Raw genomic sequence first — 104,933 nt, forward strand, 5'->3', positions numbered from 1 at the left:
CCTTCCTCCATGGGCTGCAGGGGGACAGCCTGCTTCACCATGGCCTTCACCACGGGCTGCAGGGGGATCTCTGCTCCGGTGCCTGGAGCACCTCCTCCCCCTCCATCTGCACTGACCTTGGTGTCTGCAGAGTTTCTTACATCTTCTCACTCCTCTCTCCGGCTGCAAAAGCTCTCTCTCTCCAAGTGTTTTTCTTCTTCTTAAATATGTTATCACAGAGGCGCTGACTGGCTTGGCCTTGGCCAGCGGTGGGTCTGTCTTGGAGCCGGCTGGCATTGGCTCTATCAGACACAGGGGGAGCTTCTAGCAGCTTCTCACAGAAGCCACCCCTGTAGCCCCCCCGCTACCAAAACCTTGCCACGCAAACCCAACACACCTAGCCTTGTCAGATGCCTACATATGTCGATACAGAAAAGAAAATTACAGTAGAAAATACTTAGCCAGGAAGTGGAAAACCAGCCAGAGCTCCATTTGCAATTTTTAATCCAGGCCATTTTAAACAAAACCAGAGAGCCTATGATACTATGTGAGAGAGATGTGTGAAAGACACACAGTGTTACTGGAAAAGTATGTCTCTTGCGTAATGAGGAATATAGAGTTTATGCATTTATCTGTAATGCTTCAGATAGGAGTGAACTGCTTATTGGAAGTTAAGCAGGGCATTGTAATACGAAATCTTAAAGAACACTTTGCTCATGTTCCGCCGTATCCCATCACATTGTCCCCTGTTCTTTTTTCCAATTTATCCCATAGGGAGTCTGTCACTGTAGAAAATAAGTTATACTTCCATATTTCATAACTGTTCAGGGTAGAAAGAAGCTCGATCCTCTTGTTTAGCAGCGAAAGATATATAGCATTATACTGCCAGTAAAATCACAATTGTAATGCTGTTTGTTTATTTGTTTGAATTCTTCCCCCCTCAGGTTGGCCTTCGGCAGCTAGATATGTCATTACTGTGTCAGTTGTACTCCCTGTATGAATCGATTCAAGAATATAAAGGTGCCTGCCAAGCTGACTCTAATGCAGACTGCTCGTACGCTTTGGAAAATGGGTTTTTTGATGAAGAGGAGGAATACTTCTAGAAGCAGGAAGATTCACCTCCAGGCTGACTGAGGTTCTTTTGTCCTTCTCTCCCTGTAACACACCTCAGCAAGAACGACTGGAATCTGTACGGATCCTTCTTCCTGAGGAGGAACACCCAGCTACCCCGAGTTGTGTTAAATTCACTTATTTTAACAGGCTGTCAGTACAAGTTACTCATGCAAATACCACTTGAGGAAAGTGCTGTACTCTAACTTTTGAAGAGTCCTCAGACATGCTTGACAAGAGTTTTCAATTTAATTTGCAAGGTGGGTGTTTTCAACTTACAAACGTTGGTAGCTTATAACTGGAATTTTAATGATAGAAGACAGCAGTGACTTCCTGAGTTGTAATAACTTTGTAAGGGGGGAGGGAAGCCTCTGCTGTGGTGTAAATAGCTATAGGTGATTTTTTTTTTTTTGGTCAATGGTATGGGAAAATGCATTTTGAACAGGCATCTGGATGCACGCACATCCTCAGCTCTACTAAGCTAGATCTGCTCTTATCAGCTGCATCCAGTTTTATACTGGATGGATTGTTTACACAGTTTAATTTTTTTTTCTCCTTAAGCTAATTTTGATTTTTTTCCTTATTCCTAGCTTACAAGCTGTACACATGATAGTGAGTGTTATCAGCAGTTTTTTTTCTGTTGATCTAATTCACTTTCCTGGTACTGCCACTTGGCATTAACTTTTATACTATTGTCTGGATTTCTCGCAACGTAGCTCTTTGACCTGCTAAACTCTGTTCTGAAATGGTTTGCTTAGCTTTTACTGTACTGCGTAGTAAAAGCACAGATTCAAACATAGTCTGTCTGCCACTATGTGGCTTGGAATAACATGAACTCTTGTGCAAGTGTTCTTGATCATATGAAGAATAAGGAAACCTCTCATATGACACAATGGGACAAATTGCAATATTTTATACTGGGTGAACTTTGTTTCTCTAAGGTAGACTACAGCTCTTTTTAAAAATGCAAAATAAGTATTTTGAGCACATACTTTGCATATGTTAAAACTTTTTATACTAACTTGTTCTTTGAAGTATAACTTATTTTGGTTTCAGAACTTACTAAAGCACTCGGTTAAGTTTTTATTATTTCATAGTGTGTACATGTAATGCTTAATCAGCTTGGAAAAGAGAGTTGCCAAGTATCTGAGTCTTTACCCTTCTCTATTTTAAGTAAAATCAGCTCCCAACGCGATTTTCATTTCTTAACTTTAATTCTGAAGATTGCTGTAAAACACAGTGCCTGAATCTTGACACAAGCTAATAATTAAGGGCTTAAATCTCAAAAGGTTTTTGCATGGTTCATGTCTGGCATGCATACAGTTTACAGAAAGAATTGGAGATCACATTCTGGGGTAGCTCTGCTCTTAGTTTTTAGCAAAGGCTAGGATGTTGCAGTGATAAAAGCCAAGAGACTTCCAGGGTGGAGTTTTTGTGCATTCCCTCTAAAACTGGCTTATTTTAGTGGAATTTAAAGGCCACAAGAGCAAAGACTGTACTGTAATTGTGTATGTGTGCAAGTTCTTAATCTAGTTTGTGGCAATGGTTGGATTTTTTTTTTTTTAAATGCTAATTCTGGTCTAATTACTTCACTCACCCAAAACTAAAATGAATTATAAGGCAAACACAGATAATCCAAATGGCTACATCTGTATTTAAGAAGTTGTGTGCGTATGTGTGTATATATGTATGAGTGTATATACACACAGATGTAGGCACAACTTCCTGCTTTGACTTAAGAATGTATCAGCTTTGAATATAATTTGCTGTGCTTTTTGTATTTAGATGTGGCTTTTTCTAGTCTGTTGAAGTACTGCTATTTTCTTGCTCTTCCCCCAAAATAAAAAGCATGATGTTTAGCATAACTTTTTAATGTTGTGTGTATTTTAATTTACCGTTTCAGTGAATCCAAACCCTCCCTCCTTCCCAATCTCCCCCTAAAAACCCTAGGACTAGTCATCACCCCTGGACTGAAGCAAGCAATTTTTAAATTACAGTGGAAAAGGTTCTACCTGCCAGTATTTGGAATGGGAATTTCCTGCTTCTATGTCTTAATTGGATTTTACTTAGTTTTGAATTCAACAGAGAAAATTCTGTCTCTACTAAAGATTTTGTTGTACAAATCCTTACACGGTGACATTCATTAATAGTCCCACCGGTGAGAATGGACTTCAGCAAAATTAACAGTACTTTCTCTTACATAAATGAAACTTAAAAAGCAAAATGATTTACATTTCTAATTTTAATGCAGCATGCTTGTGAGTTGGGTAATGTGGAACGTTTGGCTGGTATTCGCTGTACCAAGAGAAGCATAAAAGTCTCAAGGCATCACTTCACAACATCATCTGCACTGGAAAAAAGGATGGATTATTAGGACTTGCTAAGTTTTCAGTACCTTGTCCCTTTTAATAACACCTTGCATGGGAGAGAAGTTAAAGTCTGTATTCCTAAGCAAATTCAAATGCTGTGAAGACTGGCTAGCTAGACAAAGGTTTTAAAAAACAGTACATTTGTTAAGTCAATAAGCAGTTGTTCCGGAGGTAGATTTCTGTGCCTGGTGTTTTCAGTTGCGAGCCGTATCTCCGCGCTGTGTTGTAACAGCGTGAAGTAGGGAAATTGCTTTGAAAGAGAGGTGCTTGGTGGGAAAGTATAGCTTAAATACCACGTAATTGTTACATGCAGCTTCAAGTCACAGTTTGGTTGTGTGCGTGACAGAACAAGCTGTGTTACTACAAAAGCTTGCTAACCTTGGTCCAAACCACATACCAACAATCCCTTTCCCATTTTTACTCCGTAACCCCAATTTGAATTACACATAACCTTTTAAGGATACCTTTTAAGGGTATAACGAAAGAAACTCTTGAAAACTGCCCTACCTGGTGAATACTACACAACTTTCAGTCCCACACGGCGCAGCCGGCTTAGCCAGTACGGAGCAGGCGCAGGAAAAGACAGGTTTACGAGGAAACAAGGACAGGCAGGCTCCTGCTGCTCAGAGGTGGAAAACTGTGAGTACAGCGGTTCAGAAGGCAATCTGCCGTGAGTGACTCTTCAACTGGCCTTCCTCCAAAGCGCCTACAAATGTGGTAAAGCAGTTAGAAATAAAGAATTATTAGGTCCGTGCTAGCTATATTTGAAGTTTGGTGTTGGGTTTGTTTTTTTTTTTTTAACAACACAGCACCCTCATTTTATTGCTATGACAACTGCAGAGTCATAGTCATAATTACATTATAGTCTAGTCCCTTGGAAATGTTCTTAGTCTACAAAAAGTGAAGAGTCTGGAAGAAGCGCTCCACTCTGGAGAGCACGGGTGTCATAAAAGATGAGTGGCCGATGCGCTGGCAGCTATAACAGAGGAGTGTTTAGGTTCAGCTTCGGCTCCTGGTGAATTCACTGTCGGTCCCATTGATTTTAGTGGGGATGGACTGCAAAGCAGGGATCTTTTTCCTGAAACCAGAACTGCTGCTTGGTCTCTTTTATTTTCAAGACTGGAAGAACTGTATGGTATCTGTACAAAGATACCAGAGGTATTCAAATACACACTACAAATGTTTTCAAAAGTACTTACTCTCTAATGCAGTGAAATGCAGTAGGTGATCATTTGAATAACTCATAAAAAAGACAAGTGTTGCTTCGAAGAAAGAGTTTTCCAATAAAGGTGGGGTAAAATTACACTCTGTTTAGGGGTAGCTTGGACTTGGAGGCTCACTAAAGTTGAGTTTTTAATACAAAATTTAGTGCAGTCATGGAAATTGGAAGACTAGGAGAAGGATTATGCACAAATTATTATTGTAATATTTGTAATTAATTTAGTTCCTAATCATAGGTAACCAAATAATTTTGCATGACCTTCTAAAATAAGTTGCTTTTTTAAAAATTTACATTTTCTTGTAAATAATGCAAAGTTTTAAATGCACTGAAGAGTAGTAAAGCCCCTAGAATCTTTACAAAAAATGATCCACTTAGTGCCTATTTACAAACCTAAGGTTTTGCCTCCTATTTAGTCAAGTTCCTAAGGAAACAAAGCCTATGCAATGACTCTGTCCATGATTTTCTGTCAGTCTCTCTGCTATAAACCACATCTGATAGAAGTTGGAAAATTGCTCTGCTTTTACAAACCTTATAAAAATGGGCAACTGGAGGAGGGGAGAGACTGCTGCTTCCACAGACAGCATCACAGGTAAAATTCACCTTTGGATTTCTGTTTGGCCACCCAACAGCCAGAAGGCAAAAGCCGGGTGGTCACCTGGCAGCTCCGCAGCAGCCGGGGCAGGTGCCGCATCTTCCACGGTGCTGGGTGCCAGCGGGTGGTGCAGGAAGGAGGTGAGAGCCTTCAGCACATCTTACAGCGAGCGAGGATGAAAACTGGGGATATGGTGAGGGGCTGAGGGAGGACCCCGGGTGTTGCCCTTGGGACCGAATGGGATGCTGGAAGGGGTGAGTGTTGTGGCAAGGGAGGTCACAGTTTTTGGAGGCTGGAGCTTCGCGCAGTTTGGAAGGAGGTGCTGAGGTCCTGGGACACAAGTTGTTTATGATCCCGTGTTTCACTAGTTCTGCGGATAGCTTGGGGGATTTTTTTCATGTCTTTTTTCAACCTGTTTTAGAGTCTGGGTATACACTGCTTGTCATATATTTTTAATGTTACAGTCATTTGTTGCAGGTACACGGTTTTGCTTAACTGGAAAGAACACATTTTATTTGCCTTGCTGCCTTGCTAAGCCATTCCTTTTGCCTGAGGAATTTGGTTGCTCTGAGGGCAATGGGGAACTAATTCACCCACTGTGGTGTTTAGCTGACCGCTGAGGAGGCGTGTGAAACAGGATTAATCGGGTATGTGCCAAAGAGAACCCTACACACAGGTCTTTTCTTCTCCAACATACAGCTATGTGTCTTTCAGCCTCTTCCAAAGAATTTACTCCTGTTTTCGTGATGCCTGCCTGTAGAGGATACAGCTTACCACAGCAGTTTGAGGTTCATACTCCTTTTCATATACTCTATGCATTTTCTCAGAAAACAACTCCTCAGACATACATTTTCCCATCCATTGTTGTCGGTTTATTTGAAGCTACTGAATTTAACTCTAGACAACGCTGCGTGACCTAGGGAAATAACTCATCCGTTTTCTTAGCAAACTAGTTAAAAGCTCTCTTATTTGCAAAATCATCTCATTGATGTTAACATTTTCTGGGAGTTTCAAAGCTCCCTAAACTACATGCTAAAGCTTCCTAACTGGCCGTTCCATGATCCTGGTGACTCCAACTCCGCAGCTAGCTTTGCAAAGATCCGGGGTCTGCTGCGAGGGCTTGCTCCTGCCGTGGCTCAGGGAACCTGGGGGATCTGTGCGGACGCCGTCTGTGCACAGTGACAAACGCCCGAGCTGAGGCTCTCTGGAAGAGCGGAGGTGGCCCCACAGAACCCAGATGTGCTCCAGGGCAGATGTGATGGATTAAATCCTAGGTGAAGCTTGATTTGTGCCGGACTGGTGCCCGCAACTTGCGGGGCAATTACGTCTTGTAAGGAAGCAGTAGGATTAGCAAGGAGTTCTCCCTCCAGGTGACCAGCAGTGAATTTGGCCGTTCATTTTAAAATGACATAGTAATTCTGGAGGGGATGAATATTCACTGCAGAAGTTACTTTTTTAGCTCCCTTTCATTCTTTCTATTCAGGAAAATTTATTAGATGAATATGGAAACAACCAGCCCTGAGTTACGAAGCCCACATCTGATTTCAGAGGAATGTGCTTTTAGCAGTAGAATTTACATTTTTCAGATAAGGTTGGTATGCAATTTAATGAGACAAACCCATTTGTTATTGAAATACACAGGCTTGTGACTATTTCAACTCTTCACTGAATTTTTGCCATGGGTTTTAAATGCATTCATGCTAACACATTATTGAGGTAATCTCTCGTTAAAAGAATGTAATCTTTGAGAATTCCTCAATTTAAAATGGGAGAAATCCCATGCAAATAATGGATTATTAGAGTTTAAAAAAATGTGACTGTAGCAGACTGTTTAGAATTGCTAGTGCATAGCGAGTTCAATCCTCTGTCAAACCACTGCCTTAAATTCACATTAGCAGAAATAGTTCAATCCTCCTTGCAGTGCTAGCTACTCTCTTTCAGAAATCCCAAGCATTTCTTCCATGGGTCAGAAACGTCCCTGTGATTATCTGGCTAGACACATGAGTAAGAGTTTGAGAGCTCATTTTGGCTCAGGATACGAGGCCCTGTCACAAACAATAAAGTTGCCTGTCTGAGCCCTACCGGCTCGCTCTTAAACTCTTCTGGCTCATCAAACAGCAGAACCTTTTAAATCATTTACAAAAAGGCAACGTAACAAGGTCGTTACTTCAGTTATAAAAGCACCTGAACAATACGGACAGTATATTTCCTTATTTTTCCTCTCAACTCAACCCTTTACAGTGTCCTCGGTTTAACTGAATCTGGAATTTAATAAAAACCTGTAGCACTAATTATTTGTATTGAAACAGCCTACAATTTTGTTAGGGTTGCTTAAGATACTGGAAGTTCAAGCAGGGCATGCAGAGGCAAAATAACAAGGAGTGATGCAAAGTTTTGAACAGGTAAAGTACAAGCTTAAACAGGACCACATTTCTAACTTGTTCCATTACTATTAAATAACATCATAGGCTGTTCGTATCATGGAATAAAATTATTTTTTATATGCTACATTACACAAAAGTTAAACTACTGAAATATTAACATAGTTGTTTGGTATAGGGGAAAAGACATTTTATCAGAATCAGCTGAAAGAAAGAGAGTGAAAATTAATTTCTCATAGCACTAGAATATTGAAGTCCTGTTACCATTTGGTTTTTATCCCATATGAACACAGCATCTCTATATTCTAAGAATCTCAATATTCCTTTTTTCTTCTGTTTAATATTGTACAAATCATACAGAATCTTGGCTCGTATCTTTGAATTACCCTTGCTCTTTCTGACTGATACTTCATCATGTTGCTCAAATTGGAGAAGCATTGCCTTAAATACATTTAATCATACAATATAACCTGTAAAGATAAATGGAACATATAGCATCTCTTCACTATATATTTTATACTTCTCTTTGTGTGCATTTTTAGAAGAGAAAAGACGACTATGAACAAAGCTCTAGTGTATTTTGGGGGTGTCATTGCACAGTCGTCGCGCTTATGTTAAGGATTAAAATTTAATGATAAATGAGAGAGGTAGAAATTTGCGGTAATCTCTGCGAGGAAGAAGGAATTCTGGTTTATGCTTTTCTTTTATCCTGTCTTAGGTCCTCTTCTGTAGGATTTGCTTGAGGTCCGAGTTTTCATATGTAAATAGATTTGTCTTGTCTCCAGTGCTTTATGTGGTTACACAATAGGACCTTTTTCCCCTGCACTACTTATCACTCGCCAGTCATTCAAAAAGTCCTTTCTATTTCTCTTGCAAATGTAGGATTGTTCTACGCTTTCAATGTCACTTCTTCTCATAGAGAATAAAACTCTTTTCTGTGCCTTCAAATGCAGGTGTGTACGGACAGAACACGTCAATCAGCATTAGAGAAGCCAAGCATATCTCACCATTACCACAGACATTAATTTGTAAGAGCGTCTCCTCAAAAGTGTGCCGACTATGGAAATTTACACTACGATTTCTTTTGCAAATTAGAAGGAAGTTTGTACAGATGTGTTTATTCTCCAAGAACAGAGATCTCAATTCACTGTGCCAATTCTCTCATTCCATTCTGAATTAAATGCTTTAGTTCGTAGGCAGAGATCGTATTTTTGTTTCAACTTAACTGTGTGTAACCCAATGTGTAAGTCCTTACAAGAAGCCTGTAGTAGATTTGGAGAGGTACAGTCTGCCTTATTTATTTAAAAGCCCTAAGCACTTTGCGGTCCTACAGCCAAGGAATCTGACCGATGGATTTTCATGCTGCTGGCTTAGCAGGGGGTAGCAGAGAACTGGAAGCGTGCCACCTGCAGAATAGAAGTGGAGGACACAAACTGACTAGAATATCAAGCCACTGTCTTCACCATGGATTCTTCAAGTAAAATCTTGCGTTTTCAGAAAATCGTATTGCTTGAATAAACGGTCATAGCTGAAAAACAAACGGGCATCAAACTGCCGCTGCACGCAGTGAGAGCTGACAGGTCTCCTCATGTAGGAAAGGCGGCCGAGCTTTGGTCTCTCAGAGCCAGGATCTCTGCCCGCCAGTGAGAACATCTGTCAAGAGTGCTCATCCAGCCCAACGGCTGGAGGAAGGACCAGATGACCTCCGAGTTAATTTCTAGCCCCATCTGATTCTGTGAAAACAAAACTGTTCCCATCGGGGGTGGCAGAAGCAGCTGCCAGCTCAGGACAAAGAGCTGAGCCCTCCAGCGCAGCTGCTGCGAGGAGTTTAGAGGAGCCAGCGCTTTTTGGTCTCATGGCGTGAAATCACAGACGGCACCTTCCAGCCTGCATTAGAGTGAGGAAGGATCTGCACGCGAGGCCTTCCTGTTTTGCTGTCCTCTATCAGGACGTGTCGTAGAGGATTAAAAACACCTCTCTCAACTATCTCAGCATTCCTGCAGCTGAATTAGATTAGCATCACTACAATGGCATTTTTTTTAAGTGAAAGCAGATGAGTAACAATGAGGGAAGGGACACACGATCTGTACATGTTTCTGATGCTGTTTTATCAGGGACATGACTTTTTTTTTTTTAACTGATATAATCTGTCCTATGCATAATAGTCAAACTATTGTGAGGATAAGGTGCCTTTCTCCCAGGTGGCCTTTCCTTTCAGCGTAGGACGTTTACATGATTAGAAGCTGCATAATTTCATACATAGATAAGGCAGAAAATGCGCACGCTGTAAGAATAGGATTGACTTCCCCCCCCCTCTCTCTCTCCATCTACACAGACACACGATGTAGATAAATTGCACAATTCAATTGAGCAGGAAAGTTTTTTGGGAAAAATCCACTTAAAATGAAAGAAGTCTAAAATAAAGTTTGAAAAGCTGCAAGTTTTAATACAAACTAAGTCTTGTCATGTGGTTATGTAAAGAAATGTATGCCTACCATTGTGTAGCAAAGTTAATTTGCTTTTCCAACGGAAAGGTTTTGAATAATCTGTCCAACTTTGCTGAAAATAATCTTCACTAATCAGCACTGTCTTATTTTCATTTTGTTCTCTCCCAGGATGGAATGAGTAAGAGATGGATTGTGTTTTCCCTGCTGTGCAACCCACCTGCCATTTCCACACTACTAAGTAGGAAAAATGTCCTCATAGGGAAACAGATTCCTGTTGTTGAGAAAAAAAGATGATAAGCAGTATGCTCAAAGTGATACATTCACTTTTGCTCCCTATCCTGCAAAGTTCAAGCCATTTCTCCTGGTGCTGGTATGTGGCACTTTACTATGCAGTGGATGCTCTCGATGGAGAATGTTTTCTTCCTAGTTATTATGGCACTTCTGTTGGCTTTTGATTTCTGGTGATCAAAAGAACGCTGTAGTCCTACTGAGACAGAGACGCTATCTCTGCTGTAGCCAAGACATGATACATCAGTGGCTTTGAAGGTTAGAACCAAAGCTTTATGCTGGCAGTGAAGTGAGAGACCAAAGAAGGGATCAAAGTTTAGGAGTGATGCATGTGTGACGGCATCAGATGGGCTATAGCATGCATGGCAGGGAATCACTATAAAGGTAACACCCACAGATGCTTACAGAGTGAATTAGCAGTTCTGAGAAGAGAATGCAAGGTGAGTAGAAGAGCTTCTGTGTTCTTGAGATTTTGTTTTCTTGTTTAAATTTGTGCAATGTTACTGGATTCATTTACTGAAAAGATACCAGAAATTTTTACGCAAGACCTACCTGAGCTTTCTACCTCAAAGCCTCCAACTGTCAAATAAGATACCTTAGTTTTCCTTTCAGATAGCTGAAAGTAAGATCAGCTAATGTGCCAGCTCCCTCCCTTCCACATTTTTTTTAATCTAATTTCAGATTTATTTTGGCACATAGCAGCTGCGGTAACTTAAAATTCACAATAAGGGATTCATGATTTGCTATATATACCCCTGAAAGTTTTCAGATATGTAAATTACAGAACTGTATGCCAGCAAGGGTCAGAATTAAAGTTTCCCTTAACATAACAGAGACGACTTCTTTAAACGCGTCACCTTCAATATTCACATTCTCTGGCTCCTGGCATGTCTGTTTCAGTGTCTGACATCATGGTGTTGACTGACTCCCAACAACCTGCAGCTGAGAGGACTTAATGCTTTTCATCTTTTTAAACAGACATGAACAAATTAATCCTCCCTCAAACCCTGTGATGGTGGAGGTACAATCATTTTATGGAGCCACGTATATGACTTGCTCAAGGTCACGGTGGTAGTCGGTGCTATAGCTAGGATTAGCATTCAGGTCCCCACCCCTCTGCTCAGATAACAATGGCAGGCACTTCTGTGCGGCTTATGGCCATCAGTTCTTTTGCCTAAAAATGTACTCAGAATTACAGTTAGAGATTATAAAACAAATATGAGGGTCATCTGGATTTATTTCTGCAGCAGCCAGTACACGTACAAATTGTATGAGTTCACACACTTACGCTACTATGTAGAGGAATTTGAACCACATTTTTACCCAAGACAAACCAACCCCAAACAATATCTATTATCTTAAATGAGTAACAGTTAAAACATCGTATCATTGGCAGTATTTCCTAGCTGCTTTGTGGACCTGCCATTTATTTATACAAGGCTCAAAGAAGAGCTTTACAAATTTAGGACAGCAGCTCATGCTTAGAAAAAAGATTTTACAAAGCTCCTCATGTTCAGATCTTCTTTCTAGCCACCTCAGTAATATAGTAAGCATTACCGGAAAGACTAAGAAGGTCAGAACAGCGTTATAAGAGGCAGGAGAGAAAACAGGCATCTCTTTATATGCACTTTCCTACAAATTCTAACTGCAGTAACCTGGGTTTCAAATTAATTCAGCAACAAAATCCCTATTGATTTTTAGCAGTGGAAGAATGCATTCACTATGTCTTTTACCACATGGATTTTCTCTGAGCTCAGTGAGGCTACTCAGAATAATCCCAGCTTGCAGGACTGTTTACGTCTTAAACAAAGAGATGCTGTGCTAAAATAATTTGCATTTTATAGCTTTCATGGTGCATATCTTGATTTGACCTTGATACCAAGTCACCAAAACAAGCATTTTCTGACCTGTTTTTCACCACTAACTTCACTCTAACATTCCTCCAAACTGGAAATGAATGTTAATTTTAAAAGCTTGAATTCGTGATTTTACAATACAAAAATTAATCAAAGAACACATACTTCTATGTTCCTTCCAGTTTTGGAAACAATAGTGCTTTGCTTTTTAACTCCAGATGGCACTGTGGTGCTTAACACTACCCAGTTGGGGGAGAGCTGATGGATTGCAAAAGCATGCGAGCTCCTGAAAAACAATGGCTTTCTTGTTTTATGAGAAATCAGCTGCAAATAGTTTTTCAGTGCAGATGTTCTATTTTACTTTCAGTTCAGTGTAGACTGGGCTAACAAATGGCAGTTTATATGCCTGAGATTCGACTTGTTGTGGAAGAAAGGACTCGCTTGTCTGTACTTGTACGAGGTCACAAGGGTAGCAGCCCTTGCCTCCACCAGCAAAACCTAATGCAACACACACTATTGCAGAATAAAGGGAGAAGCTTTACTGTTGTACAGCTCTTCCTACTCACAGCAATTAATTCTATCTCTGTACAATTGGTAACTCTACTTATAAAAGTGTATTTTCAAGGACGGAGTGCAAACCACTGAAATAATGAGGTTATTGGTAACTTTTCTAGGGAAACCCATACACTTTACTGTTTGGAAGCCATCCTTTGCCATTTCATGTTATCTCTTAGATTATTACAAAAGTGTATACAATAAATAATATTCTTTCTTCATGTTCATCCTTTGAAAATTTAGGAGTAGGATGTTCATATATTTGCTTAATCATACACTCATACTCATCTATGCTGCATCTTTTTTCTTACATACCAATTTTTCTTGAGATTCGATCCCCTTAGTTTTTATAGTCTTCTTAATTTTGTATAAGTCTGCCTGACACATACATTCTTTTAACCCTTCCTAGCTTATAATCTAATTCTCCGTTTTTGTATAGAGTAATGTCTAAACACTCACTTCTTAGCTGACCTACGGACCCAGTTAAAGTTCCCAGCTCCCACTGCGCAATCACTAAACAGTTGCTCAACCCAAGTCAGAATAACATCTGTTTCTTCTGAATAACTTTCTTCTGTGCATTTCATCCAACAGAATTCTGGAATTTGCTCAATAGGCCCGTGAATTTCCCATAGGCCATGATATCCCTTTTAATTCCAAGCAAAACTCCAAGAGTTTACGTGGGTTCATTTGCAGGCCGTTACATTTTTGACCCAAGTAAATCCTTTTCCATAAATTAATGAAGAAACTGAAGATATATAGAAAGGGCAGGCTATTTGTCATACATCTTCCAGCACAGATGACTATTTCATTACAAAGAGTTTATCAAAACAGAAGAGCTCAAAAGACAAAAAAGAATAAAAATGAGCAAGAGATGACTGTTTTAAAGAGGCAGGAACTTAAAATAGGCTAGGTTCTCTCTGAAGCACCATATGGAATCCTTTTCCAAAGGCATCAAAAATACGTACACACCTGCCCACACACACACAGGGCACCCTCAAGTTCCCCCTATGAAATAGTAGGGTATTTGTCATGTTAGTTCTGGAAAAGGAGTAGCCATAAAATCACACAAGGCAGAATGTCCTACATTACTAGACAGTAATGATGCCTCTGAAGACTGAAAACGTGTACACCACCTGCTTTCGTTCCACAGCTCTGTAGCTCTTAATTTTTTCTCCATCCTCAAAGTTGCATAAGGACAGTAGTGGCTCCTGATAGCATTACAGAGTGCGTAACTGATATGTTATTGGCATATATGGCACAACAGATAAGTGTTTCTTCTTTTGGAATGTGTTCATGTCCATTCTAGGTCTTCTGAATAAAACTCAGAAACTGTCTTGAAATATATATTATTTTTTAATTAAAAAAACCTGTTCCCAAACAAAACTTATATACATTGTATTTACAATTTTGTTGCTGACTACATAATATTTACAGTACATGTAATGAAAAATCTTTCCCTTGCATTAGTCACAGTTAAATATGCTCCAATCAGCCTTTAGACTGAAAACAGTGCCAGAGCAGACAAGGGAAAAAGTTCTGAAAAAAAATTAATCTTTTGTGTATAACCATGACACATAAGATTAATAATAATTAAAAAAAAATCTAACTTAAGAGGCACAAACCAAAGCACTGTTGTTACATCATTAGAAAAACAAAATTGGCAGTAGAAAGAATGTACATTTCCTGAAGAGGGAGGGACATGGAGAGTGGTGAGAAACTTTATCAGTGACAATGCTAAGGTTGTAGTAAGATGAACAGAGAGCTGAGTAAAAGCCAAATGACAGCTATAATAACAAACAGGGTTTGGCTCAGCAGGCACCAGCATTTTCCTAGTGCGTATTCTTCTGTCATCCTCTCTGAAGCAGCACAACTTCATTCCCTCTTAAACTTAAGGCAGGAGGTGAAGGAGGAAAATGAAAGCAGGCCACACCAGCATCCCTGAAGCTTTTCAAAAAGATCTACTGCTTTTTCCCTTTGCACCTTCTCAACCTGCAGCCTCTGTTGCAACGCTGCATGCTGGTGTGGGAGAAAGATGAGCACTACTCAAAGCACGTTGGGCAACATACTGTTTTTAAAAAAGCTTTTTGGGGGTGGAGTATCTCCCCAAATCTAATTATGTAAAGCAAATCATGTTCTAGGTACCGTGTTAGTAAAGCTGCTGCTCAGCCAGTGAGCAACTGCACACCTACACTCAATTGTCTGGCCACTAATTCACACCAGTAGGAAGTGGATCCCTCTTACACCTTCACAACTATGTGCTTGCTGGGGCAGTTGCAGTGTTAAACTGTCTCATGTACTTAAACAAGGTTGCAATTTGGGGTTTTTTTTTGTCTTCTCCAGCCACACCGTTACACATTCAGTAAGATGTCAAATGTAACACAAATGGCATGAGTGGTGTCTGCCTCTGACCTATTAAAACAGAATCAGCAATCATTTATTTTTCTGACCGAATAACTTACCCTGGCATGGGCAGCTGCATCAGACAAACATGTCTGATGTCTTCTGTGGTCATAATCTAGACTCTCAACCTGTTTGGAATTAACTTGAAGATGTTGAAAAATGTTATTTGATGCCATTTTGAAAAACACAGATGGGAGCCTGCATCTGAGGAAAATGAAGAATGGAAGTAGCACCTGTAGATAGTACAGACTTCCAGAACTGAGGCAGGAGAATTAAACATTGGATGGAATGTCATGGAAACTGGTCTGCACAAAAGAAGTAGGTTTGTGTCCTAATTACTGTCTTGTGGAAACCAATTCTGCCAGGTCCTTTGTGGGCCATCTACCCCTCTCTTTGCCTGCTGGGGAAAAAGGTCCAGAACTTCTCTAAATGTTTCTTCACTAATTTATGCCTAAACATGTTTGGGTTTGGAGGGGAGGGAGGGGTGTTTTTTGGTTTATGTCTTTTTTGAACAAGTACTACTCTATTGCTGAGCAGACTTATCCTTTACTTTTTGCTTCTGCTAATCCTGCTGCCGGATGAGGGCTGGGTGCAGGGGATGTGGCTTAATATTAAATGCAGAAGCAGCAGTATCCCAACCAACCTTGTATGCTGGGGATCAGTGTCCTTTCACTCTCTTTTCAGCGTTCAAAACAAAGCAGCAGTGTTTATGAGATCACATAAAATTTCAAGCCAGTTAAAACTATAGTTCCTAGAGATTACTCTATAACTAGATATTTTATTATTTTAGATTGTTACATAATAATTCCAGAGAATGCAACTTAGTTTTCCCACTGTAGGTTTACTCTGCAATACTTGCCTTTTCTCTAATAATCTGTTTGCACATGTTCACTTCTCTCTTTGAAAATCTGCTTTTGCAGAAATATCAGTTTGGGCTTTTACATTTTTCTGCTGACTCTCTTCTTTCCTCTGAAGGGAACAATACATCCTCCTCTTTCTGTCAAAATGCACTGATTGGTAGCAGTGGTGAACTTTTTTTAGTGTACCTTTTTTGTTACAGCCATAGCCATGCAGCCAGATTTACAGAGCTATTAGGATAGTAACATAATCATATTTTTATGGGAAAACAAACAAGCTGAGGCAGAGATTTTATGGCTCACCGCATTAAATAGCCAAACTTCTGAAGCTTCTCATTTTAACTCATCCTAAAACTGCCTACACTCACCACTAATGCAAGTTATTGTTATCTATCACCTTCTTTATCACTGTGAAAATAGTGTCTTTGGAGCCTGCTGGCAGAGATCATTCTTAGAAAATGATCATCATATTGTTGGTATTTCTTCAGATATGGGCTGATGTTTCAAACATCCCATCCCATTTTCTGGAACAAGCAGACAACACCATTTTCCAAAATTAATCCAAAGATGATGGCCAACCAAGGGAGCATTCGGTTCAAGTTCAATGTAACTGCAAAAGAAAACAGAACAAACTTATCACCATTTCAGAAGATCATAGAAACCATGTGAGAATTCGTATTAATTTGTATGTACAAGAAATCACAAAAATTTGTTAAAGTCTGCATTTCAAATCCATGCATAAATTCAACATGAAATTTTCATTTTGCAGATGCACAAAGAATTCTACTTTGTTTCAATGATCCACAATGAGTTGTCTCAAATTCTAACTGATGGATCTGATAGATATAATACAGCATACACAAAGAAATGATGGTGAGATAAGAGGTGCTTTTTCTTTCTTTATTAAAGCAGTTTGTTTCATTCACTTTCTATTGAAGTCTAAATAACACAGTTTTCAGCCAGAGCTATTTCACTCACATAACTGATACTGATTAAAAATATAAACAGCAATAATAATGACTTCTATAACAGCTGCATTCTCTCACACACATTCTATACAAATAATGTAGTAATAAAAAAGCAAAACCATACCTCTAATTGCCTGAGAGTTTGATATCAAGACAAACACTTTTATAAACGCAAGGCACAAAGGTGTGTAGTCATGTTCCCAAATAACAGCTGGAATTAGCAAAAGCTTTCCATAGCTGGACAACAGCAGTGCTTTGAGAAGTAAAATGAAGTCAGACTTTGTTTTCAGCATCTCAGGTCTCATCCACCATAAGGTAAGAAAAATGCCAAGCAAAAATGAAGTTTGTTCTAAGAGAAAATAAGAGAAGTTAGAGAGAACCAAGTGCCAAAATCAAGTCCTTTTTTTTGATGAATTTCAGCGAAATGATGTGTCCCAAATGTAACTGAGCCACTGCTATGTAAAAGACATAAGCAAACATGAACATGTCCTCCATCTCCTGTGTTCATTGATGACATTCAAAATAATTCTATCACAGAATTCTGTCTGTAGGATTGTCATACTCCTAATTTCGCACACCGTATAGCACAGGAAGTTTAGCATATGACCTTCCTTTACTTTTCCTTTTTAACAAAAGGAGAGGGGTTTTTTCAACTGTCTGTTACCCTGTAAAACAAAATCAATACTTGTCTCTCTTGAAAAGGTTACCAGCAAAGAATCCTTTCAATCCAGCATAAGAAAGAACACTAAGGCGAAAATATCATTGAGCTATTAGACTTTTTTTGACACCGCATCCCTATGTAACGCTGGTATTAATGCAGATGTCAAAAAACTCTCACGACAACTGTAATAGATGAATTACTACTGAAAAATGAGTTCCAACATTGTTATTTACCTGTTACGGAAGCCTCCTTAGAGCAACACTAGACAATAAATGACTGAACTTAAACTCTGAATGTCTAAGGGAAATACTAGTTTTAGTCTGTGGGCTTGATTTAAACACTATCACCAGAAGAAATATGAGAATAAAAATATCAACCAAAATAAAACAAAAACCTTCCCCTGCCTTCAAATTTAGTCTTGCAGCACAGAAGTAATTACTCTTTATCAGTGATGACACTGCTCTGTATCTTTGTGTATTCATGTAAAAAAACCCCACAAACCAGATACAGCTTTTCGTGATTACTGTTTAGTTCTCTAAGGATGATCCTTACTGTTGCATCACCTTAACGAATAATAATCCTTGGAGTCAACATGAAATAGGGAATAAGGCTGAACTCTACGTTGGTCTTCAAAACTATGTAAATGGATTCCAACAAAGGTTTCTGAATATTGCCACTTTTCAGTGTTTTGGTATCTAATGCTATCGTATCAGCCTGAACTGTAATCAGGATCAAAATATGCATTTGCATTAAATGCTGGCAAATGAGAGACTACGTGTATAATCAATTTACCATACTGGATAGGACGTGACATCCATTCTGTACTAATTTTTGCAATACAGGCTTGATGAAAGACTCATGAAGTTACTCAATGCTTAAAGAGTAAATAGTTACATGAACTAATCATCAATCTTACCTAAAGAAGCTATACCAAACATTCTATAAAAATCCCATTCCTTGGCATATCTGATTAAGTCATCAGGATCTGTATTTTGGCTTGAATCCTGTAGTTGCAACCACCTGAGATAAGCCTCACAAAGCAAACAAAATATGCCAAGCTTCCCATGAATCTGGTAAATGAAAGAATAAAAAAAGCATTAGTATTAAATCAGCATAAATTAAAGTATTAGTATTAAACTGGTATTTAAAATACATTTCTACATCTCCATACAAACAAGCTCTGTAGGTTTATTACTTTTGTTTAGTAATATAAGCAAATTACTTCTGTTGAGCCATTAGTTTAGCACATCATCCTTTTAACAGAAATTAACATGATATGCCAATTAGAGAAGGTAGAAAACAGTATGAACAGCTCCATACAGAAGAAAGCATGTAACTGTAGTTTATAAAGCCTGCTCTAAACTTTTTTTTTTTCAGTTGGGAAGGGTGTTTCAGTTAGGAATATAAAACCAAAATTGTTCCAGGGCTAGCAGATTTCTACTATCAAAAATTTTAGTTTCAGGGCAACTATTCCCTTCAGTGAACTGGTTTAAATAGCCTAGTTTCTGTTTTTCCCTGGGACAATCTCCATTAGAAGAAACCACTAGTGTAGTTATACCAAAAACATTTCTTAATTTAGGTAAGGGTGAAGAACCAAAAATAAATGGAGCAATATAACTAAACAAAAATTAAAAGTATCTTCTGAAGTGACTGCAAGAATGTCATGAGAGTCCATAGTTAGCATGTTTCCCCATTAAACAGTCTGTAAGCCAGAGCGTATGTGGGGTGAATTCTGACTGTATACAGATTTAAATAAACAATGCAATTTCTGTGCGGGGATTCTACTTTTTCCATTAGAGAGTAGTTGTGCCAACTGCACACGCATGCAGACGCTAAGCCAGTTTAAAAATTCAACTCGATTTATTTCAATAGACAAAATTTCAACAGATGGAATAATTCTTCCAGAAGCCTCACGGAAAACATTGTTACCAGTCTCCAGAAGCACTGAATTAACTAAAAACCTTTAGTCAGATTTATGCTTGAAAGATGAGGTGAGTATATCTACCTACATTGCTTAACAGCAGGGACTGGCCAAGAGATATCAACATGAACACAGCAGACACTTATGCTTTGATAGTTTGCTCTAGATTGGCTTCCCTCTCCTGGGAAATCAATACTTAAAGTAAAAATATGCAACTCTGTCAGAAAAGCTACTCCTCTATGCTCCGGCTGGGCCAGCACAACTAAGTTAAGTTCACTCCGTAACACTGCATCAACAACACTTCATGTAAAAGCCACTATCTTTCGCTATAGTTTTGAGGACATGGTTCATTACTCAGGAGGAAACTCGTGAGAAATTAGTACAGTAGGTTTAGTTGGCATAGTATTGTTAATATGGCATGCTATATTACTATAGCTCATTTCAAAAAGAACTGTTTCCAACAGAAATTTAAGTTGGAAATGAACTTCAAATTACATCTTTCTCTTCCAATGAGTCCGTTTAGGACTCTCTTTAACATGTAGAATGACTGCTGTATTTGCTGGTATTGTGGTATTGCTACTGGGGAGACAGTAACTTTTTTAGTAACAGCTGGAATTTGAGATTTCATGTGTTCTATTCATGATATTAGACCCTTAACCTGTTGGAGAACAAAACTGATTCAGCTTGATGGAACCTGTGGAAGGGCAGAAGAACAGCTCCTAAAATGTTACAACTATTGCAATCAATTTACCAAACCTAAATATATCTTTAGCCAAAAAAAGTCACAGGGTAGCGGTGTAGCAACTTACATTTATCTTTGTATTGAAAAGAATGTGCCTGTATGCTTGTGCTTTACATAAAACAGCATTAATCAAGATGATAACAGGATCATACTCAATGTATTTGTCCACAGGTTTCTGGCAGGATTTCTGAAAGTTACAAAATAACAAGAATTAGGAGAAAGAAAAAAAAAAAGAGAAAGAAAGCAAGTGTTTATGAAATACTCCTCTACGCTTAGCACAACCGCAGAAATCGAAAGTAGCTATTCAATTCTTATTAGTCTTTCCTTAATCCATTCAGAAAAATTGCTTCCTCTCCTTGACACTACAGTTGACACAAGGATTTCCCTTACAGAACAGAAAGATACATTATCAATTTTTACAGGCTTCAAATTAACACAGATAATAAACTATGCAAGGATGTACTTAGTTATCATTTTATGTCCTACGGATGCAAAAAACCCAAGCTGCCTTCCCAACACTGAAGAAACGCACCAGTATTTTGTTAAAGGTTACCTGATCACGGCCTGTCTACTTGGTATTTTGGGATTTTTGGAGGTATTTTTTGGAAAGAAAATTAATTCCTTTTATCACTCCCTTTTAAAAGACATGCTTTATCCTCCTATCCTACCTTTTTCCTCCTTTCAAGGAAAAAAGTAAATGTTTTTTCCTGTTGCATTGGTCTTCCATACTGGTAAGTAGTCCAGATGTTCCAATTCGTTTTCCATTATTGAACAAACACCAATATATTTAGAATACTGATAATGTAGTTTTCACACACAGATGCAGCCAAAGAGTTGGAAGTTGCTACTCAACGGTGGTAAGACACTAGACCATTACTCCTCCAACACATCTGCTGGTTCCTGCTGTGCCTACTAGAGAGGTTATTTCACCCAGACCATTGGGAACTGCTTGTCATCAACCCCCTCCAGATTTATTGACTCACCTGCATGGGTGATCACCCTTTGACTTGAGTTAAATGAGAAGGGGTAACAAAAGGCTATTATACTAACTGTGAACGGGAGGGTTAAACAAGTCTTACAAAAGGCTCATCTAGCGGACCTGAGGGGGAAATAACTTCTAGCAGAGAGCTGAGGAGCAGCAGCAGGAGATCACAGCAACCTTTTCAGCTCAAACCAGTGCACTTGCAGAAGAGTGCTCGTCCACAGGTCAGCTTTCTCCTGCTGCCCATCCTCTACTTTAGCAACTTGTTTCCTCCAACCTGTCCTCAGCTAATCCCACTCCCGGGGGCCTTCACGTTAGCTGCCATGCTCAGAGTACAACAGTCATAGAAACGATCTCTATTTCCATTTTAATGAGTGCACTGCCAGAACAGAAATCTAGGCACACAGCTTTCTGAAATTATGGAACAGTCAAAAACGCAGCATTAGACAGAACATACCTACAGACAAACTCCCAGGAAAGAATAAAAAAGGGGTTTTTTTCAATTTTATAGGGATTCCTTGTGTCCAAATTTAACTTTGCCTTGTTATTTACCAGATTTATTATGGGAGAATTTAAGAAGCAAAATTTCACTAGCAAACTGACTTGAAAATCCAATATCCATATCAAGAAATGCGTAACAAATCAAACAAATGCATAAGTTGAATAGAGTGTCTAAGGAATGTTCCTACTACTAATCAGTGTTTCTTGGTCCAGCTCAAGAAAAAAACCCAACAAACTCGCTTGGATTAGAACAGAAAATACTGTGTATGACAGTACACAAGTTAGAGGTAATGAATTCAAAAATTGACTTAATCAACAGTTTGATAAGTCTAAAATTAAACAGAGATAGAAGAAAGGATGTAATTAACAGAGGACCCCAGCTACAGCATTTAATAGAGTGAAAAAGAAATTGTACCTATAATTAAAGGCAGTGTCTTGCTTCATTTCTTTCTACAGGGAAATCATGAACATGTTATTTTTTTCAGCTGTACTACTAAAACATCTGACACTAACCTTAAATGCCTAGGAAGGAAACTTGTGACTAGCGCCTGACTTCAGCAAAATCAATGCTAGCAAGGGTTAATGCCGTTTAAGTACACACAGATTTGACTGGATAGCTTCTCCTAGTTAAAGTGATGTAACTTCACGGACATTGCTAATCACTAACACTTTCAGAGAAGATCAGTATGAGCAGCTCAGCTATGGAGAAATGCTTGTGGGCTTACTTTTAAGACGTTTGTTAGGCAATTTAGAGTGAACGACAATACTGATGCTCATGTCTCACTCCCCAGCGCAGCTCTGCACAGCTCTAGCCAGCAATCTGTTCAGCATGACTGGAGAAGGCACATCTTTAACAAAATGGAGCTTTTCCAATCTTCTTTGGGCTTTCTTGAACTATCATTAACCAGTTCTAAAATGACAGAAAGAAGTAACTGGATTTCTCTATGGTTTTAACCAGTTTTTAATTTCTTTCTTAAATATGTAACTAACGTCAGAAATAGGAAATAACTGGTATCTTTCCTTGAAAAAATAGACATTACTTTGATTAAAAGGTACTTTCAGATTCTGTTGCAGAAGAGAAAGCTTGACACCACAAATTCTGTTTACGTTTCTTATTCTAAAATGCTAAATTTAAGGAACATGACAAATGTTTGATACTGACACACAGAAGTCCAATAGATATTGTAAAAAATCCTAAAAAATATCCTAAAAATGGTGTTGAATGTATTTCAATATTCTAATGAATTTTAATGGGTATTAGCTTAGGAATTGTTTGACTAGACAAATATTTAGGAATATTTAACTATTATTTAGGAACAATCAGCAAAGGCAGCTTTAAGAAAAAAAGAAATCTTCAAAAGCTAGTACAACCATGTTCTTCACAGTGTAGTGTATCAGATTCTTTCTGATCAAAGCAATCCAAAACAGTTAAGGAAAGTAACATGTTTTAACATCTCAGTTGTATTACATAAGACAAAAGAAGTACTGAATTGTTAACTCTGACTACATGTTTATCAGCCTTTTACAAAACATTACACAAAAGACATACTACCTCTTCTTTGTTCATCAAAGGTACTCAACTCCGAACACAGTTCACAAACATATGCCAAATACAATACAGTGTGCAAATATGTGAGGAAATACCTACTATCACTGAAGGGCAAAGTTCCTCAAGTATATGAGCACGACTTTTTAAGAGTGCTCTCTCCAACATTAAAACATAACTGAATTTTTAAGTGAAAGTATTTTGGGATAAGGGTGGTGGAAGGGAAAAATGTTCTTGAAGAGTAAGCCATAGGATACTACAGAAAATAAAAATATACATTGAATAACCAGGCTTCATCCTTAACTAAAAATAACATGAAAACCACACCAGGAATACGTTTGCAAATCGCTGGATATTAGAAACACCAGTGAAACAGTCTCATTTTAGTATTCCTTTCTCCAGGGATTAGATTTTGGCAAAATTAAACTACCATTTTTTGCTAGACTACATAATACAGCAAATTTAAACAACATTTACATAGCTTCAACCTGAACATAGGTTCATTTATATAGGTTCATAGGGCAAACTAACACAGACCCATCATCTCACGAGAGCACCCTTAATCCCAGTTGCACCCTTAAACAATAAAATGTAATTAGCTGTACTGCTTTCAGGAATGCGTTCTTTATTAGGCATGTGGCTAAGTGTCATAATAAGCTGTAAAACCAAACAGCCCAGTTTCAGATGCATTCCATTTCGGAAAAAATGAAACTAAAAATATTTTTTTGTAATTTTTCTTATATGATATGTTTTTCAGTAGAGAGTTTGTCTGTAGAATGAGTTATGTAAGAAAAATAACATACTTTATTTTACAGGATGATCTTTGTACTCTTGACAGATTCTTTACCTTACCACATAAATGATTTGCATTCAAAGCATTTAAAGTCTCCCTGCCTTGCTGCAATAAAAAAGCTTTTCAATTATTTTTTAATTGCAGAAAAGCTAAATGAAGTGTGCACTGCTCGGGCAATTTGGCCGCCTTATTACAAAACACAAGGGGGATCCTGACTGAGCTCTACATATTGCAATGAATAATTTCTTTCCCTTTGCTAGGGTCTGGAACAATTAACATTTTTGAAACTTTATTTTTAAACACAATAAGATGTGTGTAATTTAAAACGAAATTTTGAAAAATTGCAGGTTTTTCCTTCTATTTTGGAATAAGTCAAGTTTGCTAATTTCCTTTCATATTCATTGCACTTTTACTGCAGAATTTATTCCAGGTTAGCTGAATGTGTTTTTTTCCCCCCTATAGCATTAATACTGTAGCTGGCACTGTTATCTGAAGAGTATTTTTTGTTACTGTTGTTAATGGTTGGTTCATAATCTATTCAGTGAAGATTCGATGTATTACTTACAGATCATTTAAGTTTTAAGGATCTCAAAGTAATTAACAAAAATCTCCTCTATAAAGAACCACCTAGGCTTACTTTCACCATTACTTCTGGTTCGGAACAGGGAAAACGTCAGGATGTTCACAGCACAGGATTAGAACCAGACCCATGAGTTGCAAAGCAACCACAAGAAGTCCCCTTCGTTGGAGGCAATCCTAATACGCCTGCACGCTCTCTCATACACACACACCCCGCCACTCCCAGTTATCACATTGAAGAAAAAACATTGAACAGGTCTCCCTGAGGAGGTGAATTTCCTCAGAAATTTATTATCTGTTTTTGAGTACCATTAAGTTCTTTCTAAGGAACAATAGTCCACCTGTCTCTTGTAATGGCATTAGTATTTGCCTCTGGAAAAAAATCCATTCTTCTCTTCAACAGATTAATAACAAAATACAAAATCATGGTATTTTGCTTAGGCATTCAAATTTAAATCTTCTGCCTGAAAATCAGGCCCAGATCAGGTTAAACACATCATAAAAACAAATGTAGGATTAGACAGAAGATGCTGTTGGGAGAACTTAGCTTCTTCAACCTCAAGATGATGTTTCGAAATTTGTTGAATGAGAAGAAACATCCTGAGAATGGCAAAGACCTTTTAGATGTAGATTTATTAATTTATCAAGGATAACTTTAAACTAGCACAGGGCAAGTCTGTAGGTCAATATAAAATGGTGATGATCTTGGCAATGCTCTACTTGTTCCTGATTTTCTGGGGCCAAAATAAGAAAAGAAACCCTGTATGTAATGTATTATATGGAATAAATGTTGAGTTGTTTTGGTTTTTTTCTTCCTTAATGTGTCAGTCAGTATTTTCATGTACCACTTGAAAATAGGAATGAAACAAAAGTATCCCCAAGCTTTTTAAACAAACAAACAAACAATTATCTTTGAGTATCACTATACACTCTTTCTATGTACTTTTTCTCCCTTATGCTACAAAGGAGTTGCAGTACTTGATGCTCTAATTCCACAAAGACAGATGAAAACTGTTCTCAGGCTGAGTGGTCACACCTTCTAATATCACCTCAGACCTCAAGTTTTTCTTAAACACTTTCAGCTTTTCGTAAGTTTTGAGAGGCCTACACTCTAAGTTTTATAAATATCTAATATAAATTATGTTTCACACTGGTAAGTGGGATCTTTTTATTCTCTAAAGTGGAAAAAATTTCTAAGCTATGATATTTTCAGGTTAAGATGATTCTGACAAATTCATTATAACACTGAAAGTTTGTGAAGGGTATCGAATCACATTCTGTACTTGACTATATTTGTTGCCAGTAGTGTGATGCTGACCAACTTTTCAGGTCTCTGGCCAGAGCACAGTATTGCCTGCATGGAGCAGAATGTCTGCAGAGGGTTAGTGCAGTGACAAAACTATTCTTCCAGATTAAAAGGAAAAAGTAAACCAAGAATTGCCCGGTTAGAACCATGAGCTCCTGGTAGCTGGAGAAGACAGCAATGCTTTCCTGCAATACACAGATAAAGCAGAATTCAGATCAGTTCAATTGAAAGAATCTTTTGATCTTGGAAATCTTCTAACATTCTCATCTTCACTTTATAAACCATGAGCTATGTGTTTCTTATTAACGTGCATCATATTGCCTGTTCCTCATGTGGACAGCTCCTACTCTCAGTAGTTCCTGGGTGGCTAGAAATGAAGAGAAAGGGTTAGAGATGATATGACATGGCACCACATAAGAGCAACTAGGACTAAGACTGAAACTGAACCATGATAAACCATAACATAGACAGAGGAAACAGACTGGTAGGAGTAAGTGAAAAATGGTACAGATCTGGACCTGCGTGAAGAAAGGTGGACAGAATTCCAACTTGCTAGGAAAATGTGTTTCTTTCTTTACTCTTTCTTTTACTTTATTCTTTACTCTTTTTGTAAGAGTTTGGCATTTGCGATGAACACAGCAACTGGGACTTAAGGCTTTGATTCTACATGGGATGTCACAGCTCCAGAAGACCAGGATCATAAGTCCTCAAATGGTTAAATGCTAAGAGAAACAGGTGCCATCTATTGGCTCCCAGTTTGCCTTAGAGATTATCATAGCCAAATTAATAACCGTAATTGACGACCTGGGTTTACAAGATGTGTTAAATCTTATGTGATATGGCTGCAAGCTTAAGCTTTATGCTTGTCCCTTTGTATCCAACTTGTCCTTGATTTCAAAGATGAGTTTGAAGCTCCACATGAAAGGGCTCCAAAGAAAACCATTTACATTTTTATCATGTACCAATGACGAATTTTGACTATGTGATTTGACTATCAATGATTTTACATAGTTCATATTCACTACTGAACATGATATGTTATACTAACACAAAAAAGCAACTAAAATTATTTTTTCTTTGCAGTGTGCATGTCTAAAGCCAGCAGAAATCAATCTCTATTACTGTGTTGTCTTTTACCTAAGAAAATTGCTGGTATCTTCAGTTTTCAAAATATCTGCAGAGATTTTTGTGTACATTTTCAACTGGTTTATGCTCTACAGCAACAAGTCATTCTAACTGATTGCTGGGCTGAGAAAAGAGAAGGATGTGAGTCAGCTCTTTCTACTACCATCAGTAATTTGTACACATCTTGTTTTCATAGCCTCTTGTTGATAACAGAAGCAGAGATCTAACACGTATATCCTTCAGCTTGAGCTAACCACTCTTTCTGCAAATATAAATTAGCCACAGACCATTATGACCTGGTTGCCTACGATCTCTATTTTTGATCTAAGAATTGTTTGAATGACTCAAAGCTATAAAGTCATAAAGGAATTCAGCACAAGTTGCATACAATGCCTTCTGGTCATATGTTACATTTTTAGCTTCATGGTTAGTAACTGAATCCACCTTCTAACAGCATTCTCAAAACGCCAAGGGCTACAAAACTGGGGGAAACAACCACAAAGGAAGTTTGAATGATATACAACTAATTCCTTAGAAAATATCCAACAATTGGTTCGAACACAAGGTTTTCCAATTTTATAGGGAGCAGACAGGATGTTGTGAAACACAATCACAGATAAAATCAAAGGCCTAGTCAAGACATATTTGTAGATCCCTGCATTCCAAAATTCTATTTTTTTTTCCCACACACTGAAATATAGGGTGCTAAGTGATCCAATTTTTTACACACTACAAAAAATATAAGTCAAAACTAACCACTGGAGACAAGTCTACATAAACCCTATCAAAAATTGAAAACGGTAATTTAGAAACAGTTGAAAACACTGCTTACAAAGGTAAATTTCTTTTTGCCGTGGCTGCAAAATCTCTGAGAAAACACAGAAGATGCTGAAAGAGAAGAAAGTTATTTTAAGATTGTGAAAACACTATGGGGAAAAACAAATTAACTCAGTGAGAGGCAGAGTGGGAAGGGAGAGCAATAAACAGCCTAGAACACGCTGGTACCATTTTGGAAAGCACAGCCACTGTAGCTGGGTCAGTAATGCACAAGTCCTTGCGCGTGCGCTGAATAACCACCAGTCAAAACCCGACATTTAAGTCCAACTGTTTGCCAGCTTCACTGAAGTCGTCTAACCCCGGAGACGCACTCGGATCTGCCTTTCAGGCAGCGAAACACACAGAGCGCAGCGCCAGGCCTCCCGCAGCGCCCGGTACCGGCGCGCACACGCCAACCGGGACAGCGCTACCACGCAGGTGCCCTCGAGGGACCGGCAGCAATGGCGGCGGGAAGCACCGCAAACAGCAAGCCTACACCCGGCCGGATCCAGGGAAAACGGCCAACCCACGAAGAAACGCGCCCCGTGGACCAAGGCCCGAGCCCGGCAGCAGGGGAAGCTTCCGCCGCGCGGGGAGTCTGGCCAGGCGGGAACGGCACCACGTGCCGCCGCCTGCTGACGTCGAAGCCTCCCGTTTGCGCCCTTCCCCGCCGCTACCCCTCCCCTCCGGCCTCCCTCGCCCACTGCCCGGCCGCCCCGTCCCCGCCGCGCTCGCAGGCCGCCGCCGCCACCCCGACTCACGCAGATAGAGATACGGAGCACGCCGCGCTGGTAGTCCCTGTACAGCTCCGCTGCCTCCCTGTTGCACTCGATGCAGCGGTAGGCGCCAAGCGCCGCCATGGCACGCGAGAGCACGCCCCGGCCTGTCAGCGCTTCAAACTGCCTCGCTTCCGCGTTCGGGGGCAGAGCCTGGCCTGTCCCGCGCCGCGGCGCATTCCGGGAGTTGTAGTTTTCTGCTGCCGCCATCGCCCAGGCCGCGCCGGCGCGAAACTCCATGTCCCAGGAGTCAGCGCGGTGGCGCCCTCCTCCCTGTCCGTCCCGTGGGAGGGGCGGTGGGGCGCCCTCTGTCCCCGGCCGAGGGGGAAGCGATGCGCATGCGTTCTGAGAAGATGGCACCTGCCGTCGGCTCCGGGGCCGTGAGGGGGCTGTGGGTGTCGCTGGCTGTACTGGCTCTGGCTCGGGTCGGGCTGGCCTTGACCGAGCAGTATCCGGCCTTGTCCCTGCTGAAGCAGGAGCTGCACCGGCAGCGCCAGGGCCCGGCGGGGGGCTGCGCCTCGCCGGGGGAGTGGGGAGAGCAGTACTCGGCCGAGTGCGGTGAGTCGGGGGGGGCGTTGCCATGGTGACCACCCCCCAGCGCCGGGGCGGGGGTGAGGGTGCCGTTACACGGCGGTGCCGAGCCCATCGGCCCCGCGGAGCCCTGAGGCTGGGGGTGGTGGCGGGGGGCACCCACCGCTGCGCCCCCTCCCCTCGCCCCCGCTGAGGGAGCAGAAGAGGAAAGCGCGGCCGGGCCTCGGCTCGCACTGAGGCGCCTCGGGTGGCTGAGGGGACACCGGCCCGGGGCGGTGAGGGGTCCCGGCGGCGGGAGGACGGGCGGCTCGGCTGTACGCGTTGCTGCTGTTCAGCTGACTCATACCGAGGCATCGTCTGTGTAAGCTGCAGCCCCGAGTAGCAGCGCTGTGCCGTTGTGTAGTGCGGAGCAGAGACTGCCGCTGTGGCACTGAGCGGAGGAAAAGCTCTCACCCCTCTGACAGGTAAACCGTAGGGCCCGTAGTATCACCCAGGAGGATTCCTGTGGTCCCACTCACCCACCTGCCAAGTCCAGCTGCTGGACTCTGCGTGCTTTTTAATCCCTGCACTCTGTAGTACACAGACATGCCAACCCCTTGTGCTCATATTATGGAGTTGAATACAGCTTGATTCAGCTACAGCTACTTATATTTTGCTGGTGAACTGGATGCTTTTCTTTAGGAGCACCAAGTTCAGGTAGCAGATCTTCTGGTCTTTTTCATGTTAATTGACGGCATGTGATACAGGCACAGTTAAAACTATGTTATGTGCTTAAATATTTGTTACATTAGGATCATGTCACTTAAGTAATCTGTTATGATCTTTGATTGTGAGCATAGGGTGAGTGTGCTGTACAAAAATGCCAGTCTGAATCACAATGTATGTGTAATATAGATAAAATAATTTTATCAATTCAATGCAATATAGATACTCAATTATTTATATGAGAAAAACCAGTGATGTGTCATGGCTGCTTAAATGTCTGCAGGGTTGTTTGGGTTTTCTTCCACCTTATTTCATAAAGTCTGTGCTCGTATTAACAATTGCTGGAGTCCCTAAGGACAATATACAGCTAGTGTAATCCACTCAAAATTACAAACTTTTCTAGAAATAACTTGTTATGAGTTTCCCACAGCCACTTTTTTTTCCCCCTTCTGTATGTGTGCTTTTGTCATCACAGCTTAAAGTTCTTTGGTTAGTTTTTATCTATATTATCTGTGCTAAGTAGGTATTTTACATCAGCTGTTTTGGGGTTTTTTTTTAGGGTGGCTACAAGCCATAGTATGGAAACACTAAATCAGATGGTGAAAGTTATCTCAGGTGACCATTGCTCCAAATCATTCAAGCTTAAGCATAAAACCAAAAAGACTTTTACCTAGTGTTGAGATAAAATCTGTATACCATACAAGTTAATAAATGGCAAAGCATTTGATTACATCTCTTCTGTTACTAAGACATGAATGTTTGACTCAGGATACTCCTTCAGAGGTGTGTTTGGAAGATTAGATTTTGATTTAACGGTGGCTGTTCTTTTAAAGAGACCAATGTAATTGGGATTGATATAAGGAATTCTGGTTAAATCATCAGGTACCTCAGGTACTTTGCATACACTGATAATAAGATAGCCCTTAGTTACAGAACAGCATACTTACCCTGAATTAGCTGCATACCAGTTCACTCCTTGCTATTTAAATCCTGTGGCTAAATAAATTGCCAGTTGAAAATTTCCCTGAAGCTCTTAGTCTTTGTTGTAGTACAACTTACCCAGAAGCTGAGAATCTTTTTATCTCAAATAGTTTCTCCTGTAGCCTACTACAAGGTCCAGGATAATTGCTCTGGTTGGTGTTTCTCCTTTTTCATAAAGTTGTTAATGAGTCAGTGTGGTACAGGTTTGACTGCATCTAACTTGCAGACAGACAGATCCATTCTTTCGTGTGAGTAAAGCAGTTTGTTGCCCCAAGAACTGCAAGATTTGAAGGGTCCTTTTCCCCCTATAGCTTGTAACAGATAGGTTGTTCTTGTTCCCACCTTATTAATACATTCCTTCACTAGTTTCTTGCTGTTATGCAGAAAATTATTCTGGAGGTAGGCTGTGCCTGCACCTCTTTGGTTTGGTTTGTGAAGCAAAAATTGCTCAGTGAGTCCGCAGGGATGGCTCTGCACTGTCAGTGACTTAGGAGCACAAACACAGAACAACTAATGTGTTAATAATGCTGCCATAGCAGAGGAGGGTTTGGCCAGCATGAAGGGCAATGTTGAAACCTCTTAGTGCAATGCTTTTTCTGGAAACTATGGGTGGCAAGCCGCTGTTCTTACGGGACTTTCTGACTTTAAACTTTGACCTTCTGCTTTTTACCACCCTTGCTTCTGGTGTAAAACTTCTCCCACCAGTTAGTGTTTATGGCTCAACTTAGTTACAAGTTTCTATTTACAGGGAATGATTTTAGATGCTATTTTGACTTCTCTTTATAAGAAGACTGTTTCTTTTTCTCTTTTAGTGCTGTACTTGTGAGAAATGGGAAGTTAACTGACTGCAACCCATATGTAATCAAAATATAATAGCACTGCCTGTAAAAGTAAATTAGAAACACACACTGCCGCCCCACCTTCAAACTTCGCATCAAGCTTATATTTACAAACATTAGGGGATGTCATAAAATTTGGTATTTGTGAGGTAAAATCAAAGAGAGAATAATGTTTATTTGCTTTTTCTTGTTTACTCTTGAAATATTTCAAGTTAATAGAAGCTTTAAGTTCTAAAGATTTAAAAGCTAACAATTCTGTTGGGATAGCAGTTAAAGCACCATATAGGTGAAGTAGTCAGGCAGGTTTTGTTGATTATCGTTACTTGTTTGTTTCCTTTGTTAACCTTTTTCTCTGCTATGCCAACAAGCTGTGTTTGACTTTTCATAGATTTCAATCATCTTACACTTTTGTAATGGCCTTCTTAGCAATACACCTGTGATGATCTTTATATATGTTCAGTCAATTAGTTTACTATTCTGTCTGCTTTTTATACTCTTTCTACCTCTGTTTCCCAGACTTCAAGCAATAGCTGTTTCATTACCTCTGTATGGTCCGTTCCATTTATTTTCCTCTCAGGGATTGGAATGATAATTTTGTCTTTAATTTCTTGGGCCAGAGAACAGAATCATAATGCCTAATGGGGACACGTTTACCCCTAACTTTTCTTATTTACTCCCAGCTTCTTTCCTTTTTACCCCCTCCCTTTTTTTTAGTACCTTCTTTTTTTTCTTTTTTTTCCATGTATTTTTAGCCAAAAGCATAAGCAGAAGTAGTGATAAAACTAATTACATAAAAGCAATCATGTCAGCTATTGCTTCCCTTACTGTGTGGGTGTAGTGCTGTGTGCAGAAGGTACTTCATGAAAGTTCTGCCCTGTGGAGTGCCCAATGGGGAAGTGTTGTGGTTTAATCCTATCTCAGCTGAAACCAGGACAGGAAGCTGTTCAAATGAACATAAGGAAATGTAAGATGTGATAACAGAACATACATGTAACTCTGAGTTCCTAAAGGTATTTTCTCTCTTTCCTCCAGATTCATCATTTTTGCACTTCCATGAATCGGATTGTGACATAGGAGGGTCTTCATCTTGTGAATCTGTACTTTCTCTCAACACAGAAAAAATTCTGGTATGCTATCAAGAATATAATGTACAAAGCAATTTTTAATAATTATTGAAGTAGCAGGTGACTTTAGATACGTAACCAGTTAGAATGAAGTTCAGGCAAATAAGTACAAATAGAATCTATCAATCAGTAGATCGATAGGACTAGGAATGAACTTGTTTTCAGTTACCTGAAAGCAATTACATTAGTCTTAACTTTTTGATTTAAGGCATTCTCTTAAGGATTTAAGACACGGGTTTTCTATTAAATTCTTTACTGTTGTTTGCTGAACACTTAAAAACCATGATGTTTTACAGAGTCAAGCGAAGTTGCTTGCAGAGCAAAAACGATTTCCATTTGCCACTGATAATGACAACACAAATGAAGAATTGGGTAAGATGCCTTATATAAGGTTTGTGCAGGTGAATTATGTGCTAATTATTAGCACTGAATGTTTTGAAACTAAACTGATGTTTCCTTAGCAATGCATTAATTTTAAAGTGATCCCAATAAGCCTGAAAATACAGTGAGGTTTCTCTGGTCATACAAAGAAAATATGTGTATCTCTTCCTAAAAATCTTTTCTGCTTTGCTTACTAGAATTCTTCACCATGTCTGCTTAAGCAGGTGTTCAAAAAGCATTTTGACTAAATCCTGTTAAGCAGTCTCAGCTACTTTCTGCTTCCCTTTTTGTGTCATTATTGATGACCAAAACTGCTTGAACATCCAGAAAATGTTACCAATAGAATATGCTTTCTGTCAAGCATAGATCTTGGATCTGTCTTGCCCTCTCCATGCACTCTTGCCATCAATGCTTGTAGGCAGCAGGAAGGCCTTCTGAATTACATCCTTATACAGGCTGCTACTTGATGCTTTTTTTTCAAAGCACACTCAGTGCAGAAAATGGAGACATTTCAAATAGAACAACAGGAAATACTTTCCTCAAAGGACTTGAGGAAGGAGTTACTTGTACTGCTTCTCCAAACTGGTATCCTTTATAGGAAGTGAAGGTATTATGAGGCAGCAAAGAGATTGTTGAGGATGTATGTCAAGGAAGGTAGCAGACTGCCTTTTATATAAGAGCAAAGGGAGACTTTATTCATAAGTTGTCTAATGAAATTAAAACAATTGAGTAATTTTTGCTGACATAATTTCTGCCTTCACAGATTTATCCAGGAAAATTTGGGGGCTTAATCTATTTTCATATTCTTAGCATAGCTAACTATGTTCATAGAGTCCTGCAGGGGATACCGACCTTCCATCCAGCAGAAAATATTTGATGCTTTTAGAATCTGCTCTGTAGACTTGGAAGGCTATGCCAGAATGTCCCTATCCTCATGTTTGGCCTGTAGGCTGGCACCTACCTACCCACTTTATTTCAAGTATGTCCTGGTGTGAGAAGCCTGGGTCCTTCTTGTTTGTGCGTGTGGCTTTTAACTGTTCTGAGGAAGTGTGAAATGTATGGGGCATTCTGAAGCAATGTTGGTACCCAAATACTTGAGCTAATGGACCTTTGTTAACTCTTAGATTTTTCAGAATAAAGTACGTACTTGTATTTTTGTAGTATTTAATTAAAGATGGAAAGATTAATCTAGGAGATGAAATTTAAAAAGAAGCTGATACTGTATCAGCTACTAGCTGTCAACCACTTGCCATGGTTTTACAAACATACTCTATGACCTCCTGCGTTTTGCCAAGAGTCTTGGGTAAACAAAATAAACTCATTATCCGCAAGACAATGAGCCTTCATTTTCTTGCTTCCTCCACTTTTTTCCTAAATACTGGCATGGTTGAGTTGATTTTATTTTATGTGCCAGCTGTTCTGTATTCTGGGATTGGAACTGTAAAGATGATACTAAGAACTGCGTAGTCTTGGAGGAGAATGATATGAGGAAAATTCAAGAGGTCTTTAACCTGTCCTTCGCTGTCAATTTTCTTTCGTTTTTTGGTAATGCTGTGTGTCTCTACCAGGTGAAGCTTTTTATGTATTGAGAGAAAAGTTTATATTGCATACAAATGCTTCCTTCTGCTTAATAGGAATGCTCCAAGAATGAGGCAAGCTCAGGATTAAATACACTTCTTATTTCTCTTTCATATAATTTTTTTCCTCCTTTAATGAACAGTGCTTAGTGACACTGCCAAAACAATGTGGCTCTGCCTACACGAAAGATAAGTGTCCGTGTTCTATTAAAAATACCTTTGTTCTGACTGGCTTATTTGTCTTTTCTCATATTTGAGTAAATAACTAAGCTGATAGGCATCTCTTCCATTCTGTTTGGATGACTGCTGAAACTAATTAGAAATATGGGGAAAGGTGAATTCCCACTCCTAGTTCCACTGTTAGCCATTCATGCAAACTACCTGGGGAAAAGTTGTACTTCAACTTTCATAGCTCTGGTCTGCAAGATACTTGGGTTTTGTAGGCAGTGTAGACAGAGCTTAGTCCTGTGTGAGGTCAAAACATGCCAAATCAAACAATTGTGAGATATTCAGCTGTCAGAACTGAACTTCAGTCATGCAAGCACAACTGCAGCTTTCCAGTCTTGTGACTTGACTGTATTTTTATATCTTGTGGAGATTACAGAACATATTTCTAAAACAGTGGTCTGTTTCTTTTCCAAACACTTGGCTTCTACTCTGAAGTGGGGGGATATGCAAGAACTTCAAAGCTTTTCATAATGTTAACATGGGTAAAGATTCTGTAGTTTTTCAATCTCATTTTTATAAATAATGGGATCACTTTTGTTGAGGTTTTTCTAGATAATTCAAATGAAGGAAAAACTTACTGTGAGGTAAAGTTTAGCAAAATATGTACAAACGAGTACAATCAGATGTTCTCTAAAGTAATTAAAAAAAGTTACCCAGTGTTAGCCAAACTCACTTATAACTGCAAAGCTTCTAGGGCTACTAAATGGGATCATGGTACCTATCCCGGTCATAAGTACTTTAGAGCAAACATGGACACTTTCTTGAACAATTTGTAAAAAGGAGAGAAAAAATCCTAAACAAACCACAAAACAGCTCTGATGAGCACAGTATGAATTGAATAATTGAGTGTTAGGTAATGGTTGAGGGAAGTCATTTCAGTGGCAGTTCAGAAATAATTTGACTACTTCAATCTTCAGTGCAATGTAGGAACTTATATTAAATACAACCAAATTGTAAAATGTATTAAAAAGAGATCACATGGGGGTTTTTTTCTGTTTTATTTACATTTGTAATTTTTTTGTTAGCAATTGCTTACGTGTTGATTGGCAACAGCTTGTATGATGAAGCCATACGACATTTTTCAACAATGCTGCAGGTGAGTTTTCTCTTTGGACCCCTAAAAAATCACTTTATAAAGTGGATTTTATCCATTACAACATATGGCTTTTATTAAAACAAAGATTCAGTTAGGGATTTTAAAATGACAGTAATTATTCTATAAGAGTAATTATTCTCTTATGTGTTAATTTTTTTCCATCCAAACTTAAGCGCGCTCTTAAAATCAGGTGATTCAATATCTTGGTTATTTGGTGAGTCTTTTTCTCATCTGTAGGAATAAACCTTTCATGGCATTTTGACCAAAAAGGGGGGAAAAAAAACCAAAACAGCATCTTCAGAAACCTGAACTGTGCAAAATTGAACTTCCTTTAATTGCCCTCTTAATGTGTAGGCTGAGATATTTTAATGTGGATTTTTTTGGGTGACAGTTAGCAGGTTGCCAGTAACATTAGAAAAAAAAAACTGACAGAAATCACTTAGTGCTAGTGGCAAGTGCCGCATTGCTTTCACAATGATAAATGATTTTGTGTGCTGGGTTTATCCTTTTTCTTCAGCGGTAAGCATTTGATCAGTTTAATATATAAGTAAAATGTAACTAATACTTCAACATATTTTTATTTCTGACCAAGGTAGAGAATTCAGAATCTTCTTCTATGAAGTAGAAGGTAGCCACTTTTACAACAAAACCAACCCCAACAGTTTAAAAGCTTCAACTAAAGCTGATCTCAAAATGCTGTATTTTTATGGCTAAGAACCTGGGACTACTGGAAGCATGGACCTGCTTTTTGATCTAAACTGGTTGTAGTACACAAATGCAAGCTGAAAGTAAAACTGTAAATACTAGTATGTGGGGTTTTTTAACACAAATGTCATATGACTCGTAATTAAATTGAGTGAAATTGTGACAATTTAATGGAATTATTCCAGGGAATTTATCAGATTTGTTTTAGGTGTTTAGTGATCTCTGATTTGGTTTTAATGTGAGGAATTTTTTTTTTACCCTAATGAGAAATCCTGCTTCAAAAACCTCTGGACTTACATAATGTTTCCTGCCTTCTCTTTATTAAGAAGGAAACAATATAAGTGAAGATAAGCAAGATACAGCAACTGTAGAAAGATATTGTGAGAAGTGTGTATATAATAGACTATCTTTGCAATGCACACATCTCAGTTGAAATGAGTGTCATGCTTATTGCATGTCTGAAAGGTTGCGAAGTGGCTATGATTGTTCACTGTGTCTTCTATAAGGCAATTTTAAATACATATAAAGTCAGTATTAAAACATTTAACACAACAAAACAGCCTTGCTCAGCTGCTGTATTAAAAGTAGGGAAGTTACCTGAAGTCGACTTTGGCAAGTGTGCACTTAGAATCAGCTCAAGGCTGGCAAGCTGCCAGCATTGGTGTGCCACTATCTGTTGTTTTGTCAATGGAAGAATTTGTTTCTTGGCAGTGGTCCCAGTTAAATGAGACTAGGCCTATGCTACAAACTTTTGTAGCACAGCTGTGTTGGTTGCAGGCGTGAAGATGGCCTGATTCCTGACTGGTTTTCAGGGAAACTGACTCCATAGGCATTGATGTGCCAAGAAAACTGGTTTTGCTGTTGTAGTTCTTCAAATTTGGATGGGAAACCATGGCTGGTAAATAACATTGAACAAGAAGTAGATTCACTATGTAAGATGCATTCCTTTAAGTGCCTGAGTTGGAAAGCTGCAGACTTAAATCTAACCCAAGGAAGGTTTGTTTGAATTTTGCTGAACTATTTTGGCAGAATACCTCTAGTTTTCATTGCTGCCTGAATACAAATTTCATCAGGATGTCACAATTTCCTGCTCCCTAATTTTAAATCTTAAATTTAAATTATGAACAAAACAAGCTTTGAATGGCTCAATTGTATTTGTTTATTATCACTTCAGTGACATTAGATAAAAAGTCAGGTTACAAGTGATGAAGTTTGGACCACAGACTATACTAATGTGTACATAGCTTCTGATAGGTGGTGACACGATAACTGCACTCTGTTTAGCTCTTTTTCTAGTCAAATACTCCAGAACAATTCCAGTAAATTGAATTCGAAGTTGTGAGCTTATGAAAGTATGGGCTGTAATACAATCAATCTTTGCCTAACAACTGTGATTTTCATTGCTTGCTACTTAAAATCAGCAAGAATTAAATAGATATTGAAGACAGATACCTTTTTGGGGAAAAAAACCAAAACAGCACAAACCCACAACTGATTATTATATTCATTTTTAATCTTAACAGGAAGAACCAGAGCTGGTTAGTGCAATTTATGGACGAGGGATAGCATATGGAAAAAAAGGACTACATGTGAGTAGATAATTATTTAAATTAATATCTGACTAAATTATTTGAATCCAAACTCTAAGAAGGCCTGTTAGAGGAGGAGCTAGACAGATTAGAACTTGATAGGTACATCCCAAAGTCTTTGTGCTGTCCTACTATAATGATGTGTCCATCCCTTAGTAGGTGCTGCATAACATAGAGTGATCTAGCAGATCATACTGCTCGAGCCATGGGTACATTTGCTTTGTGGGACTGTGGAAGTAAAGCACTGTGAAGCAAGGGTGCCAACGGAGACTACAGGCACGTCTAATCTGTATTTGGAAATGAAAGTGTCTTTCATTGCAACTTGAAAACATCATCAACTCTTACAATCCAGTAGGCTTTATATTGCTTCTTGATTGCCTATGCCTCTTGATACGTATATAACCTTGAATTTGCTCAAAAAAAAAAAAAGCAAAGTTAAATTTCTTACAGTTACAGCTGACTGCACAGTTTCCTGAGCAAAAGTAAGTTTAAAAGTAGACTATGGTTCTTGTAGGTTGACTTTGTGGCCTATTGAATCATGGTTGAATGGTTGCTGGAATTGTATAAGAAAGAATAGTTTAATAACTCCTTGAAAGTTTCCTTTGTGCAGAATATTTAATTCTTTAGTGGTGCTGACAGGAGTTTGAAGTCCCTAATATTTGCACATTTTTAACACCAGCGTGAGTTTGTTAGGTTAGATGTCGAGACAGCTTCACTTGAAAAAAGGTTCTGTGGGCGACACTTTCAAGACACAAAGATGATGTTAAGCACATGCAAAATTTCTTTGCCTTGAATAGGAAAAAGATCAGTGAAATCTCATATGGAATTTCCTATATAACCAGTTTGGATGTTTAGGTTTTTTCAATTAAGTTACTGCTTCCATACTACAATTTGAGGACAATATAAAAATTTACATAGGCAAGATGCTGATGGCATCCACCCATTCACCAGTACTACTTGGATGAATTTACAAACAGTACTGCTTAAAACACTGGTGGGCGAGAGTATGTGTGTGTGGTGGAGTTCACATGAGAGCTTGAGCCAGCTTTGCTGTCAGGAAAGGTACCTATGGAGCCATAAACCTAATGTTTATTCACACACTTACATTAATAAATTAGTAGAGGTACAGCATAATGATGATGTGTACAAGCAAAGTTTATTTTTCTTGTTTATAGCAGATAGGTGGGGGTTTTTTCAGCTATTGGTAGAATACTGCATCTTAATGTTATTAGCGAAGGTGTGAAGGGCTTTTAATGTAAACTGATACACTTTCAGAAACTTAGCCAATCTAGTTGTCCTTCAGTCTTCAGAGTATATTACTCTAAGTATGCACAGTTGTTTACCTTGTTTATTTTTTTTTCTTTTCAGGATATGAAAAATGCTGAACTTGCTCTGTTTGAGCTCAGTAGGGTGATTAGTCTAGAACCAGATCATCCTGAAGTATTTGAACAGCGAGCAGAAGTGAGCATTTCTTCTCTCATTTCAGATTTTTTGAGAAGTCACAATTATACAGTGTTTTCACGTATTTCTTCACTGGTTTAATGACTAAAGCTCTTATCTGTGTTTTTCTGTGAACATTCCTCCTTTCTTTTAAAAAATATATAGTGTAATTATATCTCAGTGTAATTTGTGGAATGTTTATTTTTAAAGTGAAACATATACCATATGGAGTTACTATAGCCAATAGAATAGCATATATTATGTTGCTATATATCTCGCAAGATACATAGCAGAATCATGTGTGTTTTGTTTGTTGTTTATTTAATATAATGAATTAAAATATCACTTGAAGCTTACTGTTTGCACTTAGTGTCACCTTAGTAAATTTATTGTTAGGACTAGTTGGTAAAATGCCAAACTTGTAAAGAATGAGGTTTTTAATCAAATGTTTAGGGTTTATATTCATGCAGATATTTTTCATTTTGAAAATCGTGGGGTGTTTTGCCAATTAACATCCATTACAGAAAATGGATTTCAAGAAGCAGCTTTGAAGACAAATCAAAAGCGTAAATATTTATTAAAGTCAGCATACAGTATAATGATAACTGCCATAATATCAAATTGTAATTCACAAGTTTCATGTTTTTAATGATTTGTTAATACATTTGTTAGTAATATTGATCTAAAAACATGAAAGGCATTCAAATAATTGGAAAATAGACCATTTTCCATTGGGGGAATATTATTACATTTTCAGCTGAATGTGTTGAAATAACTTGAAATAGATTATTTTGCTTTGGCTGGCTTGTTTTTATTTGGAATACTAGGTTTCTGCAAATGTTATTGGTGATGTTCATGTGCACTGCTGTATTTTTTTTTTTTTTGGAGAAAAATGCTTTTGGATTTTCCCTTTGATAGGGATTTAAAAGCAATAAGTACTGAAATTTATAGTAGAACTTAGAATCATAGGATGGTTTGGGTTGGAAGGGACCTCAAAGACCATCTAGTTCCAACCCCCCTGCCATGGGCAGGGACACCCTCCACTGGACCAGGTTGCCCAAAGCCCCATCTAGCCTGGCCTTGAACACTTCCAGAGAGGGGGCATCCACAACTTTCCAGCCTGTTCTAGCAAATACAGTTACTCTGTTGCAGCTGAACATGAAAAAGAATAATCTTTATATTTCTAAAACAAATCTATTTAGCATGTTTGCTCTAAACTACGTTTTTGTTTTATACTCTTAGATATTGTCTCCACTAGGACGAATCAGTGAAGCATTATCTGATCTCACCAAAGCTATTCAGCTACAACCATCAGCACGGCTCTACAGGCACAGAGGTACCCTTTACTTCATATCTGAGGTTAGTGGTTTTTAGGGATCCTGTTTGATTTTTGGATGTGTGGATGCTGTTGATTATTTTTTTGTTGTTGTTTGTGCCAGTTGTTACTTTTGTTCAAGAGCTTCTTCCCTATTTAAATTAAAAAACAATATAACAACAAACCCCTGATTTCCTGTAGTTGACTTTCTGACAGTTCAGAGGTATTCTTCAAGTATTTCATCTGCATATCTGTTTAATGCAGAGAATCAGAGGTACATGTACCTTGCATGTACATCTCAGATTGTTTTGTGTGTTTGAGGAGTAGGATATGCATAAAAGAACTTGACGTGATTTATAATCTACAGCTGCATTTAAGCAGTATTGTTAAATGCCAGTCTAAAAAGGAAAACAGTTATGGCCAAAGCAGTAACTGCCCTATATACTTTCAAAAAACCAACCACACAACAAGCCTACAAAAATGCTAACATCCTATTTTGCTATGTAATCTCTGTGTGTTGTTCTTATACTTTAATGTAAAACAAATAACTATCTTCAAAGATTGTGTGAATACTAAATAGCTGATTTCCCACTTAATTCTTCTCATTTCACTGTTTGTTTCCAGTTATTTTTCCACTTACTTTACTGCATTTTATATAGCACTTGCTGTAAAAGTTGGAATTGTTGTGCATTCTTTATTCTTTGATATTCTGACTGGCAGTTGACAATCATTGCTGCTTAGCCCTGAGACTGACGTCATATATTAAACAAAATTCTGTAGTTTACTTTCATGAAAATAAAAGTATGTCGTCTTCTTGATGTGGCATTTCCTCTGTTGTGTAAAATCTATTTTATCACAGGATTATGCAACAGCCCATGAAGATTTTCAGCATTCATTGGAACTGAACAAAAACCAGCCTATAGCTATGCTTTATAAAGGCTTAACCTTTTTTCACAGAGGACTTTTGAAGGTAAAGCTATGTGAAATAATGGTTCATGTAGAACAATACCCTCTCTTTGAAGTTACTTCTATAAAATAGTGGAAATGTCATAGGTGTTGATATATGTATTTTCTTTCACATAAGGAAGACTTTTTAAGGCAAAAGAGCGCAAGCAAAATGAAAAGGTGCCATTGCTGACTGTAATACTTCATGGTATGACACGTAAATACTGCTGGTCTTGCTGGATCTTGGTAAATCAGTGATAACTGATGTGTTTATGGAGTGCTTTGAAAGATGTTTGTACTTAGCACCTCTGCTAATATCTGTATGGATATATTCAAAATTTCTTTCCATGAAATGGAGACTCCCTAGGTTTTGTTAAGGGGAAAGAGATGAAGAGGAAAATAATGTTAAATTCTTCCTCAAATGAGCTAGAAGGCAATCAAGGAAACTGCTGATAGAGAGCCCTGCATCTGTGCATGTATATTTCAGTTATATGTTAATTTAGACATGAGCATTTCAGAATTGAGGGAACATAGTTGCTTCCTCAGATTCTAAAATCACCAGGGAAGCAAGTTCTTCCCATGCATTTTAAATGTTTCACCATTTTCTGACTCAAAACTTCTCTATGTTTTATGTGTAATAATATTGCACCTGTTTCTTGCTTGTTTACTTATTTAGAGATGTTGCTACAGTTTTTCTGAGGGCAGAGTGATTAGACAAGTTGTCTCAAATCCTCAGTTTGAAAAGTGAGGATGCAACTGTGTGATTTTCTGAATTCCAACAGAGTGGAAGCTTTTTTTTTAACCTCTGCTAACAGCTTGGGATTCATTAGGAGCTGTATGAAGAAATCCTTACAGAACCTGGAGACAGCCCAGGACTCCTGAGTTTCAGCCCAGTATCTTTCATAGGCAAGCACTGCATGCTTGGTTGTGGTTTTTTTCCTTTTTTTTCCTTCTTTTTCTTTAGCAAACAGGCTGCTTCTCCATTTTCTTAGTACCCAAGCTGGTATTTTTTTTACACGCTCTCAGTGTATGTGGTGAGAACTTCAGGCTGTCATTGAACTTACTGTCTGTGTGTTATTGCAGTCAAATGAGTTACTTGCAAATAATAGTTTGATTGAATTTCTGACTTTTGGTGTAGGCAGCAGAGAGTCTGAAAGTGATGGTGGAAATATAACTGACAAGGATAAATAATATCTCAATTTGCAAAATGGAAGCAATGTTTTATTCTGATATGTAGATCAACACATTTCTGCACCACCACCTCCTTCCTCCCAATTTCTTTTCTCAAAGGAAGCATCTTCCCTCTCTAATATTCAAGTTCTAAGAGATTGCAACTGACTGGCTTTTCACCCCCAGGTATACCTTAGCTTCCAGTCAGGTTCATACTGCCCCTTAAAGGAAGACTATACACGTCATCTCTTTGGCTTTACTAGGCTTGCTGAAAACTGAGATTTGGGATGAGGGTGGGAGAGTGTTCATTTTTGAGTGAAAAGAAATCATTGCTTCTGGATCATTCCTTTGGGGAATAATCTTCTTGGATTTAAAACTTATCTAGAGGACATGAGCCTATCAGTAATGGTAGGTGATTATCTTAGATTTTTTTTTTTGTTCAATAGACATTTTTGTGCATGTTGTAGTGCAGAATATATTTGATAGTTTTTCTGAATAAGAATCTCTAAATTGACTGAAGATACTAATGATTCTTTCCTTACAGCATTTAATTTCTTGCACTATAGACTTCAAGACACTTTTCAAGCATTCCTTTATAATATAAAGTAGTTGGTTTTCCATCCTTAATTCTAAGTCTCAGTACTACATTTGCCAATTTATATAGCCAGTCCAGTTAAAAAACCTGAGTTCTTAATCAAATCCTTAGAAGAGGAAGATTTGTTTGAACATATGCATATAATTATTTTTAGCTATTTTATTTTTATTACATTGTATTCCTCACAGCAGCAGTACATGTGTGAAGTATTGTGTGAAGATGATAATTTACTCTGTAATCCCTAAGAGAGTGTTTGCTAACTGCACATAGAATGCAATAAAACAATGAAGGCAGAGTAAAGATTTGAAGGAGTCTTTTGGACTGCAAAAATTAAGAAGTGTCTTAGGAAAGAAGGAGGAAGACTGTAAGGAGAGACTGCTTTGCCATAGGGACCAGACTGAGCTTTCAAAGCAACTTTGAAGGGATTTTGTCTCTGAATTCTACTAAGATGCTAAAAAAATCACTCATTCTCATTGTCTTGGTTTTGGCTGAGATAGAGTTAATTTTCTTTCTAGTAGCTGGTATAGTGCTGTGTTGAATATAGGATGAGAATAATGTTGGTAACACACTGCTGGTGTTAGTTGTTGGTAGGTAGTTGTTGTGTCTATGCTAAGTCAAGGACTTTTCAGCTTCCCATGTCCTGCTAGGTGGACAAAAAGCTGGGAGAGCACAGCCAGGACAGCTGGCCCAGACTGGCCAAAGGAACATTCCCTAGCATGGACATCAGGCTCCATATAAAACTTAGGGAAGCAAGCCAGGAGGCAGATTTGCTGCTTGGAAACAGGGCATTGGGTGGTTTTGGGGTTTTTTGTTTGGTTGGTTTTGTTTGGGTTTTTTTTCTGTGGGTGGTGAGCAATGGCATTTGTGCATCACTTGTTTTATTGTCATCATCATCCTCCTCTGTTACCCTATTAAGCTGTCTTTATGTCAGCCCATGAGGTCTTCTTTTTTCCATTCTCCTCCCCATCCTACCGGGTGGGGGAGAAGTGAGCAAGCGGCTGCATGGTGCTTAGTTACCCACTGGGGTTAAACCATGAAGCTCATAGCATGTTAGACAAAGGAATTCCAGCTAAATCTGTCATTACTGTAAAGAATGTTGCAATATTTCATTTGTTATATGATGATTATTACTCTATAGATTGTAATAAATTCATGCCATGTTTGTTCCTCCTGAAGGTTTTGACAAATAACTGTAAATCCATGGCTATTAACTACTGAGGATGCTAAAATTAAACAAATGCTGTAAGTGACACATTTTTCTGTTGATATCTTTCTGTAGGAAGCCATTGAATCGTTCAAAGAAGCTCTAAAGCAGAAAGCAGACTTCATAGATGCATATAAAAGTCTGGGACAAGCATACAGGTAATTGCATTCAGATATAGTTTTAAAGTCAGTTTTCTATCTGATTGTTCTTTAAAATGCACTCTAAGTTTTACATGTTTGTTACAACACTGTGCAGAATCATATGTGTGTTAGGTAGCTCCTACAGCCAGTATGGCTATGGTAGGATATGTTCAATATAAATAATTTCTAGGTTTGCTTTGTATTTTTAATTCAGTCTCCAGTAGCTCTTTGAGTTCCCCAGACTCAAAGGTTAGTTAAATGGCAGTTTTCAGTAAGATGTTTTAGGTATGCTAACTGATTTTTAAATGATATAAATTTTTAATACAAACTGTTGATTAATATGCTCATTAGTTGCCATCTGATATTATTCTGCTACTTAAATTTATTAAAAACTCATTGCATAGTATGTATCATTTTATAGAACTGCTAGATCCTGTATCAGTTAATCTCTTGCCAAAGATATTTACAGTTCTGAGAATTTAGCTAATTTCCTGTTTAGGGTATTTTTAATAAAGATACGTAGTTTCTTACCTATTAAGTAATTAAAAAAAGGCAATCACTAGTAAGGTAACTAATCACTTTCTTCATTTTTTTAATTTACATCGAATATAAAATAATTTATGGTTGAATAAAATGTATCACTTTAAAGGTGGTTCACAGCTAATTACTAAGGGGAGAAGTATGTATAGCTTGCACATAACAAGACAAGAACATAACATAGTCAGCAACTGAGTATCTTTGCTCATTGTAGTTCTTTTCCCAACCTGCTGTGTCTTGTCAGCTTTATATTTCCTGCTTTACATTTTTGTTTTTGGAAAGCACTGAACTACAGCATAGATGCTGCTGCAATATAAATGGCTCTTGTGTAGCAAGGGTTAAGTTGGGTAGGGTTGGTGTGCAAGCATGACATGGTCATGTGCTCTTTTTCTTCAGGCTTTACACTTCCTTCAGCATACAGAACATGCAATATTCACTGAAGGCAGTGTCAATTAGATATTTTTTTTTTTGTTATTTTTCGCTCTGTGGACTTGTACTTTATTTACCAGAGTATTTAAATTCTGAACTCAATGTAGAATCACTAATTTCCTCATGAGTTTTTCTGTGGTAGTTGTTATTGTGGTTTGTAGGTACTTCTGAGGTGCTAAATAATAGTCAGGGATTTAGCCTGGAAGATGGGCAGTTGCCTTCTTACATTTGCATTGCTTTAACTTTTTGGTTTTGTATTTGGATGTGGGAATGCCTGTCTAGTTGATCAGCTATTCTACCCTGTGCCCAAGAAACCTTAATCTGCAGAAGTTTTATTTTGAAGGAGAGAAAAAAGCAAGCCTTGAAATATCTCATTTTGCACTGCATTGTTGTTTTACAAAGCAAAAGTCACTTAACCAGAGTATTCCTAATCAGCTTAAATTTGTTGCTTTTATTCCCTCTCACTGTCCCCTGCCTCCAGAAGTTCTCTGATTGTCAGGAAATAATAGGGGAAGGAATGTCAAGAAACCTACCTTTTTTTTTTTTTTTTAAAGAAGAACTTAATGTACAAAGCATAATTACTGTTGACTCTTCTAAATGTTCAGCAGATAGAGGTGGCCAGAAGCTGAATATAGTATTGTTTAATAACTGAGGATACTGTAACTAGTGACCAACTATAAGTCTGAATTACTTTCCCATGAACACTCAAGTCTTAAAACAGGCAGAAATAATAATCTCATTTCTCCTGGGCACCGTCAGCTGTCAAATTCTTCTTTCTAAAAATCTTTTATTTTAAGTTCACATTTTCTTTCTTCTGCATCAAATAAGTTTCAAATACAATGCTTAAATACCTTTGCGAGAATTCTTTTTATAGTGGAAGTAGACAATTCTTAGTCTGATTTGTCCTTCTGTACAACATGAGTTAGAGCATTTTACTTATTAATTCCTGCTTCAAATCTAGTGACTTAGGTGTTTGTCCATTTATTTGAAACTAGAGCTGTGGTTAATCACTGTTCTGTCTAAAAAGTCTTTTTGGCAAATGTATTTAAAACTAGTAAATCTTGTTTGTTCTTTCTAGCATTTCTTTTGTTTGGATTAATTTCATCTAATCTAATTTAATGTGGAAAGAATTTAATGATCTTAAACTTAAAAAAATCAGTCTACTGGATTAAAAAAACTGAAGAAGAATTAAGTTGTGTACTATTTCTATTTTTTTTTCATGCTAGTTTCTCCATGGCTATTTTTACTGAAAGCTGTCCTGTGTGTGGAATAATTCCAGTCAATAAGTTTTTAGTTACTTTCAGCTTTCAAACACCATATGCTTTCTTCTTATTCAGCATTTCAGTAATTAGTATATTTTTAAAAACATGTTTATATTTAGAAGTTAAAAAGGCCTGTCATAGATAGTGTTTTCCAAGAATGCTTTCTGTGGAAGTTTTGTTTATTTTAGTTTCTGAAGAAGTACCATAGGTATGTCTTTTTATGGTTTATGTCCACTGAAGATTTGTGGTCTTGTGGGGTTGTATTTCGGAGTACACGTTTCTGGGACTAAAAAACTCTGTGCAGCTGTTCTGTTATTACCACTGAAGAAGAGTTGCAAAATGACTGCTTTTGTTAAAGAAATTTTCCATTAGTATTGTGTTCTCCTTTAACGATATCCCATTTGGATGCGTTAAAACAACTTTTAACAAGTAATTTCATTGTCACTCTTGTCTTCTATATTCTTCACTTTCCAATTTATGGAATCGCCTAGAGAACTTGGCAACTTTGATGCTGCTACAGAGAGCTTCCAGAAGGCTTTGCTGCTAAATCAAAATCATGTTCAGACATTACAGCTCAAAGGAATGATGCTTTATCATCATGGTAGCTTAGATGAAGCACTAAAGAATTTTAAGGTAAGCAGGCCCTAAATAAATACGACATTGAAATATTTTAACAAGGACTAGTATTCAACAAGTGCAATAAAATGGACAAATGTCAAAGTTTTTCATTCTGAATGTGTATGTGTATTTGAACTAAGATTATTTTTTGTGAAGTCAGTCTTAAAAGATATATAAAACCTTACAGTTTTTAATCAAAAATGGAGTTTTGCTAAAACTAAGATACTTCATCCAACTTCTTTTTATGATTTTCTAAAACCAAGCTCTGGTTGAAATTTTTTATGTTTTTGGGGAAGTTTTTGTTTGGGGGTGTTGTGTGTTTGTTTTATTTTTTTTTTTAAACTGGTAATTGTGTTCTTGCTAATATTTTAGTTTGGGTTGAAACCCAGAGTTTTTTCCATATCTGACAGAAGGAAAATAGTTTTCTTTGTAATTTTAAGTATAGAAAGTTCCAATATTTATTTTATTTTTCTGTGGTATTTTCTTTGCTTTGAAAAACTCAGAATATGTTGTGATTGAGCTTGTAAAAATGTGTGTGTTTCCACAGGTAAACAAAATCTCACCTTTCTCCTTTGGCATTGAATAATGGCCTCATTTTGTAGACAGAACAATAAAGGCATATGTTAATCATATGTCCATATCCTTAAAACAAGGAATGAAATAAGATCTGGAAATGATTACATCCCTTTCTGAGTGCGTGTGTGCTTATCCCAAGGAGAACACTTTGTGTGCATTGTTACGTATTCACCTTCTGTAACGCAATTTGTAGATACTGGTTTAATTGAAAAGATATTTCAACTTTTAAGATGGAGATGCTCTTCTCAAGACATGTAATTGCTAGAAGAATCAGAGCATTAATTTCCGAATGATAAATAGGAAGTTGCTATGTGTTTAGCATATAGTCAATAGCTGACTAATGTAGTGTACTGATGCATGAACTAGTGAAGGTATGGATGGAAGAAATGGCATGGTATGTATGTTGAACTAGCCAAAAGTGACTTGTTACTAATATTGTCAGGATTATGTTTTGTCTAATTTCATTCAACTAACGTTGACACTTCTGTAGTGCTAATATCATTAGAGCAAACATGATCTATTTTCATAATAATGAAAGTGTAATCAAGAGCATGTTTGCACTGGCAGTTCCTTTTTTTTTTTTCCCCCCTTTAATGAAGGTAAAAATATTTTTTTTCTTACATTTGCTAGCAATTTAAGTGCTCAGCATCATTTGAAAGAAAATTGTAATGAAAGTGGATCTTAATAACCAGGAAATCTTTTCATGTGGTCTTCTGGCCAAACAGGTTAGTTTATTTGAAGATACCGATTCTCTCTCTTGATTTATGGGTGCTTTGTTCCTTTAATCTCCTAGAGATGTCTGCAGCTAGAACCATACAATGAAGTATGCCAGTACATGAAAGGTCTCAGCTATGTTGCAATGGGACAGTTTTATGAAGGCATAAAAGCTCAGACTAAAGTTATGTTAAATGATCCACTACCAGGTCAGAAGGCCAGCCCAGAATATCTGAAAGTGAAATACCTCCGAGGTAAGTTGGAATTGTTTTTCTCTTTTTTAATTTTCTTAAATCCTTCAAGAACCTTCAAAAATGCAAGCATGCTTGTCGTTATGGCCATTTTAAAGAAACCATCATACGTTCGCATGAGCACTGTTAAGTATGTCTGATTAAAAAAAAAAAAGTACACTGTTTCTTATTTGTTCATCCCTGGAAGTGTTTAAGACCAGGTTGGATGAGGCTTTGGGCAACGTGGTCTAGTTGAGGGTGTCCCTGCCTGCAGCAGAGGGGTTGGAACTAGATGATATTTAAGGTCCCCTCCAACCCAAACCATTCTATGATTCTATACAGTTAAAAACTAGGACCACAAATGAGTTGAAATAGACCTGCTTCTGTCTTGGAAATTAGCTAGTACCTAAATTAAATTATCTAAGAGTAATGACTTATTAAAGTCATGTTGGATAACTGACAAACATATAATCCGGGTTTTGTATTTATGTAACTTCATAAGTAGTCTGATTATGAAAACTATCTAATTTTATTTCTTTTCTCCAGAGTATTCTAGATACTTGCATGCGCATTTGGATACTCCTCTTACAGAGTATAATATTGACATAGATCTTCCTGGAAATTTCAAGGACCACTGGGCCAAAAATCTTCCTTTTCTTATTGAAAATTATGAAGAACAGCCAGGGTTACAGCCACATATAAAGTGAGTAATTTTTTTTTTAAGCCTACTCCAAATGTTTTTTTTTTCTGTTTGACTTTTTAAAGTGCTATTCCAAAACGTTATAACAGCACTACATGAAAGTGGAATTCCACTGAGCATGTAAATCTTTTTCTAAATCATAGGGATTAGAGGTGGTTTAGTTCATAAAAGAGGAAGAATGAAACTTAGGATGATTTTCTTCACTTCTGTCTTTACATCATCAATAATATTCACATAATGTTGTTTCATATTTTATGGCATAACTGATTAACTATTCTATGTCTTTTTTTCTTGCAATTAATGTTAAGGAGTTAAGTGTGAGATGCTCAGTGTAGTGTTATGTAGCACCCTTATTACAGTTTCTTGTTGTGTGTTAAGTTTTTATTGTTATACACGTAATTTCCTAGATACTTAATAATTTTTTAATGGCAGCTGGGTTTCACTGGGAAAAAATTATTCTCTGGAGTAATTTAGATAACCAGTATTTTAGGAGGAGGGTGATTTCAGTCAACAAAGCAGGGGAATTATTAGAACAGGCTTCAAAAATATATAGCTAAAGGAAAGATAATTTCTCCTACTGTAAACTAGTTTCTAGATATATTTTCATTTATTCACTTTATGTAAAAAATTGCTGAGTTAAAATTTATGGCTTTTGTGTATATGGAATAGAATCCATCTTTTTAGCACAAGCAGCTTTTACAGAATTATGGGAGAAGTTAGGGAATAAGGCTTCCAGTTTCAATACATAGTCTTTTCTTAGTGTTAAAGTTCCTCAGGGTGAGTGTAACATTCAAGGATAATGTATTATCTGTGAACTTTATTTAGTATCGCTTATTATGAGCAAGTCTGAAGGTAAAATACTGGTAGTGACAGTAATAAGATCTGCCATTGAATTCAGTAAGACCAGGATTTCATTTGAGATACTGAGTGTAACTGCCATGTACTCTGTTCAGTGGGCTTGAGTGTTCTGTATACTGCTTTCAAGTATTTCTCACACAAATGGTATTGATTATCAGACAAACAAATCTGTGTTGTAACTTTCAGGACTTCTGTTGCTGAGTTATGTCTGATGCATGTTTTTCTCCTCTGTAAGAGATGTGTTATTTCAGAGTTTTGAAAGCTATAAGCCTGAGGTGCAAGAACTCATATGTGTAGCTGATCATCTGGGTTCCATGATGCAGTATGAGACACCAGGATTTCTTCCAAATAAAAGAATACATAGAGGTACACTGAAAATGCTCTGTAAATTTGAGTGTGTGTGGGGGAGAAATTAGTGTGGTGATAATTTAATGCTATACCTTTTGCTGTCTGCAAATTAATTTTATGCTCTGTTCATTTAAAATCAGATTAAAAGTTTAAAATAATCATTATGTCAGCAGTTTTTTGACCTAATTGGGGACTAGAAATCATGATCTCCCAGATTTTATTGAAGTTGGCAATTCTTTTCCTGTAAATACATAACTTTCCTATCTGTACAACAACAAGTGTTTGGCTGTAATTGGTTTTCTGTTTGTGGTGTTTGTCCCTCTCTCCACCTCCCCCCTCCCCCCCCAGCAATGGGATTGGCCACTCTAGAAGTAATGCAAGCTGTGCAGCGGACTTGGGCAAACTCAAAGGTTCGGATGAATGGAAAAACCAGACTGATGCAGTGGAGAGATATGTTTGATATTGCTGTGAAGTGGCGAAGGTAATGGTAAAAGAAGAGAGAGAACAAGCCTTATGTTGGTTGTAATAATGATTCATGAGTCAGTTAACCGAAGGGCTGGAGTCAGAGGAGAAAATGAACGCTTGCTACCGCTCTGTAACCAGAAAGTGTTCTGATAAAAGAGAAGGATGGTTTAGGTACAAGGAGCATACTTTTGAAAGTACTCCATTTTTCCTCTTTTTTTTAAGAGGGAAAGAATTGGGAATAGCATTTTCTGGTTGAGGCAAAGCTGTGAAAGACCGTAGGATACATTGCAGCTTAGGCTAACAAAGACTAACAGTTTAAACCCTAGCAACATAAAATGCTTATGAGTTCAGTTTTTTCTTATGAAAATCGTACATGTGTTTCAAGAAAAATTTTCTTTTTTATGATCTCTGAATTCTAACTTTTGCCTAAAATTATTCTGTGTGTGAACAAAGCTCAATTAAAAATATTGCATGAAGTGAAATGTAGGCCAATATTAATGTCCTTTGTCTTTGTAGGATAGCTGACCCTGACCAGCCTGTGCTTTGGTTGGACCAAATGCCTGCCCGAAGCCTTAGCAGAGGTTTCAATAATCACATTAACTTAATCAGGTATGAGAGCTTTACCAAACAGCCTTCCCACATACACAAAGGGACTGTACTAAAACTTACCCATGGTTCATGAAACAGTGCATTACAGTATTGAATGTATGTGTGCTTATTATTTTGCTTTAATATTTATTTTATATTTTCTAATGGAATGTTTGGGTTTTGCGCACCTCAAATTTTCCCTCATGGCATTTTCTCTTTTTCCTGAATTTCAATTGTACAACTGAGTTATAGCAAGATCTAACTAAGATCCAGAAGATGCATATTTTTATGTGCAGTTTTTAATTCCCAAATTACCTTAAATGTAAAAATCAGATTAAATTCATCACGGTTGTAATTTTTGCAAATGCTGCTTCTCAAAGGTGGTGGCAGCAGTAATGAAACAATGCTGTTCTACTAGCTTTAATAGCAATTTACAGTAGAGAGGAAAAATGTAGTTGTTCTTGTTGTTTTCAAAACAGGCCAAAGTAAAGCAAAAAATAAGTAACTTGTGAAAGGTAACAGTTGCACTTTCAAACAAAGGTAAAATTTAAAAGATTCAACCACTGTTGTACGTTCCATCTTCTCCCATGCTGCAAGACTGGGTATTGTAGTCATGACAGTGCTACCTCCCGTGAACTGGTGGAAACGTGAGAGACTCAATGTGGCAACATCACTGTCAATCACAGGAGCAGAGTGTGTTTGTGTAAGTCAGTATGTAGCCAGGTTTCATCTTATTTCTCCCTCTCTACCATGAGAAGTATTGAATCTTTGATCTGTCCTTCTGCTTTTATATCTCTTTCTTTTTTGAGATGATGTCTGGAAAAAAGGAGGATAAGGGAAGCAAAGCCTTCTCAAGAATTACTTCAGGCAGAGAAAAACAGTGATATTCTAATGTTCACATACAAAGGCTAATGAGAATTTGTCCACACCCTTCCGATCTGTGGAATGGACTCTAGCGGCCTCCACTTTACTTTAGGGAGTGATTACAATATAGTGTTAAACTCCAATCCAGATCAGTAGTTGCCTTGCAGGATGTGCTGCTTCTTGAACAGTCTTATGCTCAGGCTTTCTTCCAGCCACATGTTACATTTGGGCTCCAAGCTCTGTCCATCTTTGCTGTTGCTGCATTTCTCTTATAACACATATGATGCAGCAGGAACCACAACCATCTGTATTTTGAGACAAAGATGCATTCCATACATAATCTGTTTTTTCCTGATTTTATTTTAAATAGGAGAGTAAAAGCTTAATTTCTAGGTGATCTGTGCTGGCAGAAGGACACTTGTGTAACAACACTTGATTACCATGCTGAAAATAACAAACATTAATCTGGGGAAATGCGTCCCTGTACAGGATCTCTGTGTCAGCAACTCTGTTTTGCACTGGCCAAAGTACTGCACTTGTTTTCCTCTCATCAGAGAATGCGAGCAAAATTCATGACTTACTGTTCCAGCTGTTTTGGTGATTTCATAGAAATCTGAAATAAGCTTCATGAACATTCAGAATGGTGGGCTCAGCTTTGACTTTTGGGGATCTCATCAGCATTTTAGTCCTGCTTTTTTGATAGCTAGGCAGTGGTTCTCTGAAAACTATGGATTTGGCACTTTTTTTGGAAGGAACAATAGATTTGAAGCAGCCTAAATACCACTGCCTTAGGAGTTGATAATACTTTAGTACTGGATCGTGATTACATCCTTTCTGATTCTGGAAAGCTGTACTTGTTTGATCATTCTGTATCCCAAGCAATAGCTGCTTTCACTGGTCAGCTTTCCATAGTGATTTGTTTCTGCTTTTGGATTCCCTCCTGATGATTTCACATGAGGTGAGGGATAAAAGAAAGTAATATATTAAGTGGTAATAGTGGGTTTTTTAATTTATTTTATTTTACTTTGAAACATGCTCTAGTCCATTATGATTTCTAAATGACAATTTACTCTTTATGCAGATCTGTATAATCCATTATCTCCTTCTTGCATTACTCAGCTCTAAACTGGCTGCTGATTGAAAATATTAATAGGCTACGTAGCTAACACCTTGTTGTTGATAACTGAGATCACTTTATGATCTTTTGACTTTTTCAGGAAGACATACATTGCTTTATATTTGGCTTATGTTTTGAAAGTTATTCTCATAACTGTATGACTAAGGCTGAATTCTTTCTGTAGCATGGCTACTTGAAGACCAGGTGTAATAGTAGATTATTTAGGCTGACAAATGGCAGCCTTCATGGCTATTAAATATACAAAGATATAAGCTCTTCAGTCAAATGAGAAGTGTAACAATAGTAGTTGGGTGTTCTTTTAGTATTCATAACAGATCTAGTCACGCTGAGCTCAAACTGTCTCTAGATTTTGTTTGGTCCAGATAGTACACCAGGAATTTCTGTGTGCACAAATATTTGGATTAGATAGCTATTAACATAACCTTTTTCTTTACTCAGAATTCTTTGCATTTAAAGTCCGTTATTGTTCAGAGATTCCTGTCAAATGTCTTGGCATGGAGGCACTAGCATTCAGTGACTGCTGAATTAAAGTTTCTTTTCCAGAGTGGCAAAATGTTTGGAGTGTGTCAGAAAACAAAAACATTTTTGTTTATTTTGAGTAAATTTGGGGACCTTTTGTTAAAGGTGTATAAGAAACATCTGGTGCTTCACAATGTTTGATAGGCTTCCAGATCTTTGCATTCTCAAGATGCAAATATATTAGCTGTCACTACTTCTTCATGGATCTATAGACAAGTGTGACTTTGGCTTATCTCCTTTCTGGCTTAAATGATCAAAGCTACCAAGTTTCATTTAAAGTAGAGAAAATGTTTTTGAAAGCTTAATTTATTTTCATACGCAAAACAAGGATTTGGTATCAGCTAAACATTAATGATTATTAAAAAAATTAAGACATTCTCTTGAACACCACTACTTTTGAATTCTTGATGGTAGTATTTATTAAACGAGGAGAAAGAGTGGGAATAAACACAAATCACTTCTGACCACCCACCAAAAGTCTTTTCTTGGTACTACTGCTTCTAGATGGCATTACAGAATGATAGGTATGGTTTGGATGTATTTTCCAAGGTGCCACTAAAGGAAAATGCAGTTCCTTACACTGACACGCTTCTGCCTGTTGTACAGATTTATTTTTTTTCATACAGATGGAAAATGATGGGACGTACAACAAGGGCAAATTATGAATATAGATTTTTCTTCATCCTTCTGCTTTCCCTACCTCCCTTTCCTATGTGCAGATATGTATATGTATTCTATCCTGTTCAGGTTTTTAAAGCCTGATTCTGCCATTATTCTGAGACTAGGCCTACTAAAGTGAGACTATCGACACTAGACAGGGACTTAAGCTGCTGAAAATCACTTAGAGTGGGGAAAAAAGCTAGGTGTACACACCTTCCTGTGATTGACAGTGGTTTTGCTTCCTCAGAGCGCGATAACGTTTGCTTTATAAAATCTTGTTTTGTAGACTGGGAGAAGAGGAAGGACTCCTACAAATGCAATAATGGTATGTAATTTCTCCTCTCAGAGTGGTTATAATCCTAGCAGGTTTCTACCAAGTTTTTAATGTATATTTTTTTCCTTAGTAGTCCAAGGGAAAAACAAGACCTTTTTGATGTTTTTGTTTAACAGTTACTACTTGTAACTGTTAGGAGTCAAAGCAAAATTACTTCAATATAGAGGGACATAGGTGAATAAAGAAAAATGTATGTGGCCTGTCAGAGCAGATCAGCAAATATATTGGCAAATACATAAACTGGAGAGTGTTGGTTCTCAAAGTAAATAAACGTGCAGATTGAGAATTCTCTCCTAGTTCTGCAAGATCTATGAGTGTAAGTGACTAAGAAAGATTATGTCCTTGTACAAATTGATAATTGTCATAGAGATAAGATTTACTGGATGTGGGCACACTGAAAATGGGGAAATATGCATGAAGTGTAGTTTATCAGAGAACAGCAACACTAATGATACGTGAGCTTTTGCAAGTTCACTATGGAACCTATATTCAAAAAGGGGGATGAGCAATTTACCAATTCAGACAAACCTCTAGTTCATTCCTTAAATTTACAAAGCATCTATGAATAAAATTCTGTCAAATATTAATGAGTGATATTTGTGTCTTAGCCCTGGAATGCTGGGTTTAAAAATAAGACTTTATAAAAACCTTTTTTCCTTTTCTTTGTAGGGGACAGGTCATTAACATGCGGTACCTGGAATATTTTGAGAAAATTCTTCATTTTATCAAAGACAGGATCCTTGTTTATCATGGGTAAATTACTGATTTCTTTTTTTTTTCCCCCCCTTCAGTCCCCTGGTAACACTGATTTGAAACTTACACAATATTCATTCTGGAAAGTCTGAGGGATATTTTCTTAATTTTAGTAAGCTCTAGTTTTCTTAGTATCTATAATTGTCTTATTTCCTATTGGAAATGCAAAATCTTGTTCATTGCCTTGTAAAGAAACTTAAACTAATAGGAAAAAACATTGTGAATTACAGTATAGCTAGAAATTAGTAACTGTGGAATTTGTACCCACAGTTTTGACATGAGTGGGGTTCAATTAATTTGAAAAATAAGATTTATTAAAGAAGTTAGATTTCCTTCTGATAGAATAGAGTGCAGTTTATCTGAATATTGAGAAAAAATTTCTTGAATAGTAGGAGTGAGGAAAAAACAGAAAAGCAGATATGGAAGGTAATTTTAATTAAAACTGGTGTTTGACAAGTAGTTTTAAAAGAGCAGAGAATCTTTACTACCTGTTATGTAGATGGGTTGGTAGACTTTGTCCTGGAACAGAAGACAGTTGTAGAATCTTGAATGAAAGAATGTGACTAAAGGTAATCTGAAAATTGATGTTGGCATCTGTTTCAAACTTTGATCATTTTTTTTAATGAATAACATCTCTTCCCCATGTGTGGCTTACTTGTGGCAACAGTGTTCTGATAATGTTAAAAATTAAGAAACTCTCTTAGCTTTAAACCCTCTAATTTTGCTTTGGCCTTGTAAGTTTTATTAAATATTGAGTTCTGTTTTTCAATTGCATTATGCTACTTAAATATCAAAAAATGAAAGTGCAGAAAATCCTTCTAAGAGTTGAAAACATTTAAGTGTTAGAAAATTTGATAGTTACTGAAGATACGTAAGTTCTGTAGTAACTGGGAGGTCTTTCCTCTACTGGGAGAAAGTTTTTTTCAGAGCCAGCAGCATTTGACCTTAAACCAGAGCAATTTGTGCTGTGATTTTTAGAATAATTCTGTTCTTTAAAATCTGAGTGTACAGAAATTAATAAATATTAGAGCACTAGTTCAATATGTTTCTTCATGGTCCAGCTGTGCCTACATCTGTAGTATTTACATACCTTTGAGGCTACACAGATGCATATATTTTGAGAATATTTCTAACATTAACTGTATTTTTCTTCCATCTTTCTTCATCAACAACAACCTGCTGCCCACGCACTCATGCAAACACTGTTTAATGCTTTAGAGTACCCAATATCAAATGAGTAAGATAAACTTGAAGTTGAGGTTTGAAGTTGAAAAAAATAAGCTGAGCTGATATAGGAGGAAATTACTTTTTGAAGAATAGGAGAGCATGTGGCCAGGTATGAAGGAACTATTTTTCAGAAAAGAAATAATTAACTTTCAATAACTCATTCCACTATGGCTAATTAGGTTAAAGCTCGATGGATTGCCAGAAGTGCTACATGTGTTCAACCATTACGATTCCATATTTAATTTTTTTCCAGTGCTAATAATCCAAAAGGACTATTAGAGGTTCGAGAAGCTTTGGAAAAGGTACATAAAGTAGAAGATCTTCTTCCCATAATGAAGGTAAATTAAAGAAAAACTTCAAAATATGATAAAAATAATAAAATGTATTCCGGGAGATATACAATTCCTCAGAATATAACCATTGTGTATAAGCCTAAAATGAGTAACTGGAAACACTAACTCAGGTTATTTCAAATCTGCATATGTAGGGTATAACCTTCCCTTTGATATATGCAGACACGTGATGTGTATTTGAAAGTCTTGGCCCAGCTGTGAGTTGGTAAAGAAATGACAGGAAAACAAAATGTTTAACGTAGTTCTTTTTGAAGCCAGCCTTATCAGCCTGGAGGGTTTGTTGTCAGGTCCCCCACGATGAGCTCACAGTATGCCTGTACAGTATGAAGGAAGAAACTGAAGATGTGTCTCTGAAAGATTAGGAACACGGAAGCTCTTTTTACCTTGGGTTCATTGGTACAGGTCCGTACGTGGTGGGGCTGGCAGGGGGAAATGGGGAATAGTTGCCCTTAGTGACTGATAGCTAATCTGAAATGAAATACTGGTTTACATGGTTTTGCTTTGGAAGAGTGTCAGAAAAAGAGTGGGGAAACCAGCAGGTTTTCTTCTTGCTGGTGGTGGCCCTTCATAGAAAGGCTTTAGATATATTGTGTATAAAATGATTTATACTCTTAAGTAGTAAGGCTAGAGTTGGGTTTAAGTAACAGGTCTTCCCCCACTCCCCTGAATTAATTTAGGATGAGCAGTGTGTAAGTATTTGGTTCAAGGGAAATGCTGTTACAGAGTATTTCTTTTTAAAGGATTGGACAGGATTTTATTTAGAATAGAATAAAATTTGGGAAGAAATGGTTATTCTAGAGACAAACTCATTGCTTTCTTATCGGGTGTGTCCACATTGCAATTTCATGTCTAAGCAAAGCTGATGGATTGCTGTAGAACAGAGCTCCCTGAAGATACATTCCTGCTCCTACTACTGATAGACCGACTGGGTTTGTTCATGGTAGTAGTGCTAACTCACTTGTGCACTACAGTTATCTTTACAGAAGTTACATGGCTCAGGCACTACATTTTTCTATGTTGGGTTTCTTTTTATATATGTTTTGCTAATATAAGTGTATTCAAAGAACATACCATTATTTTGGAGGTCCTTTTTATATTGCTGTCTTGTTCTTGGCCTTGAAAGATGAAGCCAAGTGGATACTAACTGAACCTAAACAAAAAGTTGTGGTGAAGAGGTAGTAGATGTTGGGGTGGATAGACAATTAAGTGTTCCCTACTGACACACAAATGTGCAAACAGGGCCCTGTAGAGCACCTAATATGGCCGCTGTTGAATTGTAGGCCAGAAAAAATGCTATTAGCGGAGTTAAAAATATAGGTTACTCCAAAAGGATGATGAAAGTATATGAGCAGAGTGGACTCTACATGACTTATTTCAAAATAAATGTCTCAACTGGCAGCAAATATTTTTCCTGGTTTTCATAACCTGTACATTTTGCTCTTTGCAAATTTTGAATTTCCTGTATCCCATTCCAAATTGTATCAAAGTGGAATGCTGTTTCTCATGAGAGGCTTTTAGATTTGTTTCTTTAAAATAAATGCAGTGTCTTTAAACAAAACGTCCTGGATCACAAGTTCTATCTTAAAATAAATAATTGCCTGAGTAATTCATTCAACACTATTGCATAATAGTCATTAATAGTGCCTGTATAAAATGAATGTCTGCTAATACTGATGTAGTTTGGTTATTTGGGTAGCTGGGGAATGTTGTATGTCAAAAGCTGGGCTTTTGGCTTTACTTAAATACAGTTTTGCCTGGTTTATGCAACTCTTTGGCTACAGTATTACACTTAGATAATGTAGCTTTGTAAAATTCTTAAACTTTGTGATATTTTTTTCCTTCTGATGAGGATAAACATTGAAACTGTATCACAGTTAAGGAATTGTTGCTGTGAGCTCTATTCTGGAATCCACACTTAGACTAATGCAGCTACTTCTTAGCGTAAACATAAAACAGGCTCTCAAATTCCTGCTTTTGCATTTACGTTGTTACACCAAGAGGTTATTATCAACATGCAACTTGGGGAGAAATCTGTACAACTTTAACTGCTTTGTACAGTTGCTTTTCATAAACAGTTCCACTTTATATTTGCTGTATAAAGTTGAATGTTAATATGCCTCATTCAGTATTTATGATTTCCATTCAGTAGGAAATAAAGGATAAATGAAATAATGTAGTTGACAGTAACTTTGTCCTGTTCCTTCAGTCTGTCCGTTTTCATTTCTGCTCCATGTATTTTATGTGTTTCAAAACAATAGCTAGGCAATCTGTCTCTGTTCACTCTAATATTTTTTTCTTTTGAAAGCAGTTTAACAGTAAAACAAGAGATGGGTTTACTGTGAACACAAAAGTCCCCAGCCTCAAGGATCAAGGGAAAGAATATGATGGGTTCACAATTACAATAACAGGAGATAAGTATGTTTGCTCTTTTCAGGGGTTCAGGTACATTAAGTAATGATGAAATACTAGCAATTCATCTTCTCAAATGCCAGTTCTACTTGCATAAAGTGGATTTTGGTTTTTCACTAGTGGCATTTTTGTAAATAACTAAAAAATTCGTTCGAGGACTTCTGATTCCTGTTGTGTTCCCTAACAAAGAGGGAATATGGATAACATTGATGGAGTAGGCCCAGTTGAGATATGATTCTCTAGCATATAGCACAAAAATGAAGAGACACCTTGTTATTCATCTTAGACTATAAAAATGCCTAAAGGAGAAAAATCTCAAAAACCTCAGTCTTTATCCATAGCTAAATACATTTCCTGTTGTGAGACCTTATCTGTTATGGTGATTGAAAAGTCCTGAATGGAGTGGAAATTTCTATAATCTAAGAATGGAGGAGACTCTTTTCTATTTGGATTTTTGGCCTTTTTTTATGTTTATTTTTGAGATGTTTGCAGATCTTCTATCTGGAAATACCAATTTAAATAGTACCGGAATGTATGAGGATACATTCAGGAGGCTTTGGGCCACTCTTTGGGTGAGATAGTAGATTTCTCACTTTATGGCTCCTTGTCTTCCTGAAGAATGAGCATTAATCTGAAGCTCAGAAGCTCTGTCCTACTACTAACTAAAAACTTTGGCTTATGGGATTTAAAATTCTGTGCATTGGAATTTTTCCCAAAATTTGTGTGCTTCTGATGAGTGGCATGGAAGCCAAACTTCTTTTCTAAAATGTTAACTTATCTCTTGGTTTTGAATTCTATGTACTAAATCGTATGCCTATATACAGTGAAATAGCAGTAAATATATGGCCTCATGGTTTTGGGGAAAACATTTTGGTGTCAGTAAAATGGTCTAACTTTGTTCTGTATCAGTCAGTTTGTTTTGATCCATAGTTTGTAACTATGCTTTTTATACCAAAACATTTCCATTTTGGTAGTTTAAAAGTTAACAAAACTACACTTTACATTCTATACAAAAATCTGAAGCCCATGAAGATATTTTAAAAATTTCATATTTCTTATTTTTATCTACCTTTTAAGAGAAACACTGATGCTTGTTAGTTATTCTTCAATGGAAATACTTCATTTGTGATTAGACAGCAATCTTTGTCTTCTTTCAGACAAACTTACAATGTGACAAAACATTTTTAATTCAGTGATGTTTTTATTTATTTTAACTAAAAGGAGAGCAATCCACATAATCTCCTGCTTAAGGAAAAAATATAGGAAGAAGGTTACGATGTAATATTTAACTGTAGTACATTTGTAACTTACCCTGAATATTAGATTATGCATCAAGTTCTGTTCAAAAAATTTCTTACTTTTTTTTTTCATCTACTTGATAGAGTGGGGAACATACTATTTTCGGTAGAAACTCAGACAACAGAAGAGAGAACACAGCTGTATCACGCAGAAATAGATGCACTATATAAGGATTTAACAGCTAAAGGAAAAATTCTAATTCTGTCTGCAGAGCTGGGGGTAAGGCTGTTTTAATGGAAATGATTAATTCCTTGATGAAATTCTACTGTGGGTTTATACCTTCTGTTTAACAGTCACTGTTCTAATAATTTTTGACAGAGATCTTAAGTAATAAAACCAACTGCTTGCTTAAACTCAATTATGACAAATACCGTAAGAAGTTGCCATCATTCTATCTGTTACTTTAAAACTTGCTATGCTTTGCTGCAGTAATAGAGAGTGTCCAGACAAGGTCTCAATATCACAGTCTGTTCCTTTTTTTTTTTCATTCTTTCCTCCCCACCTCCACTCCTTATTTTCTTTATTTTTCTCATGAGCCTGTGTTCACTGTTTCATCATCCTTATAAGCACTACTTAGGATTCAGCTCACGGTGGCTACATATAAGATGAGAAGTAGCACGAATTCTTGAGAAGCACTAGAGTTGTGTTTGTGTTGATTTGTGTTGCAATGAGAAGCTGACTGTATTTGAGCTTGTGCTTTCCGTTTTTCATTCTTTAACACAACGTAGATGAACTGTGTTTCACCTAAATTTTAAAAGTATAACAAAATAATTTGCTTAAACATCTGTTAATCAGACTTCAACTTCTCAGATTGACATTTTTCACATTTGAAATGGTTCTTTTAAAAAATAATCACAGTACTGTAAGACTTTCCAATATGTATTCCTTTATATGGTATTATCTGACTATGAAACTATCTTTAATTCACTTTTGTTTTTCCCTCTTGCTTAGGAAGTAGATGCTGTTTGCAACTTGATCCTGTCATTAGTTTATTACTTCTATAATTTAATGCCACTTTCAAGAGGATCTAGGTTAGTGATTGTCTTTATCATGTCTGTTATCTTGGATGCAAGCTGTAAAATGTCCACGTGTTGCAGTATCTTAATATTTTTTTTTAATATAAAAAGAGCTTAAAAAGTTCTGGGTTGAGCAGTGTGTCCTGCAGAGTCTCACATTTTGTGCTGCTATAATGATGGGTACTGACTTAGTACTGTTTTAAAAGCTAGTTTGTAATTGCTGATGGTAACTATTCATAGCTGCATGTATATTTAAAATGATGAGTAGTCTGTATTTATAGACTTCAGCTCACAGATTGAGAAGTGTCATTTTTAAATTGTAATGCTTGGGTTCCTAATCTATATTATGTTACACCACTGTAATTTCACTCAAACTTTACCAAAACATGTATTTAAGATGAAATATACTTTGTGATAACTTGGTTTAATAAAATACACTAAAATATTATTTTAGTAATTTATTGCAACTGTTAGGGTCAACAAATGAAACTCTAGAATAAAGTCCCACATGTTGCAGGTCTCTTCACGTGAAATTTTAATTCAAACTTGGCTACATCTAAGACTATTATGAATGTCTGTTCCACAAAGCACTTAAGATCTTTAAGCTTATTAAACACAGTTCAGTAGAAAATAAAATTTTAAAAATCCTGAGACTTCATTTTTATAATCAGACTTTGACTTTATCTTACAGAATGTAAAAATTAACAGAAATTCTGTCTGAGTTTCACAATAAAAAAAATTAAGTTAAATCTAAAAAAATAAAGTTAAGTAACTGAACGGCTTTACAGTGCCTCTAGCTCTGTTGCAGTAGAGTTCATAAACTCTTCTGGGCTACAACTAAGTTTCCTGGGAACAGGAGTTTGCTTTGTTTTCAGCTCTGTGGAGACTTATGAGTTCTTAAGTCTAAAATTACAATTCTGGCTACATTAGAAACAGTGCTCTTCAGTAGTTAAACTCCATAGGATCATAACTTCATTCCAGTGACATTGGAAAGTAACGGCGATTTCACTTTTTAAGTGTTTCGTACTTGTTTTTACTTCTAAAATAAAGTAACTAGCACAGTAATTTGTACTAGCCTTCTATGAAACAGTACTGTATTTTATTTGTTTTGTAGTCTAACATTATGGAAAGACTTTTACTATACTTATTTGTGGGTTTTGATTATTTTTTTTAAGTGTGATAGCTTATTCAGTGATCATGGGAGCGCTAATGGCAAGTGGAAAAGAAGTATCAGGAAAAATCCCTAAAGGCAAGGCAAGTATCAGAATAGACTGGTTCAGTCATGATGAAGTAATACTTGTAAATATGAGGAAGGAGCTGTAAGAATGAACAGAAGTTGCACGCTGGTTTACTGGAGATGGGTTAGCTGCGTACTGTGGTGTCTTGCAGCCTGGGAGAGTTTTGAAAATTTCATTACTGTTCTGACAGCAGGTGAGATTTAGAGGTAGTATGTGCAATAATTGTGGTTAGTCAAATTGTAGCAGTTTGTCCCCCACAATAATGACATATTTGTAACCGAAGCATCTCTAGTGTGCTGAGCTACTCTTTCCAGCTTTCTTTGAGAATGGTTCTGAGAATACTTGGGCAGAATTAGTGACTCTTATGGCAAACAGCAAAAATTTTCTGTCTTTGCCCTCAATGTATTCCAGAGCATTTAGGGCTTGGTAAGCAGAAATGTATTTGCAACTTCTCTTGATTTCTCTTCCCTCTCTGTATTCTGCTTAATTTAAAATAAGTTCTAGTTTTTAAGTGACTACATTTGAATATTATACCACTTTGTTCAATAAAGGGTTTCCCTTTATTCAACTATTGGTCTGTTAGCTGTGTTACCTTTTCAGCATGAAAGGAGAGCACATCTCTCTCTAACCTATTGCCAAAAGAATCAGTAAAATTCCAGTGAGAATCAAAGTTGTTCAGTATAATGAACTCCTAGTAGCTTTTAAGAGCAAACTTCACTTGCTTAGTAGCAAGAAAGCTTCCTTTTCAGTATGTCATTAAGCTGGTAACTTCACTGTTCTGTGGGAGTTCAAGCTAAGGTAAAAGACTTATGTGGGTTTTCTTATGCATCATCTTAGGACTTAATAGGGTAGTGCATTTTGCTTACTGATTGTATGCAAGCAAGAAGAGTTTCAGGATTACTAAAAAGCGGGATTTCTGACTTAGAGGAAGCTTTGGGGACACTTTTACATTTGAGGGGTTTTCCTGAAACAGAGTGCCTGAATTGGAAAAAACCAGTATTTTAGAAAAGTTTTCACCAGCTGGAAGAAATTGTTTTCCCCAGCTGAATGAAACTGGGATATCTTTTTTTATCTCCCCCCCCCCCCCCCCCCCCCCCCCCCCCCGCCCCCCGATTCCTTAGAAGGGTATATCTGGTCCCAAGCTTATGACAGCATGCATTATCAGTATGTATTATCAGGCTGCTCTGAAGACAAAGATGTTCAGTAGTCAAGAGCCCTGTTATTGCCTGGCAGGTCAGTCAGTAGCCACGGCCAGTGTAGCTTCCAGTGTTGGTTGTGGTGGGGTGTGCAAACCCACAGAGTGTTTTAGTGCCTGGCCTGCATGCTGACTTCCAAACTGGTGATGAGGGACTAAGTAGTCTGGACACCAGGAATATAGGTAGCATGCTCTCATAACCCTTGAATTCAGCCAAAGTTCACTGAAGCACAAACATATCAGCTTAAATGTCTCAGTACTACTGAACCAATGGTATTGACTGAACATTGTTTTGCTGAAAACTTATTTTCAGCTGTACATACCAAGTTGCACAGAGTTCTTGGCAATATGTAGTCAAACTTGTCTGAAAACCCACTGTCAGAAGAAGGAATACAGAATGCCTGGAAAGTCCAATATAAATCTACCAATTATGTGATACAATATTTTGCAGAATACAGTATGTAGAAATGAGAAATATCCCCATTTTATTTGGACATTGTAATAAAGGGCTGAAGACAGTCAATATTTTCTGGCACTGACTCATTGGTATAAACATCTTGTTAAGAGATAAAAAAATAACTAACTAGATTTTGTCACAAAGGCAGGATATGTTTTTAAAGTTGAATTTATACATTGAGAATATTTGAGGATTAACTTCTTGAAATTAGAGAACTTAAAACTTCTCTAACTTCTTAAGATCTTGTCTATTTTCTTGCATTTACAGCTGGTTGATTTTGAAGCAATGACAGCACCAGGGTCTGAAGCTTTTAGCAAAATAGCAAGGAGCTGGATGAATCTAAAAAGGTAAATCTTCTTGTTCAAATGGAGGGGGAAATAAAATATGAAAGACTTTATATGTAAAATTTAAACCTATACTAAAAGTGTTACTTACAAATTATGAGTTTAGTAAATGATTCAGTGTATTTTTTAACACTGTTTAGGAATTGATAAGACAAGATTTGAATTTACAAACATGGTATTTTATTTCTAGTCTAACAGAGCAATTAGTAGTCTAGACATGCAGTTATGTGAGTGTAATCCTCTGAGAAAATTATTTGGGTTCATGTTTTCTTCATTTTGTCTAGTGATCAAATTTGCCTTTTCATTGTTATTTTTTTATCATTAGTAAATCTGGCAATTGAGTGAACAAATCCCCTTCTTATGGATCTCTTCAAACTATATATCAAAAGTCATTTACTTATCCTTTAGTACTATTTTAATTTGGAGAATAAATATTTTCAAAGTAGATGGAAGTTTTGAATATGGAGAATGATGTTACTTATTTACTTACAACTGCGTGACTTTTGTATAATGCTTTAAAATTTTGATTTTTCACATGAATTTATTTTTGAATACTGAATTAATTCCTTGTCAGTGTTATGAATCTGGTGCACTTGATTTGTCTCTTAGTGGATATTCCCTATACAAAATCTTTAAAATTGTTCCAACAACAAAACCAGTTTTAGTATCCTTCAAGTCAGGGTCAGGATACTTAAAGGGTGCTGAGAAAACTGGCCGATGTCCTTACAAGGCCATCTATAATCTCTGAAAGGTTGTGCACATCAGGGGACATTCTTGGTGACTGCAAGAAAGGAAATCTTGCATCCACCTTCAAGAAGGCCAGAAGGACAACCCAGAGAAACTATAGGCTGGTGAGCCTCACTTTGGTCCCTGATGGAGTCCTGTAGGAAGGCATTTCAGGGTAGATGGAGAAGGTAACTGGAGACAGTCAACATGGGTTTACCAAACGTTGTGTGACCCAATATGATTGCTTTCTGTGATAAAACAACTAGATTTGGGGATGAGAAGAGAGCAATTGATGTTTATTTTCACTTGAGCAAGGACTACCACAATGCTCTCATACCAAGATAGCACATTATGGTCTGGAATGGACAGCTAGATGGATAAAAAGCTGTTTGGATAATCAGATTTAAGGGGTACTCAGCACTTCAGACCACATCTAGAATACTACATCCAGTTTGGGAGCAGCTGCAGTAAAGACTGTTATAAACTGGAGCAAATTCAGTAGAGAGTCACCAAGATGGTCAGGGAGTTGGAGCACATGCCTTAGCAAGAGTGAATAGGGCTTCTTCAGCCTGGAGAAGAGAAAGCTTTGACCTAACAGCAGCTTTGCAGTACTGTGAGTATTGAGAAAATGGAGCCAGGCAGCGCTTGGTGGGAGGACAAAAGGTAACATAAAATGAGAGTATCATTTTTGTTGGAAAAGACCTTTAAGATCATCGAGCCCGACTGTTAACCTAGCACTGCCAAGTCCACCACTAAGCCATGTCCCTAAGCACCACATCTACATGTCTTTTTTAAATACTTGTAGGGATGGTGACTCGACCAGTTCCTTGGGCAGCCTGTTCCAGTGCTTTGCAAACCTTTCAGTGAAAAAAATTTTTCCTAATATCCAATCTGAACCTCCCCTGGCGCTACTTGACGCCATTTCCTCTTGCCCTATCACTTGTTACTTGAAGCAACACCCACCTGGCTACAACCTCCTTTCAGGTAGTTGCAGAGAGTCATAAGGTCTCCCTTCAGCCTCCTTTTCTCCAGGCTAAACAACCCCAGTTCCCTCAGCTGCTCCCCGTAAGACTTGTGCTCTAGACCCTTCACCAACTTTGTTGCCCTTCTTTGGACACGCTTCAGCACCTCGATGTCTTTCTTGTAGTGAGGGGCCCAAAACTGAACACAGTACTCGAGGTGATACCTCACCAGTGTTGAATACAGGGGAACAATCACTTCCCTAGTCCTGCTAGCCACACTATTACTGACGCAAGCCAGGATGCTGTTGGCCACCTGGGCACACTGCTGGCTCATGTTCAGCCGGCTGTCGACCAACACCCCCAGGTCCTTTTCTGCCAGGCAGCTTTCCAGCCACTCTTCCTCAAGCCTGTAGCACTGCATGGGGTTGTTGTGACCCAAGTACAGGACCCAGCACTGAGCCTTGTTGAACCTCATACAGTTGGTCTCAGCCCATCAATCCAGCCTGTCCAGATCCCTCTGTAGAGCCTTTCCTCCCTCAAGCAGATCAACACTCCCGCACAACCTGATGTCATCTGTAAACTGACTGAGGGTGCGCTCAGTCCTCTCGTCCAGGTCATTGATCAAGATATTAAAGAGAACAGGCCCCAGTTCTGAGCCCTGGGGAACACCACTTGTGACCGGCCACCACCTGGATCTAACTCCATTCACCACAACTCTTTGGGCCCAGCCATTCAGCCAGTTTTTTATTCACCATTTTTATCAACTCATGCATTTTTTTTTAACACACATGAGTTGAAACAAGATTCAGACTGAGCATAATCTTTTCATCCTGAGACCCCCCAAGAGGCTGTGCAGTCTCTGTCCCTGGAAATTTTCAAGGCCTGACGGGATAAAGCCCTGACATGCTGGTCTGACTTGGCAATTGACCTTGCTTTGAGCAGGATGTTGGATCACAGATCTCCTGAGGTTTGGTCCAACCTGAGATGCTCTGAGAGCCTGAGGAACTCTGCAGCTGGTCTTAGTGCTGAATGTCTCATACTGATTAGTGTTGTTTAACTTCATTCTCAGTGGTTCTCAGGCTGGTGAATTTCACTAGACTATAAAATCTCTTCCTAAATGAAGAAGGCTATTAAGAAGACTCAAGGACATCTTTATCAGACTCAGGCTAAAAATCTACATGTAAATGCAGTCAAATTCAGCATTTAAGGAGTGATATTTTTAAACTACAGTGTAGCAAGTTGTGGTTTTTATTAAAAGTAGTCTGCACAAATATTGTGACTTGGTTGTCTTGGAAATATAAAATATTTATGACTCCCACAATTTTTACTGTAAATCTCCCAATTTATATACTCAACTTCTTTCTTAATCCTCTGTTCATGTCTCCTTTTTTCTTTTTTTTTTTTTTTCTTTTTTTAAGACATACTTTTCCCAAAGGGGAACTTCTGTCTTGGGAGCAAAGTCAGCTTAAGCCATTTCAACCCTACCTATGTGTTTCTGACCCTCTCAGTTGTACTGTTAAAATTTGTGGGAATCCATAGCAAACCAGATCAGGAAACTGATTTGTGTTAAAAATAACCTTCCCAAAACCAAAATTTATTTTTAACTGAGACTATTTCATAGCATAGTCCCACTGATAGTATTGCTGGCTCAAAGGAGAGGTGTATAATGGGTGAGAAATGAGCCAGAATAGAGAAAATGCTAAAGTTGGCTTTGCTTGATGGTGAGAAAAATATCTGTAGAACCACAGCCCAAATGATTTGAAATGATAGTATGAAGGTAATTGACCTGTGTGGCTAATTTATCTGTGGTAGAAGAATAATAGCGGGTAAGGTAGAGTAAGGCTTGAAGACTTAAAGCAGTAAAATTTTGCTTTAACTTCTGCCACTTCTGAATGCCCTTTTATGTAGTCGTCATTTTCATCCTGTATAGTGAGTGAGGAGATATGAGAAGCAAGAGCTGGTTGTGGGCAACAGATTCTTCACTTCAGGTCCCAAATTTGTTGGAGAAGGGGATGAAGAGAAGTATAAGCTAATGTGGTAACTTTCAGGTAACTCATAAAACTCAGCAAAAGATAAATAACTTTCTTTTTTTTCTCCTCTTTCAGTATTTCACCTTCTTACAAAAGCCTACCATCAGTATCAGAGACTTTTCCAACCCTGCGAACGATGATTGAAGTACTAAATACAGACTCATCTCATTGTCTAAAAAAAACTATAGTAGTTGTATAATTTATATAAATAAAAGACCAAGAGGTACTGCTTCATAAATTATTTTGAAGGGGAAATTATGGTCAAAATGGTTTGGTTTGATTTTTTTTGTTAGAGTAAACTTACTTGACTAGTTTTCACTAGAATAAAAAAAAATCTTTCCATGACCAATAATACTAACAAGGAAAAAAGTAGTAGAATAACTGATTTCTTGTATTGAGACATACTCTAACAGGAAATACAGTTGTTCAGGGGCCAAACTGAAGAGCAATAAGAAACTTCCAACACAGTTATGCTGTGAACATACTGCAGGTAAAAAAATCTATTTAAAAAAAAAGGGGCAGGGGTAATCTGCATTGGAAATACCACTATACTACTTCCCATTTGTTTTTTGGTTTGAGTTTGGTTTTTTTTTTTTTTCCAAAGCCTCTGTCTTCTGCATGGAAAACTTCATGAGCTGTACATGTGTGAGTAATTGGTAAATACACAGGGATTTCATGTAACGCAATCCAGTGGAGGAACAGATGTCAGCTTAAAAGAATGGGTTTCAGGAAAGCATCATTTGGAAACAAAAACAAACACATGACATATTTGGAGTTAGGCTCTTGGTGAGTAAATGTCAGAAACACAGCAACTGTACATCAGTCTCCCTTTCCAAGTACCCGGTGGTGGTGGTTGGCAGAAGATACCAATGGATTGATGATATATTGGGAGAGCTAGCTGGGGCTTCTGGGGTCGTGTTTGTTGGAAGGGCTCGGCGGCATTCTGGAAAGGCAGGGCTAATTCAGTTCAAATAACATGGGCAGTACCATGAACCAATTTCTGATTGTAATAGTGATGATATTTCTGGTGAGTCCTAACTGAATTATACTTATTTTAGCTTGAGCTCTGTGACTTTAAAGCTCTTTATCAGGTTAAGTGATTTCAGAAACAGCAAGCAGTGGTGGGGCAAATGTCTGGTTTCCTCAGTGGCTTTGATCAACTTTTTCTTTTTTCCTGCCTAAATATTCATTTCAGAAAACATAACAAAACTCTTCTGTTTTAGATACGGCTTTCAACTTGTTTAATACTGATGGTCTAAACTGTGATTCTGCTGCTATCACCTTTTATACAAATACTCTATTTTGCTTGCTTTCAGTTTTCCAGAGGCTAGGGCTTTCTTGGGCAATTGCAAAGATCTGTCCTAACCATGTAATATGAGATAAGCTAAAGCATAAGTTATTTTCCAAGGCAGAGGGGAAAACATCCTGCATGCCCCAAGCATACCAATAGCAGTGGTGTGGTTGCTTTTCTCTGGCTACAGCGCAGGGCAATCTCAATCCCCTCTTTAATGAAGAAAGAAATGTAGTGAGGCACCAAGAATGCTGATATAGGTGACCTACTTTAGTGGGACTGAAAACAAGGTCGATTTATTGATTTGAGAGTCTTTTCTTGATTATTGCACACAAGTATTTATCGGATTGAAAATGGACTCTGCGTGTGCGTCTAAGTTTGGGGGGGGGGCAACAGAATGCCACAAGCTAAGTTAGAAGCTTCTGTGAATATTGGCATCCGTTATAAGAAAAGCCCTGTTGATTTAGATTTCACTGTTTCTTATCTTGATCACTGGCAGAACAGGACAGCTATGGGTAACTAGAGACCTGAGTATTTACGTGTGTCATGGTTCAACCTCAGCTGGCAGCTGAGCCCCATGCAGCTGCTCACTTACTCCCCGCCAGTGGGATGGGGGATAGAATCATAAGAGTAAAAGTGAGAAAACTTGTGGGCTGAGATGAAGACAGTTTAATAGGTAAAACAAAAGCCACACACACAAGCAAATCCAAACAAGGAATTCATTCACCACTTTCCATGGGCAGGCAGGGGTTCAGCCATCTCCAGGAAAGCAGGGCTCCATCACATGTAACAGTTACTTGGGAAGACAAACACCGTAACTCCGAACATCCCCCGCTTCCTTCTTCTTTCCCCAGCTTTATGTGCTGAGCATGACATCATATGGTATGGGATATCCCTTTGGTCAGTTGGGGTCAGCTGTCCTGGCTGTGTCCCCTCCCAACTCCTTGTGCACCCCCAGCCTGCTCACTGGTGGGGTGGGGTGAGAAGCAGAAAAGGCCTTGGCTCTGTGTAAGCACTGCTCAGCGGTAATGAAACCATCCCTGTGTTCTCAACACTGTTTTCAGCACAAATCCAAAACACAGCCCCATACCAGCTACTATGAAGAAAATTAACTCTCAGCCAAAACCAGCACAGCATGTATGGAGGATTTTCAGAGACAGAAAATGAATCACAGAAAGTGGATGCATACTCCGTCTACATTAGCAAGCAGTGCATCCCACCCGGTATGAGTAGCTCACTTCCTGCATTATATGCATCTCGGAGGTTTTACTTCTGTTGACTTGCCTAGTTTATGAACAGGCTGCTCATTGCATTTGAAGTGCATGTTAGCAATGCATCTTCCAGTTCAGATGTTTTTTGGATGAAACAACATGTATCCTGAAACCTCTCTGCACTGTGAATCAAAATGTGGTAAGTAGAGAAAATGAGGAGACTCGCTTCAAAAGCGTGCTCCCAATTCATATGAAACCAGTGGTGTGCATATACCCATGGGACTTTTCGTGAACTCTTATATTCTAAGATTGTATGTTGAAAATACAAGGGTCGGGAAAGAATGTGCTTTCCTTCCACTTAACGCCTTTTACCATCTATTGCTGAAACTGTTGCTGTCTGTGCAGTAGCTCCTTCTCCCTAATAACAAGCTCTATTACAGTATGAACTTCTTGCAATGCTAAGTTATGGTACTGTTACCAGGCTTGTAAGCACAGCAGAAGTAATGTTGTGTGAAGGCAGGGGAAGGAGTAGGCGGCAGATTTTTTTTTGTTAGATGTTTTTAATCCTGATTCTGGTATGTCTGAGAGTAACTCGAGAATCTATTTCAAAATTTGGATGGACTGTACTGGAGCTACAGTGTTAACATGGTTAGATTTGGTTACAAAATAGTGACCTAAGGGAAGAATGATTTAATGTGCAGTATCTTGAACTGTAGAAATCAACATTTGTTTTGCAAATACCAGAAAGCAAATCGTGTGCCCATGTCTGAGCTCTTTTTCCCTAAAGCCTATTTTTCTCTTCTGCTTGTTTGCAGGGGAAATTATTAAGTAACTTCAGGTACATATATCTGATCAAGGAATGTATAATAGATGAGTGCCTAAAATGCAAGGAAATCTAGAAAACTGGGGAAACACCTGTTTGGAATTCCAGTTGTTAGCCATTAGTGAGCACTAATGCACTCTAATGTTGCTAAGCATTTGGAAGGATAGCTATAATTTTGAGTAAGTAAAACTTATCAGAAAAAAAAAGCAGCAGAATTTCATATGCAGACCTAAGGTTCATCAACCAAACCGTAATAAAGGCAAATTTGACCACGTGTCTGGCTGGTTCTAATGAACACACATTTTAAACTTTCCTGATCAGAATTTATGTAAAGGACAAAAGTAGGTATTTCTTTCCAAGTAAGGGTAAAGGAGGCTTGTGAGTTTTCATTGCAAGAATTGGGTTGCTGTCCAATTGTGACAAAGGTAGTTTCCTGCCATTCTTTTGCTTGCGTACCTTCCCCTACCCCACTAGAAATAAGCACTATTTGTTTCTATGGTGTCTTCTATTTAAAAGTCTAGAAGTTTCAGAAACCTCTATTAGATTTCATTATGGAGGAAAGGAATTGTTATTTTCTGCCTGCCTAATGGAGAAACAGGTACAGTGGCCATGAAGAGATGCCTAACTCTATGCCTTGGTTGTATTCCAGTAGTGTGATCTTTCCTTTAAGCCTGTAAGTTTTCTTATACCTTGTATTATTCATTGAGAAAGGGGAAATTTACATTGGCATTGACCAGACAGTCCTTGGAACAATAAAATAAGAGGTTTCTTGTTTTAGGGATTAGACCAGAGGGAGTAGAGAAGGGGTGGGAGGTGGAAGAAGAAAAATCCCTGGACAAACAAACCATGTGCAGCTGTCTGGGTTTCCTCCTCCTTGTTTCTCTTACTCCCATGACTGACTTCATACTCATCTCCCTGCTGACAGACAAAAAGATGATATTAATGGGAGATCAGGGGAGGGTAGGTGTAACACGTATTACACCTCTATGACAGAGTGTGTGTGTATGCGTTTCAAAGGCTTGCTACTCTGGGCGTGATACAGATGACTAAGAAAGAAAGTAAGCTCAAGTCAAATGCTCTCAAACAAGTTTAACAAACAAAACAGGATTATATAACTGGGCTGGTATGTGATGACTTGGAGAACTGTAATTACCTCCTAAGAACCAGATATGTGGAGAAATCTAATTATCATTTTCTGTCCTCTTCTGTGTCATCTTAGCTGGTCTAGCGATATCATTTGCACTCATAAATGGGAACATTAATGTATTGCAGCCCCAACCATTTATCTATTAAGAATAATATCAAAGAAGGCAGAATGAGGAAAGAAAAAATAGGCTAAGCAATGAAAACTTATTAATCCGAACCTCAACATTTGTGCGACTTTGTAATATGCTTCAAAGATTATAAAAATTGCCATGCAACTATGTAGAACAAAAGGCAAAATAGTTTTAGTCTGAGATAAAGACAGGTAAATATGTCAGAAGATTTTGTAAGCTCATGGAAAGGAACTATGCTTTCCCCTCCAGGAGCAGGATACTTTGGGGGTCTTTTGGGAGTTTGGCAAAGCATTTGCTGAGGTACCACACGCAAAGTTAGGACTTGCTATGGGAAAAGAGGGTGTTTGTACAGTGAATGAGGAGCTATCTGAAAGGGAGCAACAAGGTGGTAGGTTGCCAGGCAAGCTAAGGTCAGTAGTGTAGTTTGCCAGTGAAATTTGCAGGTTATGGGAGGTTTGGGTGTGTTAATAAAATGAGGCACAGAATAGCAAGTAGGGAGAACTCGACATTTGAAAGTAGCTGAAATTATTTTACTGAATACAATTTCATCCCAAGTATTTTGCAATTTCAAAAAACTGAGTTCCAAGTTTGGGTAACACAAGTTGCAACTAATACAATTTGCTACGATTCGGTGGCTGTGGAAAAGGCATGTAGAAACCCTCACATATGCCAGGAAAGATGTTCTTAGTCAACATTTTTTTTAAAGATGTTACACAGCACTGATGGGCTCTCCTCTGCAACAGTGGTGTATTGGGGAGTTCTGGTGGACAACTCTGGCCGCCTGTGGTCAATAAAGATGACTTCAGGCAGCACCAAGTGTGGAGAAGAGCCAATAGAATGAGTAGGGTGCTGGAGTGAAGACTGATTTAACACAGGATCTCCCTGTAAGTACATTAATCAGAAAAATAGAGAAAAGAGTTAAGGCTAATCAGAACCCTACCCTTGACACAAGCTGGTCATAACACTGGCAACTTGATATCAGAAAGTTGGAACAGTTTGGCAATGAAGCATTCTTTTCAGATGTTGGTATTGTGCTGCAATTGCTCTTCACCATCTACTCTCCTAACTCATTGAACATTTGGAAGAAAGCATTCTTCTTCTTGCAGCATACCTATAGGAAATCTATTTTACTGATATAGCTAATGCCTACTGCGTAGACTTGTTACATTTGGGCTGCAACTTCTTAATTTTACCAAAATAATATAGAGGCTTTGGACTGACTTGTGCTGAGCCTGTTGAGTTGGATGAAACAGCGCATCCCAGGCACGATGGCTCTTCTGACAGGAGCTGTGGGACCTTCTATTGCATCAAGAAACAAGAGTTAGGAGTTGGGAAGGGCAGGTTCTTGGCTCTGGTGCTGGTCTGCCAGCTGAGGCAAGTCGGTTTCCGGTGCTCCTGGCCCCGGCAGCGTGGGAATACTACTGCTTGCCTCCTCTGGCAAGGGGAGGGGAAGGGCTGTGGGGGACGAGCGCTACGAGCAGGGGTCCAGAGGGCCGCGGGGCGTGGGCGGCCGTGGCCTGAGACTCGGCTCCGGCTCGGCACGCCTAGGGCTGGCTCCGACCCGCTCAGCCCCACGCTATCGCCGGTAACGACACCGAAGTAAGATCGGGAGGCGGCCTCCCTCCCTCGCCAGCTGCGAGGCAGAGGGAGAAAGGCAGCCTCTCCCCGCCCCAGAGCGCCGGGCAGCCGGCGCCGCGGGGGAGGCCGGCGGGGGCAGCTGCCGGCGCTGGGCGTGCGGGAGGCGGGGTGTGAGGGGCGGTGGCCGGCCTTTATAGGGAGCGAGGGGAGGCGGTGTTTGCAGGAGGGGAACGGAGCAGGGAAGGGAGGTGGAGGAGGCGGTTCCCATTCTCGTTCCCATTCCCGCCGTGCGAGTGCGGCCGGCTCGGTGCGTGTGGGGTTGGCGGTGGCGGGGTGGCCATGGCTTCCATGGCGGCGGCAATCGCCGCCTCCCGCACGGCGGTGATGAACGGCAACCGGCCGCTGGACGAGCGGGAGCGCAAGCGGTTCAGCTACTTCTCCTCGCTGAGCCCCATGGCGCGCAAGATCATGGCGGAGAAGGAGCGGATCCGCGAGCGCTACGGGCCCGAGTGGGAGCGGCTGCCGCCCCGTCAGCAGGACGAGATCATCGACAAGTGCCTGGTGGAGCCGCACGTCCAGGCCCGCTACGCCGCGCACCGCGGCGCCGCCCGGCCCGCCGCGCCGCCCGCATCCTACCCCAGCCTCCGCCTCAATACGGGCCAGAAGGTGGTGCACTTCGGCGACGAGGTACCGGCGGGGGGCGCGGGGAACGGGGTCGCCGGCGGGGCCCGGGAGGGGGCCGTTGGCATTGCTTGGGCGCGGCGGCTCGGCTGCCTGGGGGGGGCCGCCATGGCGGCGCCAGGGGGCGAGGGGCGCTCCCCGGCCCCGGCGCCGTCGCACGGGCGGGGTGGTCGTAGCCTTGCCCCGGCTTCACGGCTGCCTCTGCCCGCGAGTGTCGCCGCTGCCGAGCCGGCGCTCGGCTGTGAAGAGGAGCGGGTGTTTCTAGTCGTTGGCAACGGGGGGAGTTGCCCTGGAGATGAGATTTCTTTCTTTCCCCCCCCTCCGTCCGTGACTCTGCGGGAGGGCGGGATGTTACACCGCAAGCGAGGGGACTTGGTCAGACCGTAAAAGCGGGAAAGGCACCAAATCGGAGTTAGTCTGAGATGAGCAGAAGTAACTCTGAAGTGGATTTTGCAAAACGGAGACTTACAGAAGAGGCCGGTACCAGCTCCCCCCCCAAAACGGGGCATGGCCGCGGCTAGCTCTGGAAATAATCCCGTGCTGAAAGCGGGCTGTAGGGGATGTTTACGCTGAATTAAATCTCTTCCTTTTTGTTTCTAATTTTAGACACAGTTAAAAATACAACACTGAAAACATTCCAGCTCTTGGTATTTTTGATACCTTAAAAAAATGCAGCCTGTTCCGTGTCACATGCCAGGAAAAACAAGGGTGTGGAAGGATAGATGGCAAAAGGTACAGATTCGGAAGCTTCTGAGAGCTATCTATTTAATGGCAAAGCGTGGCAGCCATTCTAGAAATCCGTAGGTATAAGGGTACCTGGTCCGGAGCAGTGGGCCATGTTACCGAATGTGATCCCTTGAAGAGGAAGCTCTTACAAGACTTGCAAAGACCTGATGGTGCTCTTCAGATACTGTCTCTCTCTTATTCTGTATATGAGATTTCCTTTCCTTTGTTTTCTTTTACATCTTTGCATGATTACAGAGCTAATATGTTTCACTATGTTCATATAATATCTTAAAGTGACCTATTGTTAATTAACTTCTGTGGCTTCTACCAGAAAACAAATAATCTGCTTCTGCACTTCTAATCGGCAATCCAATTTAAAGAGAACAGTGCTGCTTTTAGCCTCCTCACCAATATCCCTTGCAATGGGATTTGTAAGAAGTGTTTGAAGCACTTTGATACTCGGCATTGTGGTTCTCAACCAGCTTTGTGCTAGAAGACTGCTGCTTGTGTTTCACCTGTCAGGAAGGTGTGACCATGTGCCGCACACACATCGTATCTAGAGTTAGAGAACATATGGTCAAGCTCAGTTTTGTTTAGTCTCTGATACCAGAAATTCTGAGTAAATATTTGCTACTAATAGATCATAACTCCTGGTGAAAAAGAAATATAGAAGGATGCAAGACAAGCACATTCAGTTGTGCAAGCAGTCTTTGAAAGGAAGCCTAAACCTGAAGTTAGTTGCAAAAGGTTTTAGGTTAATGACTGTGGAAAGTAAATATGTTCAGCTTTCCCTATCTCGGATGGCTCTGCTGTGCTTTCTGCTTTGAATTACGTGGATCCAGAAGCATAGCAAGCATGTTGTAGGTTGTTGTGCTGCCCTGTGTGGCAATAATGATTTCCTGCTTGATAAACAGCTAGCGAATCCATCTGAAATTTGGCAAGTTTTCTTTCCCCTCTTCTCCTGAAATACAGCTATGATACAAATAATGTAGTTGTTAGCGTTTGTGTAGCCATTAACCAAAGAAAGCATGGTTCATCAAAACGCTTGATGCAAAGTGTTTAATTTTGGAAGCATCTGCCTCAACTGACTTCCTCCTTGACTTCCAAACTGAAGTTAATACAAATGGTATTTCTGAAGAAAAGAGATTCCACTTGTTTTGGCATCTTCCATTTCTATTTTAATTGTTCCAACTGTACTATTGAGCTTTGGAGCTTTTTCTGGCTCCTCATCTGATAGCTTCCTCTCCCCTTGCTCCCTTGCTGGCTTTCGACCCGATTCTTGGACATTTGCCCTGGCTCACTAATTGTTCCTCCTTGTTCTGCTGTTACAGAGCCACTGTGGCCGGTCTCTTGCCATTTTGGTTCAGCTTTCCAGACTTGCAAATGCTTTGCATACAGAGCTTTTATTATCTTGCTGTCTTCTGGTCTGACAACTTACTGAGCTGTACTACTGCTGTCTTTGTAAGGTGTAACTGCTGCATATACCACGGTCACCGAGCCCTTGCTCAGGGCAGTTAGATTGGTCCTGCCTGCTGTCTCTGTCTCCTGGTGTGTGGTATCCTAGGGCAAGGAAAGGGAGAGTAGCCTGCCTACCTCAGAATCACTTGTTGATGTTGCAGCGCTTTCACTGTGAGTGGTTTGGTCTGATGATGTTCTTGCTGACACCTGCTCCAAAAGCTTCATGTTTCCAGCCACAGCTCATCTTCCCTGTTAACTGGTGTTGAAATCTGTAGTGATATACCTGTGCTTGCTTAAGCATGGAAAGTTGATCTCTTTCACCTCTTGTTCTTTAGAGGACTTCAGAGAAAGCAAAACAAGGATGAAAGCTGAAGATACTGATTTACCCATCCAGGACTTTCACCATTTCAGTCCCACTTTCATGCATGTGACCGCTTTGATAAGGTGGTCCAGAGGATGTAGGTAGTGGTCTTGTATCTCTGGACAATTGGTTCCGTCTTTCTTGCCCCACTGTTTCCTATATATCTCTTCTAACATCAAACTCATCTCCTGAACTTGTAGCCCAGGACTCTAAGTTCTCAAAGTGTAAGCATCTCCTATTGAAGGGTGTTTTGAAAATGTATGTTGGCTGTGTGGGAAGGCTGTGACAGAAAATAAATGTGCAGTAACAGGACTGTGACATCCTGTAGCCATGATCCAGCCATATCACAGTGCTAGGGCACTGCGGCACCATGTGTGACTCTTAGCAAATGCCTGGAGTCAGCTGAGTGCCACGGCTCGTCTTCCGTTATCCCACCCTCATTGCAGCGTTGCCAGTCACAGAGTTAATAACTGAAGCTATACATGCACTGTGGATGCAGTTCCTGAAGGGGATCAGTGCTGGGATACCAGAGCTGACTTTTAATCTGCCATCTTGCTATGAAAGAACTGAAGGTATTTTAAAAAGTGTCAAAAAGCTTGATGAAAGGAGTGGAAGTGTGGGAACTGGGCTCTCTGATTCCCCAAACAGCATTTCTCTACCAAGCACAGACTTGGATTGGGTGGCACCCAGCTCACTTGGCATCTGTCTGTGTGCACCACACTGTCATGGTGAGGATGTGTGCAACCGCTAACACCAGCCATTACATGTCCACCGTCGGCCACACAGTGTCAAGCCTTCCTAGTTGAAACAGACCTCAGAATACACCAGCTCAATAACCTTGATGGGATTGCAGGCCTTGGTATTTTCTGACACCTCCTCCTAGCAAACCCCAACATCCCTTGCCTCTCTATCTTGTTCTGTTTTCTAGAGTCATGCATATATTTTCATCTCTTCCTGGCTAATAGGGTCATTTAAAACCCCCATGAAAGAAGTGTTGTCTTGTTTGCTGAAGATTGACTTGATCACACATGGGCCTAGCACCGGGAGACTATTTTTTTCTTTCACCATCACTACCTGTGTCTAGACAGCCTAAGCCTTCTGGCTGAGGGCTTTTGGAAGCTGCAGCCTTCAAGCAGAGCTTCCTCTTTCCCAACAAGCCTCCAATTGCTGGCATTTCTCCATTTATGTCTAATGCTCATAGTGTTAGAAAATAATGTTAGCTGATCAGAGGAAAATCTGGAAATAGAACCCGGGATGAGGGGAATAGGTGGAAAAACAGCAGTGTGTGAGAGGCTACCACCCTTTGACCGCAGTAGAGGTCAGCTTGTGTTAAGTATCTGATTTGATGTTAGTTGATGCCACTGGATCCTCCCTGCTTAGTTCAGTGGAAGGTAGTTTAGATATTCAGTTTACAACAAGTTCTCACTCTTCTTTCTTAATACTGTCCCTCTCTATCCACAAATGTGTGACATAGCCATGGATTTAAGGTCTGATTTTTCTTTAAGTTTTTTTTGTTTTGGTTTGGTTTTTTTTTAAGGAATATTGAATATTTGAGTGGTACTCAGCAGCTCAAAGAATTGGACTTGAAATAACTAAACTTTTCATTGAAGAAAATGCCATGTGCTTTAGGAAGTGGTAAACATTTTATGTGGAGGACAGACAGGTAAGAGAGTTCAGTTAGCTTCATTCATCATCTCTTAATAGGGAAGCTTGACTTAACTACCTGAAGGCAGATATGGTATTTGTTTTGCTTAGCCTTAAGAACTTTGGCACCAAGCCAAAGGATCAACCCTTTTATCTCCTACTTAAAAATGCTTTAAAGCAGCAAATATTCAATATAAAAATAACTTCTGTATTGGGCCTGTTATAGATTTGTGCTTTTTTAAAAAAACCAAAACTGCAGGGCAGCTTTTGAGTGCAGTTAAACCCCAATAAGCAGCAAGCCCTGTTCTGATAACACTTCTAAGATGCGTTTGTTGGTGGGTTTGTGACTGCCTCGTTACTGAGCAATGCAGTGTCAGATATGCTGGCATGTTTCTGCCAGTCTTTTCCATTTTGAAATTCGGATGCTGTTTTGCAACAAGCTGCCTACGTATAGCAAATGTAGTTTGTGATTTTATTTTTTTTATTTATTCTGCAGCTGGTTGTTGAAGTTGAGTGTATGACCAGATTTTTGCCTCTCTTTCTCTCTCTTTTCTATTTCTATGAAATACGTTGCATGAGGCTCAGTTTCTTACAAATAGGTTCTTTAACACTGGTGAACAAAAGTTTAATTATTTGCCTTCTTTCTGGAAGAAAGCTTTGTTGTGTGCTGAAAACAAAAGCTGATCAGATATGGATCTCTTCCAGTCTGTGTTGCTGATAAATAGCCTTGAAGCCCTTTTCTCTAGAATTTCCACTCCTAATTTACTTTTGTAAATATTAAAATAGTTGATGCTTTTCCTCTCATTTTCTTCAAGCCTGTAGGAACTTGTTTGTTCTATAGAAAGCAAAGTTATTTCTCAGATTTTGTTGGCGATAAACATGAATCGGGCACATCAGACAGGAAACTGTTGAACTGCATTGTTCTCCTGCTTCTCACTTGGTCCTCTCCATGTCCTCTGTGTGAGGACAAGCGATGGAGGCCACGAACTTCCTTTCCTTCCCTGACAATGGACAGAACCTGACAACTGTCTCCTTCATCCTAGCTTCAAGTACACTTCAAATAACCACAGATGTCAACATCTTGAAGCTTTGTATCCTCAAACCATGTCTTATCCTATTTTATCCTTTGCTAGATCCCATGGAAGATCTGTTGAACGTGGGCAAAGCTCCTCAGAGTTACTGGCTTTGAGGTGTGCTGGGCTGTGCAGCCTGAGATACAACGAGCCATCCTTTTAAGAAGAAAAAACTATGGTCCTTTTCTTTCAGGGAACTTCTTTTGTCTAACAAGTGTCTACTACTTCCATCTTTTGAAATAATCTATGAAAGTCTTAGATTTTGTCTCTGACAAAAACTTTTTAACAACCAGTTCCAAAATACCGTTAATTCATTTTGGGTCTGCTTAAGCTGGAGGTTGAGTTTATGAGTTGAGGTGCCAACAAGTGCACTGGTGGTTGAGAAGACATCAAATTCTATGAAGTAGGAAGGTGACTTGCTCTGTCCTGTAGGGAATGACATATCCTAGTGCATGACAACCTCATACCTTCACTCTGCCTTCCCTATGCTGCTTTTCTATCCCTCTGCAGGCAGCCTTTTGCCAGCAGGGCTTGCTCGCTGCAGTGGTGTCATCTCTGAGTTGAGGATGTGCAGGGAGCGTTGGGTGAAGAAGTGTCCCTCCCAGTGCTGTCTGCACTTGCCTCAAATACAGGGAAATAAAGAACTGACTGTCTCAGATCCAGGACGAGGATGGTCTTGGCTCGCTCCCAAATTTAAAACTGGTCCATGGCTGGTTTGCATGTCCTGTAAATGGCAAGAAGTCAGAGCTTCCTTTAAACTCCTTAGATAAAACCCACTGACAGCTATGCCTATGTGTCTGGAGCTTTAAGGTGCTGTGAGAGCATGTAGGAGTGTTATGCTCTTTGCTGGACTTCATTTCTGTCCTTTACTGCTGTAGTTGAAGTCAAGTACTGATTTGTCCAGACCCCATGTGAACAGAAAGGTTCCGTTCAGCCCAGTGGCGGGGCTCTCCCATGGTCCCTCCTGGACCATGATTCCTGTCATATGTGGTTCAGCAATGAAGTGCCAACTCCACCAGTTTCAGAGGCAAAGGATACAGTCCTAAAATGATTTTGAAATAATTTGACACTCACCTGCTGCAAGGCATGCTGCCTAAGTGATGTAGCATTCTTACGTGGTCAGCGGCACTCCGCAGTGCAAATACTGATGGAAGTCAGAACAGATGCTAAAAAGCAGGCTTTTACTCCCTTTGTTTTCCTTAAATGTTAATAAATATGAGTATCCATTTCCTGGAATGAGAGAACCTAGGCAAAAATTTCCTGTACCAAATTTCCTTTTTGGCCACAATGTGTGGTCCAGCAGAGCCCAGGCCTTTCCTTCTAGATGGTCTCTATCAGCCCAGTTCTTTTGAAGAGCGTGAGATCACCCTCATATATACCACAAATACTTTGCTGCTAGAAACTCTGTGTTTCACAGATGTGTAATAGTTGGAGAGTGACACGTTTTCATGCTTAGGAGATGGTTTCAGACACTTCTAATTGTGATTTCATAGGACTTGGCCAGCAAAATCTGCCTAGAATAGAAATAAGACATGGCAGATCAGGGGAATGCTATCAGATGTCTGAGAAATGTATTTCTGTAAAGGCAGAGGTCAGAAATAAGAAAAAAAGGGCAGTCATGGTAAGATGTGGGGTTCCTGTGTTAGCTTAAAACATGGTCTAGTTCTGTTATTCTTTGAACAGCAGGAGTGTGAAACAAGCACTCCAGGTCTTGTCCTGTCCTCTCCTTCCTTGCGTGTGGTTCCTCCTGGCCTTTCTCCTTCCATCCACTCTTCAGACTCCTGTTCCTGCCCTGATGTACTGGGGTGGCCAAGCGGTCTCATCCAAGACTAGGAATAGAAATGAGATTATTTTGTTGTAAGCTTTGAACAACATTTATTTATTTATTTATTACCCCTTCATTTTTTTGACATGGGTTGCATGTCTTTCTGGAGGGCATGCTGTGTTTGAAGAGATTATTTAAATTTCTCAAATTGAGATTATTTTCAGGAAAATAGCTTCTTAAAAGAAGCTATTTCAGCTTGGAATTTTACTCTGGACATCATGTGGTTCTTTCAACAGCACCGAATGCTTACTTCAGACTGATCGTCATTGAAGTGGCATAATGATGTGTCTCGTCAGGGCTGGATCCAGCTGTGGCTTGACCTGATGGATGCGTAGCTGTTTTGCTGCCACGAGTGCCTGGTTGCACATGTGCTCTTGGGTCTGCAGAGAGGAGGAAATGGGACTTTACTTCCCGAAGGCCCTTGCTCCTCTTATTATTTCTGTCCTTGTGTGTTGCTAGTGGCTACCAAAGAAAATCCCTAGTAGGAAATTGGAAATCTATGTTTTAAAGCTGTTTGTAGAGAAACCATTTCAAGAGGTTTAGGCCAGGTTAAACCTTCATATATTTGGTAGGTTAAATTGCTATACTAATTGATAATGCTCCTCTCGGAGAGCTTGCTTTCAGTCAGTCTTAAACTGTAATCAGTGCCATCTCTAAGTAGTGCTCTCGCTTTTCAGCTAGTTCTGTGGTAGTGGTTGTTATGCTTCCAGCAGTGCGACGTAATGTCGTCTGCGTATGATGCTCCTGAGCAGGTAAAGCTGCTCTTCTGATATTTAGTCATTCTTGAATTTTATTTCAGGACATAACTTGGCAAGATGAACACTCGGCTCCGTTCTCCTGGGAAACAAAGGTAAATATGCAGCAGTTTTATTTTTAAAGTTGGTTTGTTGTTTTATACTGTTTCTTGTGCATTTATATTATCTTCATTTTGAGACTTGATAGACTAATGCCACCTTTATTCTGTGAGAGCTGTGTAAAATGACCATCCTGCAAATGAATCGGGGCTGGTGCTTTGATTTACATCAACAGAAACACAAAGTGTGCTTAATGAACTAATGTTCTGGCCTCAAGTGCAGATGTAAAACCGATTCATTCCAAATTACTGATTTTTCATAGTAAACTTTCTGAACAACTTTACATGTTTAGTGAGACCAGTGTCTCAGGTATTGTATAACCATAAGTGCATTTCACTTTTGAAGTCAGGAGTAAAATAGTTAGGGAATGGGTTGAGAAAAATAAAGATATCTAATAACTTCATTGGATTTTTTCTTAAAGCCTATCTTGTGCTTCATCTTTTTGTTATATACTAGACTGTAATGGAACTTCCTAACCTGGGGCTATGCTAGAAGCATTGTGTTATTTCTTCTGCAAAAGGCAACTCTTTCAAAAACAATGTTTTTCTGTGGTAGGTTGGGTTTTGTTGGTTTGGTTTTTGTTTTGTTTTACCTCTAGTGTTTTGTTAAAGTATTATTTATGATAGGATTTTCATAAGGCTAACACAGAGCCAGAGTTCCCTGTCTTACTGAACCTGTAGTGTGAGGAAACATAGTTGTACTGTATTTCTGGTGGGAAATGAAGTTTAATTCTTCTTGTTGAAGAAAATGTGGGAGAAAAACCCCAAACTCACTGTCTTTCTCAGCTGGGTATGGTGGGCATATTAATTTAAGCTCCCCCCTCTGTTTCTTCAACTTTTTGCCCTTGAACTATGTAGATAATCATGTATGAGCTTATGAATATAATCTTAGCCTAATGCAGAGTAATTATTTGGAAATGCCAGTGAATACGGAAATAATCCAATCGACCCAACCTTAGACTTGTTGTCAGCCTTCCCCGCTCAAGGTCACTGCCTCTAGCTAGCACCCCATCTGTGCTTTGCAGATGCTGATTAACCTATAACTTGATGTGGCTCCTGGGTCCCTGCACCCTACAGTGCTGCGGTTTCAGAGAAAACATTGCCAGTTTTCACTTGCCTTAAAACTCCCTTATAAGCTGTGATGATTCAGGAGCCAGGGGAGGATTTCCTAGAGGGGAAGCCAGGTAGCTCAGGCAAGCCCTCCTGTCTTTCAGGACCCTTAGAAGAAGAAACCACTGGCGTTTAGTGTAATACTAGAGGGGCGCTTAGTGTGGCTGTACTTGGGTAAAGCTGTCAAGAAAAGAATAGTAGTGAGAAGAGTACGGACCTCACTGACAATAAGGTGAAATAAATCATATGTTGGAAGCAGCGGCGTTGTCTCTCCCCTACTTTTTGGTGGCAAACCCAAAACTCAGTCTTGGGAACATGGCAGCTGTAATAGCATTTCTAAGCTTTGTCTTGGTAGGATATATTTTTTTTTTAAGTTCTGAATACTTGAACTTCTGGGAGATAGTGCTTCCTGTAATGCACTGCTTCGTGATCCATGATGACATGCATCTGCACTCACATGGATTTTCTCTTTAACTGATAGTTGTCTTTTCTTTTAAATGCTTGTATATCTAGTGAAGTGTTTTTCAACCCAACCTGTGGCTTATCTCTTGCTGATTAAGATTATTTTTACCGTCCTCCTGGTGTCTCAAAATGAAGGACCACAATGGATAGATGCTCTAGTTTCGTGCTTTTCTGTAATGAACGAAGGTGTGCAGAATGACATGGAAACACTCATGACTGCTGAAGAAAAGTTAGGTGGGGAGGAGGTTGCTTTAGAAATAATTGTCTCAGCTAATCAAGCTGTGCTTCCTTCTTCTCCCCTCCCTCTTTGCTGACCAGAGATAAAAGCTGTGCCTCAGCTGTAGGTTGAAAAGTTTCATGACCTTTTCCTTTAGCAAAACTCTAGAGAATCCATTTTTCCTGGCTTTATTGGTGTTGTGGTTTAACCCGACCAGCAGCTGAAACGACCACGCTGCTGTTCACTCACTCCTCCCCTCACAGTGGCGTGAGGGAGAGAATTGGGGAGGGGAACTAAAATTCGTGGGTTGAGAGAAAGACAATTTAATAGGATAGAAAAAGATAATAAGATAATAAGATAAAAGATAATAATGATAAAAGAATATATAAAACAAGCAATGCACAGCAGAACTGCTCACCACCTGAAGCTGATGCTCAGCTAGTTCCCGAGCTGCCCCACCTCCTGGCCCATGCCCAAGTTATATATGGAGCATGATGTCATATGGTATGGAATATCCCTTTGGTCAGTTTGGGTCAGCTGTCCTGGCTGTGTCCACTCCCAACTCATTGTACACCCACCACCTTCTCATTGGCAGGGCAGTATGAGAAGCTGAAAAGTCCTTGACTGCTTGGCAACAACTAAACCCATCAGTGTATCAATGTTATTCTCATCCGAAATCCAAAACACAGCACTGTACCAGCTGATAGGAAGAAAATTAATCCTGCCGAAACCAGGACAGGGGTGTGGGTTGGTTGGTTTGCGTGGGTTCCTCCTTTTGGTTTTTCCCCAGTGCCCCATATTGTGCCAGTCTTTCAGCCAAATCCTTCAACTGCTGAGTCTTCTAGTTCTAAAGGTGGAGATCTTGCTTCGTGCCTACTCTTTGATCTCTGCCCTAACCACTACTTTAATAAGATAAGATTGGAAGGGAGTTTCTCCATTAAGTATCCTTGCTCAGTCGCTCCAGCATGGGGAAACGGTGAAGAAACCTGAATGAGCTGTTCAATGAGGTTGACATGTTGTAACGCACGTTCGATGTCTTGTGAGCGAGATCTGTCCCCACTGTTATTTCAGGCTGTCAGGCTCTTTCCATTCCCTGAGCTCTACCCCATGATGGGTTATTCTTTCCATAATATTCTTTTCCCTGATCTCCCTTTCATGCAGAGATTTTGTTTTGGTTTGGTTTTTTGCACGTTATTGCCATGATGATGAAATTCCTTTGTTCTTTTGCAGCTTTGCGTCAATGTGCTCTGGCTTGCTTACCCAAGGAAGGGAATGTGGCATTCGCTTTCTGCTTTCGCAGAGAAGGAGAAAGCAGAGATGCAAATCAGTAAAACCAATAGGCTTGATATTTTTTTTTTTTTTTAAACATTGAGACTGTGAGAAAATAAAGCAGCAAAATCAATATTTGTCTGTAACTTCAGGAAAACTGAGAGGGTAGTGAGAAGAGTAGAGAAGAGGGGAGGGCATGGTTTTTGCAAGTTGGAGCCTCTCTCAGCTGTTTCAGTGACATCAGTGGTGATTCCAGTTGATTAGGTATGGACAAATTTTTCTCACAGTAGCTAGTGCAATGGTTTCCCTAATTCCATGGCTGTCAAACTTACCCAGAGAACAGTGTGCTGAATTGCTGTCATTTGGGGCAGAACATCGTTGAAGGGCTTGATAACTTCACTCAAAAGTAGACTTTCTGTGTTCTCATTTTAAGCACAAATGTGAGATACAGCTTAAGTCGTTTGTATCACAGCAAACACTTGCATGACTATCTCCACCATTTGTAGCTGTTTGATGTGTATTTAAAGTTCTTGTCTTTGTTTTTAAACCCTAAGACAAGGCAAACACAGCAGAAATACAATGTAAATTGCTGAGTTAGCTCTTAGCATTTAAAATACTAATATTTTTAGTAGAAAACTGTAGCACATCTCAGAAGGAAAGCTACTTTGGAAGCAACAAGTTCTCATGGCACTGCAAATAAGCTGACATTTTAAAACTAGAGATTGAATTGGAGGGAGTGATTTGGTTCATGGGTGGAGCCCTCATAAACATAACACGTCTTTGAAATGTAAGTTACATTTTTAACTGGAGCTAAAGCCAGGTTTATGAATTTAGGGCATTCTATTTATGGCTTCAGGTTTAAGTGAGATGAAAGCTGACATTTTGGCTGAGTTTAGCCTTTGAGGTTTCTTGGCTTGTTTGAAGTAAAAATTCAGTGAAACTCAGCACGGACTCCAAGATATAAATGGAAAACAAGAATCAAGCCTGGGTTTGGAAATAAAATTTCTCTGCAACTATTCCTGAATTCAGAACTTTCTGGGTTTAGTGTGGGCTTTTTTTAAAAAACAAATTTAGTAGTGGGCAGAAAATGTAATTTCAGTCTGCCACCCCAGCTAACACATTGAATACACAGAGCAGCACGGGAATAAGTTGGAATCTATTTCTAATTCATGCTGTTAACTAAAGTTTTATTCCAAATGCTTAAACTTTACACATGGACATCTAAAAATTTGTTGGTCTTGATACAGGTAGAATAGTTGTGAAGGTGGCTTTAGAGAGTCCTTGCTGTACTCTTTTTAACTCCTGGCTTTTTCCTCCTTCAGCTCTCTTCTACTTTCAGCAGGCCCTCAGATATTTGTTGAAAAGAGAAGCCTTCAAGGTGTGTTTAAAAACAGACTAACAAAAAAAAAAAGGCAAAAAGAAAAAGTGTCAAGCTTCAATCCCTTCAATAATCCGGTTGCTGCCTCCCTGTCTGAATTCCCCTAGTTATATCGCTACAGAAGTGATCTAATCCCAGCAATGGTTTACAAAGAAAAAAATTATGTTGCACTTATAAAAAATGTGGTTTGCAAAATGTGTTTCCTTTATCTAAAACTAAAAGACAGTCTTCAGTATCCTTCTTTGCACAAGTCCTAGTTGTTTCTCTGTTGTTGTTTTTTTTTAATAGGAAAAAAGCGGCAGAAAATAATTTTTTCCCCTCCTTCCTTAGCAGCCTGATATTAGAATTTTTTTGTTACAAACTATACTTCGGTGTGATTATTTTTATCAAGCTGGCATAAATGGCAATGCTTCCTCAGCAGGAAAGAAGAGTGATGCCTGAGGTTTGGGGTTTTCCCTTCACTTTTTGATCTAGGCTACAGATGTTTAAACACAGTGCTTTAGACTACTGTTGACTATTAGTTCCTGAGGGGAAAAAAAAAACCCCAACTTGCGGCAATAGTAGCTGTGTTCAAGGTTTATTTTAATCTGCATGGCCAGGTGTTCTTGGCTAAGGATTCAATTACCTGCATTAATCTTTAGACAGCTGGTTTTGAGCATAAAACCATGCACATACCAGGTAGCGTCTGTATGAGTTTGCTCCGGCTGACCACTGACAGTGGTAGACTAGAATGCTGTCTGTATCACCAAAGAGTAGGTCATGAAATTTCCTCCGAAGCTCTACGCTGTGTATCTTTGGCGTTGTCTTTCTGTATGGACTAAAATTATGTAGATTGGTTTTTGAGTGCTTTGCTCTATTTTTTGCCCTTGTGATTGGTCTCTGCTGACCTAAAGTTTTCTTTCTGACTCTGAAAAGATCCTGAAAGCACCCACAGCATGCACAGGAAACAAAGCAAAACCAGCAACTACTTTGGGTCCCATATTTATTTTGGTTTTGTCCATTCAGCAAAGCAAAGTCATCTTCTAAATCATTTTAAACTTGGCTTTTTTACTGCTGCATATATCAGACCGTGCTTAAAATAAGTTGCTTTTGACAGTGTTTCGGCAGTCTTTGTCTCAACAATTTGGATTTTTCAGGCTGCCAAGCAAAACAATTTGTTTTGGCTGTGTTTGCTTGACTGTTTAGTAAAATACTACACATTCCTGATGAGTGAATAAGATGCTTAAAAAAAAAAAAGAGCTCCTGGGTTCTTTGTGGTCATCTTGTTTTTAATGTAGACTTAGGAACTGAGACCTGATTTTATATGGTATTACTAAGCCATTACATTCTTAGTGTGTGGTGCCTCTCTTTTAGAATACATTGTTTCCCATGAGTATATACAGCCAGTAGTATGATTTAGTGGATTGTCCTTGCCTTGAGACTAATTTAGGTGTAAATTGTTTAATCCAATAAATAAAATTCCAATATACCTTAATATGGTCTTTTTAATGAAAAATGGACACGCAACTTCCTAAAAACTACAATTTGAATACTACTAGTATTTATTAGACAGAAAGATGACCCAAGACCTAGGCATCCTTTATTTTAACCCTGCAGTGGTTTGGGACCAGAGGGATAAGACTGAGAAGAATGCAGACTTCTAGATTTGTTCTGCCTCAAAATACTACTTTGTGCATGCTTTCACATGCACACTCTCTCCCCCTCTCTCTCTTAAATGCATTGAGAATGGCTTGCTCTTGCAATATCTTGAAAATACTAGGGCTGTTATTAGTTTTTATTTGAATTCTGATAAATTCTAGAAAATGCAGTTGGGACTGTACTAATCAGTGTGTAAACTCTCAGGACTTTCTGGGTTGAACAGTTACCAGAAATATAATTTGGACAAATGGTAGGAAAAAGAAAGTATTTTTGTTTTATTCCTTAGATGGGGAATTCAAGTACAGAAACTGCAGCTCATTCATAGTCATACAAAATCTAGGAAAGCAGCTAGGGACTGAAACCCAAACTGTGCCTAAATGACAATTCACTTTTGACCATCACATCTTAGCAAACCGTTTGGCGTTTGCTTCCCCAAGGTGGCAGCTGGTGGAGTGCCACCAGTGCAGCTCTGCTGCTAAACGCTTTCCTCAGCCCGAGGAAAGCGAACACGCGGTACGGCCCTGTGCGGGCTAGCTGCTGCCATCACTTTGATTGGGGCAGGGAGAGATGCGCATCAAGGTATATTCCCATGACTGGCACACCTAAAGGCAAAGGAAATGTTTGGTTTGGGGTAACGGTGTTTTAAACGGCATTTCCTTCCCTCTCCTGCTGACCCAATCAATTGCCAATTTGCAATCTGATGTAAGAAATTGAGAGCAGAACACTAATTAAACTCATGTTTCTAACGTCTATCCACTCATTAGAACATACAGTAGTACTCATGGCTTAGATGTCAGCATGGGGTGTTTCACACATGGGTCTCCTCCATCTCTACGTGAAATTACCTCCTGCTGCTCTGGTTTGGGGGCCAATTTTGTGATGTGAAAGATATTGCATATTAATAATTTTCTTTCATCAGCTACATTTCTTAGGGGTTCAGACATCTTAAGTAACCTTGAAAGTCAAATAGAAACATTATATGTTTCTAGGAAAATAGAATAACTTGTAACTGGTCCACAGAAGTTCTCAGCTTCTCGACCTACATACTAGAAGCAGAATTACACATCTGACCTCTCAGGGCTGTATTTACATCACGCTGAGACGTGGTGCTTTCAGAACCTGTTGGGGTAGTCTTACCTTCTTCACCTTCCTTGGGGGAGAAAGCAAACTCCAGAGGAAGTATTTTCATACACATTATTCCATGTCAGGTTATGAACTGTTTGATCTCCAAAGCATACCATGACACAGATATGCAATCTTAAATGTCAGGTGATCCTGTCTTCTGAAATGGAAAGGTATACCCCACAGCCTCCATTCTAAAAGGACAAAGAGGAGCATTCTCTGCAGAACACGCATCCACGAGCAGGTTGGAAAAGGTACAAACTGCCTGATGTTGTGTCACAGTGCCATGCTCTTCTCTACACTAGAAGTAGTCTGCCGCTTCCAAACCAGACCTCTGAGCTGGTATTTGGTCCCGTACGAAAGATCGTTAAACATGACCACAGGCAGTGGCTTTTGCTCCACAGCGTAAGAACTTTCCAGGAGGGCTGGCTTTGCTTGTCTATCTTGTTGCCATTGAAAGGCAAAGCCGTCTTGTTGGTTTTCCTTTTTCTAACTTTTGTTCTAACAGACTCCTGCTTCCCTTCCATCAGTGGTTTTCCTGGATTTTGTTTCCAATGCTGTTCTGGTGGATCTGGGGCTGCAAGGGCCCCTCTGGGCACTGACCTTCCCTCTCTCTTGCGCTGTGGGGTGAAGGAATCATTTCACTGAAACCAACTGCTGCTGTGGTGGCCTTTAGCTACTGTCATCTCTAGTCTGAGCCCTGGGACAGGCTGCTCAGAAGAAGGAAGGCTGTTGAAGGATAGAAAGTAGCACTGTTTTAATTCCTACATGACAATGCACTTTCGTCTTCCAAGATGGAAATTTATTTTTTTTCCCCCTTGGATATTGGGGAAGTGCAGGTCTATTTTATATTATGTTGTGGGTTTTTTAAGCTGGGATTTTATCAGTTCTGAAGTCTTAAAGCATCTTAACATCAGGGTGGTAAATCTCTATTTGGTAGTATTGCCAAATGAGCTTAGGGAAATAAATCCCTATATTTTAATATAGGGAATGGCAGTCACTGTAAATAATCCTCAACACCATTGCATCCATGGCTTGTTTATGCAGAATTTAAGGAAAAATCTCCTGCTTTTAACTTTATGTCATGACTTTTGTTTTATAAAAAAAATAAAATTGGAGCACTGAGGTTTTCCTCTTAGTTTTTTGCGGGCAGGGTGGGGTGTTGAGCTGTTTGGTAGGGGTTGCATGTATCCTTGCACTCACCTTATTCTAGCTGAGCTATAATTACTTAGAGCTTGTTTATGTTCTGCATCTTTTGATAACAGTAAATTCTTAATGAAAACACGCAGCTTGGTGCTTCCTTGCCTATAACCTTGGAAAAATACCTAATGTATCTAATTCTTTAGAAAGTTCAGCTGTTAGTCCATGAATCAAATTATGTCTAGTCAGCTGCTGACTGTTTTTTTTTTTTAAAAAAAAGAGTTTTATAAATAATCAGTTGCTTAGTTAACATTTGCACTTTGAAGAGAAGTTTCTGAATATTAAATACTAGGTGTGTGAGACCTGCTAGATCTAGACTCCCTTTGAACTTAACATGCACACTAATGTAGGACTCAAGATCAAACACTTCTAGTGAAAATGGTATGCAACTAGGACTTGTTTTAGACTCAGGCCCATAGGTGCTATTGTGATTTTATTCAGGAAAGGCCAGGTAATGGAGTAGAAAGGGGAAAACATCACAAATCTGTAATGGTCTTCAAAAGTATCTATTAACTGCTTGCAGCAAAAGCTAGTATTTGAAATGTCCTCTGATTTTTTTCAAAACTAATCAGGCCCATAGTGACAACAGCATAGCTTTAACAGTAAATGCATTTTTAATTTTTTTTTTTTTTGCGTTGTTTGCTCCATTTTGCAAACAAAAGTCTAGACATTAGGTTGTTCTTTTCTGTGTGCTCCTAAATACAGTAATGCTTATGTGTTCCTCAGCTTGAAATAAGATTTAACTTTTATTAGCATAAAGAGTGTCCAGCTAGTTGACAATCAAGATACCACCACTTCAGTTAAGTAAAATGAACGTTTTGAAGTACCGTTTGCTTTTGGGTGGCTTTTGCAAGATGTGTATCATGCTTGAACTCTGGTCACCTGCTTCCTTGACCCACTGTTACCTCTCAGAAATGAGTACAGCTATCTGCACTGTGAGTAAAAACAAACCAAGGCTCCGGAATAAGTGAGGAACTGGTCCTGCTGGAGTTGTTTCTCTTCCTTCAGAGGGGCATTAGAATTGTAAACCCCACTTACCTACATATAGCCATTACATTTAATCCTTTATCTTGGAAGCAGATGGAGTTGTAACATGTTGCCAACTATTTCAAAGACTATAATGGAAGATTGCCTTTTAAACTACACTGTAAAGCTTTTTTGCTTTATATTTTCATGTAAAACATCTATAGCTTTCAAAATGCATCCACAACTGTTCTAATGTTTTAGTGCTGCTGTTCTAATATTCTAGTGCTGTGCATGCTGTGCACTGCTATCTTGGATGGCACGGAGTAACTCGAATACAGTTGCTTTCTCTGACTCCTCTGCAGCAGGTCTAGGACTCACATTTGCTTGCAGTTCAGACTTTAAAAATTTATTATTTTCATGTGGCTACAAAGATAAGACATTTACGGATGAAATAAGTTAGCTTTGCTGTGGTATCTACTGTCTGGGAGTTGCTTAGCCGTGGGCAAAAGTGTTACCTATGTGCATCAAGATCAGAAGTTCAAAACGATGTCTTTGTGAAGGGCTTTGAAATACTGTTTTTCTTTAACCCTGAACAGAGTCAGATGGAGTTCAGCGTTGCATCTCTGTCCATACAAGAACAAGGCAGTGCCCAGCTGCAAAACGAACAGAGGCAGCCTGTTAAAGCAGCACCTGGTGTCCAAGTCCCTAAATCTTCTCAGGCCAATAAGACCGCTGGCTCTGATGGGTTGATAGCATCCAGGAAGGAAGAGGAGTCCTCTTTCTGGAAGATAAACGCAGAGCGCTCAAAGTTTGAAGGAGACAAGTCTGAGTTCCAGTCCCTGACCCCTAGCCAGATCAAGTCCATGGAGAAAGGAGAGAAACCTCTTCCCTCTTTTTACAGACAAGAGTCTGCTCCAAAGGAGATGGCAAAAGCTGAGAAGCCCAGCATAACTAAACCAGAGAAGTCTGTCGCCCCCAGCCTACCTTCTGTATCTCTTGAATGGGAGAAACCTCGACCCACTCAACTCCCTGCTAGCTCTCTAGATGACTTCTTTCTTCCTGACCCACCACAGGACCTGGCTTCTTCTAGGACAAACAAGGAAGATCCTGATGGTACTATACTTACAGATCCACAAATGCCTGGACAAGTAAGGACTGCTATATACACTGTCCTTAGATTTAAAAACTGTATAGCACATTAAAATCTGACAAGTCTGCTCTGGAAGATTAGGGATTCCAGAAAGCATTAAGCCATAGCTAAGCTTGCTGGCTTTTTATCCTGCAAATCTAAATAAGTCTATTTAACCAACATGTTAATGGCTATTGTTTGTTTCAGTCAGGTATTTTTTAATGTAGTAAAGTGCATAGGATAAAGGCATCATTTAAATATAATACCAAAAATGCTGATATGGCATCCGGTGGCTAACTGGCTACCTAACAGTTTGGGGTAAAGAGCTTGCTATATCAAGAAAAATAGTTGTCTTGTTTTGGTTTGTTTTTTTCTTGAAACAGCAAAACACTTAATGAAAAAAAAGTAGTTTTTAACTTGAAATTAGAGTCTAGGATACTTGATTGGTATGCACAGCATAGCAGTGAATGGTGAACTAGTTTCTCAGCTGTTTTAAGCGGTAGCCCAACAGCCACTTCCCAGTGCTCTGTCCCAGGCAGCTGCGCTGCTTTCAAATGTGTTTTCTCTAAAAGTCCAAAATGGAAATGGAATGAGCTTCCAGAATTAGCCTTCTCAATGTTTTTTTAATAAAAAACCCAAACAACCCAACAACAAAAAATAACCTTAAGCAGCTCAATAGCCAATTGAAGATATTTTTAAAAACCAGATGCTGATCTGTGAGAAAAGAAAGGGAACAACAGGATATGACATGGTGAGGGAAAGAAAAGGAAGAGATTTGAAGCCTGAAAACTGTGAAGTAGAGGAGTGGCTCTTCAAACAGAGCTGTGCAGTTCTGCTTGGAATCTGTAGCATCGCGCTGGCATAAGCCTGACATATTACTGTACACCTTAAGCATGTCGCATAGCTTTTTCTCTACCATATTTTCCCAACAGCAATTGTTTAAATTCCGAACAAGATGATGTAAGGGCAGAAAGATGCAGGATGAGGTAAATACTTGCAGGAGAAGTAAATGGCAGCACTTAGGAGAGAACAATACTTAAGCCACTTCAGTATTTGGAGCACTGTGTTTAGTTATTTTTTTCTGAAGCTAAGACATAAAGCTGCTTTAGCTGTTTTGCTACAAATTGTGACCGCAGTAGACCTTTAATTTTAGTTAAAGGCTTTATCATGTTTTCCTACAAATTAATGGTTTGTTACAGTTTTAATTCCTTTGTGAATGTTTTCTAGCTAACTGAAATAGTTTGAGAAGCCTGGTTTTTTCTCCCTCTGGAGAAACAATCCTCCCATGTCAAAATGTGAACAGAGTAGCAGAGAAGACAGTATGATAGAATTTTCCTTGTTTCCTCTTTTCTGGCTTATCTTCCCTGTTCTGGGGAAGAGAGTCATGGGGAAGAGAATCTAGAGACTCAGCTGTGTCCCTTGAATAGTCTTCCTGAACACTAAAATCATCTTCAACGTCATGGCTAGAAGTGCAGCACTGCAGGAGTGAGCACGTTGTTGATAGCCTAGTAAATAGCTTGTCAACAAAGTTTAAACTATGTAGTCTTCTGGAAACAACTGGCTGTCATTGCAACAGGCAATCCATTGAATTAGTGATGCTTACATTCTGGGTTTGTTTCATTCTCTGCAATTCCCACTCTGGTCTAAAAATTTATCTATATGAATTTTTTTCATGAGGAAAAACCCCCCACATTTTGCCTGCAGACCACTACAAGAATTTTGTCTGGAATTGTCTTTTTGGTCATTGTGAGTATTTTTCCATATCTAGCATTTTCTGGTGTAGGTTCTTAGGTATCCTAGAGCAAGGTGAAGAACTTGAAATATTGGCAGAAAATATTTTAAACTTTCTTTTGTAGATAAACAGCAAGCACTGAGTTTGTAATACCATAATTAACAACCACATCTTATTTCTTTTTTTTTTTCCCCTTGCAGACTAGTACAAGCAATGTTATCTTGAAGACTGGCTTTGATTTTCTAGACAACTGGTAAAAGATACTTCAAAATAGATCAAACCAATTTTGGGGAAGGAGCGGAACATCTTTCTCCTTGTATGTTAATTTACTAGCATTTGTGTCTTTTTCTAGAAGTAACTTTCAAACTCTTAAATGTTGCCTTTGTATAAACTTTTGTAATACCATATGCAGTTTTGTTTTTTAAACAGTGATAGAAATGTGGTTTCATTTGGATATTTTTTTAATATCTGTTACAATTTTTAGTAGCTACTGTATTGAGAAGATGGGACAAGTTACCATACACATGTTAAAAGACAGACAAATGAGAGTCTCCATATCCTAGAAATGGAACCTACAGGACCAGATTGCTGTTTTCAATCGAAAGCTTGCTAGCATGGCTTGTAAGAAATAATGTTGCACATGCAATGGTTCCAAATAAGCAAATAATTCCATACTTCAGATAACTAGCAAAAACAGTATGAAAAATAAGCATACAGAAGAATTGGATTGATTTCTATATTTCATTTAGTTTGAAAGTAACTTTTGTACCATTTATTTGAAAACACTTTTCTTTTGAAGAGGGCAAAGGCATTGCCAAAATGATGGATCCAAAGAAGCACTGTGTTCGTACCCTACAAATCTGCTAAAACAACATAAGAGTGTTAGAAAAGTGACCTGGGGCAATGGCAAGCGTTTCTGGTCTTCGGCTTAAAGACTTGGGGGTGGGTGGAGGGGAATGGGACAACACCTAATGAATGGGAGAAACTGTCTTCAGGGAACACAGGCCTAATGATTTCACTGCCTCCTTACTAGAGCATAACTCTTCGTAATAGTAGTGCTGGAAGTACAGCACTGGGAATTGCTGGAGCGTGGATTACCTTTGTGTCAGGAAACCACTATGTTTATGGGAGGTCGTAGCAGTATGAGGCTTCTTTGTTCTTTAAGCAGCTTATCGTCTCAAGGACTCATCAACTTTGGTGCTTTTTCCTCCTTGTGGGTAAATTCTCTTCAGCGTTCAACATCTGGGTTACAGTTGTTCCTGAGGTGCAGAGACGCATCTCAAGGTGGCCCTCAGCAGACTTGCTTCCAGTTCTGCTTTCAAATGATCTTTGTTTGGTGTTTAAAATGTAGAGAACAAGACTAGCTGTCGTTTGAATCTGTCGTCTCTGAAATGCAGCATGATTTACACACTGACTCTCACTGTGTTTACCTCACCTTGAAGCCTTAATTCCCCCTACGCACAGTCAGTGACTGGTCTGCTCCAATGCCAAAGGTTTGACCTTTCCCTTTACCTCAGCAATAGTCCCAGAGCATTTGTTTGGGGTAGAAGGCAAAACACAGGGCTCTAATGGGTCCCAGCCAAGGCTATAAGAAGGTCACCGTCTCCTAGACCATAATTGTGCTGGGCTTCTCATAGATTAGCACTTGACATTTGGTTCAGTGCCAGGGGCAGCTGAATGTGCAGAATTGATGCTGCAGGATTTTCTCCTGGCTGTTACAGGAAGAGTTTGAGATGTCCTGGAAGAATCCTTCCTTCTAATTGGTGTGCTGCTTGCTCTGAACAAGCAGAGGATGCTGATAGAGCACTAAAACTTACTTGTTGATTAAGGAAAAGGCTGTAAGCTGCCCCCTGAAGAAATAGAACCACCAAGCCCAAACCCTCCAGTTTTTCTGATGTTTTCTTAAAAGTTTTCTTAGCCAATGAGGAAGATTGCCACAGAGTATGTCACGGCATAGCCTTATTTGTAGACTTCTGAAAGCATCTTTACATCCTTCCTGAGATGTACAAACTCCTGTAATTCATGGGTATTGTCTCTGCATTCAGCAGTTCAGAAAATCCTTGTTGTTTCTACCAGCCCTGGCTTCACTTTTTTTTTTTTCTTCCTTAGCTCACCTTTTTTAGCATTTGCTACAAGCATCCAGCATCAATATAGCTTAGAACAACTTCAGCACAAATTCTTTAGGTGTATAATTAGTATTGACTTGCACCTTCTTTTCAAAGCTGGCAAATGTTAACCCTGGGTTTTACACTTCCCAGTGAATCTAATTTTCTGTACATTCAGCTGCTGAAAAGTTTTAGACCCATCATAAAGATGCACATTCTAATCTTAACTTTGATGTGGGGACATCTGAAAGCAAAGTCTCCTACTGTTGAGGAGTGCTATTTTAAACCTCTGCTAAATACATTAAAGCTTCTTAGGGAAGAACCTGGGCTGCCTGTCTCTTCCGACGGCTGACTCGACCCTAATACACATTGGGACCAGCTGGTAGAACATGCTGCAGAACTTTTTACTTATCCTGGTAGGTTTTTCCTGTGCTTTGACAAGAGTTGATGCTCCTTCTTTCTTTAATATGTTTTTATTAAACATTCTTACAAAAAAAATAATTGTACTTGGTCACATTTTATATTAACAATGTTTTAATAAAGTCACTTTAAATAGAATGTGCAAGGCTTTTGTGCTGCTTTCTGTATTGTCCTTTATCCTCTGCTTTCCTCAGTGCCATTGGAGTTGTTGAACATTGCATCTTGAATCTGCCTGAGAGGCAGCCAAGAATGATCTGGTCTAGAATTTAGAAACTGAATTTTTCAGATCAGAAAAAAAATTGATACACTGCTGCTGTTTTTCAAGCTTTTAAGTGAGGCTGTTTGGGGAAGTATCTTTGCTTTATCATTTTATCTGACAGCTGGGGACAGGATGAGATTTGGGACTTTTTATAAAGACTGAAATCTATTTGTACTTCACTGTAACAGACTTAAACCTAACATGCACCAGTATCTTCAGGTAATCCAAAGCAGTATCTGGATCAATATTGGAGAAGCAATTTGAAAACTGTATGTCGTGGTTGAACCCCAGCTGGCAACCAAACACCACACAGCTGCTCGCTCACTTCCCCCAGCTGGGCTGGGGGAGAGAATCGGAAGGGTAAGAGTACAAAAACTCATGGGTTGAGATAAAAGAGAGTTTAATAGGTAAAGCAAAAGCCACACACACAAGCAAAGCAAACCAAGGGCTTCATTCACGACTTCCGATCGGCAGGCTCGCTGTACTTGGTGCAATGGCCGGAACCGACAATGACAATTTTTCAGGCAGTTTTCCTGTGAGCTGGTGGTTATGTACAGGCTTTGAAAGCATGTCGCAGAAAGGAAGATGCTAGCAGAGGCCGCTGGGTAGTCTCACTTTCAGCCTTTTATGCAGCAAGTTCTCAAAATGTAAAAGAATCAAATGTGTGGCTACAAGGATAGTTTTACTTGTGTGTGCCCACATCCACTTCTTCCAGAAATGTATTTTGAAAAACAACTCAATTGGGTTAATGCTTGAGCTGAATTTCTACCAACAACTAAAAAGACATTTGAAAAAGAATTTGGTTTGGAGAGACTTGACAGCCAATTAAGAGGTGGTGTTCCAACTGTACTTAGGATCTGGCCTACACGTAGTTTGCTTCAGTCTTGTTTAAGCTCCGTGTTAACTTTTAAAAGTCCTCTCTAATAAAAGCAAATCCACAGCATCTAGGTGCTGTCCCAGCACGTGGAGTCAGCAGGTCTCGTGCCTGAGTGAAGACTTGTAAAGGCAGAGTAGAAAACGCGCTGCGGCTGCCTGCCGAAGGATAGCGATCAATTTATTCATCGGTAACTTCAGTCACAGTCGCTGAGGATCAGACAGCGCAGGTTGCTGAGGTCACGGCTGTGGGTGCTGGAGCAGCACCCAGCAGGCAGAGTCCTGATGGTGGCTCAGCCACAGCATCCCCCAAAGAGCTTGCAAGTCACATCCCCGAGATGCAAACCCGGCTTTGTAGGCATTACTCACAGACAGGCCCCTGGGCTTTGCTGTCCAAGTTTGCCCGTGACCCACTTGAATCAGTATCTTCTTGTTACTGTGAGGACAAACCTGTAATTTGGCTGTCCTACATTTGCGAGTTAATGGGTTAGTGCCAGTGAAAGCCTTTACAGAGCAGGTAAGCCAGGCACACCCGATTCTTCTCAACAGGACACTCTCTACGTTTCTATTGAAAATCTCTGTTATTGTCCCATTTTCAAAGGGGGCTTTACACCTCAACACATAATACAACTAAGTAGTTCACAATGAGGATCTACATCTTCACCTGACCTCCCACCACCTGGGGAGCTCTGACGACACCCTCTAGAGTCAATGAATGTGAGGTGGGAGATGATCACAAGATTTGTTTGCTTCCCTAATCCAGCAGTTCCCCAGTGGTACTGAACTGCACCCAAAGGATGCTGGGCTGAGACCAAGTTTATTCGATCCTAGTGGAGCAGAGAAAGAAATCTCACGATTAGCTCATCCCTTTCCTTCAACAGACCCTCTGTCCCCTCAGCTCCTCTTCCCAGGGTATTGTTCCTTCCTGTTCTCCTCCCTGCTGTTCAAGGTGAAGATGCCAAGGGACTGGCCGTGGCTCATCCTCCTCCTCACCAGCAGCCTGATTTGCTTGCCAGGACAAGTTCACGTGTTCAGCACAGTAAAGGTGCCTTCTCTTAGGGCAGCTGCTGGGGTGGGCAGCTGCCCGTCACCCCTGAGCCAGGCTTGGCTGAAGCCTGGCAGCCGTGACTCTGCTCACCTTCAGCCCAACGTGTAACTTTTAAAGCTTACCGTTCTCCTGTAAGCATCACTGTGGATTTTACTCTGAATGTCTTCTGGGGCAAAAGATTCCATTAGGCAACCTGTAAATCACAGCGTTTATCAGCTTGCTGCAAAACTTGGACCTCATACAGGACCAAGACACAAGGCTAAATGCCCTTGGCAGGTCAGGATTTTACTGGGATGCCAACAAGTCAAAAAACATGTAGCTGCCCTGAAAATAGCTTACTGCAGTTTTCCTGTAATGCTTGTCTCCAAAACGAATGAGAGAATGAAAAGGATAAAAAAAAAGGTAGGGGAGGGAAAGAGTCTTTTGGATGGTTCCACGATTTCAGTGACCAACCAGAGGTTTACACAAGGACCTGACCCCAGCCTCAGCTTCCCTTCTTACCAAAAGTAGCAAGAGTGCCGGCGACCCTGAAGTTCAGCTGGCTGTCCATCTCCCGGGCTTGTTCTCTGAAGTCCACTCACCAGAGTGAAGGCAGCCTTTGAAAATTTCCCACTTGTAACTAGATACGAAGTATGTTACAAGGATTGTTTTTGTTGCTGTAAAATGCCAGCTGCTATGAAAAGATGCAGCAGTCTGCAGCATCGCAATGGAGACGGGAGAAGAAAGGTGACGGAAGATGGAACAAAGTTCAAATGGGAGGAGAAAATTCACCGCGTGGGTCCTCTCCACCCTGATATTTCCCAGCTACGTGAGCTGAAGCACTGTCTCTGGTTAGCTTGGTGGCAAAATTTATTTAGACTTGTAGGAAGCCCAGACTTTATTACAGCTGTTTGTTATTAAAGAGTTGACTGAACATCCTGCTCTCCTTGCCACATTTTTCAGAGCGTACATCTGCCAAGAAGGAAACTTCTGGTGTGCGCCTATAAGCTTATGTTTAAGAAACCCTGCTCTGTACCGAACACTTTGGCGTCCACCCCGGTTTGGCTGCAACTCGGTTCCTCCGGAGCACAGAATACTGCACACGCTTGTGCCCAGTAATTACGGCTTTTTTTCACTTCTCCAGCCTGGAGAGACCGAGCTGCTGCCGGTGATTCGGGGCACCTGGGAGCTCCCACCAGGCCGGCAGCAGTGCAGGCAGCGACCGGCAGCTGTGGAGGGACTGAGCTGCCGCTAGCTGCTGCCCAGGGCTGCGCGGCTGCCTCTAAGTCCTTCGGCAAATCCCACGACCTGCAGTCTGAGACATACTGAGCTGGCTCCAGAAACTGAGTCTGGCCAAAGTCACAGCAAAAGTACCAATAGATGAGGGTTTCTTGGCCCGCTGCCCTGCCAACACAGGAGTATGGCTTATTGCTTGTCCTCTGTTTTGTCCTCTCTGAGTCTCATCTCACCGACAGAATGGTCTCGCTGTCACTGAAGTCATGCAGTGTCATCTTAGCAAGAAGATATAAAGTTGCAAGGCATTTTAATAACATAGCTAGGTGTCGGATACTTGCTTTCACTGAGGCACACCTGGTGTATTAAATTTCATGCAGATCTTGGCTGCATTTTCTCCAGAAACCACTAAAAGCAGTTGAGGAAGGGGAAAAAAAAATCCCAGATCAAACCATTTTGAGTGCCCCATCTTTGGTCAAGTTGTACCACCAGCCTTGACCCAAGCTTTAGTTTGATGCCTTAATTGTGGTATCAACTCAACTGACTGTGTGGAAATCCTGCAAGAGCCCCAGGGAAGCTCCTCGTCGCTAAGATTTCACCAATAGTGTTACAGGAGCACAGACGACTAAGAACAAGCTTTGCTAAGAGTGATGTATGTTCCTGTATGGTCTTTCCGCCAGCTGGTTCAAAACCAGCGCTGGCTGGGAGCAAGCCAAGCTTGCTGATGACTTACTTAGATGAATCGACTTCTGCCCTGTAGCCCCATGTGGTGCCTCATCACTGACATATCCAGCACCTCTCTGCTAGGAATGACGTTTGCTCCCCCTGTTCCCAGCACAGCAGGAACTTGCCCAAGCACCAAACCAGGTCCCTCAAGCCTACAGCCATGCTCCAGTGGCTCAGACCTCCCCCTGCCCAGGCAGTCACCGGTCACTTCTAGCAGGTAGCTGTCCATTTTGGGTTATCTGGGATCTCCAGGGCTCTAGGTGGGCTTTGGTGTTGAGGCATGGAACGGGAACCAGGAGCTGGCAAGGTGGGCGCTGGCTCACCCGTCTCCAGCCCAGCCTGCCCCAGCACTGGGCTTGCCCTTTTAAAGAAAGGTTTCCCCTCCTGGGCTGCCGCCTCGCTCCCCAGCAGCACGGTTTGTTATTGCAGAAGCAGCTTAGCAAAAGGCCCGGCGCCAGGACGGGATGCTTTCCCTTCAAGGCATTTAGCTGTCAGTAGCATGCAAGCCAGGCACCAGAGCCCGTCTGCAGCCCGCCCATGCGATCATCATGACCCTCAGCGCAGAGAAGCATTTCATCTTGAGCTGTTATCTGCTCCCCAATTTTCTGCTTCCCTGCCACAGCCCCCACCCCCACAGCAAGCGCCTCGGTGGCCAGGCCACAGGAAGGCTTCCCCAGTTACAGCGAATTCTCCTAAAACACTGAGTTTAAAACTCCCTGTGCAAACTTCTCACGCATGCCTGGAAAATCAGGCACAGAAGCATTTGCAAAGCACGACCATTATGAGACCACTGGATTTTTGTGGGCATTCTTTAAATATGTTATTTTTGCCCTTCTCGACATCTTTCTCTCTGCCCTAAAGGGTGCAGAGCCCTGAGATGTGCAGAGCCAGCCCTCGGTCCCTTTGCTGGCATCAGCCCAGAGGTGGGCATCAGGGGTCACCAGCCTCCCACTGCCCTTGCCTCACACCAGAGATCACTCCAGCACCGCTCCCTCAGGTCAAATGACTTTCACCAGTGTAGAGCCAGAAGACTAGATGGAAAAACTGGATCATGATGGTAATGCCCTGGTAAGGGAAGTT

At 39.4% G+C, this 104,933-nt stretch overlaps 4 protein-coding genes across 7 annotated transcripts in view; 3 read left to right on the top strand and 1 right to left on the bottom strand.

Moving 5' to 3' along the window:
- The window catches only part of FAM89A (family with sequence similarity 89 member A), a 7,522-nt gene extending 4,568 nt beyond the window's left edge, over nucleotides 1-2,954 (top strand). The window contains exon 2 of the mRNA XM_054822695.1: nucleotides 924-2,954. Within this exon, the coding sequence (XP_054678670.1) occupies nucleotides 924-1,082 (159 nt within the window). The 3' untranslated portion in view covers nucleotides 1,083-2,954. The remainder of the gene's footprint in view (nucleotides 1-923) is intronic.
- Nucleotides 2,955-10,015: 7,061 nt separating this feature from the next.
- ARV1 (ARV1 homolog, fatty acid homeostasis modulator) lies at nucleotides 10,016-28,910 on the bottom strand. The gene is made up of 5 exons (XM_054822690.1): nucleotides 28,758-28,910; nucleotides 20,416-20,535; nucleotides 18,602-18,755; nucleotides 17,149-17,373; nucleotides 10,016-16,666 (listed from the first exon to the last, which is right to left on the bottom strand). Exons 1-5 carry the CDS (start codon nucleotides 28,854-28,856, stop codon nucleotides 16,560-16,562), a joined length of 705 nt encoding a protein of 234 aa, XP_054678665.1. The 5' UTR covers nucleotides 28,857-28,910; the 3' UTR covers nucleotides 10,016-16,559.
- Nucleotides 28,911-29,101: 191 nt separating this feature from the next.
- TTC13 (tetratricopeptide repeat domain 13) lies at nucleotides 29,102-70,441 on the top strand. Of its 4 annotated transcripts, none has more exons than XM_054822663.1 (23): nucleotides 29,102-29,330; nucleotides 32,861-32,955; nucleotides 33,249-33,324; nucleotides 36,164-36,234; nucleotides 38,463-38,528; nucleotides 39,897-39,989; nucleotides 41,211-41,327; nucleotides 42,143-42,253; nucleotides 45,273-45,355; nucleotides 48,057-48,198; nucleotides 49,553-49,727; nucleotides 50,250-50,406; nucleotides 51,497-51,627; nucleotides 51,958-52,090; nucleotides 52,591-52,683; nucleotides 56,847-56,930; nucleotides 58,411-58,495; nucleotides 60,816-60,925; nucleotides 62,302-62,437; nucleotides 63,170-63,249; nucleotides 64,410-64,488; nucleotides 66,392-66,471; nucleotides 70,262-70,441. In XM_054822663.1, the coding sequence occupies exons 1-23, from the start codon at nucleotides 29,105-29,107 to the stop codon at nucleotides 70,383-70,385; spliced, it is 2,547 nt and encodes an 848-aa protein (XP_054678638.1). In that variant the 5' UTR covers nucleotides 29,102-29,104; the 3' UTR covers nucleotides 70,386-70,441. The 4 variants fall into 4 exon arrangements, with proteins under 4 accessions (XP_054678638.1, XP_054678639.1, XP_054678640.1 ...); XM_054822664.1 differs by having other exon boundaries at nucleotides 60,819-60,925; XM_054822665.1 differs by lacking the exon at nucleotides 38,463-38,528.
- Nucleotides 70,442-76,573: 6,132 nt separating this feature from the next.
- C3H1orf198 (chromosome 3 C1orf198 homolog) lies at nucleotides 76,574-99,873 on the top strand. Its single transcript, XM_054822689.1, has 4 exons — nucleotides 76,574-77,053; nucleotides 84,934-84,984; nucleotides 94,946-95,497; nucleotides 97,411-99,873. Exons 1-4 carry the CDS (start codon nucleotides 76,706-76,708, stop codon nucleotides 97,465-97,467), a joined length of 1,008 nt encoding a protein of 335 aa, XP_054678664.1. The 5' UTR covers nucleotides 76,574-76,705; the 3' UTR covers nucleotides 97,468-99,873.
- Nucleotides 99,874-104,933: the final 5,060 nt, after the last annotated feature.

Source organism: Grus americana, chromosome 3, assembly GCF_028858705.1.
Source record: "Grus americana isolate bGruAme1 chromosome 3, bGruAme1.mat, whole genome shotgun sequence".
Classification (NCBI taxonomy): domain Eukaryota; kingdom Metazoa; phylum Chordata; class Aves; order Gruiformes; family Gruidae; genus Grus; species Grus americana.

Bases quoted from the DNA above. Each gene is read 5' to 3' on its own strand.
- ARV1 (XM_054822690.1), bottom strand. From the start codon at position 28,856: ATGGCGGCGCTTGGCGCCTACCGCTGCATCGAGTGCAACAGGGAGGCA. The intron at 20,536-28,757 runs GTGAGTCGGGGT...TGTAACTTTCAG, and splicing joins TGCTCCGTATCTCTATCTGC to AAATCCTGCCAGAAACCTGT. The intron at 18,756-20,415 runs GTAAGTTGCTAC...TTCATTTACCAG, and splicing joins TTTTCAATACAAAGATAAAT to ATTCATGGGAAGCTTGGCAT.
- C3H1orf198 (XM_054822689.1), top strand. From the start codon at position 76,706: ATGGCTTCCATGGCGGCGGCAATCGCCGCCTCCCGCACGGCGGTGATG. The intron at 84,985-94,945 runs GTAAATATGCAG...AACCCTGAACAG, and splicing joins CGTTCTCCTGGGAAACAAAG to AGTCAGATGGAGTTCAGCGT. The intron at 95,498-97,410 runs GTAAGGACTGCT...TTCCCCTTGCAG, and splicing joins ATCCACAAATGCCTGGACAA to ACTAGTACAAGCAATGTTAT.
- TTC13 (XM_054822663.1), top strand. From the start codon at position 29,105: ATGCGCATGCGTTCTGAGAAGATGGCACCTGCCGTCGGCTCCGGGGCC. The intron at 36,235-38,462 runs GTGAGTTTTCTC...TAATCTTAACAG, and splicing joins ATTTTTCAACAATGCTGCAG to GAAGAACCAGAGCTGGTTAG. The intron at 63,250-64,409 runs GTTAGTGATTGT...ATTTTTTTTAAG, and splicing joins CCACTTTCAAGAGGATCTAG to TGTGATAGCTTATTCAGTGA.